Genomic DNA, 117818 nt, shown 5'->3' with positions numbered 1-117818 from the left:
CATTACAAAGTGGGCTGGAATTCTTAGGGAATTTCAGCAAAGAAACAGAAGCAAGAAGATACACTTATATAGCTTTCAATCATAGATGTGCTCATTCCGCGGTTCATAGGTAGGGAGGAGTGGTTCTCGGTTGACCAGATTACTGACAAGATTACCAGTCAGCAGGGAATTGAGGAGTGGTCTCTGGAATCACGGGATTGGGCTCCTGAGGACAGAAGCTATCTGACTAAGGAGTGGTCAAAACCAGACAGATTGGTCTTGCAGAAAATGTAAGACTACTGACTTATTGTTAGACTAGAAGCCCCCCCAAGATCAGGGGACCCCCAAACCACCACTACATTTCGAAGCTATACCATATCGGGGCTCATGAGCTACTACCCCCAATATGTCGGGACTGTCCCCAGAACTATAAGTCAAGCTTTGGGGACACAACCCGCCATTACCAATTGGAGTTGGGAGAGTAGTTCCAGAGCATGGAGTTGCAGAATAATTTTTATGACCCTCCTCAATTGCAGACTTGGTAAAGGACTATTTCTTATTTAAGCTTTACCTCTTCCCTAGCACGTTCTCTGTGCTTAAAAATGTTTCTAGAGTAGAATATCCCTCTTTGGGGGAGATTGTCTAAAGCACTGGAGTTTTTTGCTGGTTTCAGTCTTCCTCCTTTCTCTGGGCCCCACCTCACTCCTAGCAGGAGTAGGTCTGGGGACCTAGAAGCTTAGACAGGAAGTTTTACTCTCTCCTGGATTCAGGCCCATTTAGTCAACCCAAGAACCTCTCTGGGACCTGGAGAGACCAAAAGGCAAATCTTCCCAGCTCCTCCCAGACTCTGCCCCCCACCCAAGACTGCACCTGATCTTCATTAATCTCCCCCTCCCTTCCCTGACTCCAGACTAAATTAAGTTTATGAATGTTCTGTAATTCAGCCCCAGATAAACCTTCCTTTTCCCCCCACACCCACCTGCCTCCACCCACCTCAGCTGTTCCTAGACTTCAGTTCTGGCTGCTGGAATTTTGACAGTTCATACCTATGAGCTAAAAGGGCTGCTCCCCTAAGCTCTGCCTATATTACATTTCCTAGGAGAGTTCAGTGGGGTTTTTTTCCTCCCTCCCTCACCCCTTCTTCCCAGAAAATCTATGTGTTTAATTCTGTGGCCAAGATCTCCTTAACAGGACTTTGTTTAGATTCCTGGCATCGGTCACACATACAAACACACATTAATGGGAGAAGGGCAAAGGTAATTAAACAGCTTTATGACTTTTCTTACATTTTAAGTCAAATTAAGAGATTTCATTTTCCTTTCTTGGATGGAAGAAGGCCTCAACGAATGGCTCCATCTTCTGGGGGAAATTCCCTTCCGAGAGAAGCAGGAAACAGCCTATTTATTATCTGTGAATGTTAGAAGCCCATTTGAAATCCAGGCCTCTTGGCCAAGCATTTGGGTCTCATTAAATAAAAGAAGAAAGAAAGAAAAAACTTGCTGGCAAATCTCAACTTTCTTTGAGTGGAGCACATTTGCAGAATTCATTTGGTGACTTGAGGGTGGGTTTCAAAGCAGATGTGGAGGTGGGGATGCTGTTCTGCCCGACACATGGGTTGCTAGGACTCTCCTCTCCCTCAGACAGCACAGGGGCGCAACCCCCCAACATCCTTGAGTCTCCAGCCGGCACTCACACATTCAACCTCTCCTCATTCCGAATCGCACCCCTCAAAATGCCGGGGCAGCTCAAACAGCTCCAGCCCCTTCATCCATGGGGCAGCTTCACTGCTGGCAGTGCTCCCTGCCTCAGTCCCAGTCAGCTTTCCCCATGAGCAGCATTTCCTCAGCACCAACAAGGATGCAGAGAATTTTAAAAAGAAGAAAAAAAAAGTACTAGTTAGGGAAATAATCTAGTAAGAAAAGTGCATCGATTCTTGTATTGAATATTCCACATGTCCCCTGTGCCTAAAAGCACTCCCTTTTCTATTACTAATGTTCAGAACCCCTAGTTTCCTACAAAGGCTCAGCAGAGGCCCCCCTTTAATTCCCCAGTTTCCAGTACCTCCTCTCCTAAAATGACCTTGAACAAGTCCCTGTAGTCTCCCTTGGCTAGATTGTAAACTCCTTGAGGGCAAGAAATAAGCCTAAAACGAGCTTCAGTGCAAAGCAATGTAATGCTTTGAATGACTGACTCATGTTTGAGTGTATCTTGCTTACTCAATGAATGAATCAGCACACATTTATTAAACAAGGGTGGGTTGAAGATTCAATGGACAGGACCCAGAGTTCGAATTTGACTCCAGACACTCACTAGCTACTTCCAGACACTTAATCCTGTTTGTCTCAGTTCCTTTTATACAAAATGAGCTGGAGAAGGAAATGGCAAAACACTTCAGTGCCTTGGCCGAGAAAATCCTAAATGGAGTCACAAAGAGTCAGCTAGGACTGAAAAACCGTCAAGCACTTTGTACCTACTTGTCACTGTACTAGTTGCAGAAGATACAGGTCATTGATGGTCAATATCCAGCTTTTCATGATCCCATTTGAGGTTTTCTTGGCACAAATACAAGTACAAAAAATAAAATAATACCTAAGTAATTTATATTCAAATGGGAGAGACAACAATTACATATAAACAACAATGATGTCGTTATAGGCTAGCCAAAAGGGAGAAATTGCCATTAAAAGTACTCACAATTCAAATACCAAACAACTACATATAAAACATATAGTTACATATACAATATATATTGGGAGAGAAAGCACTAGTTGTTGGAGAGGTCAGAACAAGTGTCATGCAAAAGATGGTGCTGGAGATATATTTTAATTTTTTTGTTGCTGTTTTTAAATTAATTTATTTTTACAAATATTTATTACCTCTCCCTCCTACTGCCCTAGAATCAACTGAACAATAAAAAAGTGAAAAATACACAGGCTAGAAAACAAATTCCCACATTAGCCAAAATGTCCAAAATGAATGTCTCATTCTGCATTTTAAGTCCCATCATCTCTCTGCCAGGATAACATGGCTTGCTGTATATCCCTCAGTCCTCTGGACTCATGATTGGTCATTCCATTGATTAGTGTTCAAAAGTCCTCCAGTTATTTTTTCCTTTATAGTGTTGTATCTGCATAAATTGTTCTCCTGATCACTTCCCTCTCTCTCACCAGTTCACTGAGATCTCAGTTTCTTCTGAAATTGTAAATTGATGTTTCTTATGGTACAATAATATTCCACTACATTCATATGCTCCAATTTGTTTAGCTATTCTCCAATTTTAAAAAAGCAAATATGAAACCACTGTATGCCAATCACTATACTAAGCACTGAAAGTCAACTCAAGAAGTTCAGTTTAATGGAATGGGTTCCCCCTTAGATGGAATTAGTATGAAAAGAATCATGATAACACACACTTTTTAAAAAAAAAATTATTTATTTTTAATATACATTGTTTGCAAGATAATTATATAAATATAGATTAGATTTAACATATTCTACCATGTTTAACATATATTGGATTATTTGTCATTTAAGGGAGGGAGTGGAAGAAGGGGAAGGAAAATTGGAACACAAGGTTTTGCACGTGTTAATGTTGAAAAATCATCCATGAATATTTTTGAAAATAAAAAACTTTAATAAAAAGAAATACACATCGCTTTATGAATCATGTTGGGAGAGAAAAATCAGAGCAAAAGGGAAAAACTATGGGAAAGAAAAAAAATAGAGAAAAAAAAGAAATGAACATAGCATGTGTTGATTTAATTCACTCTCTATAATTCTTTTTTCTAGATGCAGATGGCCTTTTCTGTACAAAGTCTACTGGGATTGCCTTGGATCACTGAACCACTGAGAAGAACCAAGTCTTTCATAGTTGATCATCGCACATTCTTGCTGTTATTCCTGCTTCTGCTTGTTTCACTCAGCATCAGTTCATGTAAATCTTTCCAGGCCTTTCTAAAATCAGCTTATTCATCATTTTATAGAACAATAATATTCCATTATATTCATATACCACAACTTATTCAGCCATTCTCCAAATGATGGATATCTACTCATTTTCCAATTCTTTGCTACCACAAAAAGAGCTTCTACAAACATCTTTGCACCTGTAGGTCCTTTTCTCTCCTTTATGATTTCCTTGGGATACAGACCCAGTAGAGACACAGCTGGGAAAAAGGGTATGCCAAGTTTTATAGCCCTTTGGGGATACTTCCAGAGTGCTCTCCAGAATTATTTAGATTCCCATTGGATTCACAGATCATTTGGATCACAACTCCACCAAAAATGCATTGGACACACACATATTACATTTTTAATAGATTGCTCAATATCTATAGCTCAAGCAGTATTTGTATACTTTTCTTTTCTTTGATCTCCTTGGAATACTGGCCTAGTAGGGGGAGAGCTGGTTCTAATTTTAATCAATTCTATCTCTCTCTGTAGAAGTAGACAGAAATAAACTAGAGAATTAGGAGGATCATAATTTAGTGTTAGAAGAACCATTACACACCATCTAATCCAACCTTCCCATTTTGCAAATGAGGAGACTAATAGAGTAAAGTCAAGCAATTTGACCAGTAGCACACAAGGCGCTAAGTGAGAGAAACTGTGATTGGAACCTAAGCTCTCAACTTCCAATCCCAGGAATCTGGATTTTCTATTGTTTAATGGATTGGAAGCATAATAACCTTGCTTTCCAGAATATCCTAATGGATAAATTTGTCCACGCCATCCCTTCGTTCAATAAACACCCATCATTTAGGATCAAATAAAAAACCCTCTGCTTGGTATTTAATCTTATAATAATCTGGTCCTCTCCTACAAACTAATTGTGGCAATAGAACATTAATATTCCACAAGAAGCAATGACAAACCTGGACCTCTCCTAATTTTCCAGTCTTTTTTCATCTTGCTCCGCATGTACTTGCAATCCAAAGATACTGCTCTTTTCTGTTCCTCCCATGAGAAATTTTCTCTTTTGCCTATGACTTAGAGATCGCTAAACTCACAAATTGTGGGGTTCTTGGATTCTAAGTGAAAAGGGGCATGGGATTCTGTAGCTAAGCACAAGGGGGCAGCAGTGAGAAGGCCAGAAAAGACTTCAGACTATAAGATGGAGGAATAATGAATGTTTCTGTTAGATTTCTGACTGCAAAAATGACATAAACCAAAGCACGTGGAGATCATTGCAAAGAGTCCCAACCCAGGAACTTCCAAATCCAGGAATCCTTTTCTATTGTACCATATACACATTGGTCCTATTTTTATTCATTTTTAACCAATTTTTATTTTATATTTTTTAAAGCAATTCCCACATTTAAAAGGTAAAAATCAATTAGTTATTTTTAACCAGTTTTTATTTTATATTTTTAAAGCAATTCCCACATTTAAAAGGTAAAAATAAATTAGTTATTTTTAACCAGTTTTCATTTTGTATTTTTAAAGCAATTTCTGTATTTAGCCAGGCGCGGAACAGAAAAGCACCAGGGAAGCACATGGAGAAAGACAGGGCAGAACTAGCATGTGGCCACCAGAACAGGGAAACAAGGAGATGCTGGACACATTCATAAGGTCCAAGATTTAGAACCAGAACCATCCAGAGGACCTTTAGGCCTTATTTTACGCCTGAGGAACCTGAGACCCAGATAGATTGATTTACCCAAGTCATACTTAATAAGCAGCAGAGCCAAAATCTGGACCTGGATTCTCTGACTCCTGTTACGCCACGTCATTCTGCCCATCTTATGCTAGAGTCACCAGCCCTAGGCCTTGGCCCTGAAGATGGCTACAGAGAGACAGGAAGCCCAGGCCGTCATTACCAAAGCTGGAGATTTGTCCAAGCATGAGTCGCCAGCTACTCCAGAGGCCCAAGGGAAGTGAAGGGCATTCATCATTCTCAGGAGATTCATTGCTTTAATGTTCATTTCTGTCTTGATAAAATGTTTACTATCTCAGTGATGTTCCTTGCCTGTGACTGGTGAAATGGCCTATAAAAGAATTAACTCCTCCATTATCAAGAAGTGGCCATTTTCAGCCAGCCAAAACCGAGAAATTATCGTTTAAAAGTGCTCGTAATTCAAGCCCATATCCCTGTCAGTCCAGTAGATGGGACCTCACGGGCTACATTATTAATTAAATTTAGCCAAATGGTCAAACATGAAAGCAAGTGAGAGATTTCAGTTTCCTCAATTGTTAAAAAAAAAAAAAGAGAGAGAGAGAGAGAAATTGTTACTCTGTGTGTGTGTGTGTGTGTGTGTGTGTGTGTGTGATATGAATACCTCTGGGAAACTGGTGAAGAAGCTCTTCTCAGAAAAATGTTTTTTAATATATAATTGAAGGAAATTCTAAAGTTCAGCCAGAGGTTAGAGAAAATAACCATGTGCTTTTAAAATTTCCATACAAATTCATGTGCTGTCTATCTATAATCTATCTTAACCCCAACCCCCAGATTTGACAATCCCACAGTTCTTCCCAGCCCTAAATTATCATCGTTCTACAAAAAAATGTAGTAAAAATGGTTGTATTATTTTTTTGATGCTGAAGAGCATTAATTGGCCAATAGAAGGCAGCATTTAGCTTTTCTTCTCAGAGTCGTATATCTTCACTTAGCAGTGGAATATCTGAGTACCATTTTAATCAACTTCTAACTCATTCTATAAAAGTAAACAGAAACAAACTAGAGAGATTAGGACGATCATGATTTAGTGTTAGAAGAAATATTACACACCATCTAATCCAACCTTCCCATTTTGTAAATGAGGAGACTGATAAAGCAAAGTCAAGCAATTTGACCAGTAGCACACAAGGTGTGATTTGAACCTAAGCCCTCAACTTCCAAACCCAGGAATCCTTTTCTATTGCACCATATACACATTGGTCCTATTTTTGTTCATTTTAACCAATTTTTATTTTATATTTTTAAAGCAATTTCCACATTTAAAAAGTGAAAGTCGATTTCATATTTATTAACTTGTTCACTGATTCCTTCCCTCACTTGACAAGTAGTTGTGAGATTGTGTGCAGAGCCTACTAAAGAAACCTGCCTCCAGTCATTTATATAGTCTAGGTGGGATGTAGTCACATGAAACGGTTTAGCAGGCACAACATGGCAAATGCTTAAGAAAGATGGAGAGGGTTAGGCTACTACTATTCAGAGGGAATAACCACTATGGACTGGGATGGGCAGGGAAGACATCCTTAGTACACTGAGATGACTGAAGTAGACAGCGAGAAGCAAGGAGAGCATGGAATCAGAGGTTCTAGAACTGAAAGGGACTTAAATATTAGAATGATATGGAAGTAATGGCTTCCTTGCTCTTCCTCTAATAAGACTCTTCTATTCCACCTCTAGACATCTTCCCTAGCTGTCCCCCATGCATGGAATACCCTTCCTTCTCATCTCTGCCTTCTGACATCTTTAAAATCCCAGATAAAATTTCACTTTCTTCAGGAAACTTTCCCAGTTCCTCTTAATTCTATCACCTTCCTTCCGTTAATTTATTTCAAATTTATCCTGTATCTAATTTGTTTGTACATGGTTATTTGTTTGTTGTAACTCACATTAGGGACTTTATTGAGAATGGAGACTGTCTTTTGCTTTTCTTTGTATCCTCAACACTTAGGTCAAAGTGTGGTATAAGGAAAGTGCTTAATGGACATTTATTGACTGAATATAAATGAATGCACAGAGGTTTTGGGAGTGGGAGCATTGAAGAAAGCAGCCTGGATACAAGGAGTGTGTGTGTGTGTGTGTGTGTGTGTGTGTGTGTGTGTGTGTGTGTTGGGGAGTCATTTAGTAAGTCAACACGTATCCATTGCCAAATTCCAAGATACCTGGACCTACTTACAGTAGGTAATATAGCTTACAAAGTAATGGGGAAAATGAAATATGATAGGCAACAGTGGATCAAAATGGGGGGGGGAAAATCACAAATGGGGATTGTAGTTCTCCTCCTGGCTTTGGCAACAAAGTCCTTCTCTCTAAACATGTCTCCTCCTCTGTAAAATAAGAAACAACAGGATCCCTTTCACCTTGAATGAATGAATGAGTGTATGAATGAATCAATGAAGTCTCAAGGGACACGTGGTGGGCTTGGGGAAGGAAAGCTTGCCTTGAGTTTCCTTGAAGAACAGAAAGAAGGAATGTGAACCAGCTCTGTGGTCTATCCCCCATCATATTTTAGGGATGATGTTAAATATTAATTTAATTTTAATTTTGAACAAAGAATAATATTCACTCATTACTATAATTCTATCAGAGAATTATAAGAGTTTGCTGAAAGTCCCAAGTTCCCCTAAAGCAGTGCAGTGGGCAGCAGGAAGAGGGCTACTCCAGCCCAGAAGCAGGAGATGGGGTGAGAATTCCAGTTCTTATCCCAGTTACTAGATAACCTTGGGGTTATCACTGAAACTCCCTAGGGCTGTGTTTTCCGATGTGTAAAATGAGAAGAACGCTTCAGTCAGTCAGGAAGATGGATTTGAATTCTGTCTTAGATGTGTCCTATTTTTGTGACATTCTGTGACTGATCCTTGGGGCCCAGAACCAGGAAAGGTTGAGTCCAAATACAGCCTTGGATACTTACTAGCTTTGAGACTGTGGGCTAGTCACTTCTGCCACAGAACAGGTACCCCATCTGAATTAGTAGAGGGAATGCCTTCACTGGGAAATTTCTACAACACATAACTTCAAATTATTTTTTGTTTGTTCATCCAGGAACGTGTTATATTCCCCTAGTAGTAGAATGTAAGTGTCTTGAAGTCAGGGACCATCTCTTAGGTGGGGCAGTGGATAGAGAAGGGCTGGATCAGGATTCTGGAAGAAACAACTTCTGTCTGTCTCAGTTTCCTTATCTGTTAACTGGGAGGGATAATAGGACTTCCTTCCCAGGTTTGTTTTGAGGGTCAAATGGGGTAATATTTGTTAAGCACTTTGTAAACCTTAAAGCATTATTATTATTATTATATTATAAATGATATATATATATTACATATATAGGATTAATATATTACTATAATTGTACTATTATTATTAATAATAGTACTATTAATAATATACTATTATTATTCTTCTCTTTATTTTCAATGCCTGACATAGGTGCTTAATAAATATTGGCTGAAATATAATTGTATAATAGTTTTACCATGTTTAATATATATTGGATTATTTGCCATCTAGGGGAGGGGCTGGGGATGATGTAACATGATCTTGTGGTCCCCTGATCTTGGGGGGGCTTCTGTTCTAACAATAAGTCAGTAGTTCTAAATCCCTAGCTTTGGAATCTGCCTTAGGAAACTCACACACCCAATCTGTCTGATTCTGACCACTCCTTAGTCAGATAGGTTCTGGTCTCAGGAAACTCCCACAGATCAAGCTCCTGAGATAATAGTGAATAAGACCATTCCTCTGACAGGTAATCTTGTTGGTAAGAATCTGCTCAATGAGAGCACCACTCCTTCCTACCTATGAACCATAGAATTAGCATATCTATGACTGAAAACTGGATAGAAGTATCTCCTTGCTTCTGTTTCTCTGCTGAAATTTCCTAATTCCAGCCCGCTTTATAATGGCGTTACTATTGAAATAAAGCTTTGCCCCTTGACTAGGAGATAGATTCAAGCCTGCAAATTCTTTTGAGAGACCTTGCGACACCAGTTTGAGACCAAATTTTTGGAGTCCCCCTTTTCCAACCTCAACAGGGGGGAGAGGAGAAAAATTGGAACACAAGGTTATTCAAGGATCAATGTTGAAAAATTATCCTTGCATATATTTTGAAAATAAAAACCTTCAATTAAAAAAAAATTAAGAAAAAATAAATATTGGCTGACTTGAATTGATTTAAACTACAGCACTTATTCCCAAGATTTGTTGTGAGAACCAACAAAAGGACTGGAGGATTTAGGAGACTGGGATTTTAATTCCTCCTTAGAAATTAATTAGGTGACTACGGGCCAGTTACTTGGTTCCTTAGAGTTCTGATGTCCTCTTCTATAAATCTGGGATAGATCATGATATTTGTACTACTTATCTGCCATGGTTGTTACGCTATATACATGAGTTATATGAAAAATGCTTTGTAAATGAAAAAGTACCATCATAATAATGACAAATATTTGTATGGTGCTTATCTATTTAGGGCTGTTAGCTGGATAATGCATTGACTGGAATCAGAAAGACTTCTACTCAAATCTAGCTTCAGACATTTACTAGCTGTCTGACCCTAGATAAGTCACTTAACCCTGTTTGCTTTATTTTCTTCATCTGGAATCAAATTCATGTGCAAATCAAAACATCACCCACGGTGTCTTTGGTTCTCTTGGAAAATGAAGGATAAACAACAACAAAATGAGCTAGGGAAAAAAATGGCAAACCATTATAGCACCTTTGCCAAGAAATTCCCAGATGGAGTTACAAAGAATACAACATTAAGAGTTAAGAGCTTTACAATTATTATCCCATTTAATCTTCAAATCATTAATTAAGAGCTTTACAATTATTATCTCATTTATCTTCACAATAACCTTAGGAGGCAGGTGCTATCATTATCTCCATTTTACAGATGTGGAAACTGAGGCAAAGAGAAATAAGCGATTTGTCCAGGATCATCTAACTACTAAATGTCTGAGGCTGAATACTCAGATCTTCTTGATTACTGGTCTGCCATTCTATCCACTGACTCACTAAATAGGAGATAAGCTTGCATCTGATCTCTAAATCATTATTGTACCTCTAGTAGGGCTTTATTATGCACCTGGATCCAGGGGCCCTGCTATTACCTCATCTACCCTGTCCTACTCCCCAATACATACACATACAATTTTTAGAAAATATAAATAATTAGGGCATAACAAAAGATCATTATCAATCTGTGGTCAACAAATGGGATAGACAAAGCCCAGTGACAAGTCAAAACCAGTACCTAATTGCTCACACCCAAATGTCCTTGAAAGCCAAAGAGCCTATGTTTCCAGCCTTGACTATTCATGTTACCAGTGTGTTTTCTAGTATACTAAGTGCCGTATAAAGAAGAAACAAGACTGCCATTCTGAAAAAAATTATTATCCATATAAGGAAAAAAGGCAATATGGTCATGGGTAGGCAGCTACAACAAAATTCATTTAGAAGAGCAAAAAGTCAAGAATATTCAAAAGAACTAATGAAAAAATGTAAAAGAAGGTGCTTTAACAATACAAAATATTAAACTATATTGTAAGACAGTAATTACCAGAACTGTCTGGCTAAGAAACAGAAAAGTAGATCAGTGGAAGAGAGTATTCATAAAATCTACATCAACAAATAAATACAATGAGCTGCAAATTGAACTGGGGGTCAGCTGATTCTGGGCCTCATCCTGGCTCTGGCCTGCAGTGTGACCTTGCTTCCCTATTTGTAAAAGTGGGAATGATAGTCTCTGCCCTGCCTATTCCAAAGAGATGTAAGGACCATATCAGGGGTTAAATGCTAGAATGGACCACAGAGATCATATTGTCTAGCTACATCATTTTACTTATAAGTAAATTAGGTAGAAAGATTAGGTTACTTACCTGAGGTCACACATATATTCAACAGGATTTAAATCCTCTGGATCCAAATAAAATATTCTTTCTAATTTGGATAATGTGTAAGTGTTTCATAAACTATACAATTGCACCATCTGTGTGAGATGATTCTGTACCATCAGTAAAAGATGATTCTTATGAGAAGCTACCATGGACATAACTGGCAACTGTGAGAAAGAAAGGAGCATCTAAGTGCTTTTAAAGTAATATAAATAAGTGAGAATGATAGGAAGATTTCCATGAGCTGAGATGGTTAGGGAAAATGTCATGAAATAGGTAGGTTTTGAATAGGGCCTCAAAGAAGCTTTGGCTGCAGCCCTTTTGAGATCTGCCCTTTTTAATCTCCTATTTGTTTTATGGTCCTCCAATTCAGGAAACCTATTAGGGATTAGGGAAAAAAAAAAAAAAAAAAAGATGGATCTCCCAAGTATCCTTAAATAACCCGTTCCCTTTACTCAACAATAGAACTTAATGATTTTCATGAAATTTTAGTGACAAGTCTCTCCATTTGTACTAAACACCAGTTCCCATTCTTTTTTTTCTTCTATCTTTATTTCTCTTTTCCTAGAGAAGTATTGGGTAAGAATAAGAAGAAAGAGTAGTAGATCTATAATAAATAGAGATGGGTTAGATCCCAGCTCCAACACTTCTTAGCTATGCAATTATAAAAAATTCAATGAACTTGTGGAATGTTAGAGGTTCATAAAACACAATAGTCCATGATTATAGTAATCTAGTGTTTGAAAAAACCAAAGACTTCAGCATCCGTATTAAGAACTCACTGTTTGCAAAAATTGCTGGGAAAACTGGAAAATAGTGTAGCAAAAACTAGTCATTGAACAACACTGAACACCCTGTACCAAGATAAGGTTGAAATGGGTTTATGATTTAAACAAAAAGGGGGATACTATAAGCAAATTAGGAGAACAAGGGATAGTCTATTCCTCAAATCTGTGGAAAAGGAAAGAATTTATGGCCAAAGAAGAATTAGAGAACACTATGAAATGTAAAGTAGATAATTTTGGTTATATTAAATTTAAAAGTTTTTGTACCAAAAAAAAAAAAAAAAAAAAAATCAGTGCAGCCAAGATTAGAAGGGAAACAAAAACTGGGGAAATTGTTTTATATCCAATGTTTCTGATAAAAGTTTCATTTCTAAAATATAGAGAGAATTGACTCAAATTTATAAGAATATAAGCCATTTGCGAGACTTACATGAACTGATGCAAAGTGAAATGAGCAGAACCAGGAGATCATTATATACCTCAACAACGATACTGTTTGAGGATGTATTCTGATGGAAGTGGATCTCTTCAATAAAGAGAGCTAATTCAGTTTCAATTGATCAAGGATGGACAGAAGCAGCTACACCCAAAGAAAGAGCACTGGGAGATGAATATAAACTGCTTGCATTTTTGTTTTTCTTCCCGGGTTATTTCTACCTTCTGAATCCAATTCTCCCTGTGCAAGAAGAAAACTGTTCGGTTCTGCACACATATATTGTATCTAGGATATACTGTAACCTATTCAACATGTAAAGGACTGCTTGCCATCTGGGGGAGGGGGTGGAGGGAGGGAGGGGAAAAATCAGAACAGAAGTGAGTGCAAGGGATAATGCTGTAAAAAATTACCCTGGCATGAGTTTTGTAAAAAGTTATTTTTTTAAAAAAAAGAATATAAGCCATTTGGATAATGATAAATGGTGAAAGGGATGTGGGGACATTAACACATTGTTGGTGGAGTTGTGACATGATCCAACCATTCTGAAGAGCAATTTGGAACTATTTCCAGAGGGCTATCAAACTACTTTGATCCAGCAATGTCTCTACTGGGTCAGTATACCAAAGATATGATAAAAAAAAAAAAAAAGGTAAAAAGACTCACATATACAAAAATATCTGTGGCAGCCCTTTTTGTAGATTAGGCAAGGAACTGGAAAGTGAATGGATGCCCATCATTTGGGGAATGGTTGAATAGGTTATGGTATGTGAATGTAATGGAGTATTATTGTTCTATAAGAAACAAACTGCAGGATGATTTCAGAGAGGCCTGGAGAGACCTACATGAACTGATGCTGAGTGAAATGAGCAGAACCAGGAGATCATTGTACACAGAAACAAGATTATATGATGATCAATTCTGATGGACGTGGCTCTTTTCAACAATGAGTGATTCAAGGCAATTCCAATAGAGTTGTGATGAAGAGCCATCCGCATTCAGAGAGAGAATTATGGAGGCAGAGTGTGAATCATAGCATGATATTTTTACCTTTGTTGTTGTTTGCTTGTTTGCTTTTTTCTTTCTAATTTTTTTCCTTTTGGATCTGATTTTTCCTATGTAACATGATGAATATGGAAACATGTTTAGAAGAATTGCACATGTTTAACTTATATTGGGTTACTAGCTTTCTAGGAGAGTGAAGGAGATGAAGAAGCAGTGAGAAAAATTTGGAACACTGGATTTTTCAAGGGTAAATGTTAAAAACTATCTTGGCATACATTTTGAAAAATAAAAAGCTATCATAAATTAAAAAAAGAAAATTCACTAAACCTAAATTTTTTCATTTTGTAAAATAGGGGCTTATAGTCCCTCAAAGAACTATTTTAAGGAAAGTGATTTGTCAGTCCTAAAGTGCTATATGAATGGGAATTAACATTTTTTACCATGACTATTTATTTTTTTTACTTCTGTTAACTTTATTCTCTGGTCCATGAGGCCAGTCATTAACAGGAAACAGAAATCCTCTTCCAAGAGTCCATCACTCTCTTCAGATAAGGGATTTTTATAGGATGGTGAAGTTATACTAAGCAAATTTGAAATGAAGGATTCAAATCTTACCTCACATACTTACCTTTGTGATCCTGAATCACTTAATGTCTCTCAGATTCAATTTCTTCATCTACAAAATGGAGATAATAATTGCACTTTAAGACCGACTGACTTGAAGATCAATGAGATCCTATTCTATATGCAAAATATTAGAGAAAAAAAAGAAAAAATTAAAAATTTTAAAAAGTGAGGGTGCAGCTAGATGTCACAATGGATAGAGCACTGAGAAGATTCATCATTCAAAAATGGTCTCAGAACTTAACTGTGTGACCCTGGGCAAGTCATTTAACTCTGTGTGCTCAGTTTTCTCATCTGTAAAATGAGCTGGAGAAGAAAATAATCAACCACTCCAGTATCTTTGTCAAAAAGCAAAAAACAAAAACCCAAATAGGGTCATAAAGAGTACAACATGGCCAAAAAACTAAACGAACAATAACAATAAATGCAAAGTGCTTTGGAAACTTAGGAGCTGTGCAAAACTGGGCTATGATTATTCCTTGTAGTAACTAAGCTTCTTGCTTTCGAACTTGTAGGTGTTCTCCGGGCTACAGGTAGACAAAATGGGAAGACAGGCAGAGTGTGGATGAGTAAGGGAGTGGAGCAGCTATATTTAGACCAAATAGTTGCCCAATGACTTAGATCTTGGTTTCCCAATGAACCCAGTGCTTCCACCTGCCACATTCTAATTGTTCCATGACCCGGGACTAGATCCTCACTACTTAGGCTTCAAAATGGGCAGAGTATGAATGAGTAAGGGAGTGGAGCAGCTATATTTAGACCAAATAGCTGCCCAATTACTTAGACCTAAGTTTCCCAAGGAGCCTAGGACTCCCACGTGTCACGTCCTAATTGTTGCATGACCCAGGCCTGGGTCTTCACCCGTTTAGACTTCAGCATCTACATATTGAGAATAAGTACAGTTCTCATCTACTGAACTTAGGAAATACAGGGCTTGCCAAATGCTTGGAAAATATCCATGTTTATGAATGAGGTAATATAATAATCAAATTAGCAAGGAGAGACTGAGCTGCCTGTGGCAATTTATACCTAAACGAACACCCAAAAGCACATCTATCCTCCATAATATCTTCCCTACCAATCTTGGTTGTATCCCAAATTCCCATCCCTAGGGTCACTGTTTTAGATTACGGCAATAACTCTAGAAAAACCCTGCTAAAGAATAAAAGTACAACTTTGGAGCTGCTGTCCTGTCTGAGATTGCCTTTATTCTACGCTGTCTGTATAAATGTGTGTATATAAAACTATTCTAGACTTAGAGCTAGAAGACATCTTAGAGGCCATTAAGTCTTAACCCCTTATTTTCAGATGAAGTTGGGTGACTTCCAGGATCATCATACAGCTTGTAAGTACTTGCCTGAGATAAAATTTGAACTCATGTCTTCCTGATTTCAGATCCAGAGCCCTATCTGCCATACCATCTGGTTGTCAAGCTGGGTTCCTCCACTAGAATATAAACTTCTTAAAGGCAGGAACTTTTTTCTTCTTTGTTTCTCCAGGGCTTAGCAAAGTCTGGGATGCAGTGAGATTTTAACATCTGATTAACCCATTAACAGCTAGAAACTACCAAGTTTGAAAGTTGTTTACTAAAAACTAGGTCATAGAAAATGAAAAGACAAATACAAACAGTTAATGCTGGAGGGACCAGGGGTAAGATAGATGTGAACTGATTCAACTCTTCTGTAAAGTGATCTGAAGGATCAAAGGAAAAGGACCAAAATGTTCAATATTTTTATTCTCATTAGAGCCACAACTAAGCATACAGGGGAAAGAATAAGCATTTATATAGTACCTGATACAAGTCAGGCTCTGTGATAAATGCTGTTTTACAAATCTCATTTGATCTCCACAACAACCTTGACAGATAGAAGCTATTATAATCTCTATTTTAGAGTTTATAAATTATATATATAATATATATTTATATATAATGTGTACACACATATATCATATCTATATTCGGAAACTAAGACAAACAGATTATAGGCACACAACTGTTGTTTAAGGTTAGATCTCAATTCAGTCTTTCTGATACCAGGCAAAGTATTCTGTCCCTCTATTACATAAACCCTAACAAAATCAAGTTCAGAAACTTTATAACTTATAATTAATTTGTATATTGTAATTTTAAAATAGAAAATATACATGTATATGAAATATTTAGAACAGTAGTTTTTGAGGCAGTGAAGAACCAAATATGAAATTGTAGCTCTATATTTGTGAGATTATGGGTCCCTATCCATTTAGGAAATGATGAGTCAACTGTAGTAGATGAATTTATTGGAATATTATTGGGAGGTAAGAAATTATAAAGATGAGTAATTCAAAGAAACACCAACTGCTAAGATTCCCATAAACTGCTGCAGGATGAAATAAATAGAACCAGGAGAACAATGACTATAATAATATAAATAAAAAAACACTAAAAAATAAAAATCAAACTCTGTGATATTGTAATAACCAATGTTGCTTGAAGATCAAGAGAGTGAAACCATCCCCCAGTCTTTTGGTGGAGAGGTTAGGTGGCTAGTGGTACAGAATGTTTATTATTTTTGTTTAACTCTTTTACTATTAAAAAGAAAAAAAAAACTAGTTTTATTTCTATGTATGGAGCAAAAGAGAAATCTCTTTGATATAAAAATAAAAGACATCAATAAATTTATGCTCAAGAAATAATAATAATAATAGCTAGCATTTATATGGTGCTTCAAAGTTTATAAATTAAGATATTTTCTATGTCTTAATTTGATTGAGGCAATATCCATTCAGTGATTAGAGGCTGGCTTAGAATTGAGAAAAAAAATCTGGGAGTTTCTGGTTAGAACAGAAAGTGATTGCTATTTATACTCATATGCAGGTTAAAATAGCAAGGAGATAAATCAATAAGCATTTCTGAAATGCTATATATGGACCAGACCTTGTGCTTAGTATTGGAGATACTAAGAAAATGATGAGCCATCATTTGCTCTCAAGGGATCCTTATCCTAATGAGAGAAACAACAGATACATATATGGATATTTGACTAAGGCAAATGGTGTAGGAACCATAAGAAATTCAGACATTCAACAGGGTGAAAACATGGTAGTCTGGAATCATCAGGAAAGTATTCAAAGGGAAGATTGGAATGGAAAAGAAAGATAAATGGAATTCAGAGAGGAAAAGAGATATTTTGTTGGAAAAGTATTCCAAACAAGGGAATCCTGTTAACAAAAGCCGTAGAAGGAAGAATAGGTAGGGCCTGTTTGGGAGATGTTGAGTAGAATCTCAACACTGGATAGGATTTAAAGGTTGCAAGCCAGCAATGAGAAACAGAATTGAAATGGCTGCAGAAAGCCTTGAAATTTTGTTAAAAGAGTTTGGAGGGTTATCACATACCACAGGAAGAATAGTGTAACCGTTCCCTTTTTCTTAAACCTAAATTTCAGGTCTTGTGCAAAATTTCTCAAACTACTTTGGCCACAGCACACTTTGGGTCATGAAACATTGAAATACTCTATGAATGGTAGTTTAAGGGCTCTGAGGCATGGAATGGGGGAATACCCTTAGGCTGGGGAAAGAGAACAGTGAGAAAATTTGGGAGAAAGATAAGGAATTAAGTCCATTTTCATAACTATAACTATCCTATGTGATACATATTTTTGATATATCAACAACTTCCTGTCAGTCATAGTTCAGGGAGCTTAGACTAAATGACTTCTAAAATGCTTTCCAGTTTTACTTACTATCTAAATATTAAACTTGCTTTTTAGGCTGCACCTGTCCACACCATAGTTATCTCTTTTGAAATATTTTTTGTCTATTAAAAATGTTTTCCCCATGTGAGAGATGTAGTCAGAAATGTAGATCTATAAAATGTTTCCCTATTTACATCATTGAGCTTGAAGAAAATTTAGAAGCCATTTAGTTCAACAGAGAAGGAAATGAGACCTCAGAGAAGTTGTCATACTGAGTGGCAGATGCGGGATTTTTTTTTTTAATTGTAGTAAGTTTATTTATTTTTAACATACATTGCTTTATTAATCATGTTGTGAGAGAGAAATCAAAGCAAAAGGGAAAAACCATGGGAGAAATTAAAAAAAAATAAACAGAAAAAAGTGAACAGAGCATATGTTGATTTGCATTCAGTTTACTTAGTTCTTTTTCTGGATGCAAATGACATTTTCTGTCCAAAGTCTATTGGGATTGTTTTGGATCACTGAACTATTGAGAAGAACCAAGCCTTTCATAGTTGATCATTGTACATTCTTGATATTATTGTGTACAATGTATTCCTGGTTCTGCTTGTTTTACTCAGCATCAGTTCAAAATCTTTTCAGGCCTTTCTAAAATCAGCTTGTAAATCATTTGTTACAGAACAATAATATTCCATTAGCTTTATATACCACAGCTTGTTCAGCCATTCCCCAATTGATGGGCTTCTACTCCTTTTCCAATTCTTTGCTACCATAAAAAGAGCTGCTATAACCATTTGTGCCCTGTGGGTCTTTTCCCCTCCTTTATGAAATACAGATACAGAAATAGAATTGCTGAGTCAAAGGATATGCACAGATGACAGCCCTTTGGGCATAATTCCAGATTGCTATCAGAATGGTTGGATTATTTCACAATTCCACCAACAATGCATTAGTGAGGATTTGAAGTCTTCTTAACTCTAAAGTCAGTGCATTTTCCAGCATGTGGGATATTATTCTTGTCTAGACATTATACCTACACGAGTATTATCTGATGAAAGAAGAAATACAGTGACAAGTCCCTCCCCACTTCAATTTGTCCTTTACTCAGATATAAAATTGATCTTCCTCAAGCACAGATCTGACCATATCACTTTTCTGTTCAATAACTGTGAGTGCCTCCCTATTATCAATTATATTGATTATGAAATATTTTAAAAATAATACTACCTTTTTATTTTTCCAAATACATCCAAAGATAGTTTTCAGCACTCACCTTTGTAAAATCTTGTGTTCCAAATTTTTCTCCCTCCTTTCCCACTTTCCTCCTCCCCTAGACAGCAAACAATCCAATATATGTTAAACATGTGCATTTCTTCTAAATATATTTCTACATTTATCATGCTGAACAAGAAAAATCAGATCAAAATGGGGGAAAGTGAGAAAGAAATAGAGCAAGCAAACGACAACCAAAAAAAAAAAAAAAGAAAAAAGAAAATACTACATTGTACTCCACATTCAGTCCCCGTAGACCTCTCTCTGAGTGTCGATGGCTCTCTTCATCACAAGATCATTGGAACTGGACTGAATCACCTCATTGTTGAAAAGAGCCATGTCTGGGGCAGCTAGATGGTGCAGTGGATAGAGAGCCAGTCCTGAAGTCAGGAGGATCTGAGTTCAAATTCAGCCTCAGACACTTAACATTTCCTGGCTGTGGGATCCTGGGCAAGTCACTTAAGCCCAATTACCTCAGCAAAAAAAGAAAGAAAAAGAAAAGATTATCACATAATTTCATTGTTGCTTTGTATGATGTTCTCTTGGTTATACTTACTTCTCTTAGCAAAAAGGGCTGCCACAAACATTTTTGTATATGTGGTTTCTTTTCCTTTTTTTAGGGTCTCTTTGGAATACAGACCCAGTAGAGAGACTGCTGGAGCAAAGGGTATGCCCAGTTTGATAACTTTTGGTGCATGGTTCCAAATTTCTCTCCAGAATGATTGGATTCATTCACAGTTCCACCAACAATGTCTTAGTGTCCCAGTTTTCTCACATCCCCTCCAACATTTATCATTATTTTTTCCTGTCTTTTTAACCAATCCGAGAGGTGCAGAGTGGTATCTCAGAGTTGTCTTAATTTGCATTTCTCTGATCCATAGTGATTTATAGCATTTTTTCATATGACTAGAAATGGCTTTAATTTCTTTGTCTGAAAATTGTTCATATCCTTTGACCATTTATCTGTTGGAGAATGGCTTGTATTCTTACAAATTTGAGTCAATTCTCTATTTTAGAAGTGAGGCCTTATAAAATCTTCTGCTTGAGGTCTCTTCCCATGTTTTACACCCTGGCATGTTCTGCGTTATTTAGCTACACTAGCCTCCTTGCTACTCCTCCCACACGACAATTTATTTCTCAACTCAGTCTCTTTTCACTGGCTCTACCCAATGGGGGCATTCTCCCTCCTCACTGCTTAAAAAAGTAGTCCTGAATTGACTTGACTTTCTGACTTGACCTGATGCAATATAGTGACAAGTCCTTCTCCAATTCAATCTGTCCTTTACCCAAATATCCAATTGAACTTCCTCAAACACAGATCCAACCATAACACCTCTCTATTCAGTAACTGCCCCAAGGCTCCTGTCCCCAAAGAATAGAAGGATTAATTGGTCCATAAATTCTATTCACAAGAGTAATTTCTACCAATTCCTGTGTTAATGCTACTTTGTCTTATTCCTGACTGGTGCATCCAAAGGTAAACTGTCTTCTGTTTGCCTTGGAATAGCGCTTTTGTTAATGGCACCAGCTCTATTTGTCTAATTCTCAGTTTTAAACTGAAAATAGCCCCTAATCCCACTAGTGCCATCCAAAACCAATCTATATAGTTCTGGGAAAGATTGGTTGCCTGAGATTAATCACCGATGGCAGTCTCACTTCTCAGAACTAGAGCCAACATTGAGTGAGATGGTAGGTAGGGCAGATGCACCTTAAATAGCCATTGTCCCATAGAGAGATGCATTCACTAATGAGAAATCTAGCAGTCAGATAAATTGAGTTTGAGAATCTGCTGTAAAAGACAGCATTACTTGGAAATGTATCTGGGGACTGGCATTTAATAGTTTCAAAAACAACCATTGAGTTAATTTCAAACTAAACAGTCATGGAAAAACTAGGCCCTATGAGAATAGAGGGAGCAGATGGTACAGAGAGGAAAGAGAATAAGCTATATTCCCTAAAGGCAGAGTGGGTGTATCTGCTTTTATTTCTGTTCTCTCAATTTTTGCTTTTCTTCCTTTCTGTGTTTCTGACTCTATTTCTCTGTCTCTGTGTCTGTCTCTTTTCCCTCTTTCTCTCCATGTCCTCCTTTTCCTCTCTTATCATCCTCATCACTTTCCATGGGCCCTGAGCCTTTACTAGATGGTTTTCCTACTTGCCAAAATTTAGCATGGAACTCATCAATATGGTTGGTATTCCTTCAATGGCCCCCATCCATTCACTTTCCCCTTAGGTGGCTGTATGCAAATCCTCCACAGGGGATTTTCCTAGTGTATGTAGTGGGATGTGGGTCTCTCTAATTCTCTTGCCATCAAATGGTCCAATCATATGCAGGCTGATCATTGTTTCTCTTTCAATATAATTTTGGATCACTTTTTTGTTTATAAGTCGCTTTCACCTTATAGTTCTTCACTGATGATAAACTGGAGCTCACTCACATGTATTTTGTCTTTCCATTGCCCTTTTGGTAACCTGCAATTTGCTCCTCAGGGTGAATGCAGACTAGTGAAAAATCAAAAAGATCTGGGAAGAATAGGAATCTTCCTGGTACAAGTGGAAAACCCTAAGAAAGAAAGGGCTGAGGATTAACCTATGTGAAGTGCAAACACCTCTGGGACTAGCTTCCTAGAAACACCAACTGGGAAGCCCTGGGGCTGGGTGTGGCTGGATCCTCAGTAGGAGCCCCAGAAACTTTCACCTCCTGGCCAGTTTGTGGGGTTGGGGTCTGAGTGGGGCAGACTGAGTGAACCTTGGCTCATTAGGAACACCAGGCCCAGCTGTCTGTGGGGATGGGGCTTTGTGAAGGAAGAAACAAGCACACCGGGAGTGCCAAAGCTGGGGGCAGGGCACTTGCTGTACAAGAATAATTGGACTGCCTCAAAGTTGTGACCCAAAAAAGAAACTTGACACAATCATACAAGAAATAATCCAAGAAAATTGTCCTGGAATGATAGAAAATAAGGGGAAAGTAGAAATAGAAAAAAATCCACCGATCACCACCTCAATGAGATCCTTTGTGGAAAATACATAGGAATACTATTGCCAAATTCTTAAAATCCTCAAATTAAAGAGAAAATTTTGAAAGAAACAAGAAAAAAAAATCAAATATGTTGGAGTTACAATTAGAACTGTACAGAATTTATCAGCAGCCACAATAAAAGACCACAGATCCTGGAATCATATCTACTGACAATCAAAAGAACTAGGCCTGTCGCCAAAGATATATGTAGCAAAATTATTTTAAATATTGAATGAGAAAAAATGGATATTCAATGAACTTGCAAATTTTCATAACTTTCTATCAATCAAACCCAAACTTAATAGAAAATTTAACATATAAGATCCAACATCAAAGATCAATATCAAGGAACTCAACATGGACAATTTTTTTTTTTTTACATGGGTAATGTATACCATATGTTTAAGATTGATATCAATAGCTGGAAAGAAAGATTGGGGCAGAGTTAAGATAAATATAGTAATCATGCTATACAAATGAGGTGAAGAGGAAGAATAGACACAGAGGCATTGGGGGGGTGGAAGGAAGGCTCATAGTTCTGAAAACCTACTCACATCAGGGATGAGTTAAATAGGCAACATTACACATATACCATGAAGGGTATAGCTTCCCCCAAAATCTGCAAAACAATAAGGGGAGGTGGGATGGGTGGACAGGAAGCAAAGGGTAAGGAAGGAAGACAAGAGAGAGATCCAAGGTGGTGGGAGGTTAAGTAATAGCAAGGCGATTAAGGAGAAGAATTAAAGCAAAGAGTTTGCAGGGATAGGAAAGATTAGTGTGTGAGGATGGGGAAAAGAAGAGGGATATGTACATATGTATATGGATATATCTACATATGTATACATAAACATATCCTTTCTCAACTATAGTCTATTATTTGGGGAGGATGAAAATGAAAAAAAGAAAGGAAAAAAGGTGCTCAGTAGAGAACAAAAGAACAATTTACAAGTTAAGAAAAGATGGACACTCATGAATATAATTTTTTCTACTAATATATATACTTTTTTTGAACTAGTAATTTGTTGTTACATATTTTGAATCCTCCCTGATGTTCTGTTGGGCATATAACAATGTTCTCTTTTGTTTATTTGTATTCCTTTTCTGTTTTTCTTTTTTCTTATTCTGTTTTTTAAATAAAATTAAAATTAAAAAACTCCAAGATTACAGAAGGAAGTTCAGAAGGAAACACTGATGAGCAAGCCAGTTTTTAAAGCAATATATTGAATTTATTATATAGCTTTAAAAAATTTTAGATGTTCATAAAGAAAGTTTTTATTTCCCATATAATTCTGCTTTTTCTTCTGTTTTGCATATTCTTTTTAATGCTCACTAAATTCAGAATTAAAAAAAAATTAGAATCTGTGTGTATGTGATGTTATTCAGGGCTTCCCATGACCAACATCTTCCTAATTTCTTCTTGAAAACAGTAATAATGATATACAGGCTTGAGGTTCCCTTGAAGTCTACAAACTTTATTAATTATATTTTTATATTCTATTAATTATATTCTATAATATTCTTAATCCTGAACCACATTTTCCAACATATTTTCTCCAATTTCCATTTCCCTATACTTCCCTTTGTATTGAACATACTAATTACTAAATATTACAAAAGTAATAAATTATGTGTTTATTACTTTGTAAAAATTTCTCTACTTCTGCCATGTCCTAATTTTCAACAAAAGATATAAGATTTGCATAATGGTCTTCTCGCAAATATTTATCATGAACACTGAAATCTAAGATAACCAAATGCCCCATTTAATGATGCTTCTTGATGCTATTGGATCCAGGATAAAACCAACTCTTCCAATTTTATCTCTCCAAGGTATATCTGGACCATCCTTTCATTTAGCTGTATCTCCCTTAGATTTTCTCATATTAGAAGTAGTTAGATGTCCTGAGCTCTGGACTTGGGGTCAACTAGAGTCGAGTTCAAATCCTATTTTAGATATTACTTGTGTGACCCTGAACAAATCCAGTTAAGTCAGCCTCAGTTTCTTCCTCTGACAAATGGGGTTATTATAAAGATCAAATTGGATAATATATGTGGAGCATTTTGCAAATCGTAAGGCACTGTATATATAATAAATACATATAGCCTACAAATAGTAGTAGTACCATATTAATAACTACTTCATAGGGATGTTATAGGGATTTAGTGAGATAATAAACATTGCAAAACCTTAAAAGGTCTATGCAGATATTAACTATTCTCATCTACAATCGGTATGATTTATAGCAGCCTTACATTGACTGGACATTTTGAGAATCAAATGTTAAATTAGCATATAGAATTCTAAAAACTGCATGAGTTCTTAGCACCCTCAGCCCCTGCCTTGCCACACAAGTGATAATGAGGCTCACGAGGTTAAGGGCTAGTAGGATTTCTTTTGCTTTTATTGGATGCCATGACAAACCTCTCCCTCTCAAGGCCATCCTGCCACTGATGAGCCTTGGGAAAGCAGACACAACTGGGCTCTGCCTGGCACTATTTTTGAAGCTTTAATAATGCAGTAATCTGCCACCCAGGCTTTCCAGAACCCAATATTGCCATAATGTGGGGCCAAGATGAGATATCAAAGTGGCATCTGGGGAGGCCTTAGCATTTCAATGGAAAACTATATCATACTGAGAGTTTTCTGTGCATAACTAGTAGAAAAAGCTTTATTCTTTGAGACTGAAATTCTAGACCTTACTTGGAAATAGAGAAGAAAAATATAGTTGTTTTTATAGGCGGAAGAATCTTAGAGATTATCTTTGTCCAAGCTGCTCATTTTACAAATGAAAAAACTTCTGCTGCTAAAGAGAGGTTGGTTGGGCAGCATCCCAGGGGCCCCAGTTCCCACCTTCTCTTTTCTTCTTTCGAATCTTACACCATCCTTTCCTGAGCTCTTCCTAGGGCTGACAACAATTAACTCCCGCAGGCTGCTTACCATGTCTCTCCTTCAACCATTTTTTTCTTTTTTCCTAACTCCATGCCCTTACCCAGATTGTCTCATGAGTAAGATTCAAAATAATCCTGTGAATCAACTCCAGATATATTTAAGGATCCTAGGAACAAATTGAAGGCTGTTTGTTGAGCCTTTAAACCTGGTTCAATGGAATTCTAGTGAACTTTGATGGGGAAAAAAGTAACTTTTTAATTTTCAGAATAATTGCATTTTGTTGCAACTCATATATTTTATGCCTTTAAAAACACAGTTCTGATAAGGTATCCATAAGTTTTATTCAATTACCAAAAGTATCCTTGAAAAATTAATCCCTGCTCCAGACCCATTACAATCACTGATATAATGGAAAATATATCTCTGGATGTTGAGGGTAAAAGGACATTGAAATTGCCAACACCCATCCAAATACTGGGCATTGAGTCTTGTTTGGAAGCTCTCCTTAAAAAACAAGTTATACATAAGACAAGTTTCACATTTTGTACATAAGCCTTTTTTATGTTCTTTTTTTATATTGGGATTTTGGGGTTTAAAGATATTAAGTTCATAACAAAAAGAGAAAAAGAAAAGTTGCATGGAAATTATATTTCTCTTCCCACCTCTTGTGTGATGTTAGAGATAGGATAAGACCTCGGAGAAAAATCAAAACAGACAGAGTCTGTAATCTGGAGACTAAAGATCAGAATTGAAGTCTGCCCTTGGGTGCTTACTAGCTATGTGAGCCTGAGCAAGTCACTTCACATTCTTCATTTATAATGTGAAGTTAGAACCTATCTCACGTGAGGCTCAAATGAGATGATCCTTGTCAAAAAGTGCTTAGAATATGTGCAAAAATGCTTGCAGCAGTCTTTTGTAGTGGCTAGAACTGGAAACTGGATGGAGGAGAAACAGTTGGAGAATGGCTGAATAAGTGATGTTATGGAATATTATTGTTCTATAAGAAACAATCAGCAGGATGATTTCAGAAAGGCCTGGAGAGACTTACATGAGCTGATGCTGAGCGAAATGAGCAGAACCAGGAGATCACCATACACAGTAACAACAAGGTGATATGATGATCAATTCTGATGCACATGGCTCTTTTAAACAGCAAAGTGATTCAGGCCAGTTCCAATGATTTTGGGATGGAGAGAGTCATCCGCATTAGTGAGAATTATGGAGACTGAGTGTAGATCACAACATAGTATTTTCACTCTTTTATTGTCTGCTTGCATTTTGTTTTCTTTCTCATGCTTTTCCCTTTTTGATCTGATTTTTTTTATGCACCATGATAATTGTGGAATTATGGATAGAAGAATTGCACATTTTAAACATATATTGGATTACTTGCCATATAGGGGAATGGGAAGAAGGGAAGTAGAAAAAAAAATTGGAACACAAAGTTTTGCAAGGGTGAATGCTGAACATTATCTATGCATATGCTTTGAAAATAAAAAGCTTTAATTAAAAAAAAAAGTGCTTAGCACAGTGTCTGACACATAATAAGTCCTGTGCAATTGTTAGTTATGCTTAAAGTGTACAGGGGCTAGACAGCACAGTGTTTAGAGTGCTGGGCCTGAAATCAGGAGGACTCATTTTCTCTGGTTCAAATCTGCCCTCAGGCACTTGCTAGCTCTGTGATCCTGGGGAAGTCACTTAACCCTGTCTGCCTCAGTTTTCTCATCTGCAAAATGATCTGGACAGGGAAATGGCAAATCACTCCAATATCTGCCAAGAAAACCCCAACTGGGATCACAAGGAGTTGAACATGACTGAAATGACTGAACAACAAATAATTAGAAAGACTTGAGTTTATGTGTAGCACTTTCAAGCCATATGAAACCTATTTCATGGTGTAGAAGTGGTCCCTGGGAAAGAGACAAACTGACATCGTTGGAGGCTGGCAGAGGAGAGAGATACAGAGATAGATGTCAAAGAATGCTTCAAGAGTCAGATCTTCAAAAAAGGATGAAGGTCTTCACTTGGAAAGCTGAACCCTGGCGACTCAGAAAATGGGGACTTTGCCACCTGCTAGGAGTTGAAGAAAACTATCAGCAGACTGACATTTAAGGAGACTTCCAGAACCATTAAAAGAGACCTCAGTTCAGAAATATTCTAAGGAGCCCATCTAAGTAGAGTACCTGAGCATGACTGCAAATAGAGATTGTCTTTAGGTGTCACCTGAGTTCTGTGTGACCCTTATTTGACTTTCTTCAACCTACAAATGAACTAATTTATTCTCTGAACCTCGTAAAGGGAAATTGTGACAAGAGATGGCGGGTGTTTGATGACAAATCTCAAATTCTGAGAGTCATGAGGCAGAGAAAAAAGTCCTTAAAGATATGGGAAAGCTCTGACCTAAGACTTAGCTTATTGTGATACTTTATTACTTTTCCACAATTCCCCAACCTGAATTCTTCTTTTCTAGTTTATTTAGTCCAGTGGTGTCAATCTCAAATAGAAGCAGGGGCTACTAACGCATACAGGAGAATTTCTGTGGGCTGTATATTGACTAAGAAAATCATGTTTCTAAAACATCTGTGTTCTGTTGTATTTTTATTTATTTTGTAAAATATTTCCCAATTACATTTTAATCTGGTTTCCCAGTACTCAGTAGTGTTGTGTACCTGGCATGTGGATATAACTTACTATTTCTGACCTAATCTAAGAAGTAAGAGATGAAATATTGAGTCCAATTTGGCTAGAACACAGAGTATATGAAGTAAGACTTAGTGATTGGAGACAGTTAAGTCAATAGCCAACCTTTTGTTAAGGGCCTACTATGTGCTTTTTATTAACAACCCTATTATTAAGTGCCTATTATTATGCTTTTAATATGTGTCAGACATTCTTAGGCCACACTTGAGAAGATTATATATTATCCTAGAGCTAACATGGAGCCACAGAAAGGTTTCTGAGACAAGGAGTAATCCAATAAAATCTGTCCATTGGTAAAACTATTTTGGTAACCGTGTGGACGGATTGGAAAAAGGAGAACCTAGAAGCAGGAAGACAAAGCTCTGACAGTAGTCTAGTTGAGATGTTATGGGAGTCCCAATTAGAGTGGTAGCCATATGAATGGAAAGAAGGGGAAAGAAGGAAGAGATGTGGATGTGGAATAACAAGATTTGAAATTGGATAATAGGGGATACTTAAGCAGAGGGAAGCATTTTATGGCCTATCTTGTACCTTGTAATTGATTCATATATACCAGCTTAATTGAACTGTAAGCTTCCTAAGGACAGGTACTTTTTTTCCTTTCTTTTTTTTTTTTAGTCTAGCACAGGGTGGGTATAGGGCAGATGCTTGCCATTCTAAGTAAGTTAAAAATTATAGACTCAGTTAATGTCCTGCCCCCAAAATCTGAGGACATGACAATGCAATCTTACATAACCTTCAGCTATGAGTCATATCACATGTCATTCTAGAAAAAGGGTTCATGGGGTGCCTTAGCATCCTTATTAGTGACTGCCCCTAGCAAAGTATTTTTCTGCTTGTGACTTTCCCTCTGGGCCCCAGGTTATGGCCTTTGAGTATGGTTACTTTGGGGAGGTTTATTGGAAAAGATCTCTCAGCTATCTGTTTGAGAATTTAAACTCGAGGTTTGCCTCCCTGCTTCCTTACTCACTCATCTCCCAAAAATGCTGCCCAGCCCAGAAAGATTTGTCTTCAGGCTTTTTCCATGCTCTGAGACTTTGGGAGTTGGGGAGAGCCAGAACAAGATGTTATTCTAAAATCTTTCACGAGCAAGGCTAAGCAGGGGAGATCGTGGAAGAGAAGGGAGCACAGTCTCTGTGTGGTTTGGAGGGTTGGCAGAGGTGGCCCCATTCCAAGAACACTAAGGGCTTTTACTCACACAAAGTCCCCACTGGAAGCTCACTAGTTCTCTGGTTTGGGCTGACTTTACTAATAGGAACAAGGTGTGATTTGAGTCAAAGACACGTCTCTCCTTTTTTCCCTCCCCTCCATATCTTCTTCCTTGACCTAGTTTCAGAGCCTGAAATTGCAGAACTCAAACTATTTTGATGTGGCCTTCTACAATCTTTCTTTGACATACCAATCTCTGCAGACTGGAAGCCGAAGTAAGTAGTTTACACCTTGGTGTTACTCCCCTATTTCTCTGCTATTTGGAGGGCTCAGATCAAGAGGCACAGAACGCAAAAAGCAGAGGGAGAGGGGCGCTGAAGAGTTGGGAGGGACAGAAGGGGGGCAGACAAACGACCTTGACCTCCACGATCCTCCAAACCCTACCGAAATTTACCGAGGTGTTAACGGGGTGAGAGGAGCCCTCCAGGCAGAGCGCTCTCTCAAGCCTTGCCCTGGGAAAGTCTCCCCACTCAGTTCCCTTCCCCCCCCCCCTTTTCCCCCAACGATGACTAGGAAGGAACATCTCACAGAATGAGGGAGGGGCTTCCTATTTGTCTCAAGCTTTGCTGTCTCCTTTTAGGGGCATACAAGGCCTGCGCCAAGTACCACGCGTGTGACTGGAGGCAGGTCATTCCCCCAAATTGCGCCTCAACTTCCACACCTGTAAAACCCAGGGCGTGCCCCGGGATGGCCCCTAAGGGTCACTTCCACTTCAGATCCGTGTACTTTCGTTTTCCTTTCTGCTGCCGGCTTTTGCCCCACGTCGGTCTCAGGCTCCATCAGCGTCACCGCGCTGGGGGGCGAGGAGCCCCCCACTAGGCTTTTGATCTAAGGCTAAAATGCGGGGAGGCCTTTCCCGCACTCTCCCCCCCTCCCCCGCATCTGCTGTTTTCCGCCCTAAAGGGGCGGGCCGGCTCTCGGGCTCCTCCCTCCTCTGCCCCGCCCGGATCGCTGCGGCTGCCCGGGGGAGGGACTCGGGAGTGGGGAGCGAGCCAGACGGTGGGACACCGAGGCATCGGCTCGGACCCTGCCCGCGCTAAGAGGTGAGTGCGCCAGGTTGGGCAGGTCAGGCGCCCTCTGCCCCTCTTGCCCACTCGCGCCCATCCCCTCTCCTCACCCGTTCCTTCTGTTTCGGCCCCTGCCCCTGTCCCCGGGAAACGATTTGTGTGTGAGGAGAGAAGGGGAGTCCCTGTGTAATGTAAATGTAGGGGAGGGGGAGGGCTAAGTGCGGGCACTCTGCCTCCATCTCTCGCCGCTGTGGGCGGGTGGGCGGCTTCTGTTCCCTTCCCAGGTAAAGCTTTGCCGGTTTCTCTCGAGGGCGAGGGATGGTTGGTAGCTGGGATCCACGTCCCCCTCACCCAGTCCCCTGCACTTTCCACTACCCTCTGTCCCAGATCCCTGGACCCAAGCCGGAACTTCCTTCTTAAAAAAAAAAAGCTGAAAGCGGCCAGAGCGCTGTATTTGCTCGGGCTGGGAGCAGAATCTCCGCCTCCGCGCCCGGCCGGGGTTGGCCGCTCTTTCCCCGCCTTTGCCGAGGGGACTCGCTCTGGCGCACCGGCTCGGGCCGGTCCGGTCCGGGCCGCGTTGGTCCGGCTTGCGAACGGCCTCCCCCTCCCCGGGCTCCGGGGCTGCCCGGTCGCGGTGCCCGCGGGCTGGGTTTTTCCACGGCCCTCCTCAGCTTGCCGTCTGCTGAGGTGTTAAAGGTTAGGCGCTTAAAGGCGCAGCGCCCTTTCAGGCTCCGAAAACTTGCTTTGGGTGATCGCGGCTACAGGCGGAAGCGACGGAATTAAAGTCACCCGGACGTTTTGGGGGCTTGTTTTTGAGAGACTTTCTGCGGCGTGAAACGATATAGACGAGACCGTTTTCCCTCTTCCCAGACACTGGAGGAACGAGTGGTCGGGCTTGGAGTCAGGTTAGGGCCGGGGGACGAAGCGAAAGCTAATTAAGCCCCGAACTCGCGACCGTTATCTCGTAGCAGCCGAGCTCACTGGTTGTCCCCCCCACCAAGTAAGCGGGCGAGGAGCGACGGCGAGGCTTGCGTCCCTTAGAGGGAGGAAAGCCGGGCCCGTGCGGGTGAGGAGATGAGGGGCCGCTGATTTTTGTGGGTCGGGGATCATTTCATAGAACGGCCCCTTTAGGCTTGGGAAGCAGCCGAGGTACCGTATTTGCTTCGCCCACAGTTATACCGCGACTTGTTTTCCCACCGGACCCTCCGATTTGAAGGGGAAAAAATTAGATCCCTCCCTGGGAGGGGGTGGGTTGTCGCTGATGTAGTTGTCAATGTGGCAGAGAACCCCCCCTGGAGAGTTGTTCCTAGCGAAAGGAAATAACCCGGTTTGCTGAAAGGAAGAATTACTTTACACCTGTTCTTAGGCAGCCAGCTGGCAGCCCTAACTTTAAAAGGGGAAAGTATCCAAAGCTCGAGGGTGCCGGGAACTGTCTTAACCAGATTTGTCTGTAAAATATCCGATACAAAAAGAAGAGCTGGAGTGTTTTGAACAAATGTAGATAGCAAGGGGGAGCAGGTAAGTCTTTAAAACGGGCATCTCGGCCGCTGGTCCGGATTGGGGAGAAAAAATTAGCTATTCACCCCCCTAGAGTCAGGGAGACCAGAATTCAGACCCAGCCTTAGACACTTAGAGTTGTGTGACCGTGGGCAAGTCACTTGCTTTCTGTTTCCCTCAGTTTTCTCATGTGTAATGGGAATCATAAAAACACCTACCTGAAAGGATCGAAAGAAATACTAATTCTACATCGTAGAGCCTGGCACGTAGTAAGTCATATAGAAATGCTAGCTATTATTATTCTCGAGGTTAGGGAATAAGGTATGATTCGTATTAAATGTTTATTGAATGAAATTACCCAAAGTTGCGCACAACGATGCTCAAAGGATAGCAGTAACTTTGGTATCTCCGAAAAAACAAAATGCAGGACAGGGGAGAAGGAGCTCCAAAGGTGCCCACTGTTGGACAGGTCAAGTATTTATCGAGCACTTATAATGAGCTAATCTAGGTTTGAAGGAAGTGGAAAATCAAAAGCAAAAAGAAAGAGTGCCTGACTGTAAGAAACTTACATTTTAATGAAAGAAAACATATGACAGGAAGCCAAAAGGGAGGGGAGAGGGAATAGGAAAGAATTACCCATGGCGGGTGCATAGTGGAGGAAAGAAGTCTGAAAGTCTGGAGCTCTCCAGTGGGTACCCAGAGAGGAAAAAAATTCCAGTCCTCTACTGGTTTTAACCCTTGTGTTTTGGACTATATCTGAGTCCACTGACATATTTTGACATCCTCCATTTAACAAGTATGACGTATCTGGTCAAATACATCAGGAAAAAGTCACTATCCTAGCTGTGATCTCAAGGAGAATAAGATCCTAACTTCAAGATGTTTTCCATTTTGGGGCAGATGATAGCAAAGACAGATTAGCCTTGTATAGCAACTTTTGGGGGAGGTATAAAATGAGGGGGTAACATTAGATACCTTTCAGCTCCAAATTTGTTGTTATGGCCAATACTTGGAACTCAGTTAAAGTCTTTTTTATGTTCCCGGCTCATGAGAATTTCTCAGGTATATATATATCCCTATTTTTCTTAATATTTGTATCATTCATTAAGCCTTTGCTATAAGCTCTCTCACAGTGCATAGAACACAGGGATTGGAGTCAGGAAGACTCATCTTCATGAGTTCTAATCTTACCTCAGATACTTACAACCTGGGTCATTTGACCCTTTTTGCCTCAGTTCCTCATCCCTAAAGTGAAGTGCTGAAATAAACACCAAACCACTCCAGTATTTTTTCCAAGAAAATCCCAAACAGGGTCAGACATATGACTGAAATAACAACAAATGCCATCTTAAAATGACGATTAACTAATTATTCATGGGTATATGTTTTATCTCCAAGGACAAGAACTCTTGTTCTTGAGAATTCTACTCAGTAAATATTTATTAAATACCTACTTTATACTTTAGACCCTCCATAAACTTAGTTCAATTTGCTTTTTCCTCCACTTCTACTCTCCTTCATATTTCAAGATTAAACTTTTTGTTGCTCTCAAAACATACTCTTCCCCTTCGTTCCACCCTTCCATCCATTTTGCTTTTCTTTACATTTTAATCCTTCACCTGCAATGCTTCCCATCTGTCTCCATCAACCATAATAAAATTAACATTCTTCATGGTCTAATTCCAGTGCTACTTCCTCCATGATTCCTTTGATGACTTTGCTCTGGAGTCCCACAGGAGTTTGTGACTTTCATTGTGGACTCTCAAGTTATATGGTGAAGTAGAGAAAGTTTGTTAATCAGCAAGTATTTATGAAGCACCTGTTAGTGTAATGCTGGAGAAACTGAGGCAAGATAAAGATTAGAGAGTATTTAATATTTTATTTGAAAGGGAGAGATCTACTGGGACCAAATGGATCCGTGGTTTGGTCCCAGGGCTGAATGAGACTCCAAGAATCCAGCAAACAATGTGAGTTCTCAATGACATATTTACACGTGCCTCAGACAGAGACAGAGGCAGAGGCCGAGTCAGGGTGCCGAGAGCAGGAAGGTGTAACAAAGGATTAGAAATCCTGTACTGATAGGGTGAGGGAAGGCTTGAGGGATATCTGATAATTGGAATTATAGAATGGGGAGAGGCACCCAACCTTCTGATGATGTCTAAGATGGAAGGTTTTTCTTCTTAACTGGATCATCATGATAAGGAGGGAGAGGTGGTTGAGCAGAACAATTGGGGAAACTGAGGCAGGACAATTTAGGGAAACTGAGTCAGGATAATAAAAGAGAACTGAGAACATTAGGTGCTAGGAATTATAGACGCAGACAGAAACCAAATAGCTCCTGACCTCGAAGGTGTTTATATTCTTTTTGGTGACTTCCACCACTAGAGTTTAAGGCCTTCATTACCTCTAGCCTAAATTGTTGGGATACTCTCTTAATTGATTACTGATTTTCCAATCTCTCCTTTCTCCAGTCCAGCCTTCAAATTGCTACAGAAGCAGCTTTGAGGGTTATCTCTGACCACATCATTTCTCTCCCTTCCCCAAACCACCATTTGGGCCTTATTTCTTATCACTCCCCTTTCATACAGTTTCTGTTCAGTCAAATTGCACTGTTTTCTGAACTCTGCATAACAGCTCCCAGCCCTACCTAGTCCAAAAGGTCATACTCTCTGACTGGAATCTATTCTTCTTTCAAGATTTAGCTCAGGTGCTCCTGCTTTTATTAAGCTTGTCCTGTGAATCCTTGAATTCAAAAATGTTTACATTTCCCCTTTGCTTCTTTCCTGCCCCACCCTGCAATTATACTTCACCTGTGTATAAATATCATTTCTACATTTTTTATATCTCCCCCAATCAAATTTTAAGTTCCTTGAATATGCAGAAATTATTTTAAAAAATCTATATCCTCCAATTTGTAGTAATATAGGGGTTTAATATTTATTGACTTTATCCAAAGAATAGAGTTTGTAAGTAGCAGACCTGAGATTTAAACCCTCTGAGACAACTGTCCTTTTCAGTAGAGTACAGCTGTTCCCCAAAGCTCCCAAAACCTCAACTCAATCTTATGTCCCTTTCTTCTTTCCAGCTGACAGCTATGTAATCCCTACTTTGGCAGAATTCTCCACCTTCTGACCTCAGCCCTGATTTGGAGTATTCAGTTTTAGATATCAGTATTTAGGAATAATAAAACATTGATTAGTTAGAAAGTCTGATAGAACTAGCACAGTGAAAGGCCTTTTGTCTATTAAGAGAATAGATTGAAGAAACTATGAGTTTTTAATCTGAAGAAGAAAATACTTAGGAGCATTTTGGAAGAGGAAGGTATACAATTTCTTTATTCAAGTACTTGAAGGATTTGTTCTCTTAAGCCTTAGAGAATAGAATCAGGAACAGTGAATGGAAGGTACAAAAATGACAATTGAGGATTGACTTCCAGCAGTTAAGAGGTAATCCAGAATGCCCTGGAATGCTTCAAAAAGTGTTAGATTCTCCTTCCTTGGAAAGAACGAGCTGGATGATTTTCACTTGAAGTGTCAAAGTATCTTAGACTCAAAATTTCTTTTTTTATGGTTTGGGATAGATGGTTGCTGAAATGTATTCCAAGTATTAGAATATGGTATTAACTGATGAAGAGTTAGGACTGCTAGATAGCACAGTAGATAGAGCACCAGCCCTGAAGTCAGGAGGACCTGAATCCAAATTTGGACACTTCCTAGCTGTGTGATCCTGAACAACTCACTTAATCCCAATTGCCTCAGGAAGAAAAAAAAGCAGAGAGAGAGGGAGGAAGGGAAGGAGAGGGGAGGGGAGGAGAGAATCATGGAGACCAAGGGCCCAGCTCCATCTCTGCCAATGGGACTCCTGTGTTTGTTGGAATTAAAATGTTAATTATCATCCTCCTTGAGAGGTTTACATTTTTAAGCGGAACCTTTGACTGTGCTAAGGATTAAAGCTATAATAGTGAAATGTCTGCATTGATATTGCTAGTCATCCCTTCTAGACTTATCATTACTGACTTGAATCAATAATTTATGCAATACAGTAAGAAAATGTCTATTACTCACACAGTTTTTGTCCCCCAGAAGGAGGACCCTAGATAACAATGCACATTGCCTCCTTCAGATGCCCCAATTGAAGCAAGGGGAAAGAGTAAGGAAGTATAAATGAAAGTGTTGGGCAAAGGCAGAATGTAGGGTTGGTTTCAGTCATTTGTGACCTTTTAACATCTTAATAAATTGTGTCTTTTTTCCCAGAGGCTGGTGCTCCTAAAAAGCTGTCTATAGCAACAAAAAAGTAGAGCCCCAAATTGATCACTTACTCTTTCCCTGACAGGCCCTTTTACCTCAGGTTGTAGGAGCCAATTGTTAGTATGAGAAGCAGATTTGGGAGCTGAGTATAAACCATATATAGGAAAGAAGGAGGGAAACCCATAGCCCTGGATTGGAAGAGGGAACCCCATAGCCCTGGATTAGAGGAGGGAACCCTATATCCTAAATTGGAAGAAGGAATCCCATAGTCTTGGATTGGAAGAGGGAAGCCCATAGTCCTGGATTGGAGGAGGGAACCCCATAGCCCTGGATTGGAGGAGGGAACCCCATAGCCCTGGATTGGAGGAGGGAACCCCATAGCCCTGGATTGGAGGAGGGAACCCCATAGTCCTGGATTGGAAGAGGGAACCCCATAGCCCTGGATTGGAGGAGGGAACCCCATAGTCCTGGATTGGAGGAGGGAACACCATAGCCCTGGATTGGAAGAAAAGAAAAGGAGTTGTTGGGAATTGTGTTTCTGGATGCCCTGGGTTGGCACAGCCATTGGGATACTTTGACAACTGGCAAAGAGAAGGGAAAGAGTGATAACAGGTGAGACTCTGTGGGATCTGCTAAAAAGGTCACAACTCTTTTAGACTGGGTGAGAGGACCTTTATTTGTATTCAAATCTGTGAATCTTTATTGGTTGTCTAGTAGATGAAGAGTCCTTTGCTGAAAGCTATGGACAAAGCTTGGTCTAGTGGATAGAACTTTCTGAAACTTGGAATTAAATTCTGCCTTGGACACTTGCTAGCTGTGTGACTATTCTAATTTCTCTCCCTGGGCCTCAGTTTTCTATAAAATGGGACTATAGCTTCTACTCCAAAGAATTGTAAGAGTCAGATGAGATAATTTATGATCCCTGTGAGCTCATTGTGGATAAACTAGCTTTTCTGTAATCAGTCTGGGAAATTTATTCATTAACTGAATTGTTTATTGTCTATTGGTCTGGTGCTCTGCAGGTAATTTAGAGAACAACTTCAAGGACTTCCAGTTGTGGGGGGATGTTTCAGCCACTAAAGTGGTGGGGTAGATAGAGTACTGGGTTTGGAGTCAGGAAGACTTGTCCATCTTTCTGAGTTCAGATCTGGTTAGTGCAATTTTAAGCTGTAACAACAGCATTCTTATTTAGGCTATGAGAGCTTAAAACTGCACTCAAACCATTGGAATGCCCTATAAAAATATTTCATTTAGTGTTATTATTAATTATAAATGGTTTAAAAAAAAAAGACAATCTCTTCTCCTTTTAGTTGGAGAAGCGAAATTTACAATTTAGTTGGAGAAGTTGAAAAACAGAACAAATAGAATAAAAATCCCCCAATCTGGATCCAAAAGCCTTGGTCTGAGCCCTGGTGTGGTCATTTACGGGCATTGTCTGACTCTTCATGACCCCATCTTGGGTTTTCTTGGTAAAGATATTGGAGTGCTTTGTCATTTCCTTCTCTAGATCATTTACAGATGAGGAAACCGAGGCAAAAAGGGTATTCAAGGTCACACAACTAATAAGTATCTGAGGCCACATTTGAATCTCCTCGTCTGCAATGTCCCCTTTCAACCCAAAAGGCTTCTCTATTCTCTAAATCTCCTGCAAAGTCAGACCTATCATCAAGAAAATTTTAAAGTATTCAGTTAATGAATTAACTCCAGCCTGGTTACAGAAATGCTAGTTAGTCCACACTGGAATGAGCCTGCACACCTTAACCCGTATTCTAAATGCTAATGGTTATTTTTGTTGTGGTTACAGTTTCCATTCTATTGGAGAGCTGAAATGAGCTGTCCAAGACTGCCTGTCAGAACCTGCCCACTGCCGTGTTTTCCTGCCCTTGTTCAGGAGTTTCAGGCCCTGACACAGCCGGCTTAGATAGCAGATTCTGTGATCAGTTCCCCCGTGCTACTTCTGTGACTTCTGGCCTGGGCCCAAGCAGAATTTCTCTCCAGCAGGGTGCCGCCATTGCTGGCAGCCTGGGGATCTTATAAACCAGGACTCCGGAGCCCAGCCTGGCTGATGATTGACAGAGCTATTTTGAATGAGTGGTCTGTGGGTGGAAAGTTTAATGTCAGTTTAACTGGCACACTCAATAGAGTTTTTGTTTAAGTGCCTCAGGCTGGTAGAATGTTGACCTGGGAGCCCCAGTTCTGCTTTTATATGGCACCTATGACGTCCGTACTGGACGGTCTAACAGAAAGTGAGCACAGAAGGGCTTTATCTTACCTGTGGGCTGGTGCTTCATGAGCTGTTTTTAGCATGTCCTCTCCAGCATCTACATGGGAGATCCTGAGATTAGAGTTGCTCCTCCCTATGGCAGCTATTCTAGGGAACTCTGGGCCCAGATAGGATGACATTCCTGGGAGAAAGGTTTCCTTTTCTGAGTATTCCTACCTGCCCCTCTGGCTGCCCATTCTATTGTTAATTATCTATTTCTGGAGACCAGGTGAGAGGCAGTATGTCCTAATAGGAGGTCTTGGGAGCCAAACCCCACAATTAGCCTGCTTCTGAAATGTACTATATGTACATATATAAGGGATAAGACTCTGTGTGTGTGTATGGATATATGTATATAGGCATATATGTACACAATACATAAATATGTACATATAAAACTTCTTTCTCTCACACGTATATCCCAGCACCTAGTTACGGAATTCTACTGTGGGCCCTACATTGCCTAATAGACTCTAAGTGAATATTTGTTGGTTGGTTGATTAATAAGCCAAAAGAATGGAGTTCTAAGAATAGAATTTTAGACAATCACCTATGGGTAGGATGGTTCTTTTCCTGCTTTTTTTGAGGGAGGAGTCATTGGAACCTTGTTCGTTCCCTTAGAATCATACCTTTTGAGCACCTGGATGTACAGACTAGCACCACTCGCGACTAGTCCTAAGGCTGCTGCCTTTATTTTCTTAAAAAAGTACCTGGGTTATTCACTGGATGCTCATGAAGGAGTGGTCCCCTTTAAGAGAACAAACTCTCTGGGCTTACAACCAAGTGAGGAAAGATGTGGGATACTGAGAGAAAGCTTGGCAATTGTTGCTGTTTCAGAAACTGGGAAGAAGTGAGTAATGTGACTGCAGAAAAAGGCAATTTAGCAAGGCCAGAGGCTTAAGGGATTATAGATTGTTAGAGAAAGCAAGCACATGGTCCAAACCAGACCCCACTCCACGTCCCTGATATCTTGAACAGATATTCACTCATCTTCTACTCAAAGATCTCAAGGAAGGAGAACTTAACACCCCGTCAAGGCAGTCTGCCCATTCAGCCTCAGGACAGCTTTAATTGCCTGGTAGTCCTTCTCTAGAAAGAGCCAAAATAGGCCTTCTGGAGATGTACCTTCAGTTCTGTTTTCTGGAGACCAGCAGAAGTCCAGAACAAGTCCTCTCTCTACGTGTCATGTTCCCCTCCCTAAAATTTCCCCCTCTCTAGGCTAAATATCTCCCTTTCCTTCAGCCCTTGTATGATACAGTCTCCGACCCTACTGCTAGCCTGATTGCCTACTTCTGGCTGCATCTCTAGGTTTCATGCTCATCCTCGAAGGTGGAGGCCAGAACTGAAAAGATTTCTCTCTAGATGTGGCTGGACCGAGGCAGAGTCCAGAGGAAGTTGTCATCTTTCTCTTTCTGAATATTGCCCGCCTCTCAATATAATTTAAAAGAGCATTGACTTTGGGCTACTATTCAGAGGATATCAGTTTTTTACCTTGCCATCCATTACTCTCATGTCCCAGCTCCCTAGACTTCCCTGGGACTCTGCCTTTTTCGTGGCAAAATTAGCAGGATTGAAGGTGGATGACTTTCAAAGAGTTGTGAGTCCTACTGAAGAAGCCAGATTAGTCTCAAACTATGGAGGGAACTGGGTTAGTCCCCGGATTATTATTATTATTATTATTATTATTATTATTTTATTATAAATTATTATTTACCAATTGAGAGAATAGAATCTTTTCATTAGTGATATTCATTCTTCAACAATACCTGGCACATAATACATGCTTAATAAATGCTTGTCGATGAATTACTAAGTAATAGCTAGTAATGGGGATATCCTCTGATGAGCTGGGGAATGGGCTGGAAAATCCATTTTATCTTGCTTATCTTCCTCCAGTGTGATCTTTGTTCCAGCCAGGCTGGTTGTTCTTCCTAGTCTACCTTGCTTCTGTAGTACTAGGCACAGAGCAGATATTAAGCAAATTAATCATTGTTGGCTGACTTGACAGGGTAATTGGTTGCCCCAACAGTGATCTCCAGTGATGCTGGTGCCCACTGCTGCTTTCAAGGTCTCAGGCAAGTTCCCCCCATCCACAATTTGGTAAAATAATTGCCAGCACTCAATGGTCATGAAAGAAAAGTCCTTCTCTCTTTAAAAGGACATGTTTTGTTTTGCCTGAAAGGAAAGACACTCCCCTTGCTCAAAACTTGGCCAGCTGTGGCAGTACCTCTTTTCCTGTCCATGACAACAGTTACCTTCTTCTGGGTATAGAGCATTGCTTGGGAGATACAAAAGAAATATATCCTTTATGGTAGCTGTGGTCTGTTCCCTTTGGGAGAAACACTCTAGCTGGGCAGAGCAGTTGCAGTGTGAACCCTTTACTCAGACTGAGTTGCAGTATTATGCCTTGGGAGAGAACTGGACCCTTTCCAAGCTTCTGCACTCTACCTAGAAGGATTTACATCAGTGAAAATCTGATAGAGCAGGGTGTGTCTGTTCTTTGTCCTTTGCCCCACATATCACTGCCCTTATCACCCCAAAGGTATCTGCAACCTGCAATGTTCCGGTATCATTGTGATGACTCATGATGATTAACTGATAATTCATCAAAGAGAGCAAATATTTATTGAGGACTGATTTCCAGCTTCCCCAAAGCACACAGGATGAATCTAAGTCTTCCTTTCTGGGAGTAACTCCTTTACCACCTTTCTTCCCATATTTTTCCCCATAAACACCCTAATTTTTTTCAGATTTGCGAGGAAATTGTTTTATAAATGGATGGCATTCTCATCCCCTCACTGGATTATGTAGAAAGCATTTTTGTAAATCTTGAAGTACAAAATCAATGTGACATCAGGAAATATTATGACTTCTTGTTTCCATTCATCACAAAAAGCTTCCTGGAAATGCTGCCTTGGTGGTGAGTGAAAGGAGTGTGGTGAAGATGAGTCAGGAAAGAAGCAGCTGATTTATAAGGGAAATTAAGATTTGTCAAGTATTTTATTTTATTTTTAATTTAATGTTTTATATGTGACAATTAATTTTTAACATTTAAAAAAAAATTTTGAGTTTCAAATTCTTTTACCCCACCTAACCCAATGAGAAGGTAAGCAATTTGATATAGATTATACATGTGTAGTTGTGCAACACATTTCCATGTTAGTCATGCTGTGAAAGAAAACAAACAAGAAGAAAAAAAGGAAAAATATATTTTGATCTGTATTCAAACTCCAAAGCTCATTCTCTGGAGATGGATAACATTTTTCATCATGTCTTTCATAATTATCTTGGATAATTGTATTAATGAGAATAGCTAAATCACTTGCTAAATCATCATCAATTTTTCTGTTATTTATGTACATTGTTCTGGTTCTGCTTATTTCACTTTGCATCAGTTCATATAAGCCTAGGTTTTTCTGATAGCATCCTGCTTGTCATTTCTTATAGCATAATGCCATCATAATTATAAACAACTTGTTCAACCCCAGTTGATGCCATCACTTTAATTTCTAATTTTTTGTCACTACTAAGAGCTTCTATAAATATTTGTATCCATTTAAGTTTGTTTGTTTGTTTTTAATCTCTCTGGGCTTGTAGGCATATTGCTGGATTAAAGAGGATGTATGCACAGTTTTATAACCCTTTTGATCATAGTTCGAAATTGCTTTCCAGAGTGGTTGAAATCGTTTACAAGATACCTTCCAGCAATGCTCTTTGAGGTTGACTCTCTTATTTTCTGATTCCTTTAGAATTAGTAAAGACTTTTACAGATCACGCAGCTTAATTTGTTGTTGTTTGTCAATTTCAGTTGTGTTTTATTCTCCCTGACTCCTTTTGGGATTTTTTGGGGCAAAGATACTGCAGTGGTTTGCCATTTCCTTCTCCAGCTCATATTACAGATGAGGAAACTGAGGCAGAGTTAAGTGACTTGCCAGGGTCGCACAACTAGTGTCTATGACCAGATTTGGATTCCTAAAGATGAGTCTTCCTGACTCCAGACCCTGCAATCTATCATACTGAGATACATAACTGCCCCCCAATTTTGCCAGTGAGGAAACCGAGGCAGGGAGGGATTGAGTGAGTTGCTCAGGGATCACATGGCAAGTTTCAAATTCACGACGGGCCAGTTCCAAGCCCGGGTCATTGGCAATTACAGATAAAAAGTTGACTTCTGTCACAGAGAATGCAGCTGGAGTCCAGCTCCAGAGAATACCGAGAGTGTAAGGGAATCTGAGACCTGGTGGAAGAGAGGCTCTGCAATCTCCATTTATTAATCTGAGAGCCGGGGTTTGTATACCTTTTAGGCTAGTGTTACATTATTTCTAGTGACCTTCCAGGGTTAACCATACTTTGACATTTCAGTATCCACCTTAACTATCAATATACCATGGTACTTATCAACATAGAATTGTAAATAGCAGCATTGTGATGCTCATCGTACCAACAGAATTGTAAATAATCATGGTGTTTATCAGTCAGTACCAAAGTACTTATCCTAACAGTTGTAAATAGCAGAACTTATACTTATGTATTTTATCTCTAGTATTTCTTTAATTTAAGAGGTTAATCCTATAGTTGAAAAGCTTTGCCCCGGGCACTTGTATTCTCCATCCAAATTATCCTAAATTTAGATCAAGTGTGTCTTTGTAATTCATTGTTAGGGAGATGGTGAGCAATTGTTTGAATTGCTGCAGGTCTTAAGTAATACCTGGAACAGGTGTTCATGGATTTATTCAGTACTGGCCCTCTACAGAGTGCCATGAGAGGGGACTTGAAAGATCATAAGGTCAGCCTAACTAAAGTTGTAAAGGACTTCAAAGGTCGGCTAGTCCATTTTTCTTGTTTTATATTTTAGGAAATTGAGATCTAGGGTTTGTGACTCACCCATAGTCACTGATAGTGTCAGAGAAAGGACTTGAATCTAGGACGTCTGACTTCCAGGGCCATGCTCTCTCTATCACACTAAGCTGCTCCCCTTCCACACTGGGTCCGCACTGCCATGTTTATAGGGCTATTTGTGGTGATCCCACAGCGTAACCTTGTGCTTTGGCAAGAGGCTCCATTCATTCATTGGCAGCCTACTAGTGTGTAGCTCTGTGTACTGTGGGACTTAATAGAGAGATACTATGTGAAATTAAAATTAAAAAAATAAACCTCTGTTCTTAGGCTTTTGTTAAGGACAACATCTTCATACAGGAAACGGAATGATTTTTTTAAAAAGTCTTTATGTTTACAGTTTTCAAACAGTTTTATATACTTTGTGTTATTTGTTCTTTATATGGATGTTATTATCTCAGTTCTGTAGATGAGGAAATGAAGATTTAGAGAGGGTGGGTGACTCAGCTGGCTGATCCAGGCCCTGGAAACCGCACTTGATGTGATAGATAAAAATGAAAATCTAAAGAAATGGATTCTTGGCCAAGAAGTAGCTGGTTTATAAGGGGAATTAAGATTTGTTTAGTTTTTTAATTTAGTATTTTATTTCCTCCCTGTTATATATATAAAAAACTGAGGCAGGGAGGAATTGAGTGACTTGCTTCTCAGGGTGAGCCCTAGACAAGGCACTTTTCTCTTGACCCTCAGTCTCTTTATCTGTAAAATAGAGCAATTAGTCTGCATAACTGCTTAAGGTCCCTTCCAGCTCTAAAATCTGATTCCTAAATTCTAGGATTTAAAAGGTGTGAGCCAGAGTGAATTCTGGAAGGCTTCAGGGGAGTAAATATGATCTGGGTTTTGAAGATTATGTAATATTTATGCAAAACACAACTATTTCATTTGATCTCACAATTACTGTGGAACTAGATGAGGAAACTGAGACTGACTTGAGATGAAGCGGCTTGCCCAGATTGTGTCTGAGGCAGATCTGAACTCAGGTCTTCCAGCTCTCTCCATTGACCATTGTCTACCTTTGAAGTGTAGGTAGCTGGAACACAATAGGATAGGATGATCCATGCCCAGAGGACCCCATAGACTTGACTTAGAGAAGGAAATGGACCACGTGCGGTGTGGAGGTGTTTGACGTCCCCTGCTTTGTCCTGGGCACCATGGGAGCCACACAGCAAACATCTGATTGCATCCTGGGTTTCCCCTCTGCCATCTGCGCAGCCTCCTCCCACAGATTTTCCCTTGGTGGCTCTTAGGAAAGGCCTGGATACAGTCACGTGGCCAGTTGGTCGCAGAGCTGAGAAAAGGGAACTGGCCATTTTCCGCCTGCTTCACTCTCGGTCTGCCCAGGCTGAAGCAGGAGGAGAAAGGCCGGACCCAGAACTATCTGAGGGTCGGCCCGCGGAGGAGCTTACATGGGGGGCCCCAGCATAAAGACCTTGGCAGATCATTTCCTCCCTCTGGCCTGTTTGCTTATCTGCACTATAAAGGTCTGTGTGTAATGGACCTGATTCAATCATTCATCACACAATAAAAGTCCAGAAAGCTGAAAGAGTCGAGGAACCGGAGAGGTTAGCGAAGGCTTCCTAGTGGAGGAGGCCTTTGAGTTGGGTCTTAAAGGATGGAAAGGACATTCTAGGCCGAGAGAATAGATGAGCCCAGAGCCCAGAGCCCAGAACAGGAGGCAGGGAGGAGGGTGAACCTTAGCTGGAGAGGAAGGGCGGTGTCAGATTTTGGAGGGCTTTGCATGTTGGGCTGCTGCCGAACTTGAGTTTTACTTGGTATAAAGCAGAACCCACTGGACATTTTTGAGCAGAGGAGTGACACGATCAAATATTAGTTATTAGTGATAATATCACAGTATGCACTGGGTGCCATCTGTCAGGGACAGACAATACAAGAACACAGATGGGCCATAGGAGAATGAGAAGGACCAAGGCTCTTCCTACTGAACTTTCTTGCCTTAACATTTTCCATTTGTTTGGTGATAGGGATAGAGAATGTAGGCAATGGCTTTTAATGAAAATAGGGTGATTTATGTGCTCAGGGAAAACATTTCAATCGATCTGTGTATTAGGCTAGCTTCCTGTATCTGTAATAAACTTTTGTGATCATTGAATTAACCGGAAGAGGACTGAAATCTAGTTTGTTCAGTGTTGGAGTTTGACCTCATTGACTTAACATGCTCTTAAGAACCCTAAGCTTCTCTTTGAAACTAGCCAATCAACAAGTATTTATTAATTGCTAAGGCCATCTTTAAATATATATATTATATGTTTAACATTATCTTATTGACATTATTTATTATTAAAATAGCATTTTATTTACATATGTGTGTGTATGTATCCTTTTCTCCTATTATTGTATCACTTTGGGGCACAGAATACTCAAATCTCTGCTGATTCAAAGTTTTAGGTTACCCAAAGGTAATCAGAATAGCTGGCACATAATAGGTGTTTAATAAATACTCATGGATTTGATGGTGGATGAGTTCAGCTAGAATATCTTACCAATAAAACATCGTGGAGAATCAGCTGAAAGTTATCTGGGAGCAGAAAGAAAATAGCAAGGAGGGCAAAGCTGTCTGTGTCCACCATTTCTTGGTGTAGAATGTCCCCAAGTTGTGGGCTGGGATCTCTTGTGGAGCACTCATTGGAAGGCATGGACAGAGATGACCAAGGACAAAAAAACCTAGATGAAACCTGTTGCGTGTCACTTCGGCAAAAATTATACCAAAAAAATCAAGCATTCATAACCCAAAAAACACATATAAAGGAGCCAGAAGTTGCTAATGGGGCTGCAAAAATGTCACTGGCTCTAAGGCAGTGACTGCTCTTAAGTAACCAGGGTCCCAAGTTAAAATGATCGAATTGTTAGAAATAGAAAGGGCTGATGGTGGCAGTTATTCACTTGTTGAGCGGTGTCCAAGCCTTCCTGATCAGCGGACTGCAGCGTGCTAATGTTGTCCACCGGGTTTTGTTGGTTTGCCATTTCCTTCTCCAGCAGATTAAGGCAAACAGATCCAAGAGTCACTTGTCCAGGATCACATAGTAGTAAGAGTCTGAGGTCTGAACTTGAACTCCAGGCCTAACCCTTCTAATTTTAAATCTGCTGGCTGCTGATTTTACAGTTTAGAGAACCAAAGTGGTTTTGAATGTTATTTACATCTGTATAGGTGGTTCTGTATGCACTGAGATGATCTCTTGAGCTAGGAGGGACAGGTGTTGTTTTCCCTATGTTATCAGCAAGGAAACTCCTAATTTTTTTTTTTTTTTTTTACCAAGGCCTAGACCTGGAACCCCAGCTTTCTGCCTCGTGATTCTGTTCCTTTTTAGGTGAAAGGAACCGTTCTGAGATTGTTGTTTGTTTTTCTCTTCCATGATGACATCAGGGAGGGGCGCTATGACATGCAAGTGAATTGGACTGAGGTGGGAGAGGGCTTTGCAAAGTTACCACCTCACTGTCCCCACCAGTGCCAGACATAGACCAGGATGACTGGAGATGGCCCTGGATGCAATGGGAGACCTTGTATTTTAAGCCATGGTCTTAACAGGTCTCAGTTTGACTGAAATAATGTCCATTTGTTGTTTAAAGCTAGGTAAGAAAAGAGGCAGAGAATGGCCTCTTTTACCTAGTCAAGAAAAAAAAAGAACATCCCATTTATCAGGCTGAGAGGGAATGAGTCTCCGGTTTTCTGGCCAGAGCAGAAACAATTGCTGTCAGCTAACCTGCCCAAACTTTGACCAAGTAAGGCTTGGCCTGGGACTTGTTGGTGATCAGTGAGAATCAGAGTGATTTGGGTTTAAGCCTTGATCCTTAAGAAAGAAATCTAGCAAGTAAACTCCCCGATATCTTTGAGGCTTCAATGGTCAAGATTTATATTCCTTTGGACAGAGTATCTAATACCCTATGTGAACAAAGGGAAGGGAAGGAAAAGGTGCTATGTTCTGAGTGAAGCAGAATGGAGATGCCCAAATTTAGAGAATCCACCCAAATGTCCACAGGGACATAAATGCCCAATCTGAGATAGAACCTTTCCCAGCTCACATTGGTCTGATCAACTTGACTCCAATATAGGGATGGCATTTTGGTCTTTGACAACAACCAATCAACTAATCCGTAATATTTATCGAGAAGATGAGATCCTTTTTGCTGCTAGGGAAATCTATATCAAAGACATTTAGGTAGAATAAAGCTGTCTCTGTATTTGACTCTAGGAATTATTGGGCTTTGGTTTATTCCCTACTTTGCTCCTGACTTACTAAGTGATCTTGGACAAGTCACTTAGTTTCTTATCTGTCACTAACAATAACAATTTATTACCATTCATTTTAGGTTTGCAAAGCATTTTTCTCCCAACAAATCTGGCTCTTTTGAGTAGAAAGTCAGTAGTTCTTGGCAAATCAAAATCTTAGAATTGTATGAGACCCAATGGGTGTCATAGGAGAGCCTTGAACACAGGCCCCCTCCATTCACTTTCCTATCCCTACACAATAGTACCACTCCAGAGAGGCTGTACAGTGTGGTTAACCCTTCTTTGTACATGAGTAAAACTGGGACTCCCAGGGGTTTCATGGTCATATAGCTTAATGAGTGACTGAATCCAGGTGGCTCTCCCTAGTATGGCTTCATATGAGAGCCCTGCCATGGGTGAAGGTGATTTGAAAAGCTAAAATGCGACTCAGATGATGATTTTCAGCAACGCTATGCCCAAAGGACTATAAAACTCTGCATCTCCTTTGATCCAGCAGTGCCACAGGTGGGTCTGTATCTCAGAGAAGTCATGAGAGGAAAAAGGACTGACATGAGCAAAAATGTTTGTAGCAGTTCTTGTTATGGTGGCGAAGAATTGGAAAATCAGTAGGTGTCCATCAGTTGGGAAATGGCTGAACAAGCTGTGGTATATGAAAGTAATGGAATGTTATTGTTCTACAAAAAATGATGAACAAGTTGATTATAGAAAGGCTTGGGAAGATTTACATGAACTGATGCTGAACGAAACAAACAGAACCAGAAACACATTGTACACAGTAACAGCAAGATTGTGTGATGACAGACTTGGTTCTTCTCAGCAGTTCTTTAATCCAAGGCAATTCTAATAAACTTTGGATGAAAAACACCATCTGCAGCCAGAGAGAGAACTATGGAGATTGAATGTAAATTAGCATATGCTAGGTTCACTTTTTTTTTCTCTTGTAGTTTTTTCCTTTTCTTCTGATTTTTCTCTCCCAACATGATTCATGTAAAAAAAAAAAAAAAAAAAGAATGTACATGTATCATCAAAACCAAACAAATAAAAAAACAATTTGCCTTGATCTTCCCCAGTAAATGATCAAAAAATGATCTTTGGTGCTTTTGACATGCCAGGTAACTTTTTTTTTTTTTCCTTCTGGGCAGCTGTGACCTCTGGAAGGTAAATACCTGGTCTTCTGTCTCATGTAATCAGGACTGGCACAGAATAGACTTTGTCTATATGCTGCTCCCTTGGATTTCCTTTCCCCAACTATCTCATATCTAAATGTCTTTGCTTCTGTTCTTTTGTATTTGCAGAAAGGTTATTTCAACAGGAGCAGAATCTGTAAATTTGACTTCAGATCTTGGCAGAATTTTAGAATGGAGAGAGACAGAGTCAGAGACCTGGGGAGAGAGACAGAATTAAGAGCTTTTTTTTTTTTTTTTAATAAGGCGTTTTCTTTTGTAGAATGTTAAGTAATATAATGTAAGAATGTAAGTGGGAATTACTCTTGTTTCTGATTATCCCCAGCTCTTAGCTCAGTACCCAGCACATATGTAGACAATCCTTAAAAAAGGCTTGTTAATTGATAGACTGATCTAGAAAAAGAAGAGAGAATTGTGAAAAGTCAGCATGGCTTCATTAAAACAAGTCATGCCAGACTAATCTCATTTCCTTTTGAAAAGGTTACAAGACTGATAAATGACAGGAATGTTGTAGATGTTGTTCTGGGATTTTTTTTATTTTTTTTTAATACCGGGTTGAAAGATGTGAGATAGATCACGATAGAGTCAGGTGGTTGGGAACCAGTTGAGAAATTGAAAACCAGTTTGGTAGTAACTTTGGATGGACTTTTAAGGTTTCTAGCAGAGTGCCCTGGGGATTGGTGTTTTTAATATTTTTATTAGTATGTTGAATACTGGGTAAAGTTCAATCAATCTTTTTCAATTTCAACTGGCACAAAGGTAGGAGAGACAGACAGCTTGTATGGGTGACAGGACCAGAATGTTGGGCTGAATCTCATAAAGTCCTATACTAGGGTCAAAAAAATCAGCTTTATACTTATTTGCTAGGGGAGGAGGAAGAGTGGCTGGATAGCAAGTCATTGAAAACCCTAGTAGTTCTGTTGTCCTGCTGAATCCTAAAGAGTGTCAATATGGCAGCCAAAAAGCATGGATTGTAATGAGAGAAATGAAGTGTAAAGGACAGGTGTGATTGTGGGAACCAGGTTAACAGACTAAATAAAAATACAACAAAACATAGAGGGTGTTGATAAGTGGTTTTCTTGACATTCAGGAATCCTTATGTATGGTTTAACATTCCTAAAAGAGACAGGTTTAGATCTGATGTAAAGAAAATTTTCCTAACAGAACCACCTGAAAAGTGGCTTTGGTTATTGTGGCAGGGAGGGAATGGTTTGTCCCCAGTGACACTCTTCGGTGGAAGGCTCACAGATCTTGTCTGGAGTGTTGTAGAGCAGTTTCTTATATGGGTAAGACCAGGTGGTGGGTGGGTTTATTTCAATGTGAGATGGCTGATCTTAGAAAAGTCTACTGTGTGGTGTAAGAAAACTGTATGGGGGAATGGGGACGGTAAAAGAAGAGGATTGGGGTTTGGATTAGATGATCTCTCAGACACATCCAAGGCTTTATCTTAAGTTCTTATACTTGTTCCAGATCCCCGATATGGGTCTCGTAACTGAATGTGGGGATCGTGAAATTATGATTTATATTTATAGATATTATTTATGTTAGTATTTACATATTTAAATATTTTTGATTTATATACCTAATTTATAAACTATAGAATTTCTTGGGCAAAAAGAAGTCATGAACAGACCTGTGGGTCTTCTTGTGGGTGTTCTTGGCCACTGGACCCTTTAAGCCTTCCATATAAGACCAGCACGGCTTTTCATAAAACAAGGACTTAATGTTTCCTGGAGAGTGGAATGTTCTGCTCTCCAAAAAGCTCCCTTGTTGTGCCCATCCCTTTATATATTTTACTCCATTAACTTGCCTACCCCTAATTCTGTCCACCTCAGAGCTGGGCAGAATGGAGTAGGGGAAGAAAGGGTCATTATTCTCCTTAAGACTTTTTCAGAAGCGCAGGTCTGGGCAGCAAAATAGGTGAAATATATTTACCATACCTAGCATAGCCCCCTCGTTTTACAGAGTAGGGAATTGAGGTTAAAAGGTAGAAGGAATATTTTTAGTTACTCCATTAAAAGGGTGGAACAAGTTCTAGAACAGTTTCCAGAGTGCATATATATGTGGAACAATTTATGGAATCATTTATTCCTTATGATAAATGGGGGGAGGGAGGAGGCAGAGAAAATTTAAGAAACTACTTAGGCTTTAAAATCTTCGAATGTATGCTTCCAGGAGTCAAAGGATTAGAGCTAGAAATGAGACCTTAGCACTTATCTAATTTAAGCCAAATGATGGGCAAGGAGGAAAAGATCTGCCAAGATCCACAGAGAAGAGATTACTCATTTGGTAGAGATGAAAATGTCATGACCCTATTCAATGAACTCCTGATTGCTTTCAGAACAGAACAAACTATAAATTTCTGTATTTGGCTTTTAAAGCCCATTACAATCTGACCCCAATTTCTAACCTTCTTATACATTACTTCCCTTCTGGTCTCCTGGGTCCATCCAAATTGGCCTTCTCTCTGTTCCTCATAGACAGTGTTGAGGTTGGCAAAGGGGACCAAAAGTTTGTAGTCACAGACCGGTGTCGTGAGGTGTCTCAAAAGAATTTCAGACTTGAACCCATCTCCTAGTCTAGGGGCAAAGTTTATTGTAATTGTAATACTAATTGCAGCAGGCTAAATTCCAAAGGAAATTAGAAAAGGGCCAGAAAAAAAAGGGATAGATTTGTAGGATAGAGTTGGATCAGAGCTTCATATTATTTATTTGCTAATTTTATGGCTTACAAGTAGATTTGAGGGGTGGTCTATTTGCTATTGTTTCAGGAACTTGGTCATTACTGACCAACAGATTATCCCTCTGATAGTCAGTAATGTTTGTGGGGCTATTCTAAGGCCAGAAGACTTTGAAATCATTGACAGATAGGCTGGAAACCCAGTTCCTCTGACTTCTACTGATGTTCTCTGCCTTTCTTGTTAGGTGGAGATCTGAAGCAGGTACTCCTCCTGTTTGCTTCTCTTCTGAAGCAACTTTCCACAACATGCCTTTCTTTGCTTGACATTTAAAAAGTTACCAGACAGACAAGGGAACAAAATTGGGATGGCTAACTAACTTTGATGGGGCTTGAGGGGATGTCTCCTCATCTCATTCAGCCATCTTATTACCAAGGCTCCGAGTTTGATTGTTCTTCCCCTCTAGGAGGGTACTTTCATCTTTGTTGTTTAGGTTTAATTGATGCCTTTGATTATACCCCCAGTTCTCACTTTGCATCCCTGGTGAACTCTCCTTTGGAACAGAGAACAATTAAACCTAGACACAGGATATCGAGGTAATATTTTTGCACCTGTCATCCCATTTCTCCGGTTTGGGTCTCTCAAGATCATTCTCCAGTTTGAAAGGTTGATCAAAGTTTGACAGCTTTTTTAGTGTTTTCATTTTAGTCCTGCCTATTTATTCTGCATCAGTTCATATAAGTCTAATTGAAATATTAGCTAGTGATATTCATGTGGATGATTCAGCTTTTAAAGTCAGATTTTCATCTCTTTGGGAATATATAGTATGATCTTGCAACTTTAAAGCCCCCATCAGGAGTAGAACAGCACAAGATGTTCCATAAAGTGAAGGATTACTTCATTTTTGCATTTGACATTTTCTCCAGGAATTGCTCAAACAGTGGGCAGGAAGGAAAGGGTTTGTCAAGATGCACAGAGAAGAAATTACACTTTTGGTGGAGATGAGTGTTAATGCTCCACCGAATCCTGAAATGGTGTTTTCAACATTTTATTCTTCCATTCAAAAAATCTTGAGTGTCTCTCCATTCTTTATTGGAGAAAGATCTGACTTCTTAGCCTGACAGTGAAAATCCTTTCCTTTCTGATTCTTGACTTTTTCTAGCTTTATTTCTGATGTGTTGTTTGGGCCCTGGTTGGCTCAGAGTAAATGTAACTAGCAATTATTTCTGTTTTGGCCAGAAAACTGAGGGTCTTCCCCTTCCAGATTGGGAGACTGTTTTTTGCCTTTTCTTTCTTACCTGGTATTAATCAGTTTGTCCTTTGTTCTTGAAGAGAACCCTGACCTCTGAGAGGTGACACTATGACATCTGAGTGAATTGGATTTAAGTGAAAGAGGGCTGTGCAACGGCCCCTGCCTCACTCTGCCCTCCAGAGCCATCAGGGTCCAGTGGCAAGATACAAAGAAAGACAACTGCAAATGGTCCTGGGTAAAGTGGGAGACCTTGAACTTTTTTTAGTTTAAGTCTTTAACAAGTCTCAATTTGAGTGAAGCAACACCCATTCAGTGATTAAGCCTTGGTAAGAAGTGAGGCTGCAAATGGTCTTTTTTGCCCTCCTTTCTTCTCCCTTCCTACATACACACCCAATCAATCTGGGAGGGGAAAACCTGAGTTTCTTGCCAAAAAAGAAACAATTGCTATTTACACATACTCTGAGTCAATCTGAGTCTGAACTGTGACCAGAGGGCCAATTCATGAGAGTCGGAGTGATTTGGGTTAAAAGCATGGTTTTTAAGAAAGAAATCTAGCAGGTAAATGCCAAGATATCTTGGGAGGTTTCATTAATCAAAAAAAAAAAAAGTGTATTCCTTTGGGCAGAGCACTGGCAGGTAAGGGTATGAAGAAGGAAGGAAAGAAAAGAAAAGGAAAAAAGGAAGAAAGAAAGAAAGGCTGGCTTAGTCACCAAATGACTATTGCCTCAGTCAAACTGAGTCTTGTTAAAGCCTTAGCTTAAAAAGGCCCACGTCTCCCATTGCGTTCAGGCCAACTCCAGTCATCTTGATCTATACCTGGTCACTGGGCCCAGCTGGCTCTGGAGGGGAAAGTGACCTTGCACAGCCCTCACTTAAATCCAATTCACTTTTCACCTTCCCCTCCTCCCCCGAGTCTATTCTTCTTCCAATACAAAGAACAAACCACACCACCTTTGCCTTTTGCCCGTTCCCAGCTTCCTAATGTACTTCCTTCACCTTGCTTCCCCTTGGGCTGGTTTCCTGGCCAGACCATGCTGTTATTATTTTCAGGTAGAGCCTGAGGCTACTAACTGCCTGCCTGTGTGGCTAGCTTTCAGGTCTCCATGGCCTCCAAAAAGAGAACTTGACAAGGGGATCGATAAACTGCAGTGAGCACGAATGAGCAATGACAGAAAGGTTTAGTAGCTCGGTGACATGACAGATGGATACTGGGCCAGAGATTAGGAAGGCCTGGCTTTGAATCCTTCCCCCAGCTCTGACCAGCTGGGTGGCTTAACTAATGTCTGTGAACCTCAGTTTCCTCGTTTGTAATATAAGGATAATAGGACCTGAGAATCAAATGGGATATGCAGGTGTGTGTGTATAAATATATATATATATACATATGCATGTATGTTTATATTATATAAAATATATGTATAATATATATATGTGTCTGTATAAACACTTGGCAAATCTTTAGTCATTATGTAAAATGTTTATTATATGAGAAGCAGCTGGAAATCATTGAGCTTCAGGAATGGAAGAGGAGAATGAGTTAAAGAGGAAGAAAAAGTCCACTTCAGCCCTCTGAAGGGGATTATTCTGTGGAAGAGGGGTCAGTCTTGTTCTGTGTTACCCCCACGAGAAGGACCAGAAGCCGAGACCCCAACGTGGTTCTTCATACAAGAAACACTTTGTTGTAATAGAACTGGTCCTGAATGAACCAAAATCCTATTTGGAGTTTGAAGCTCCCTGTTACTGGTCTGGCCTTTCAGGATGGTTGCAGTGGGGGACCTTTCACTGGAGAAATGGCCCAGGCCCACCCAAATCTGAGCTTTACCAGTGACTCTGGAAAGCTTTTTCTAAGTTATGGGGCTCCCAGTCACTTTAAACGAGATCTGGGCTTGAGGAAAATGTTGCAGGCAGGATGAATGACCCCAGTGTGAGTTAATTTTAACACTGAAAAACAAACTGGGAGTTTGGGTGGGTTGCCAAAGGGGTGGGGAGCCCCTGATGGCTCAGGCTAGATTGAAAATACCTTTATGAATAGAATGCTTTTGGTGGAGCTCTGCTCTTGGTAGGTGTGGGCTGACTGAGAAGGAAGCGTGGCTAGGGGGTGGAGGGCCTCCCTGTCACTGTCTTGGTGACTCAGCTCATTAAACTTTCCAGGGAGAATAATTTTTCAGTTTGCATTTCTTTCAGAGGGCTTAGTTAATTCTGTTCCCTGGTAAATACTGTTTGAAGGGCCTTTGGGCACCTGGATTTTGTAGGGCTACCCTGGGTCTCTCTGCAAGGGGTTTGGAGGCAAGTTTGGGTTAGCAGGGCCACCTGGGCGGAGAGTCAGTGCTCAGAAGGCCAGGCTGGGAATTAAGTTAGGATGCGACTGGAGCCTGTGGCCTGTGGACAAGGCACTCGTTGTGTCAGGGAGGTGAGCGTTGTAAGCGGAGGTCCAGGCGGATTCTGCACCCAATGGCAGCAGATCCCCAGGAACTGCACAGGAGCAGAGAGCCTGGGCAAAGAGAGGAGGGAAGGGGAATAGGGGACCTGAAGCTGGAGGAACAGGTATGTCTCTGGTCGGTCACCTGACCAGGTGATGTCTAGAGACATCAGGAAGGCAGACTTGAGGCAACATTTTCTCCAGGAAGTTCACTTGTGCCAACAGAACCGTGCTGTCAGGTATCTTTTAAAGGAATCGGTTATTTGGTCAGCCCTGCCGTAAGGGAGGGAAGCTGGGGATCTGGGGAATGTTAAGAATGGGAATCTGATCTCTTTAGTACAAAATTAGGACAAAATTCTAGTATTTTTTAGAATTTTAGTACAAAAATTTAATCTTTGCAGTTTGGATGGACTTTCATGTGGGCTTGGTTGAGCATAGCATCTCTCAAACCATTATTGATTAGTTCATGTCCCTCCCTGCTCAGTGCCAGGGCTTTTGCCCAGAGTCTTGCTTGAAGAGGAATGTGAGACCTTGAACGCACCTAAGAACAGGTGTAGTGTCCAAGGTAGGCTTTGGAAAGTACAGTGGATAGCCAGGCTTCTCTTCAGACTGGCTGGTGTTCTGAGTGGAAATCTGTCTCTAAAGACAAAAATACTCAGAAGGATCTAGTTCTCGTTCTGGCATAATCAAAAATGAACATGAACCGTCGGTAAAAAATCAAATCAAAATCTTGGGGGGATGGGGGAGATAGTTTTTCAAATAATCCTATCATCTCCCTCTATGAAGGCCATTGCCAGGTTTATAAAACATACTTTTCTCTCTCTTTTTTTTTGGAGGCAGTTTGGGTTAAATGACTTGCCCAGGGTCACAAAGCCAGCTGTGGCTAGATTTGAACTCAGACCCTCCTGACTTCAGGGCTGGTGTTCTATCTACTATACCACACTATATCACCTAGCTGATCTTAAAATATACTTTTCTCAAGTAATGCTCTATTAGTCCAAAAGTGGTCTGTACCTTCCCCCCAAATCTGTCTCGTACACCTGAGTTCAGGAAAGACAATCAGGAAAGAGGGTGACAAGGTTGAAGACAATAAGGATGATAGAAAAAAAATGAATTTACATTTTAATTTGAATTCAATGAAATATGACAATTTTTATAGCATTTTTAAATGTAATAATTATTCAATATATACCCTATATAAATGCTTTAATTAGATGTCATTTTAGATATGAGCCACTATATTTGAAGTCAGCCTATCTGGGAACCAGTGATCCACCATATATGAGAGTGAGCCCAGAAGTCCATTGTCAGTTTCTTTTACTGTCCTGGCTCTCCCTAGCAGGTGGACATCTTAGCCTTGGCTAGCAATGTGATAAAAGCAATAATTGCAGGTATTAACATAATTTTTTTTTTTTAAGATTTGCAAATCTTTTTAATCCTGGGCTGTAGAGGGTATTATTATTTCCATTTTGCAGATGAGGAAACTGAGGCAGGCAGAGGTTAGGTTACTTATACAAGATCACACAGCTATTCAACATCTGAACTAGGATTTGAATTCACTGACTGTAGACCTAGTGCTCTATCTATTGCACCATGTAGCTTCCTCCAAATGCTATTTAAAATAACCAATAACAGGTGAATGATACAGAGTTACTTGTATGTATGACTGTGCTGAAAATGGGACTTTTTTCTTCTTGAAGGGTCATTGGGCAAAGTATATGGAGTGTCAACTCTGAAGATGGATTAGTGGGAGAAGAGGTAGACTTAACGTTTTATGTCTTTTTGTTTTCAGGTCTAAGGGATGAGCTATCCAGGCTATCCTCCCCCTGGAGGTGGCTACCCACCAGCTCCCCCAGGTAAGGGAATTTGGGTTATTCATGCTCTTCAATAGCAGTTCAGGGTCCTCTCCCTTCTCCATCTTTTCCCTAGCACCATCATATACACAATGGGTAGATATGAAGGCACAACAGAGAGAAATGTGTGTAGAAAGACAATGCAAAGAGAGAGGTCAGAAAATAGAATGTGAGGCATTGTGAACAGTAGCCACAAAAAAAGGAGTCCAAGTCAAAGGTGTTTGGCAGTGGTCTTTACCCACTCAGAAGCAGAAGGATGGAACTGAAGCCTGGGAGAGCATCATTTCCTTCGTGGTCTGCCTCTGGTCCCCTGATCAGAAGCACCACGAGTCTGCTGTTTGCTATGGGACTACGGCACACCCAGAAATGGAAATGAGATCTTCCCATGCAAAGTGGGCTATGATGTTTTAGTCCTAGCACCCTGCAGATTGCTGCACCAAAGGCAGTGTCTGGAGATGACTGAATGAGCGAGCATTTATTAAATGCTCACCGTATGGCAGGAGCAAGGCTCAGCTTCCAGAGTTTTCACCCTGTCCTTGAGAAAGACTGTAACCAACATGGATGGGCAAAGGGAAGATCTGATAACAGTTTCCAGAGGTTTGGCTCATCCCCATACATCGATTGCAGGGTACCCAATTTCTTGTTTTTCATGCAAGACGAAAAATACTCTTTTTTTCCTATTCCAATTCCCAGGATCTAAGTCTTTTTCCTCTACTATTTTTTCCTGGAATAACACTCAAATTATCGCTCAGAAAGAAAACATCAAGGAAATCATGAAAAGAAGGTAAATGGGGATAGTGACCTTGTGCTCATCCCTCCAGCAGCCTCCATCCCAATTTACACTTTTAAACATTTTGCTGGGAATCAGTCTTTCCTGGGATTTTGAAATCGTGAGATTTTATAATTGAAAGGGACCTTAAAGATCATCCATTCAATCTCCTTCTTGTCTTTAGCTGAAGATACTGTAATCCTGAGAGGAAATATGACTTGTTTATTTTCTGTAATAATGGCCTATGATAGATCTCTTTTTTTTCATACATAGAACTCCATCTCAGATGAGTACACTTGAGGTATTAAACTGCAAGTGGCTCAGAATAGGGTTTATTGCTCAATGGATGAGTGCTCATTTTAGTGACTCAACTGTGCCGCAATATTAAGTTCAGGAAGAGCCAAGCCCCGTGACATTTTAGGTGGAGACCACACTGAGGAACGGAAGCAGGGTGAAGGGTCACAAAGGCGAATAACTGGACCAGGTCACCTCCAGTATATTCTTCCAGCGCTGAGATTCCTTGGCTTCCTTGACAGCAGATGGGGGTTAGAAATACCTCTCCTGGAAAGCAGCATAAACTGCTTGAGAACAGGCTCATAATTTCTGTATTATGAATATCTGAGCTAACTAAACCCTATAAAGGCCCTATAAAGATCACATTACTCAAGAGCACAGGGACACAGCCTTGTTAATAGGACTTGGGGCTGGAATTAGTAACACCTTTTAAAAGCTTCCATTTTTTTTTTTTAAATCTAACTCAACTCCTACATTTTCACTTTAAAAGAAAACAACATAATAAGAGTAGATAAAAAGATTTAGATCTTGGCCATTTTCAAGAGAAAGAGCGATGTGATCTTGTGAGAAGGCTGGTTTGGCAGAAGCAGGATCGAGGCATTCAGTAAATATTGGATTTCACCTTTTGTAACAAAATGTACTTTCTAGTAAATGATACTTTACTGATTTTCCTTGTAAAATTGGAGATATGCCCCCTTTCAGAATAGAGCAAACCTTTAAAAATCATTTACTTAAAACAGCAAATTTTGTTGGGTAAAACTTTAACACGACTCAGAAACTACCTGTGTGATTTGAGCAAGTCATTTCACCATTTGCCTCAGTTCCTTATCTGTAAAATAAACTGGAGAGGGAAATGAAATCATTCTAGTACCTGTGCCAAGAAAATGTCAAATGGGGTCAAACAGAGTGACTGAAAAAGTGACTGAACCACTTTAGCAGTATTCATCAAGAGATCTTTTAAATTTTCCAGATGTGTTGTGTTCTATTCAAAGAAAACTACATAATTAAAAAATCATTGACATTAAGATTCTTGAAGAATACCAGAAACTCATACTCTTATTGTGGCTGACAATAAAGATAGTGATTCCTAAAGTTTTGATTATTTACTAAAGTGTTTGCTTTTTTAAAAACCTGCTTCAAATTTCAAAAATTTCTCTAAGTCTAGATTGGGGGTATATAGTGTGGCAGAGTGGATTGAGGGTCAGTCTTGGAGCCAGGAAGCTGTAGGTTAGCCTTCCCTTGGTCACACAATACTCCATCTTGCCCCAAAGGAATCCGATACCAATCCTGTCCAGTTGAGGGAGTGTCCACACTGGGGATTCCCTACCAATGAAGTCAGAGGTCCAAATTCTTTTTCCCACCTCCCATATCCTTCCAAATAATTTATTTCTAGGCTTGGTGTGGGAAGGCATGTGATTTTTTAGAAACTGGATGTTTGTCAGGTGGGCAGCCTCCAGAGTGACAGAAACCTAAAACCAGTGGACTAATTGGGAAATGATGTCTTAGAATAAATGAGCAACTTAATTTAGGGTGCTTCTAAGATAATTTGTTTTTAAAGTTACCTGTGTCATAGCATAAATGTTTATATAATGAGTTGATTAATTCTTAATTTTAGTTAGATTCGGTAACTTAAAATAGGTATCAAAAATCACAATGAACATTTATTAAGTATCTACTCTTCAATAGATCTGAACAAAATCAGAGAGATGGTTTTCCTTGTTAAATAGAGCACTGTAACTGTAATATAAATGGGTCATTAGTGGAGGAAATAAAAGTAGAACAGAAAGTAGAATGGTGAGTTTATGCCCCAAAGCACTCTTGTGTATAATCTTAATCATTCAACAAGGATTTATCAAGCTCCTGTTATGTGCCAGTCACTCTACTTGATGCCAGGGAGATAAATACAATAATAACAGACCTCCTTTCAAAGAACTTATAGTTTATTGGGAAAATTCAACATGTTCACAAACTAACAAGTATGACAAAGATAAAAAAATTTTTTTTGAGAAAATTAAGAAAGGCTTCTTGGAGGATATAGCTGTTCACATTTTGAAAATCCCTGTTCTGCTACTCACAGCTGTGCCATCATGAGCATATACTCTTCAAGGATCTTCGTTTCCTATCGGTAAAATTCAGGGTTTGGAGCAGTGCATGGTACATAATAAATACTTTAAAAATGCATTTTGCATTTGTTTGTATTCCTTTAGCCTTTCCAGCTCCAATTCCTGTTATCCTGTTATTGTATGAGAGTAGGGAAGGGAAGGGGTTTGTTCTCAGCTGAAAGATCTTCAAGTTAACAAGACCCCTTGGTAATCTCATTGGGTTTCCTCTACTTACCTTGTAGCAAGCCTGAGCCTCAGATCCAGGCTAAAGCTGCCCATTGATACCCCTCCAGTTATATCTGCAGTCATCTCTGCTACCAGTTTTTAGCCTAGGTCTTATTTAGTTGAAAGGAAACTTTTTGTCTTTTTTTTTTGCTTTGGAAGAATATTCTTTTTACATTATGACTTTTGAAAGCCTTTTGTTTGGAAAATGTTTCTTAGAGGGCCTGGGTTTCATTATGCTGTATTTAGTGTTATTTGCCCTCTTAACCTGGCGAGGGAGGGCAGGACTCGTTAGCTAGGGGCTTTTCTGGTTTTGCCTTTCCTTCCCCAGTCTACTCTGGGTGAGTTTTCAGCTGTGGACAGCAGCAGAGGGGTTTGACCGTGTTTGCTGTTGTATTTCAGGTGGTAATGCCTGGGCGGGCACAGCCTACCCTCCCACCACCATGCCTCCAATTGGGCTGGACAATGTGGCCAACTATGCTGGACAGTTCAACCAGGATTATCTTTCAGGGATGGTGAGTCTTGTTCCTTCGGGGTGAAATGTGAAGGATTGAGTTTATTTGGCAGGAGAGAGAAAAATGTTCATGTGCATTTGAGTCCATGGCTTTGTGTGCCATTCAGTCAACAGATGCTGATTGAACACCTGTATTTCTGGGCTGTGTCTTTGGACTGTTTGGGGGAAATGTTTGTCATAGCCCAAGAGAGCCAAAGCATATTGTACCTCAAGGGGTCTTAGAAGATCCTTCTTGAAGAGCCCTCAGAGGCCATCGAGTCCGTACAGGTCAGGAAACTTAGACCTAGGGAGCTTAAGTGACTTATCTAAGGTCACACGGATACTGTCAGACTATTGTTCTCTTAGTCTGGGGAAGAAAGAGAATCATTATTTCAAAGGAAAAGACAAGTTTTGGGTTTGGGTGATGGTAATATGGGGGAGTGAGAAAGAAAAATAAAAAAGGAAAAGACATTGCTCCTTTTGTCATAGAACTGACAATCTTGTTTGAGGAGATAAAAGAGTTTTGTTTTCAAGGAGAATTCTTCATCTGAGACTGGAATGAAGGAAGAGGTAGCGGAGGGGAGGTGCCTGAGTAACGTCAGATGTGTTAGCTAGAAAACAGTCTGATGTACCAGCTACTCACAAAGGGAAGACATCTGTGTGGGCTACAGAAGTCAAGGAAGGCTTTGGGCTTTGGAGTCTGTGTATGTGTGAGTGTCTCTGTGTGTGTGTCTTGTCTCATAAACCTCCAGAAGCTAGACTGAGGTAGGCTCCTTGTCTTTGGCTCAATGAGAACAGCTCCCAGCTGCAGTGGGAGGAGAAAAGGCCCTTCAGGACATCTGGACTTTGCAAAGAACACTGATTCTCCCTGATTATCAAACGTGAACTTAGGAGAATCAGCCTCCAAAGGGGGGGAGAATGTGGGGAGCCCTACGGCAGTGATTGTTGGTCTGTTTGCAATGGTTTAACTTTTCTGGTAAGTACTTTCTGAGATGTATTTCTCGAAATCGCTCTATTGACTATTTTATCTTGTTTGCGATATTTCAGGCTTCTAGCATGTCAGGGACATTCGGAGGAGCCAGTATGCCAAATATGTATCCTGGAGCGCCTGGTGGAGGTTTCCCACCCATTCCTCCGGGGGGTTTTGGGCAGCCCCCTCCTGCCCAGCAACCAGTGCCCCCTTATGGAATGTACCCACCTCCTGGAGGAAACCCACCCTCAGGAATGCCAGCTTACCCAGGATACCCCGGGGGCCCTGTGCCCGGCCAACCCATGCCTCCTCCTGGGCAGCAGGCGCCAGGGGCCTATCCTGGGCAGCCGCCAATGACCTATCCAGGGCAACAGCCAATGCCGCCCCCTTGCCAGCATCCAGTGCCGCCAGCAGGGCAACAGCAGCCGATGCCAGCCTACCCTGGGTTCTCAGGGTCCGTCACCCCAGCTGTTCCTCCATTGCAGGTGAGGACAGTAGCCACGTCCCCGTCCCCAGCTCTCTTCTTCCGCAGGCCTCCTTGACTGTACTTCTGGAACGTGGTCTCCATGTAGTTCACTGTCCTGGTTGTTCTTTGCTGAACGTGTTCCATTTTCCCAGTTTAGCCTTAAATGGGCTCTCCAGCGGGGACAGTGCAGTGTGATGGGGAGAGAGAAGGGCATGGAGTCAGGAGACAAGTTCAGATTCTGATTCTGACACCCGTGGGCTGCCCCTGGCCGGGGAGATGGCACCCAGACCCTCCGTCCCCGGCCAGCCCACGTTCCGCTGCCGTGAGCCAAGGGCTAGGCAGTGACCGTGACAACGCCTGGTGGCTGAGCCCTGAGAAGCCCCTTAACCTCCTTCTCTCCCTTTGGCTAGTTTGGGAAACGAGGCACCATCCCAGACGCTCCGAACTTTGATCCTCTCAGGGATGCGGAAGTCCTGCGGAAAGCCATGAAAGGGTTCGGTGAGTGTCCTGGGAGGCCCAGGGCCTGAGGGGGGAGGCGGTCTCCAGACCGGCCCTTGTTGGGTTCAGCCCGCCCGAAGGCCGCTTTCTGGGCCGGGGCGATTCGGGGGGGCTCTGTGTGGTAGGCTGAGGTGGGGGAGCAGGCACCCGCCGACCAGCTCACATCCTCTTCCCTTCTCACCTAGGGACCGACGAACAGGCCATCATCGACTGCCTGGGAAGTCGCTCCAACAAGCAGAGGCAGCAGATCCTTCTTTCCTTCAAAACGGCCTATGGGAAGGCAAGTGTGGAAAGCTCCAAGGCACCAGAGGCCCGGCACCGGCCGTTAGCCAAAGCTGGATGCGAGCCCTCCCTGCTGCTCCCCGTGTGCTGGGGCCGGGAAAAGCGGGATTATAGGGACGATCCCCACCTCGGACTCTTGGCTTAGTTCGCTTTGCTGACTGGTCATGGGGCTCCCCGTAGGAGCACTTTATTTGAATTGTGTATCTGGTCCCTCTGAAAGAAAACAACTTTGAGTCCATGATACTATCATGGTGGAATTGAAGAACATTGGGCTGGGCATCTGGAGACATTGTTTCTGTCCCCTTTAATCGTTAAATGTGATATGGATAGATGAATGGATGGATAAATGTACAAAGAAGGGGAAAAAGACGGGGAGATGGAAAGGAATAAGCATTTATTAAGTTCCTGCTATATTCCAGACACTGTGCTAAGCACTTGTACAAGTATTGCCTCATTTGAGATCTCATGATGAAGAAAAGCAGGTGGATGCCAACATGAGATTTACCCACTTAACCGAATTCCCAATTGTCTGTCAGCCTCTCCAGGCTCCTCACCAGTAAGACTGGTAATTAATACCTGTCTTATTGGCCTCATACAGTTTTCGTAATAACAGGATATAAAACATGCAAAAGCTTTTGAAAAGTCAAATACATAAAAATTCAACTTATTTATTCCTTTCAGTCTCATATCTAATGATTCTTTAGAGAAGTAGAGTGTATGAGTAAATGTTTTGCAAGTTGGGGCTGTTGGGAGCTAGAGTAGGGAGGCAGTGTGTTATAATGGGAGAAGCAATGACTATAGTCAAAAGATCTGAGTTCAAATCCTCCTGATGCTCTCCACTTGTACGGCCTAGGGTGAGCCACTCTGTCCCTAGGTTTAATTTCTCTGTTCTGAGAGAGGACCTTCCAGGTCCACGTCTGCGACGCTGTTAGTGGATTACGTGTTTGTGACTTCTGGTTTGTCTGTCCTCTCCAACCAGGACCTGATCAAAGATCTCAAGTCAGAACTCTCAGGGAACTTTGAGAAGACCATCCTGGCGATGATGAAGACGCCGGTCCTCTATGATGTCTATGAAATAAAGGAAGCCATCAAGGTCAGTCAGTGGGTGGTCAGTCAGTGAGTACTGTGTTGAGCGGCTGAGGCAGTGCCGGGAGTGGGATCCGTCCCCTGGGGAGCTCAGACTTCTCTCCGCGAGGGTTGTGGTCCCAAAGCTCCTGAACAAGCTGAGACAGAGAACCGGGATTTGGGCCAGGGCCAGGATTAGAAGCTGGAGTGGGACAAAGTAGGAATCCCAGGCAAGCGCTGGAGGAAAGGGCTCCTGTCCAGGAGCAGCCCCGTGTCAGTCTGGATGGGAGTTATAGTAACATGGCCAGCCCCACCCTCCCTTTCTTTTAAAGACATTTACTGAAGGAGATCCTACCTTCCTTGTTTTTTCATTCCAAAAGAATCCAAAGAACACATAAGGGAGCTATTATTCTTCATTCATTCTATTGTGATGCCTTACTCGCCTAACTTTTTGGCGTAGGTAGTTCTGAACGGAGACCTTCATCTGTCTCCCATCTGCTTCTTCCCAGAAAAGAATTAGACTTGCCAATAAATTCAACAAACCTTTATTAAGCTTCTACTATGTGTAAGGCAGCTAGATTGCCCAGTGGAAAGTGCTGGGCCAAGAGTTAAGAAAATTCATCAACATAGTTCTGAGCAACAGGAAGTTGACATCTTCCACCCCTACCTGCCAAATACTCCCCCCATCTTCTGGCCAATGGATAGGAGAGAAGGGCTTACCTAAACCCCTTCCAAGTCGTGTCAGGGGGGCTTTCAGCTTTAAGAATCACAGAATTAGAGAATCATAAAAACAACTGTGAGAGAGAGCATCTGACCCAGTCCCCTGCCTGACATCCAGTGAATGAATAATCCGCCTGGGAGAGGTGATTGAGTATTTGAAGATAATAAAAAGGGTAGTGGGTGGAAATCTACAGTGGGCAGTCCATAGTCCATCCAAAGCTTTTATCATGTTCTTTCTGTCTGATTAGATCTCTCTTGTTCCTAGGCAGACTATGGAAAGGAAGCTTATCTAGGTGATTATAATTGTCTGCATGCCAAGGTCTTTAGGAAAGCCTTTCAGATTGCCTTCCTCAAACAATAAGGTGTATCCATTGTTGCTTTTTTTTTAATATCCAAGGGAGCCGAGAGTAATTAGCATGGCTCACTGCCTTTCCTGTGCTCTCTTCAGAAAGCGGACTCGTGAGACTTTGCTTTTTCCTCCCTCTGCTACAGGGAGCGGGCACAGATGAAGCGTGCCTCATTGAAATCCTGGCCTCCCGAAGCAACGAGCACATCCGAGAAATCAGCAGGGCCTACAAGACAGGTTAGGCCGGCCCGGCAGGATCTGCCTTGGTCACTGCTTTCATGAACACATACAGATTTGCTAATGAACAGACCGCTGCAGTCTTTCATGCCTTGGCATAATCTGTTTCCTTTTCCTTATTCCCTTCGGGGCTCCTTCCTCCTAACCCCAGTCACCCGCCCATCCCGGCCTTTCACTGTGAGGGCTAGGCCCAGCCATCGCATGGCTGGTAGTGATCACAGTTTCCCAGCTACGACCCTAAGCATCCCTCTCGATCCTGTCCACGGGCAGGTCAGCCCTGCTCCCGGCTGGAAAGACTTGCTCAGCATTTTCTTACTTCTAGAATTCAAGAAGACTTTGGAGGAAGCCATTAGAAGTGACACATCGGGACATTTCCAGAGGCTCCTGATCTCACTTGCTCAGGTATCATTTCAAGAGTCACATCTCCAGGTTCTAAGGCAAAATAGGTGTGACCTATCTATCCAAAGAAACCAGGGAGCCCTGAGCTCTCTCCCCACATCCTCTGTGGTGGGGCACACCGAGCTGTGGATGTAACAAATGGAACTTTTCTTCCAGGGAAACCGAGATGAAAGCACAAATGTGGATTTGTCCCTGGTTCAAAGAGATGCCCAGGTTAGTACACAGCCACCCTAGCAGGCATCCAGAGTGACACAAATCTCTTCTTTTTTATGTTAACAAGCATTTATTCACTTTGCCTCTGTTCTGAGAAAGAAAAAAGGAAATTGTAACAAGTACATCCCTTCTGCAAGTGATAACTGATTTTTCCAAGACAAGGAATTGGGATGAGCTGACTTTTTTTTTTTTTCTCTCTAGCTTTAGTGATTTTTAGGAAAGACTTAGATAACTTAAGAAAGAAAAACCACAGAGTGAGTCAGCTTTTCATAATATCTCAATTTCATGTATATTTCTTAATAGCTGCTCTATCTAATGTATATGGAAATACTCACTTTATATGATGTGTTCATAATTTTAAGCTCTTCCTCTTCCCCATGCCCCCAAATCTGAATGTGTTTGAGACCTATTGCTCATTTGTTGAAAATGTTGTAGAGAAGACCTTTGCATTAGAGAGCAGATTGTACTATGCGACATAAGGTTCCTGCTCACTCCATTATTCTGTGATTTTTTTCCAATCAAACTGGGCTGTGAGTTTGTTACTTGCCCCTGGTCTCTTTGATGGGTAATGTCAGGGCTGGGATTAGACCCTGATACTCTGCACTTCCTGGTCAGTGTTCTGTAGAATTACCCTCGATTGTCCCTTAATGGGGAACTCTTCGCTGCTGAAGGGAAAGAAGCTGTGGTCTTCAAGCATAGTTTAGAGCCTTTATTTAACCTGATTTCAGAGTCCATCTTCCCTACTTTAGCCATCGTTTCCTACATACACCAACCTAATGCACACTTTCCCACTTCCAGACTTGGATTGTGCTGAAAATCCAGGAACCATAGAAGTGTCTCCTGGCTTAGGGCTTCATATTCAGACTCTTGTGACCCTGTTTGCCCATTTCCTGACTCACTGTTGCCTTGACCTATCCAATACCTGACCTTTCCCATTGTTTATATGCACTCTTTGGGTCTCAGCCTTGACCCTATTGCATCACTCCCAGTCTCACGCTGATTTTAGTGGTTTTCACTTTCTGCCTCTTTTCATAATCCGTGACATTCCCTGCTCCCCACTCTTTGATGACACACTCCAGAAGCAATTCCTGAATGGTAACTCTGGACATTGCTTTGATTGTTGTTTCCATCCCTTACATTTCCATCTGTCCCTTAGGAACCCACACAGCTTACCCATGGAATTTTTTTGGCTGCTTTCCTTCTCGAGAGTTAAGATGAATTGAATATTTGTGATATAAGAGCCTCATGTTTGCCTTTTTTCGGGTAGGAACTGTATGCAGCTGGAGAGAATCGTCTGGGGACTGATGAATCCAAGTTCAATGCCATCCTGTGTACAAGGAGCCGAGCTCACCTGACAGCAGGTAATGAAGCCTAGAGCGATCTGGAGACAGATTCTATTTTCTTACTTTGTAACTCAATTCTCTGATGCATCTGAGAAGGAATAGTAAAGATCTAAGACTTTTCAAGGATGTTTTCCACTCCCTGACTCAGGAATTCTTAACAAAAGGTCATGGACCTCTTTGATAGTGTCTGGTGAAGCCACTGGACTTTTTCTCAGAATATTTTTCCATGCAGACATTCCCACCCCTGCCTTGAAATCTCTCCACTTACTCTTTTGGGGATAAGTGAACTCCATGTTAAGAAGCCCTACCTTAGTGAAAAATCTTCTGATTAATCTTAAAATGAACCATCTTATTCAAGGTAGCATTCAAGAGTCTTTCTTATCATCCCTTTTCACCCAAGACAATAAACTTTCAACTTCCAAGGGAGAAATCCAATATATATATATTTGTGTTTAGTGATAGCCAGCTCTAGGGCGGGGAAAGGGATTGAGGAGGGAAGGGGAAAAATAAGAAATTTACATAGAATATATGTATTTAATTTATACATAATTACAATTATTATTAAAATAATATTTTATAATATATATTTAAACATAAATTTAAAAATGTTTTTTTTTTACATATTTACTTGCAGTTTTATATATTTATTTGCAATTTCATATGCAATAATATTTTCCTTAAAACTAAAAAAGGTTAATTTAGAGATTTTTCTGGCCTCATCCTTTTTGAAACGTGAAATAACCTGCCTGGAGTCAGTGGAGCTAATTAAGGATAAATTCAAGACCCAGATCCAGTTTTCCTGACTTCCTGACTATTTATACCACTGATTCTCTCCCTTCCATTAGGAACCACAGAAAATTATGTGATGGCACATGTGCAAGCTGGAACCCAAAGATTGATCCAATGCATAATTGGCTTGGCTCCAAAGAGATTAGGTCCCAGAGACTCCCCTTCCCCTCAGCTTCTGCCAGCCAATTAGTATTCCCTCTATGCTTAGTTCTGCTTTGGGTTCTGTGGGTGAGATAAGACAAGGAAGGTCCCTAACCTTGCATGCACATTTTAATTGAAGAGTCAGGGCTAACACATGAAATAATAGAGAAGTATTATATGGTATGACATTGCTTCTAAGTGCTAGTGTTCAGAGCAGGAGATCCTTAATGGCCTGGGAAGTCTCAAGAAGGCTTTAATGAAGGAAGTGGGTCCTGAGGTCAAGACTTGATCATCACCTTCCCTCTCTACTCACAACCATTCAGTTGCTGAATTATGTCATTTCCCCTTCCGTGGCTATCTCTTACATCTGGTGTTTCCTCTCATGTCCAACCCCTCATTACCTCTTTCTTGGCTTCCTGAATGGTTTCCAGTCTTTTGCATCTCCATTTTAGTTCTCACACTCCTGTCTGAAGCCTCTTTACACCATCATAGCTCAGAATTGAGGGGGACCTCAGTAGTCACCAAATTCAACCCATAGCTCTACTGCCAAGCCTGACAAGTGGTCATCCAGCTTTTACTTGAACACTCAGTGAAGGAGAACCGCCTACAGTCCAAAGCAGCACATTTCACTGAGGAAAATTCGTAAGTTAGGAGCCATTTCTTTCTTGTATCCAAGATAGAATTGCCCTTCTTATATCACATTGTTCTATATCCTACTGAAGTGCCCCTCAGATAAACATCCTACATCTCCATGATAAGCATCCTCCATTCCTTTCCTGATCCTCATGTGTTGTAGACTAGGTCCTTGTCCATCTCAGTCCACTTTTTCACTGTCCTCCTTAAATTAAGGTGCCCAGAATTTAGCCTGTCTCTTCAGATGCAGTATGTGACGGAAGAACTTTCACCTCATTTTCCTGATGGATAGGATTCCAAACGTTAGTTTTTGTTTGTAAGTTATAGGCTATATTGCACTGCTAACTCGTGTTGATCTTGCAGTCCATTAAAACTCCCTAATTTAAGACAACTTAAGTGTTGCAGTAGATAGAGCACCAGCCCTGAAGTCAGGAGGATCTGAGTTCAAATCTGGCCTCAGACACTTAACACTTCTGGCTGTGTGACCCTGGGCAAGTCACTTAACCCCAATTGCCTTAGCAAAAAAAAAAAATAATAATAATAATAAGCAAAAAAACTCCCTATTTTTTTTTCATGTTGTCTAATTGCGCTCTCCCTTCCTTATACTTATAAAATCCATTTCTTGAATCTTAGTATAAGAATATTTGTGTGTGCATACTCACATGCATGTGGATGTATATACACATATATATAGATATGTACAATATACATATAGCTAGATATACAAAAGTTGTTTGTATGTGTGTATATATATATATATGTACACATACACATGTGTATGCACATATACAGACATACATATCCTTCTTGCATTTCACCCTGTTAGGCTCATCTCAGTGCTCTGCCAGCCCATCAGGATGCTGTTGCATCCTAAATCTATCATTGTATCCACCACCCAAACCACTAGTTCTACTAGAGGCAGCCAAGGTCCTGGTGGTTGGAGTACTGAGCCTTGAACCAGGAAAACGTAAATTCAAATCTAGCTTCAGACACTTACTAGCAGTGTGACCCCAAGTCACTCAGACTCGGTTTCCTCAGCTATAAAATGAAGTTGATAAATGATCCATCTCCTAGGGTTTTTCAAAGATCAAAGGAGATATTATTTAGTGCTTAGCACAGCCCTGGCACATGGTGGGTGCCTAATAAATGCTTGTTTCTTTTCTTCTTGCTCACTTTTTCCAGTCTTCCTCTCTTCCCCTACTTCTGCACATTTGTAAAAGATACTTTCCAGTCTTGAAATGGATCCTCCCCATTTTCTCCTTTCCCTGTCCTCTACAGACATCTTTGTTTATTGCAGCCCTCCTTTTCAGGACCCACCTCATTTGTTCCCAAACCAGTGAGGTCTTCTCTGACTCTTCACCCCCTAAGCTATTCATGCATTTAATCAGTCTAATTATGTTCATGTCAGAAAGAAGTTCCTGCCATGAGACTCATCCTGTTTTCCTCAGCTGCCATTGCCTACTTCCTAACAAAATTTCTGTCTAGATACTTCTAGATGATGATTCTCCTTAGGGAAGTAAGCCCTCTGAAACAGAAATTGTTTTACTTTTGTCTTTGTATATATAAGATCTAGCCTATTACTCGGCAGCTGATAGGTGCTTAATAATCGGCACTTCTTAATTAGTTGATATTGGGTAATTATCCCTTCTACTAAGCTTTTTGAGGTTAGGGATATTTTTTCCCATTGTTGTATCCCAAACATCTTGCATAATGTCTTGCTTAAAAATAGACATTCACTACATGTTCATTAAATTTAATTGAATTTCGCTTGGGTAAGATTTGGAAAAAAGTCCAAGAGTAAGGGGTGCTCTCCAGCTAGGTTTGAAGGATGGAGAGGTCACTGCAATCAGTCTCTGAGGCCTCCAAACAGAGTGGAAGAGACCCTGAGGGTCAGTGTTGGGGTTGGGCAGCGTTCCAGTTTGCCAGGCGAAGGCTCATCCTCATGTATCCCCTCTTTTCCTCTAGTTTTTAATGAGTACCAGCGGATGACAAACCGGGATATTGAGAAGAGTATCTGCCGGGAGATGTCAGGGGACTTGGAACAGGGCATGCTGGCTGTGGGTATGTACCCTGATGACTTCGGCTGTCCACACTCAAGGCTAAACTTTCTGACTTTAATTTCCAGGAATGATGGGATACAGAATCTGCCTTTTGCGTTAGGTACCCCTCCTTGGGATTCCCCAGAACAGGGGAGAGGAGCCTTTCTAAAGCAAGAAACATTAGGCTTGAGGGTTAGAAATGGAAGCAGAGACTGGTGACCAGCCTGCACATTAAAGGGTCAGGGACTAGGTCTTTTCTCCTTCTTGCCACATTCAGAATAAGTTCTGTGCGTCCCAAAGTAATAACCTTTCTGAACCATTCTCATTTGTGCTAGGAACAAGAGGAGGGTGGGAATGACCATCGTAGGTGTTTTATCACTAAAAATGTCACCACCCAAATTAGGGGAGTTTGCTTTCTTTTTTTTGTCTGAGTGTCCATTTCTTGTCTCACTGTGTCCTTTGTAGCCAAGTTACTGTATTTGTAGCTTTGTTCCTGGAGAACTGCAGTGTGTTGTCCATGGTCAGTGTTGATGGCAGTGAGGACGGGAAAGGCTTACTGGGCTCATCTCCCAAGGGAAATGAAATCACATACATCCTGCCAAGTCTTCTCAAAACGCTGCCCTTAAATTATTGGTCAGCAGAAAGATTTTTCTTTGCAAGGGGAAGTCATGCTCTACTGTGATGAACTGAATCTGACTCCCCATGTGGTTGATTTTCTCCAAGCATGGCAACCATTCCCTACCCTATTTCCCTAAAGTAGGATTCTTGTAGCCCCTCCTAGAGAAAGTGGGCATTTGCTCTTGTTGTCTCTGCATTTAGAGTTTGCATTTCATCGTCTCAAGAGGCTATAAATTGCCTTTTCAAGCCTACTTGGAAAAATAATGCCTGTCTTTTCAATTTGCCTTTTTCAAAGCTTTCTGGATCACATGCAGGGTAAACCCCACTAATTTCTCCATGTTTTACTGTGGTGTTTGTGGCTTATTGAATGAGGAAGCATCTCTAGAAGCATCCCTTCCATGCTTTGCTGCCTTTTTCGGTGTTAACATCACATGCAGTTGGTGTCTTACCTTGTGTTCCACCCAAGTGTTTTTTCACGAACGTTCATATTCTTTTAGAAACAAACATACATGAAATGCTCAGTTTCCTTTGCCATTCATCATTAGTTGGTTACTAAGAGCCTTCCTGAATAAGAAGTTGGGCTCAGATTGAGCATCTGCATGACCGTTATTGCAAGAAGCCATCTTGCTGGGATTGTGGGTAATGGGAAGTTGGAATCTGGAGAAGTAGAAGCAAATGGACTCTGACGAAACTGAGGTAGATGAAACAGTGGTTTAGATGCTCAGGCCTCCCAACAGGTCTAAATTGCTGTTTCTCAGCCCCTGCATGTATTGCTAATCTAATTAAACCATGTTTTTTGTGTTGCAGTCAAGTGCCTCAAAAACACTCCAGCCTTCTTTGCAGAAAGACTCAACAAGGCAATGAGGGTATGTATGTATGCTCTAAGGACTTTGCACACAGCTGTCATAGTAGTAATAGCAGCAGTAGTAGTAGTAGAAGAAGAAGACTTTAAAGTTTTAGTGGTTGTATTAGTAGAAGTAATATAACACTTTAAAGTTTCACGGCAACCCTCAGAGGTGGGTGCTATTGTTATTTCCCATTTTACAGGTGAAGAAAACAAAATAGATTAAGTGACTTGCCCAGAATCACACAGTATCTGAGTCAGAATTCAAAACGTTATCTTCCAGACTTCAAATCAAGCACCAATCAATACTTTATCTAGGAAATGTCAGGGAAACCACAGCCTTGCCGTTGGTATAATCACAGCTACGCACGGGAGCAGAAATCACTGTAGGCTAATGTTAGGACCTGGGAGAGTTGTCTGTAGCTGAGAGGAAGCTGTTCCTCTCTGGGTCAGAATTCAGATCCTCCCCATGTGATGCTCACTCTGCGTACCCAGCCATTGTCATGGCTCCCTCAGGAAAGAAGTAAACAGGCCTCACACTGCCTGTCCTGAGAGAGAAGGCTAAATATTCATCATCCAGTCGTTCCACTTTGAAGTGTACTGACCCTTTTGAGTGGGGAGGGAGCATACGCGGTACTGACTCCTGTTGGTGACTCTGCAGGGAGCAGGAACAAAAGACAGGACTCTCATCCGGATCTTGGTGTCTCGAAGTGAAATTGATCTGCTTGATATTCGAGCTGAGTATAAGAGGCTCTATGGCAAGAGTCTATACCATGACATTACGGTAAGGGGGACTTTTTATTTGGGGAATTAACTGGGGCACGTTGTGTGCTCGCTCTCTCACTCCCTCTGTGTGTCTGCCTCTGTCTCGCTCTGTGTCTTCTCCCCCTCTCCCCCCCCCAAAATCTCACAATTTTGTTGTTTATTGTATACAATACTCTGGTATCCTACAATTCCACAACTAGATTTCATTGATAATCTTGTCTCTTTAAATAAGACCATAAACTCTTTGAGCGTGGAGTCCCCCCCTAATACTCTGTACTTCCCAAAATGTCACTAAACACTTAAATTAAGTCCTCTAGTGGGGAAGCATCTCTTATCTTTTGAGATTGACAATCAGGAACAGCATTCATACCACCTGCCATGTTGTTTGTCATTGACTAATTGTTCTCACAGGGGATTCATTGATCTTTCCAGTTCCAATCTAAGAACTCTTTAGTGATGTTTTTTCAGTCTGTTAGTGGATTGAATTTGAGTCACGGAGCCTTAGATTTGAATGAGAACTTTCAGCTGTTGGGATGCTTTGGTCCAACCCTAGAGAAGTGAAGTGGGTTACCAAGGTTCTTCAGAGAGTGAGTGGCAGACCTGGTCCTTCTGCTGAAAAGCTAGTTCTTTCCATAGGACCGTCTTGCTTTCCGGTAGAATGGTAACCCTTATCCTGCCACCTACTCCTCATTTGGGAGGGGTCTCTCCAGGGATTTATTGGACTTCTGCTGTGATGCCCAAAAAGTGAAAAATTGAACTAGTAAGAGCCAAACTCTGGTATGACCTCAGGCAGTAGATAGCGGACAGAAGATCAGTGAGGTTGGGGCTGAAGAAGGGCTTTTCCAGGTAGGCCTTGGGCTGGGCCTGGAAGGATGGAGAGGATCTGACTCGGTATAGTAAATAGGGAGGAACCATAATGTTCCCGGTGAGGGATGAGGCCTTACTGGAAGCCAGAGTGAAGCAACACTGAAGAGAGAACAGTGGGATTGGAGCACATTGCCAAAATTAGAAATGGTAGATGAGCTATGTTTTATCTGTCCAGTAAGGATAACATTGTAGGTCCTTGTTATGTTAACTGATAAAACAAGTATTACTATATAGGGTCCATTTTGACCTTGAAAATGAATCCTCCTACATGAAAAGGTTGGGAACAATTGGTTTAATATACAAAAGTGCTGTACAAGAATAAGAAAATGATTTTTAACTTCCTCAATAGGAAAACTTTTGGGATAGGTCATAATTTACTTACTTTAATACCACTTGAAAAATATCAGAGAACACGTAGCTTGTAATAAAAAAAAAATACTAATGGGCATTTAGTTCAGATTTACTTCTTGGGTCCAGAAGGATTGGAACTTTGGACAGATATAGATGGTCAGAATAGTTCTGGGGGAGGTGGGGGGTGGTGGTGGTTAGTTTGTAATTTGTAATTTGTAGTCTGCTCCTTGTATGACCATGGAGCCTTCAAATCCCCAAGAAAAACTTGTCTTTGCAAGCTCCTAATAATTCCAGGACTCTTGACCCTCTGGAGGTGGCATTTAGCTTCATTGCCACAATCAAGATCCTTTTGGGGCTTGGATTGGGGCCATTGTGGTAAGAGGAAATTAGGAAACAAGGTTTCTCTTCTCTCAATTAACTTGTCTTTTGGTTTCTGTGACCAGGGAGATACCTCTGGGGATTACCGGAAGATCCTGTTGAAGATATGTGGAGGCAACGATTGAACCCATGTGCTTGCCTTCTGAACAAGAAGAGGGAAAGGAAAGAAGCCAAGTTTGTTTCCCCCTCCCCCCTCCCCCCCAAAAAAAGAAAATCCAGATTTTTATAGATGTTCCTCTGATTAAGTGATGTCAGAACATTCTTTGTAGATTCTCATTTCTGTCCCAAACCCTTCCCTTCTATAATGGCATATCACGCTGAAGGACTTTGATAGCTGTTTTAGGACTTTCTCAGGATATATTTTTTTTTTTTATCCATCACAATGGCCACTGGCTTCCTGCTGCTGAAGTAGATAATTGGTTTTCTTTCTTCCTTCATAGTCTCACATGGTCCATTTTCCGGTTGCACATTCTGAGACTGCTGGCTTCATTTAGACTTTTTAAAATGTTTTGAAGCAATGCTTGATTTTTTAAAATAGTTATTGCCATACGCATGTCTTTTTATTTGTTAAACCACAAACATTTCTGGTGCGAGGGATGACTGGTTCTCTGTGGAGGGGTGCCCTGTTTGAGAAGGGAGTGGGAAGGCATTTAGATGTAATTTCATGTGTCTAAAGGGAATGTGTCATGAGAACTGCCATTGCCAAACACTTTTATAAAATATATATAGAGGGATTGTTTCTATGTTGTGCCTTTAAGGCACAAATCATGAGAATGTAGCATCAGCTGCTAGCCAATTACAGAAGCCCTTCTGTTTTGATATATGCCTTAAACCTGAATTAGTCTGTAATTGAAAGCTGTTATCAGATTAAAGCCATCTCTCTTCTAAACCTCTGGAAACATCTTACTCAGCCTTTGTGTGTGGTTTGCTTTGTAGTTTGTGATGTAAATTTTGGTGTTCATGTGGCAAAGGCTGCTTTCAAAAAGGGGACCTGGAGGGTAGGTGTCCAAGCTAAGATAAAAATCTGCTTCAAGATGGAAAGTACGCCATGGGTGTTACCTAGTTTTGCTTCCTTGGGGGACCTAGGATCTGCTTCCCAAATATCAGGCAACTAAATATTGCCGATGGAGCCATGAATATAGTGTCACTTATGTGCCCCTGGGCAACATAAAGACAGACAGTAGTGGATCCAAGTCCAGGTGCTACAAGAAATGGAATGGCTCAGAATCAAAAGGAGAGTTAAGACCATGGGAAAACACCCAGAGAGAGGAAAGACTCACATTGCTTGGGGCTAATGGTGTGATGTGAATAACCAGAAAGAATTCCCTGGTTCTAGTTTTCCTTTGTCTACGTCAGGAGTTCTTAACTTTTTTCATCCCCTCCATTCTTTGGCAATGTCTGATGAAGCTTACCCATCCCTTCTCAAAATAATGTTTTTCTATAATTGGAGGAAATGTTCAATTTCATTTGGAGATTAGTAAAAGTAAATATACATTCTTTCCTCCTCTCCCCTCCCCCCAACCCAAATTCATTGATCCCTTGAAGTATGTCTCTGATTTTCTCAAGAAGTTCAAACCACTTGTTAAAGACAGAATGAGCTGGGGAAGCAGAGATGAAGACATGGGAAACAGCTGGTGAAAATGCTTGGCATTGGGATACCTCGGTGGCATTGGGGGTGGGAGAGAAACCTGGAAAGATGGGTGAGAATCAGGATTAAAGGGCTGTGTGCCAAAGAATTTTATATTTGATCCTGAAGATGATCAGAAGCCGCTGGAATTTATTGAGTAGTGGGGATGAGGCAGGTGACATAGACCTGCTCTATTATTCTGTCTATCTGCTGGCTTGCTCATTAGAAAGATTACTTAGGCTAAAGAATGGAGGATAGATTTAGTCAGGAGATTCTTGTGAAAGGCACACCTACCTTTATTCGGTATTACTTATATTATTATTAAATTTGGATTGTATTACAATAGTCCAAGCTTACTATTTCATAAAACATGGGGAGATGGATTCTGTAAATTAGATCAGAGAATGTGAGGTCAATCCCTGGCAAAATTCTAGCATTAAGAACACTTAGAAGTGGTCATTGAGGTATTAATCAGCCCAATTCATGCCAAACAGCCATCACTAACTTTGTGGGGTTGGGGAGTGGACAGAGTCACATAGATTAGTAGGGTAAGGTATTGATATAAACAAAATGCATCTGGTTTTTAAGGAGGCATCTGACAAGATCTTTCCGTATTCCTTTGAACAACGTGAAAGCTATGTAATAGCATAATTAAATAGTCTTCAATGAATGGAAAGAGGTCTTTACTGGTATTCTGCAGGGATCATTACCCAAACTGCGTTACCCCCTTACTGAATATTTTAATGAGTGTCTGATGAAAGCATAAATGGTATATACTTATTAAATTTAAAGATAATACACAACTGAAATGAAAGCACTGGATGATAGGATCATGACCCATTGGGTGAAATTTGAAACCAGTAAATGAAGGGTCCTATTCTTAGATTTTAATAGTTGCAGAACTAAAGGATAATAATAGACCCAATGACTAGCAGTTTGAGTGAAAATAAAAGTTGGGGGAGGGGCTTGGTTCATTGAAGATTGAAAATGAGTCCATGATAATGATGTGTGCCTGCCCAAATGGCAAATTTGGTCTTAGTCTTAATTAGTAAACATAGAGAGTTCAGAATGACTCAATCTGGATCCCATTTCCTGGTCAGACCATATGTAGAATGTTTAGATTAGTTTAGAGTATGACCCTTGAAAAAGAACTGGGGACACCAGCAATAATAAGCTTTTCCTAGCTGAGATCAGTTCTGTTTTCTGCCCAGCGGTGAGGGATTCAAAGCCTGGACATTTCAATTCAAATCTTGGTTCTGATAATTACTGTATGGCCATTAAGGAGTTATTTAAATTTTGTGACCCTAAGTTTTCTCATCTGTAAAATGGGAATAATACTTTTATTATCCTGTCTCACAGGGTTATTGTCAGGAAATAATTTTGTAAAACTAAAAGCTCTTCATATTTGAGTGCTTTTAATCTGTAAAATAAGGAAGGAAGCCCCAAGGTCTGAACCAGGCCATCTGGTAGTGCAGATATGTTAAATACTCCTCAGTGCTGCAGAACCAAGTTAAAATTAATTGGGAAATACTTGATAAATAAGATAGAATAAAAAGTTAATGTGGTTTTCTAAATTATGAGACTTGGGATTCGAGACAGAGGCCTGTTGTCTTACAAAGTAAAATAGCAAATCCTGTATGGTAATTTTAAGAATCTACAACAATTTCTCAAAACAACCTTCTGGGGTAGATTATGCAAGGAGTAATTATTCTTTACAGGTTTCTCAGGCTAAATGGTCATTCAGTCATGAATGGTCATGATTACCCCAAGGTCATGCAGTTAGTCAGTAAGAAAACCAAGAGTTGAATCTGTGTTTTGTTTTGTTTTTTCACTTGAAGTTAAAATTTAAACTCACATCAGTGATTCCCATTTAGTGTTTCACAACCACCACCACTGCCCCCCAATGGCCTGAAAGGTTTGTGCTAAACATTATTTAATGGTGTCATGGTCATAGAACATTTCTAACACTCACAGATAGATGTTAGGTGACTTCCGTGTCTGGGTTATTACTCACCTATTTGGAATTAGAGAAGAGTTGGCTGTCTTCACTCCACATCCTTTTTACCTGAGTGTACATGCCAGATGACATGGTTACCAAAATTAGCATATTTAGCAGACGTCTTTTTAAAAAATGAATGAACTCAACACATTACAGAGAGAGAATGGAAACATTTCACGTTCAAGACGAAGTAAAAAGTATGATTAAGACACCACATAATTTTGGAACCACATAATTAAGAATAGTACTGGGCTCTGTGATATTACATAATCTTATTAAAAAGTGAACTATCTTTGGATTATGTTATCATGGCAGTCAGAAGTGAATGAAATTTTTAGAAGTGACTTCCGATGAATAATTCCCTGAAATTCCTAATACATTTAATTGGACTTATGATACATTTGATGTGGCTTTTATATTTGACTGATTAAATGACATGGATGAAAAAGAAAATTAAATTGACCTATCAATGGATCTTGGACTATGAAAATCACTTTAAAGTGATAGCCTGTACATTGTTGACTAGAAATAAAAAATTAATTTCCATCTCAGCAAGAGAGCTTGTAAAATTCTACCATTTTCTCTACATATTTGTGAAAATAAGCATTTTCATTTTCTTATTTTAAATAAACAATGTGTAAACAAATCTTTATGCCTAGTGTTGAGCCAAATATTGGAAGCCTTTGTTCAAATTTTTTTTTAAGTACAACATTTAAGTTTATGTGTGATTATAATGTTAAATATCTTCCTTATGTTTAAAGAACTTGGATCATTACAATTCTATTTACATTTACCTAAGTTTATAACATGAAGTTTGCAGAAAATAGTCAGCACATATGATCTTGCTGAATGAATTCTTACAGAATGTCTCATAAAATATTTGTAATTATATAGTTACAGTTCATGAATTTTATGTTTAGAGTTTCCATAATTATAGAATTATATAATACAAATTTTTGTTTGGAACTTTGGGAAGGGCAAGAAATTATTGCAAGCACTTAATAAATCTAAAAGAATATTATAAGTATCATTAAATTATCCATAGGGTTCACAACTCTTGTTATTGAAAGATGGAAGAACCAAAAAATGTTTAGAACCACTGGACTATTATAATAAATGAACTATATAGTTAAGGAGCTTTTAATGATTCAATCACCCTGTTTCACATACAGAGATTTTATCCCAAGATACCCAGACAGTCTCATGGCAGATCAAAGATCTGCCATTTCTTTTCTTTCCCTCTTTTGCCTTTCCTATCTCTCCTCTCCAATTCCACTCTCTCTTTCTCTATTAATCCTTCTTAGTATCCAAGAAATAACTAACTTTTGTGTATCTAAACATCTTTGTAGGGGACTTTTGATCTTTTGTGCAATGGATAACTTTTGGCAGTGATGGAGCCTATGAAACCCTTTCCAGAATACCCAATACTTTCCTTTGGGCCAATTATTTCCCAAATCACCCTTTCTCTTCCGTCAGGATCTCCTGCCTCTATCTCCTCACCTTCTAAGCAGTTTAATTTGCTGCAACCTTTTCTTCCATTATCTCAGCTCTTGTCAGCTTCTCCCGAGGGCCTCCAGGTTTTTCTTATTATCCTTTTTACTCACCCTTCTAACTTCTATCCAAGCCACTATATCTATCCACCAGACTCTGGACCTAATATAGCTTGAAATTTGAATCCCCTAAATCTCATGTAACCCTGGGACAGTCTCCTCATGCCTCTGAGGTGTTAATCACTAATCTACAAGATATGGATTGTCCCCATCAAGGCCCCCACTGATACCAAGGAGGAAGAATTTGGACATTAAGCCATTTTTACAATTGAAGCAAGCATAGATCCAGAGAAGTTTGTGTGCTAAAGATCCTAAAGGCAGTACAGATCAGATTCAGTATTTAGCCTACAGATCTTTGGGTTACATTTTAGAGTTCTAGACTGCGGGATGAAGATGATTTCCTTGAACAATATGGAGGATATGAATCTGACTGATCCAGCAAACCAAATGGAGATAAAAGTAAAATAGGGAACCATTGGACTTGTGGCTTGTTGCAACAATACAACAATCTTCCAGTTCATTCACAGTACGAGACACATTTATTACACAGCAACCTTTTCTAACATATGTCCAAGTGGATGAAAACACTTGGGGGGTGAGTTATCCAAAATGCCGTGGAGCCACTGCTGCCTTCAGCCCCAAATCGTCTTGGTGCTCATAGGGATTCTGTAAGAAACAAGAGGTCTCATGGTTGGTGGAAACAGCATCAGCACAGAAGGAAAAGCCCATTGAATGTCTGTGGGTAGAAGACTGGGTGGGTGTCTAAATTTGCAAAAATCCCTATTGGGAAGAACCCCTTCCAACTCCTGTGTGTTCTTGAGCTAAAATGAATGTCCCTAGAATGGAAAACTTGCATCCAGTTAACCTTCTGGTCTTGTTCCCCACCAGTACCCAAATGGTATCCTTCCCTTTGGGCTCAATATCAGACACAGATTTTAGATGCAAACTCTCCCAAGAGAGGACTCACAGATTTTAATTCACTCCATCATATAAGGTATTAATGAGATCTCTCCCTTAAGAGAAGATTTTGTTAAGGAGGTGGGAAGAAAAGAGAAGGTGAAAGGAGGAGGGGAAATTTCCAGGGCACTAGGAAGCCAATCCTGTCATCCATGCCACAGGTTTGCTGAAGATCATATTCCTATTTTCTTCTGTTCTCTTTGGGGATCCATCAGTCACATTTTGGACTCTGAGCTAAGGGTCTAGACATCAGGGGTCCTCAAACTATGGGCCGCGGGCCAGATGCAGCAGTTGAGGACATTTATCCCCCTCACCCAGGGCTATGAAGTTTCTTTATTTAAAGGCCCACAAAACAAAGGTTTTATTTTTACTATAGTCCGGCCCTCCAACAATCTGAGGGACAGTGAACTGGCCCCCTTAAAAAGTTTGAGGACCCCTGCAGGTAGTCTAGAGTGTCAGGAGCAGATCTTGTCTAACTTGTCTCCATAGGTAACTCCTTTTCCCCAGATATTCCTCAAACTCTTTTGGGAGATGTCTTTGGGTGTACCTCTTGGCTACAGAGAGAACACGAGGAGCAGACAGGTAGTTCAGGGAATTGGGGAAGGGAATGATGCATGAAGAAGGGCGATCAGGAGGAGCAAGACCAGACCACAGGGCTGATTGAGATCCTCACTGAGGCTTACCACATCTCCCCTCCCCCTGCATCCTCTTCCTTGTCTGCCGGGAGCTTCCCTTGCTCATCAGCAAAGCTGAAGAGACGGCAAGATCCAGTCATGTCTAGTTTTCCTCCTGTTGACAGCAGGAATGGTAACGTCTTAGTGCCTTCCCAGCCCTCGAGCTCGAGCTAACATTTCCAGAAGTAAAGGCAGAGAGAGGTAATTTGGCAGAGTGGGTGCCAGCTGGGTTTTGGTATCAAGAAAAACTGAGTTAAAGTCTTGTTTCTGACCGATCCCATCTGTTTGATCCTCTCAGAGCTGTGAACTCCAAATTACTAAAGAGAGGCTATTCTGTATTTCTAAAAAGAGTTTCTACACTAGGGATCTGATTTTCCTTGTGCAGCATGATAATTGTGGAAATATGTATAGAATCACACATGTTGAACATATATTGGGTTATGTGTTTGTCTAGGGGAAGGGGGTGGGGATAAGGAAGGAAAAATTTGGAACACAAGATATTGCAAGGGTGAATGTTGAAAATTATGTATATGTTTTAAAAATGAAAAGTTTTAACTAAAAAAAAAAAAAAAAAAAAAAACCACCTGCCTGAGACTCTCACTAACTATGTGACCTTGAGCAAGGTATTTACCCTTAGTTTACCTCAATTTCCTCAACTGTAAATTGGGGACAATAATAGCACTGACCTCGGGGTGAGTCAAAAAAAAAAAAAAATACGGCCTGTGTAACTTTAGAGATCTCTCCATTCCAAATGTTCATACGGACTATTTGTGCCTGACCTGTGATAGAGCCTTCTGAGCTCACAAAAGTCTGCTCAGCCACAGCTGGACACACTGCCCGCTGATCCCCACACGGTGATGTCATTTTGGTCTTCTTCAAGAACAAAGGACATCAACCAACCTCATGGAGTGTGAGGATCAAATGGGATATTTGCAAAGCACAATGCCAGGGACCCAGCAGATGCTAGCTATCACCATCATTATTATTCCTTATTCCTCCCACTTTTTACCCCCAGAGCCTTGAGACTCATTCAGTTCCAGCTGGAGCTGTGCTTGGGATAAAAACGGGAGGCTAAGCTGGAGCCAGAGCATCCGGGGCATCGGTCGGGGGACACACACCGTCTCCTAAGAAGTTCTCCGTGGGGCTCCCAGGCTCTGGGGGCAAGTTCCAGGCTATCGCATTCATCAGGTTAAGCAGGTTCTTTACTTCAGACTCCAGGTGTTCCACAGTCTTGTCCAGGGTCTGGTAAGGAGACAGTGAAAAGGTCAGGGCAAGGGATAGCAAAGAGAAGCTCAGAAAAGCGGGCTGTTTCAGGACCAGATTTTGTTGTCTGGGCTTGGGGCTGAGTCGGGAGTAGTCAATGCTCTGCTGTTGCTGGATTTCTGAGCCGTATGTAGCATCAGGGGCCATGATGTAACTGGTAGTAGAACTGAACCTCTATTCTAAAAAAAATGTATCCTGTAGTATTATGTATCATATTAAATCTACTCTACTTATCTGGCAACTAGGTAGCCCAGTAGATAGAATGCTGGACCTGGAGTCAAGATCTGGGTTCAAATCTAGCCTCAGATACTTATTTAGCTGCATGACCCTGAGAAAACCACTCAATCTCTGCCTCAGTTTCTTTGGTTATAAAATGGAGCTAATAACAGAACCTAGCTCACAGAGTTATTATGGGCCGCTAGGTGGAGCAGTGGATAGAGCACCAGGAAGATTCATCTTCCTGAGTTCAAATCATGTCTCAGACACTCACTAGCTGTGTGACCCTGGACAAATCTCTTAACCTTGTTTGCCTCAGTTTCCTTATCTGTAAAATGAGCTGGAGAAGGAAATGACAAACCACCTCAGTATCTTTACTGAGAAAACCCTAAATGGGGTTATGAAGAGTTGGACAAGATTATTTCAACAAGAATAAGAAATTATTTCAGCAGAAGCAGCTACACCCAGAGAAAGAACACTGGGAGAGGAATATAAACTATTTGCATTTTTGTTTTTCTTCCCGGATTATTTCTACCTTCTGAATTCAATTCTCCCTGTGCAACAAGAGAACTGTTCGGTTCTGCAAACATATATTGTATCTAGTATATACTGTAACCTATTTAACATGTAAAGGACTGCTTGCCATCTGGGGGAGGGGATGGAGGGAGGGAGGGGAAAAATCGGAACAGAAGTGAGTGCAAGGGATAATGCTGTAAAAAATTACCCTGGCATGAGTTCTATCAATAAAAAGTTATTTAAAAAATAAAAATAAAATAAAAAATAAAAAAAGAAATTATTTCAGAATAACTGAACAATAAACAGCCACCAAAATCAAGTGAAATAATATTTGTAAATCATTTAGTATAATACCCAGTACACAATAGGCTCCCTATAAAAATTCCTTCCCATAACCATGTTCATATACTTGTGTTCTGGTGACTTACAGAAAAAGGTGTGAGCTTTTAACTAGACAGTACAGAAAAAGAATAACCTATGAGTTCTGATTTTACACTTACATACTTGGTATAAAGTGGATTAAGGAACCCCTTTCTTTGAAGAGATGGGGTTCTATGGGTGAGAGCAATTGCATATGCTATCAGATGTTTTCAGTGGGCTCATGGTTTGTCTGCATTGCTTTTTTTTTTCCATATTTGTTATAAGGAATGATTTATTGAGTAGGAAAGAAGGGATATTTTCAGAAATGATGTCAAGAATAATGAGATAAAATAATTAACAAAAGGGATCCCTTTTTGTAGTGGCAAGAAACTGGAGACAGAGAGGATGTCCATCAGTTGGAGAATAGCTGAATAAGTTATGGTTTGTGGATGTTATGAAATATTATTGTTCTTTTTTTAATTTAAATTTTATTTTATTTAATAATAACTTTGTATTGACAGAATCCATGCCAGGGTAATTTTTTACAACATTATCCCTTGCACTCGCTTATGTTTCATTTTTTCCCCTCCCTCCTTCCACCCCCCCCCAAGATGGCAAGCAGTCCTATATATGTTAAATATGTTGCAGTATATCCTAGATACAATACATATTTGCAGAACCAAACAGTTCTCCTGTTGCACAGAGAGAATTGGATTCAGAAGGTAAAAATAACTCAGGAAGAAAATCAAAAATGCAAACAGTTCACATTCGTTTCCCAGTGTTCCTTCTTTGGGTGTAGCTGTTTCTGTCCATCATTTATCCATTGAAACTCAGTTAGGTCTCTTTGTCATAGAAATCCACTTCCATCAGAATACATCCTCATACAATATTGTTGTCAAAGTGTATAATGATCTCCTGGTTCTGCTCATCTCACTTAGCATCAGTTCATGTAGGTCTCTCCAAGCCTCTCTGTATTCATCCTGCTGGTCATTCCTTACAGAACAATAATATTCCATAACATTCATACACCACAATTTACCCAGCCATTCTCCAATTGATGGGCATCCATTCATTTTCCAGTTTCCAGCCACTACAAACAGGGCTGCTACAAACATTTTGGCACATACAGGTCCCTTTCATACAGGTCCCTTTCCCTTCTTTAGTATCTCTTTGGGGTATAAGCCCAATAGAAACACTGCTGGATCAAAGGGTATGCACAGTTTGATAACTTTTTGGGCATAATTCCAGATTGCTCTCCAGAATGGTTGGATTCGTTCACAACTCCACCAACAATGCATCAGTGTCCCAGTTTTCCCGCATCCCCTCCAACATTCATCATTATTTTTTCCTGTCATCTTAGCCAATCTGACAGGTGTGTAGTGATATCTCAGAGTTGTCTTAATTTGCATTTCTCTGATCAATAATGATTTGGAACACTCTTTCATATGAGTGGTAAAAGTTTCAATTTCATCCTCTGAAAATTGTCTGTTCATATCCTTTGACCATTTATCAATTGGAGAATGGCTTGATTTTTTATAAATTTGAGTCAGTTCTCTATATATTTTGGAAATGAGGCCTTTATCAGAACCTTTAATTGTAAAGATGTTTTCCCAGTTTGTTGCTTCCCTTCTAATCTTGTTTGCATTCGTTCTGTTTGTACAAAGGCTTTTTAATTTGATATAATCAAAATTTTCTATTTTGTGATCGGTAATGGTCTCTAGTTCATCTTTGGTCACAAATTTCTTTCTCCTCCACAAGTCTGAGAGATAAACTATCCTATGTTCCTCTTATTTATAATCTCGTTCTTTATGCCTAGGTCATGGACCCATTTTGATCTTATCTTGGTATATGGTGTTAAGTGTGGGTCCTTGCCTAATTTCTGCCATACTACTTTCCAATTATCCCAGCAGTTTTTATCAAATAATGAAATCTTATCCCAAAAGTTAGAATCTTTGGGTTTGTCAAACACTAGATTGCTATAGTTGACTATTCTGTCTTGTGAACCTAACCTTTTCCACTGATCGAAATATTATTGTTCTATAAGAAACGATCAGCAGGATGATTTCAGAGAAGCCTGAAGAGACTTTTAAGAATTTAGATGCTACCCCACTTGGTGCATATATGTTTAATATAGATAGTGCTTCATTATCCATGCTACCCTTTAGCCAGATATAGTGTCCTTCCTTATCTCTTTTAATTAGGTCAATTTTTGCTTTAGCTTGATCTGAGATCAGGATGGCTACCCCTGCTTTTTTGACTTCACCTGAAGCATAGTAGATTTTGCTCCAACCTTTTACCTTTAACCTGCATGTATCTCCCCGCTTCAGGTGTGTTTCCTGTAAACAACATATTGTAGGATTCTGGCTTTTAATCCATTCTGCTAACCGTTTCCTCTTTATGGGGGAGTTTACCCCGTTCACGTTTATGGTTAGAATGACCAATTCTGTATTACTTGCCATCTTGTTAACCCCGGTTTATGCTTTCCTCCCTTCTTTCCCCTTTCCCCCCTTCCAAGTATTAAGCTTGTGAGCACCCCTTGCTTCTCACAGCCCTCCCTTTTTAGTGTCCCTCCCCCCGCCTTAGAGTTCCTCCCCCTATCTTACCCCTTTCCCTCCCAGTTCCCGTATTCCCTTCCGCTTAGCTTATTCCTTCCCTTTCCACTTTTCCCTTCTCACTTTTCAATGAGATGGGAGAAGTTTCACCATAGATTGAATATGTCTTAAGATTTTTCACTTAAAGCCAATTCTGAAGGCAGTAAGATACCCACTATATTCATCCCCCTCCATTCTTTCTCTCAGATATAATAGGTTTCCTATGCCTCTTCATGAGATGTACTACCCCCACTTTACCCTTTTTCTGGTACAATGTCCTTTCCACATCAATTTCTAGAACAAGGTATACATGTATTCTTTATACATCTATATAGTCAAAATATAGTTCCCAAGATTAATCTTTACCTTTTTAGATTTCTCTTGAGTTCTATATTTGTAGATCAAACTTTTTGTTAAGTTCTGGTTTTTTCATCAGAAATAGATGAAATTCGCTTACTTCGTTGAATGTCCATCTTCTCCCTGGAAAAAGATGCTCATTCTCGCTGGGTAAGTTATTTTTGGTTGCATACCAAGTTCCTTAGCCTTTCGGAATATCATATTCCAGGCCCTTCGATCTTTTAATGTGGATGCTGCCAGATCCTGGGTGATCCTTATTGTGGCTCCTTGATACTTGAATTGGGTTTTTCTAGCCGCTTGCAATATTTTTTCTTTCATCTGAGGGTTCTGGCATTTGGCCACTATATTCCTTGGTGTTTTGATTTTAGGATCCCTTTCAGTGGGTGATCGATGAATCCTTTCAATGTTTATTTTTTCCTCTGTTCCTATGACTTCTGGGCAGTTCTCTTTGATAATTTCCTGGAAGACAGTGTCCAGGCTCTTTTTTTCATCATGTTTTTCTGGGAGTCCAATGATTCTCAGATTGTCTCTCCTGGATCTGTTTTCCAGGTCTGTTGTCTTCCCCAGAAGGTATTTCACATTTTTCTCCATTGTTTGATTTTTTTGGATTTGCTTGACTGATTCTTCTTGTCTCCTCGAGTCATTCAATTCCACTTGTTCAATTCTGATTTTCAGTGAAGTGTTCTCTTCACTCACTTTTTTAAAATCTTTTTCTAATTGTCCAATTGATTTCTTTTGTTCTGTGGAATTTTTTTCCATTTCGCCAATTTTGTTTTTTAGAGAGCTGTTTTCTGTTTCCAGTTCACTAATCCTATTTTTCAAGGATTTTACTTCTTTATCCACTCTCTCTTTAACTGACTTCTCCAGGCTCTTTCCCCATTTTTCTTCTAGCTCCCTTGTGAGAGCCTTTTTAATCACTTCTATGAGGTTCATCTGTGCTGAGGAACAGACGATCTCCTCCTTTGGGGATTCACCTGGGGACTGCCTGTTTTTAGTCTCCTCAGGATTTAGAGTCTGCTCTCTATCTGTGTAGAAGCTGTCAAGGTTAAAGTCCTCTTCAGCTTCTTGCTCATTCTGTCTATTAATCAGAGACAAACTACCAAAGAAAAACAGAAAAAACTGGAGTCTTTCTTTGGGGGGGGGGCTGGGTGTGTTATCGAGCTTCCTCTACAGACTGCAGGGGGCAGCAGTGAGGCACTAGCAGGACTGTGCTGCGCCTGCGCTCTGAGATCCCAGAGCGTGCTGAGTCACTGGGGGGGGGAAGGGGGGGGCGGCCAGGTCCTGAGAGACTCCAGCTGTTTGGGGTTGTATTCTTCTCCCCCGGTGTTTTTAGCTTCTCTGCTGGGCTGTTGACTTGCTGCAGGTTCCAAACCTGTAGCGAAGCTCTCCCCGCAGAGACGGCTGCGATCACTCCCCACCCCCTCTCAGCTCTGCTCCCGTGCTCTCACTGCCGCTGCCCTCAGCCTGCGCCCGATCTAAAACCGCCCCAGCCCTCTAGTAAAGACAGACCTTTCTTGGCGGATCTCAAGGATGGCTTCTCTTGGTAACTATTTGTGGGTTTTTTTTCAGTCAAGCATTGATTCAGAGGCTTGTAATGAAGTGGATAGTGAGAGAAAGCGCGGAGCTTATGCAACTGTGAGCCTCCTCTCCGCCATCTTAACCGGAAGTCCCTAGCCTGAAGAGACTTAAAGGAACTGATGCTAAGTGAAATGTATCCAGCAACAAGAAGATTATATGATGATCAACTCTAATGTACATGACTCTTTTCAACAATGAAATGATTCAGACCAGTTCCAATGGTCTCTTGATGAACAGAGCCATGTACACTTAAGAGAGAGGACTATGGGAACTGAGTGTGGATCACAAGATAGCATTTTCACTTTTTTGTTGTTGTTTCCTTGCATTTTATTTTCTTTCTCACTTTTTTTCCTTTTGGATTTGATTTTTCTCAAGCAGCAAGATAATTGTATAAGTGTGTATGCATTTATTGGATTTTATATATATATATATATATTTTTTTTTTTTTTACCACATTTAACATATATTGGATACTTGTTATCTAGGGGAAAGGGTGAGGAGAAGGGGAGGGATTTGGAACACAAAGTTTGCAAGAGTCAATGTTGAAAATTTTTCCATGCATATGTTGTGAAAATGAAAATAATTTAATTTAATAAAAAAATTCTTAAAAAAAATTTAAAAGTTAACAAGAAAATAGAGGCTGGATCCATCCAACCAAAGAAAGTCCAGAGCACTGGCTTACATAACTTTTGTTGTGCTTCCCTCTAGTGGTCTTCTAGGAAAATAGCAAGTTATAGTTGGAAAAGTTTTCTTAGATTTAAAAAAAATGCAATTTAAAAAAATTCTCTCAATTTAACTCTTTTTATAAAATATTTACTAAGTAAATATATATATATATATATATGGATGTATGGATGTATGTGATACATTTGATTATTTTAGAAACAGGTATTTAGATTTAATTATTTCTTTCCTCAAGAACAATCATGGTGATGATAATCAATCATATGGTCACTAGAAGAAGAAGTATGATACAGAGAGTAGGCTTCTAGGTCAAGATGACATGAGTTCAAGTTCCAACTTAGATACATCCTAACTGTGTTGGGAAAATCACTGAACTTTTTAGTGTTCCCAGGCAACTCTAAGAACTATTTTCAATCAGCATTAGGATAATAACCATTATTATCCATTGTTACCATTATCAATATATAATTCAATAATTAATGAGCACCTACTTTGTGCTTGACACTGAATTAGGTATTAGAGATATGAAGATGAAAAGTAAAATTGCCAAGAGACTGCGGAACACTAGAGACAGAGAACTGGAATTCAAATCCCAACGTAGTCACTTATTACTCATAATGCCTTAGACAAGTCATTTTTTTTTTATCTCCCTGGTTCTTTTTTTCTTTGTGTATAAAATGGGGGTGGTGGACCCGATGAGCCTTCCAGTTTTCAGTCTGGGATCCTAGGAACCTTGATTTCTAGGCATTACTAATGGTTTATACTGAACCTCTCTTCCACTCATAAGCAAGGCATCCAATGTAGGTGCCCTTACCTGGAATGTCTCTCTTGATCCTATTCATCCTTCAAGGTCCTTTCCTTCTAGGATACTTTTAGGGCTTCTTCCACTTCATAATGATCTTTGCTTTTTCTGATACCCCAAAACAGGCTAGTCTACAATTTAGGATTCAATTCTATGTTGCCTTATTATATTGTTTTGTCATCACTTCATATACATCTACCACATCTGGAAGAGACACGGGCACTCTCCTATGTTTCCTTGTTTTGTTTTTTTTCTCAGCAGTCGAACAGAGCTGGACACATACTAATTGAGCCCTCTCTCCCTCTCTTCCATCCCTGCTCCCACCAGTTTGATAGCTGCTCGTACTTGAGTTGCCTCCCCATTCCCTCCCATACCATCCCAAAGCTCCAGTACCTCTTCCACAATGTCTAGGCGATCATGGAAAGCTTTGTGTTCATCGCACCATTTCATCCTCTTATCTGCATTCCCAGGGGAAGATCTGAATGGTTGTACTGCAGCTGCAAGAAACACAAACGTGGTTTAAGGCTGGGCTCCCATCACCCAACTGTTGGCTTCCTTATAACCCCAGAAAGGCAAGCAAGAACATCTGGCTCTCAGAAGGTAGTAGTTCTTGAAGCAAGGGATGAACAAAGTGAATAGATTTGTTTTATGCTCTGGCATCTTTATATTCTTATCATTTAAGACTCAACTCATAGCCCACCCCTTCCTAGCAGCCTTCCAAGGCCTCTTTAACCCAAGGGGATTGGATGATCTCTCCTTTCTCTGAGGTCCTTTTCACTTAGATCAATAATAATTCATAATTACATAGTATTTTAAGGTTCAATGAATCACTTTTATTTAGATCTTTACTTATATATATTATATCATTCAATCCTTAAAAGAACCTTATTTTAAAACAGGTACTATTATTATCACCTCCTTTTTTTTTCCCCTAAAACAAACTTACAAATTAGGGATCTAAGACTGAGTAGTTATTTGTTCAGTGACTTGTTCAGTGTTTCACAGTTAAGTATCAAAGAAGGAATTTGAACCCCCAGGCTTCCTGATTCCAAATCTAGCCCTTTCTCCTTTAAATTATGCTAGCTTCCTACTGAAATCAATGCCCCGTGATTTTACACTTGATCATGGACTGTCTTGTACCATTCTTCACTTGTTTCATGTGTAGAGATATGAGAGGAAAAGGCTTTGTTGGTTGTTTCTAAGGATGCAATAGAAATGTCACTGTTTCATTCAGAATTCTCTAACTAGTTGCTATTTACACAGAACAGGCTTTTAGAATTCTTTAGCCAGCAGAACAATGGTTATTTAGCATAAAACATAGGGACTGCTGGAGAGAGGTTAAAAACATTTTCCTTACTTATAGCTTTTAATCCTTTTTTTCTGTTGAAGGAAATGGAGATTTGTTTGAGCTAGGAGGTAAGATAGTCTAAAAATGAGTTTCTGGACACATTAGGGGACCGTTGAACCAATAAACCTAGGGGAAATGAATCTGTAGTTCATTTCAGAGTGAAGATGTAAGAAGCTGAAACATTTCTCTATTTGACCCTCAAACCTCCTGTCATTCCATCTCTCTTTAGCCACACTCCTAAACCTACTCTGCCCTCAAGCACAATCTCCCATCCATTCACCCCTCAAGTAATTTCTTAGACCGCAGCCTCTGCTCTTAATGTACTTTCTTCTCTTTCTGATCTCTGCCATGTAATTAGCCAATTCAGTGCCACAGTGTCCTCCACCTAACCTCTTTTCCTGTTCCTGTTTATTCCTTGCCAAACCTCAGCTCTGGATTACTCTCATTATCCATCTCCTCTGCTCCTATTTCCATGCTACTGAAAGAGACTGGAGAAAGCCGCAAGTGTGTTAAAATAGATCAATTATAAACGTATGTCATTTAACTTCACCAGAGTCATCTAGGTAGGGAACACTGGTCAGGGCAACTGTGTTAAATGATGCACTTATAGGGAACATGTGTGACCAGGACAAAAGCACAAAGGGGTAAATAATGGTTTCCCCATCACAAAATTACCAATGTCTTCTACTGATGCAATTGTTTACCTGATCCAAGTTTCTCTCCACAACAATCTGTAAGAGAGCCACCAAAATAATTTTCCTGAAATGCCTTTTCTCTACTCAAAATCAAATGGCTCAATTAAAAAAAGTATCTACTAGGTGCCCAACTCTGTACTAAGCACTGGAGATACATTAAGAAAAAGAGAGCTTTCAATCTGATGGGGGAAGACAACATGTAGAAGCTGGGAAAGAGCAGGGGAACCCCAGAAGGTACCAGCATGGGAAACCAAGCAGAGATGCAGATGGAAAGTCAAGTGAGTTGCAAAGTCCAGGTTCTGCTCTCAATAAAGAAAAATTTGGTTAGTATTCTACCCCTTAATCCTCCAACCAAAGGGGAGAGGAGGCTGAAGGATCAAATATGTTACTTTATTTAGCACTCAAATATCTTTACCACCCTATCTTCCTGTTTTTATAAATTATTTCCCTTATATACTCTATGCAGGGGTCCTCAAACTTTTTAAATAGGGGGCCAATTCACTGTACCTCAGACTGTTGGAGGGCCGGACTATAGTAAAAACAAAAACTTTGTTTTGTGGGCCTTTAAATAAAGAAACTTCATAGCCCTGGGTGAAGGGGATAATCGTCCTCAGCTGCTGCATGGTCATAGTTTGAGGACCCCTGCATAGTCCAGTTATACTGACCTACTTAACTGTCCCTTGCACATCCCATCTCCCATCTCTACCTTTGCACTGATTATCCATCTTATTTAGGTTTTACTCTCTTGTTACCTTTGCCTCTTAGAATTCCTAGTCCACTTCAACACTCAGTTCAAGTAGCCCCCCCTATATGAGGCAGTTCCTGAAGCTTCCAGCTGCTCATGCCTTCTCCCCAATCATCTTGTCTCTGTTTGGTATATATTTTGGCACATCTCTCCATATGCATGCCTCCTTGTCAGTGAGGTGCTGATTTACTCTTGCCTTCATATAGCCAGAGCTCACCACAATGTCTGGCGCACAATAAGCTTCATTGAAGCTACACCTCTCTTAATGTAGACCCAAATTATCTCAGCTCAGTGATTGATCATGACTTCAGAGAACTGACTGGGAAACGTGCCTCCGACTTCTTGGCAGAGATAGTGGATTCTAAGTAAGTGAGACATATGTTTCAGACATGGCCAATATGTTGACTGTTTTCCTTGGCTTTTCGTATTTGTTACAAGAGAAGATTCTAAAGGAAAATGATAAATGTTGGAGGAGATGTGGGAAAATTCAAACACTAAAGCACTGTTGGTGGAGTTGTGACTGATCCAACCATAATGGAGAGCAATTTGATGCTGTGCTCAAAGGACTATAAAAGTGTGCATATCCTTTGGTCCAGCAATACCAGTACTACGTCTGCATCCAAAAAATAACGAGAGACAGAGAGACAGAGACAGAAAGAGAGAGACACAGAGAGATAGAGACAGACAGAGAGATAGAGAAACAGAGAGAGAGACAGACAGACAGACAGACAGAGACAGAGACAGAGAGACAGAAAGAGAGAGACAGAGAGAAACACACAAAGAGATAGAGACAGACAGAGACAGAGAGATAGAGAGACAGAGAGAGAGAGAGAGAGAGAGAGAGAGAGAGAGAGAGAGAGAGAGAGAGAGAGAATTCTTCAATCTGTATTAACACAATCAGTTCCTTCTCTGAGTATGGATAGGATTTTTCATCCTAAGTCCTTCAGAATAGTCATGGATAATTGTATTGAGAATAACAAAGTCATTTACAGCTGATCATCCCAGAATGTTGCTATTCCTTTGTATATAATACACTTCATGTTGCTTGAAAGTCCTCACAAAGGACTTTCCAGGTCTCTCTCTTTTTTTTTTTCCTGAAACCATCCTGCTCATCTTTTTCCATAAAACAATAATATTCCAAATGATGCTAATTTTTAAAGAAAAGAGCAACAATAAAACATTTTAGAAGAAAAAAAGATTTCATTAGCTATTTTGGTATCATCACTTTATATCTCTAGGGTGATTCATATTTACAGGAATTTTTGCATTCAATCATCACCACAAGACCTGACATAGTCCATTCCCTTGAGAAGCTTTTATTCTAGACAGTAGACAGAACATAGAAACAGATACTGAAATACAAGATCATTTGAGGAAAGAGAAAGGGATAACTGGGGTATCAAGGAAATCTTGACTTCTTTATAACGCTGGTGACTTCACATCCAAATTATCCAAACATTAGCCATTTCTAGGAGAAGTAAGTTGGTACAGTAAAGTTGATACCTGATGGGAGTGAAATATATATATATATATATACATATATATATATATATATATATATATACACACATATACACACACACACACACACATATATATATACATACATACTGGGGCAATTGGGGTTAAGTGACTTCCCCAGGGTCACCGGGAAGCTAGGGAGTGTTAAGTGCCTGAGATCAGATTTGAACTCAGGTCCTCCTGTCTTCAGGGCTATCCACTGATAGCTGCCTCAAGTGAAATATTCTTAAGAGCTGGCACTGAGAACAAAGAACATTCCAGGCATTTGTCACAGGCTGTGCCAAGGAATGAGGGCAGGAGATGGAATGCAGAGTTCAGGGACTTCAACTGGCAAATAGACGAGTTTGGCTGAAATGTGGAATGTTTGAGGGAGAACGATGCAGTATAAATCTGAGAAGGTAATCTGGAGTTAGATTAAGGAAGATTTCAAATCCAAAATTGAGGAGTTTTATTTTACCCTGAAGGCAAGCACCAGTATTTCTTTCTCTGGTTGATCCAGTGGAAGTGGATCCGGATGGACAACCAGAAACCTTGCCCCAGCTACCAGCATCCTAGCCCGTACAAGATCTCTGCCTCCATACAAGTCCCAGGCTTCTCAAGGATGGGCTCCATACCTCCATGAATGACTTTCCTCTTATTAGTCGGGGACCTGAGTTGACTCATTCTATATCAATAGTAAAATCTAGCTTGGCCTTGGTAGCCAGAGCCTGTAATAGATACAGATCTTTGGATCTTTAACATCAGCTCCAATGATTAACATCTTTATTTGACAAATGGGAGAACTGAATTGGAGGAAAGGAAGATGAGTTGCCTAAGATCTTCAGAAACCAGAATCCAGTTCTTGCTTCAGGCATACTGAGTGTGTGATCCTGGACAAGCCACCTAATCTTCAGGCAAATTCTCGAAGTTGTTGGAGCCTGTTATTCTACAGCTCTGGTATTTTATACAGATAGATAGATAGATAGATAGAGGTCTGGTATTATTCATACATTTAAAAACTTTCAACGACTTTCTGTTGGAATCAATGAAAACAAACATGAAAAAAGGAGAGCTAGCTATACCAGATATCAAACTCTATTACAAAATGGTAACCATCAAAATAATATGGTACTGGCTAAGAAAGAGAATGGCAAGTCAATGGAATGGATTAGGTACATGATACCTAGTAGCAAATGACCATAATATGTATTGTTTGATAAACCCAAAGATCCAAGCTCCGGGAGCAAGAATTCACCAGTTGAGAAAAAAATTGTTAGGAAAACTGGAAAACAATTGGGAAGAAAGTAGACCAGAACCACACACCATGTTCCAATAGAAGGTCAAAAATGTTCATGATTTAGACATAAAAGCTGATATAAGTAAATTCAGGGAACACGGAAAGTTTTACCTGTCAGATTTATGAATAAAAGAATTTATGGCCAAATAAGATATAAATAGGATCATAGAAAGTAAAGTGGATAATTTTGATTATGTGAAGTTAAAAGTGTTTTGCACAAACACACTCAAAACACAAACACAAACAAACAAAATCAATGAAGCTAAAATTAGAAGGAAAGCAGGACACTGGGAAAAAATTTACAGTGTTTCTTTGATAAAGACCTCAATTCTCAATTTTATCAAATTTATAAAAGAGCTATTTCCCAATTGATAAATGGTGAGAAGATATGAATGAGTTGTTTTCAGAAAAAGAAACTATTATCTATAGTTATGTAAAAATGCTCTAAATTGCTATTGGTCAGAGAAATATAAATTAAAACAACTCTGAAATAATACCACTTCACATCTATCATATATTGCTAACATGGAATGAAAGGAAAATGACAAATGCAACTAATCCAACTATTGTAAAAAACAATTTGGAACTATACCTAATTGTGCATGCCCTTTAACCTAGTAATACCACCACCAGATCTATACTCCAAAGAGAACAAAGGGAGAGGAAAAGGTTCTATAAGCATATAAATATTTATAACAGGTCTTTTTGGGATGGCAAACAATTAGAAATTGAGGGGCTATCCATCAATCGAGGAATGGCTGATTCCTTATGATTCATTATGGCATATGATTGGGAGGGAATACTATTACTATTGTGTGATACAAAGTGATGAAGGGGATAGTTTCAGAAAAATCTGATAAGACACATAAACTGATGTAAAGTGAACAGAACCAAGAGATTGTTGTACATAGTAAAAGCAATATTGTAATAATGGTCAACTTGAAAGACTTAGCTACTTTGATTAATATAATGATGTAAGATGATTCCAAAGGACCCATGATGAAAAATGCTATCTACTTCCAGAGAGAGAACTGATGAACTCTGAATCCAGATTGAGGATATATATATACATATATTTTTTTTTACTTTCCTTATTTTTTTCTTGTTTTTATTCTTATCAATTTTTTCAACATAACCAAGGAGGAAATAAGTTTTGCCTAATTTCACATATATAACTGGTATCATATTGCTTACCTTCCCCATGAGAAAGGAAGAAACTAAAAAGGAAAGAATTTAGAACTGAAAACTTTTTTTAAACTGAATGCTAAAAAACAATGACTCTGTTGCTTTTGAGACAAAAGTAAAAACTTTTTACATATCATCTTAGGACTTCTGCAATCTGGCTCTAAACATACTTCATCCTAACCTCACATTGCTCCCCTTTATGTATTTTCTCTTTTAAATAGGACCAGTATTCCCTCTTTCATCTGTGCAAGCACACAAGTTGATCCTGAACTCGGGCTACTCTCTTTCCCTTCTTTACTTAGAATACCCATCTTTTTGTTTTTCTTTTTTTCTTCCCTTTCTTTCTTTCTTTCTTTCTTTCTTTCTTTCTTTCTTTCTTTCTTCTTTCTTTCTTTCTCTATCTACTCTCCTCCCCTTCTTTACTTAGAATACCCACCTTTTCTTTTTTTCTTTCTTTCTTTCTTTTTCTACTCTCCTCCCCTTTACTTAGAATACCCACCTTTTCTTTTTTTCTTCCCTTTCTTTCTTTCTTTCTTTCTTTCTTTCTTTCTTTCTTTCTCTCTTTCTTTCTTTCTTTCTTCTTTCTTTTTCTACTCTCCTCCCCTTCTTTACTTAGAATACCCACCTTTTCTTTTTTTCTTTCTTTTTCTTTCTTTCTTTTTCTACTCTCCTCCCCTTCTTTACTTAGAATACCCACCTTTTCTTTTTTTCTTCCCTTTCTTTCTTTCTTTCTTTCTTTCTTTCTTTCTTTCTTTCTCTTTCTACTCTCCTCCCCTTCTTTACTTAGAATACCCACCTTTTCTTTTTTTCTTTCTTTCTTTCTTTCTTTTTCTACTCTCCTCCCCTTCTTTACTTAGAATACCCACCTTTTCTTTTTTTCTTCCCTTTCTTTCTTTCTTTCTTTCTTTCTTTCTCTTTCTACTCTCCTCCCCTTCTTTACTTAGAATACCCACCTTTTCTTTTTTTCTTTCTTTCTTTCTTTCTTTCTTTTTCTACTCTCCTCCCCTTCTTTACTTAGAATACCCACCTTTTCTTTTTTCTTTCTTTCTTTCTTTCTTTCTCTCTCTCTTTCTTTCTTTTTTTCTGGCTGAGGCAATTGGGGTTAATTGACTTGTCCAGGGTCACACAGCTAGGAAGTGTTAAGTGTCTGAGAACAGATTTGAACTCAGGTCCTCCTGACTTCAGGACTGGTGCTCTATCCACTGCACCACCTAGCTGTCCCAAGTACCCATCTTTTCAAGGCTCAGCTCAGTTGTTGCTGCACCTACTGTTGTTTGTTCTTCGTTCTCTAAGAGGAACATAACACCAGGGAGGTGATCCATGCTATGCAAGTAAATTGGATTTAACTGAGGGTGGGCTACGCAAGGTGACCATTCTCATTTTTTCTTCGGGAACCAACCCGTGGACAGATATCCTTCCTACACCTCCTCTCTCCCACCAACAATTTGCTTCCCTCTCACATTCTTATCCTTCTTCTATTTACCCAAGTACCTATTTATGTGTGTTTGCACCTGTGTGTTTCTCTCTAATAGAATGTAAATACCTTGAAGCTAGAGATTTTTCTAACTTCTAGCAGTTAATACCTGCTTCTCAAATTGCTGCCTTAATCCTTAGGGGCAACCTGAGGTTTAAAAAGAACTGGAGATGAAAGAGGAAGGGACAGAGAAGGGGGGACAAGAAAAACAGAACTCAGCTTGTTCTATGATATAACTAGTTGTAGTTTATTCCCAGAAATTCCCTGGACTGCCTGTGTTTCTCTAATGCAATGAGCTCAGAAGAGGCCCTCTCACAATAGCTTGTCTCTTCCCAAAGCCCACAGCCCTGACCAGCGGAGATAGGAGTGTTGGCCGCAGATTGCGTCTAGCATCTGGCTTGGATAGACATTACAGTAGACCTCTTCCCTCTCTCCATCCTCTCCAACCTCCATACCTCATCCAACTCTCACATGACCCCCATGGCCCTGGGAGGCCTGGATGACTCACTGATGAAGGGGCCCAGGAGATAGATGAAGCAAAAATAATAATAATAAAGACCAGACTTAGGACAACTCATTTTTCCTGGACTTATACTTTCATTCTTCCTTTTCCCATTTCCCTGCTGTCCCTGAAGACTACACAAAAGGGCAAAGAATGAAGGCAGGCACACCTAGTGTGGGGGAGGGGGTCCTGGATTTTTTAAAAAGTTGTATCTGTCCCTTTGGTGTATCAAAAACACCCTGCTCTTTGTATGTCTGAGACCACATCTAGCTTAGCTCAAATTTCCCTGAAGGGGAAACTATGACTAGAGATACACTCTCCATGTAAACAACATTAATCCCTCAGCTCCAAATGTTCTTCCTTTTTATCAAAACTTGTTCACATATATTATTTCATTGGAAAGAGAAGAGAGAGGAAGAGGGAAGAGGAGGGGAAAATGGGAAAAGAAGGGAAAGAAGGGAAAGGAGGAAAGGGGAAGGGAGGGAGGGAAGGGAAGGGAAAGTAGAGAAGGGAAAGGAGAAGAGAGGGAAGGATGGGGTAAGATTTGAGAGGAAAGAGAAAAGATAGAGGAAACTTCATAAATAATAGTTACTATTATCATGCTATCCCCTGCTATATTGTCAGAAGTAAGATTTGAAGGAGAGTTCTCTGACTGCAGAACTGGGGCTTTAGAGTAGGAAGGGACTGATCAGTTGTCTAGTCCAGTCCTTTCATTTTACAAAGACTGAAGCCCAAAGAAATTAAAATCATACAGGTATGGATTCTAACTGAGGTCTTCAACGTCCAATCCAACACCCTTTCCATTCATCAGCCTGCTCTCAAGGGATTTTCCAGAAGAGTAGCCACCATCCCTGATTCCCTGGATGCCTCCCATGAAGATGTGATCTAAGTAGTCTCAAGAGGTCCTAACCACCCCCTGAGGATGGTGCAATAGCAGGGATGTTGGGGGGAAAGTAGCCTCTTCTTTGCTTCTCCTGTCTCCCATCTCTCTGACTTCCAACTCTTGACAGTAGTCTGAGAAAGTCAAAGAGAAAACAAAGAAGAGTAGGAGAAGTGTGGAAGCTTGTCATCTCCTTTGACTTTGGGATGGGGCAGAAATGGTCTACTGAGGTCTGTGGTAGAGGCAGGGGATGGGTCACCAATCTCTAAAAGAGGGATGTAATATTCATAGAACCAGTGATGGATGGATAGAAGGAAGAAAGGAAGGAAGGAAGGAAGGAAGGAAGGAAGGAAGGAAGGAAGGAAGGAAGGAAGGAAGGAAGGAAGAAAGGAAGGAAGGAAGGAAGGAAGGAGAAAAAAAGACGGGAAAATATTGCTTACTATGTGCTTAGCATGCTAATGCAATTACAAGACTGTCTCTGCCCTCAAGGAGTTCACATTTTAATAGGAAAACACGGCACATAAAGATAATGGTAACCAAAAGTTTTGTTTGGGACTAGAAGCATCTAGCTTGCCCAGTGGACAGTGTTAGGTTTGACAATCAGAGTTTAAATCTAGCCTCAGTCACTTATTATCCATATCACTTAAATTAAGGTCCTTTATTTGTAAAGTGCAGATGATAATAAGAGCACCTGCTTCTGAGAGTTTTGTGAGACTAAATTGAGGTAATCAGTATAAAGCTTTTGAAAACAACAAATTCTGGCTATTATTATCTCAAATAGATTCTAGAAGAATCAATCTGCCTTTTCCAGAAACAATGGTAATAATGATTTGATTATTGATTCCAAAACTAGAAGTAGAAAGGATTGATAAAGTTCTCATATCTAAGAGATGAAGGGAACTGATTCAGACCTATAAGAATAAGCGCCATGATCCAATGGCCAAAAGATATGAACAGGCAATACATCAATGTCCACGTATAGATGTATATGGATATGTATATAAATATACATATATAGTCACTGAGGGAATTTATTTTGTTTGACTCTTCATAGTTGTTATAAGAAATTTCCTTTTCTTTTCCCCCTAATAGGGTAGGGGATGAGAAAGCGAGAAAATAAATTTCAATTCATTTTTTAAAAGAGAGAGTTTTAAGGAGAGGGTTGCTATAAATGTGAAATGTTGCATGAACTTTCGGATGAATTTAATTGTCTTATTTGCTTTATTTTGTTATAAGAGACCTCTTGGGAAGTTTGGGTAATTTTTAAATGTTTGTAATATGAAAAAAAGCAATAAAAATATCTTTTAAAAAATTATGGGGGCAGCTAGGTAGTGCAGTGGATAGAGCACCAGCCCTGAAGTCAGGAGGACTTGAGTTCAATTCTGACCTTAGACACTTAACATTTCCTAGCTGTGTGACCCTGTACAAGTCACTTACCCCCAGTTGCATCAGTAAAAAAAAAAAAAATTAGGGATTCTCTGATGTAAAGGTAAGGGGGTAGTGCAGCATGAGGGACAGCCAGGGGGAGGTGTCATGTGTGAAGAATGCAGGGGAAACCAGGGAAATTCACCACTAAGTTCAGAGTTAGGATTTTCTCAATAATTTGCACAATATTTATGCCACTAGACTTTGAATAGAGATGACAATTGCTGACAAGGACAAAGTTCCTTCCTTTCCCAATTGCTTCCAGCCAAAACTGCCTCTCCCTCTTGTTTTCCCTTTTCCCTTCCAGCTTCCTGGCCATTTGAGAAATTGCCTATTCTGGGCTCTGGAGGCAGATTTCTGGGTTTCACATATCTTGCCAGACATTCAGATTGGACAGTTGCCATGGGTGGGGCACTCTGTTGTTCTAGCAAAGGGGAGAGAATGAGGCATAATTGCAGCCTCCCATCATTCTCTCATTGGCTGCATCCTATTAAAGAAACAGATTCCTGCCCTCCTTTGCTTGTTGGACAAACTCTCCCTGGAAGGGGAGACTTTAGTTCAGTCAGAAAGAATCCTCCCTGACTTTTCCAGAGTCATCTCTACTTCTGTCAGCAAAAAATACACTCTAGTAAGTCCCTTTGTTGTTGTTTAGTCGAATAGTCACATCCAACTTTCTGTGACCCCATTTTGGGGTTTTCTTGGTAAAGATACTGCAGTGGTTTGCTGTTTCCTTCTCCAGCTCATTTTACAAGTGAGAAAACTGAGACAAACAGAGTTAAGTGACTTGCCCAAGGTCACACAGCTAATAAGTGTCTGAGGGTCAGGTCTTACTGACTCCGGGGTCAGCATTCTATCCATTGTACCACCGAGATGTCCTTAAGTCCCCTTTAACCAGAATTAAACCATCCTCCAAAAATCAGGATGCTTTTTGAAGTCCCGTATAAATACCAAAGATTTTCAAAATGGGACCCTTGGGGTCTTTGGGGATTCAGAGATGCATTCTGAATCATCAAAGAAAAATTTGCTAATAATCATAACGTATATGTCTAGTACTTTGTAAAGTATTTCCATACAAATGACATCATTTGATACTGACAAGATCCCTGAGAGTAGGCAGGGAAAAAAGAAGAACTTAGAGGAAACTTAAGACACTTCATCCCAGTTACATCCCTGTTTATAACACATAGGCGTGGGCAGGACATTGCATCAGGATGAGTAACTGGAGACTTTTATGTATTGATTTTTAAAGACAAACTCAATAGAGCAGTCAATGGTCAGAGAGATTATTTAAACTCATTTAACTAAAGAACCAGAACTTTAACCAAATTTAAGCATAATACTTATGCTTAATATGATATTTTTTAGTTTAAAACTACAGTATCAGATAGTTAAATGAAAATGCAAAGCCACTTTTTTTAGAATTTTAGCAGTTCCTGGGTACCCTAGCACACCTAGACTGCCTCACTTTTGCCTATGACAAAACTGAGACCTGTAGCAGTAAAGGAATTGGCCAAGATCATACTGCTAGGAAGTAGCAAAGCCAGGACTTGAAACCCAATTTTCCTGACTCCAAGTCCCATAAACTTTTTCCTGGATCCTCCTGCCTTAGAATATATTCAGTATAATTATAGTTTAATGGTTAAGTATAATTTCAGATGAAATTATATATATATATAATATATGTATATATATGCACACACATATATATGTATGTATATGTATTTATGTATGTGTAGTATTTTGTAAATCTTAAAATATCATATAAATATTCATTATTATAAGTATTTTAATAATTAACACACATTTATATTACTTTTTAAAATCTACAATACACTTCCTTTTTTCAAAGTATCTCTTTTGTATTTGAATATATATTTTGTATGTCTGTATTTAGCATACTTGCATTCATATATATGCATATATTATATATGTATACAAGTACAATATATGCATGTATCTGCATTTTAGCTCAATTGCTTCCAAAAAGAATCAAAATTGTGAGAGCCCATGAGGGGTGAGGATGACCGCCTCTGAAATCTCCAGGTCTGTAACCACTGGCTACTCCACAAATGAAATCATCATTTGGAAGCTGGGTAACCTGGAAAGAGTGCCAGATTTAGAACTAGGAGTTCTGAGCTCAGACCTCAGCTTTAATGTTTACTAGGTACTCTAGATGAGTCACTTAATCTCTCTGTGACTCTATTTGATCATCTCTAAAATGGGGATAGTTATGTTTACACCACTTATCTCACAGAGCTATGGAATGGCAAGCTCTTTATAAATATGAACTTTTTTGTGGTAACCAAGAAAATGAAAGCAAGGTAATCCCCCACCAAGTGAGGAATGACTAAATATATGAAGATTATGAAATATTGCTCCATTAGAAATAGGAAGAATTCAGGGAAGCATGAGATAATTTATATGAACTGATAAAGAATGAAATCAATAGAACTGGAAATATAATACATACCATGTAAATGGGAGGAGAAAAGGGAAAACCTCTGTAATTTTTAAGACATTGTAATTAGGTTATTTAAATTAAATAAATTATTTAAATTTATACAGTATAATTAGAAGGACCAAGTTTGAGGTCAAAGAAGAGAATCAAAAATACCCTCTCTCCTTCCTTCTTTCTATGCAGAGGTTGGGGACTATAGATATGGGACATTATTAGTCCCTTTTTGATATGTGGGTCAATTTGATGAACCTTTTTTTTTCCTTTTTCTTCTTTGCTGCAACAGATGTAGAGATGTAGTGTAGAATAGTCTCAAAAAGTCTTAGTTCTGAATCTCACCTCTGACTTATACTGACTATGTCCCTTAGCGAGACATTCACTTTCTTAGTGCTCTAGGCAATTCTGAGTCCATAAATTACAGGGGAAGACAAACTTCCATTGGGAAAGGGAGTTTCCTCACCTAGGAGTTTCTTATCCCACTGAAGTTCTTGGTCCAGTCCATATCTCTCTACAAGAGATGGCTGCCTTAGGAAGGGCAAAGAAAAAGAAATATTCAGAAGTATAAGATAAAATATATCTCTAAAAAATTTAAATTTGAAAAAAAAAGTGCCTTTTATTGTTTTTGACTTTAAAAAGATCAAATTTCCAACCTTTAGTACTTTTCTATAGTTCAAGGGAGACTAGATGAAAAGCGACTATTTGAACACCTGTATGCTACCTCCTAGATCAAGATTTTAGGGTCTAGGGTAGGAACTTTCATTACAGACTTCATCCTCAAATCCTTCCACATTTGAAGTTAATACACGGTCTTCAATAGTTACTGTGATCAGAAAAATTAGGCCCTTGGTGGCCAAACCACTGTGGATGAGCTCTTAGCATAGCTATGCTGTTCCACAGTCGGAGAGCCAATAATTGTCTCTTGCCAGGAAGGAACAGGAACTCTTTCTGGCTTGGCAGAACCTGCCAAAACTTGTGTTCCCCTGGCCTAGGCTTCCAGAACCCCTATCCCTCCCGTGGCATGATGTGGCACCAGGTCGTTAGTGGAAACCCAAAGAAATGAAAGCCACATCCTGATGGGAAGCAGACCCCAGCGCTTGAGGTCTAATAAGAGCCATATTCCAGAGACTGAGAGCTATGCCATGAGAAGCACAGACTACATCAGGGGCTGGAATTGGAAAGCTGGCACAGTCTACAAGGGACTTTACGACTAATGATGGCCATCATCATAATGGCTTTGAGATTTGCAAAGAGCTCTACATACATTTTCTCATTTGATCCTCACAATAGTATTGTAAGGGGTGCTGTTACTATCTTTATTTTATATATGAGGATACAGAGACTAAAAAAAAAAAATGGTGAATAGGGGCAGCTAGTTGGTGCAATGGATAGAGCATCAGCCCTAAAGTCAGGAGGACCTGAGTTCAAATCTGGCCTCAGACACTTAACACTTCCTAGCTGTGAGACCCTGGGCAAGTCAAGTGACCCCAATTGCTTCTGCAAAAAAAAAAAAAAATGGTGAAATAACTAATTCAAGGTCATATAGCTAACTAGTAAGTGTCTGAAACCAGATCTGAACTCAGTTCTTCCTAACTCCAAATCTGACCCCTGCTTCATTGGGAATTCTATCTTGCAACGAGAAACAGAGAAAGCTGAATTTGAAAAAGCATTTTGTTCCAGCTCTGGAATCCGAGTGACTTTTGCTTAAATGGATATGGAGACGTCTACACTAAAATATTTGTAAACTCTTGGTAGGACCAAAGAACTGGAATCAAAGTGATACCCACTGAGTGGGAAATGGCTAAACAAGATGTGGTACATGAATATTACTCCACAGTAAGAAAGGAGGAATATGATGACTACTGAGAACCATGGGAAGATTTATATAAATTGATGCAAAATGAAATAAGTAGAATCTGCTAAAAAGTTTTCAATAATGTTTGTGGCAGGTCTCTTTGTAGTGGCCAGAAACTGGAAACTGAGTGGATGCCCATCAATTGGAGAATGGCTGAATAAATTGTGGTATATGAATATTATGGAATATTATTGTTCTGTAAGGAATGACCAACAGGATGATTTCAGAAAGGCCTGGAGAGACTTACATGAACTGATGCTGAGTGAACTAAGCAGGACCAGGAGATCATTATACATTTCAACAACAATACTATATGATGATTAATTCTGACGGACCTGGCCATCCTCAGCAATGAGATGAACCAAATCAGTTTCAATGGAACAATAATGAACTTAACCAGTTACACCCAGCGAAAGAACTCTGGGAGATGACTATGAACCACTACATAGAATTCCCAATTCCTATATTTTTGTCTGCCTGCATTTTTGATTTCCTTCACAGGTTAATTGTGTGTACCTTTCATTGTGTGTGTGTGTGTGTGTGTGTGTGTGTGTGTGTGTGTGTGTATATTTATTGGCCTCTAAGGTATCTTCCAACTTCCAAATCTAGGATCCTGTAAAGCTCCTCTCCTCACTTCTTTGGAGAGAAGGGTGATTGTGGTTGTGGAGCACCACATATACTAGCATACTTTTCTCACAGATTGGTTAATTTAAGTATTGTTCTCTGGAAGTGTTAGGTGACCACATAGGGAAATGTAGATGGTGATTCAAAAAACTACAACTTCATTCAGATCTCGGTTCCCTTTCGCCTTCTAAAGGCTAGAGGCATTCCTGCTGATCTCTGCTTAGATTAACAGGCCCCAAAGTAAAAATCTGATGACCTCAAAAGCTAGCAATTTGAGTGATCCTGATGGGTACCTTCCTGCTAAGAGCCACACTTTCCACAGATACCCATTTGCACCCTTCATTTTGACCGGCCTGCTTGACCAATAGTTGACTTAATCTAGGAAGGTCTATCTCTCTGTTTTCATCTAAATATCATTAATAATAAAAGCATTTATTTAATATAAAACAATAAGGTTGCAAAGCACTTTTCCATTAATCTGGGAATTTTTATTAAGTATTTACTATGTACTATGTTCTATATTAAGTGTTAGAAATATGAAAACAAAAGTGAAAGACTCCCTGCCTTCAAAGAGCTTATCTTTTAATGAGAAAACAGCAGATATGTGTAAGTATAAACATAACACATCAGAGGGACACTTTGAACCCCAGCTTTTTCTGCACTCACCACAACCCAGCCAGGTAGAATAGATATCATTATCTCCTTTTGACAGATGAGGCTCAAAAAGACTGATTTTAAGTTGACAGGAAAAAAAAATCCCAGGTGATCAAGAGTACAATCCCAATTCTGCCACTGATGAGACATTGGACCAGTCATTCCACTTCCTCAATTGTCAAATAAAGATACCTCTCCTATCTGTTTCACAGAGGGATGTTGAGAAACATAAAGGAGCTATATAATTGTACCATTGTATCTTTAGTGTTATTAATCAAAATTTATCATATGCCTATTAGAATGGCAAAATGAAAAAAGCCTGGATTTGGAGTCCAAGAACATATTTAAAAGGCTGTTACATGGAACAGATTAATTAACCTTGTTCTATCTGAACTTAGAGGGAAGAACCAGGAGCAATGAGCAAAAGTTACTAAGATGCCATGTTAAGCGTGATTATCAGAAAAAACTGTTCATGACTCTTGGTACAGATACTGGAGGGGTCCACCATTTCCTTTCCCAGATCATTTTACAAATGAGGAAACTGAGGCAAGTAAGGTTAAATGACTTGTCCAGAGTCACATTGCTCATAAGTGTCTGAGATCAGATTTGAACTTAGGAAGATGAATCTTCCTTACTCTATCCACTGTGCTACCTAGCTGCCAAAAGCTTTACAAATATTATCTCATTTAATTTCAGGTTTTTGATGGACTGTAAGCTCAAAAGGAGAAATCTAATATTTAACTGATATTGGATTAGATGCTTTGGAGATTTTATGATTTCTGGGCTGTGTGCTATACGCTGTTAGGTATTGGAGTCAGTCAGTCATTCAAGTTATTTATTAAGCAGATATTATGTCAGGCATTGTGCTAAGCACTGAGGATACAAAAGGAGGCAAAAGCCAGTCTGTGACCTCAAGGAGCTTCCAATCTAATGGGAGAGACAACGTGAAAAAAAAAAAAACTATATACAAACAAGCTCTATACAGGAGGAATAGTAAATAATTAACAGAAGGAAGATATTAGAATTAAAAGGGTTGAAAAAGTTTTTCTGAAGAAGTTAGGATTTTAGTTGAGGCTTGAAAGAAGCCAGAAGACAGAGATGAGGAAGGAGAGCCTTCAAAAAATATGGGACAGTCAGAGAAAATGCCCAGAACCCAGAAAAGGAGATCAAGATGGAAGAGCACATTATTTAGAGGATTCTCTCTGAGCCAGCTTCCCTAAACTTTTTACCTGTAACAATTGACTTTGAATGATACAGGGGCCATATGATCAAATCCTATCATGAATGTCTTATCAGGGACAGGGAAGCTTTTTAAAAAATAGATATTGGACAAAATAAAATCCACACCCAGGTTGGACCCCCAAAGCAGGAGTCATACATAACTTAAATCAGACAAATGGAAAGCATGTGTTGGGTCTTTGCTTATTGCAAGAGAGCCACAGCTGGACTTATAAAAATCAAGTCACAGTTTAAAACAACTAAGATTCTGGGCAAGCAGCTGGGTCCTCAATAAATAATATAACCTCTCTGGGGACAAAATAAATTCTGTGTTTGGGATGAGACCCAAATGAATGAGGCATTGGGCTTAATGATTCCTTGAGAAAGGCTTTTTCATTGAGCAGTGATCATTGTATTCTTGAATTTGCATCCTCAGTGCCTAGTACCATGCTTGGCACATTGGCACATAGTTGTTGGTTTATCATTTGGTTGATCATAGGTGGGACTGGACCAAGCAAAAGAGTCAAAAATCTCATAATCATTGAATCTCGAGAGTCAGAAAGAATAAGGTGCAAGCCAAATATAAAACATAAATCTCTGGAAAGCTATCCCTGACAGGTGAGAATAGTATTGTCAATGTGACTCATGAGGTTTTATTCAGGAGATAACTATTACTCAGGGCAGCCTGTTCTGCTTTTAGATAAATGTTAAGTATTTCACTTATATACAAAAAAAAAATCAGCTTCACAAATATTAGATGGTGAAGGTATGGTTAGACAGCAGTTAATCCCTTCTCATTTAAATAATAATAGAAAACATTTATACAGTGCCAACTATATACCAGACATTGTGCTGAATGCTTTATAAACAAAACACCATCTCATTTGAAATAGGAATTCTAGTGGACTACAAGCTCAATAGGAGAAGGCAATATGATGTCATCACCAAAAATGTAATGTGATGGGGAGCTGCATTTGTAAGGGTAGAACTTCCAGGAAAAGAGAGGTGGGCATCCCATTGTCTTTTGCCCAGTCTAGGAATTAAGGTTAAAAAGGTTGTTGTTGAGCTACAGAATGTCTACAGGAGGGCAACCAAGATGATGAAGGATCTGGGGTTTATAACATATAAGGATTAACTGAAAGAACTGGGCATATTGAGTGTAGGGATAGGACGACTCGGGGAGAAACGATTGTTTTTGAAAAGTTGTCACTAGGAAGAGAGAGGAGATGTTTTCCATCTGGACCCAAGAGACTGAATTGGAAGCAATGAATAGATATTGCAAAGAAGCCAGTTTAGGTTTGATGTCAAGAGAAATTTTTTAATGATTTCAGCTGCCCCCAAACTGAACGGACTTCTTAATAGGCTCCTTGATGGTCATTGAGCAGAAGCTGGATGACCACTTGTTAGTTATCTTAAGATAAGATTGTTTTGTGTAGGAGCTGGACTAGGTGGCTGGCCACTGAAGTCTCTTCTAACTCCCAGATTTGGGGGTTCTCTTAATAATAGCTCAGGCATATGGGGCTTTGAGGTTGGCAATGATCTCTCTGTCTGTCTCTTTCCTTGCCTCCTCCCTCTCCCTTTCTCTCTGTGTTTACACATACACAAAACCACACACATATATTTATAATATGTGATATATTACATCTTATAATTAACAATTATATACAGGTGTTATTTAAATAGATATATATATATCTAATATATGTAATATATTAGATGTCTATATTTATGTGTATATACACATATAAGATATATGTAAATATGTGTGTATATATACACACACATAATTCCATTTGGTACTAACCCCAATTTTTAAAAAATACTATAAGTATTATCTCTATTTTCAGATGATAAAAGTGAGGTTCAGATTCACAAATTGAGTCGAGATTCAGAAACTAGCAGGTGAAAGATTTTGATATTGGGATGAATTGAATAAGATGAAATTTAATTAGAAAAATTGTGTAGTCGTATGTGGGTTCAAAAAGCTCACCTTCACAAGTACAAAATGAGAGGAGATATAATCAGACATCAATTGGTTTGAAAAGATCTGAGAGTTTTAGTGAACTGCTAGCTTAATGTGGTCAGCAGTGTGATATGGCAGCCACGGAAACTAATACAAAATAAGGCTATGTTAAAAGAGGCACAGACTCCAGGTACCGGGTAATGGCTCTTCTCTCTCTGCCCTGATCAGAGCACATTTCAAGTCCTTTCTAGGTATCACAAATTAGGAAGGACACTAATAGGTTGAATAGCATCCAGAGAACAACCAGGAGAATGACTTGCCCAAGCCCTGGCATGACTACAGGTTTGCCAGGGGGATGGGTGGGTGAGGAAACTATCACCTCATCCATCAATTTACAAAGGCAATTTTCCTGTGGGGGCCCTGAAATGAATGTTTGGACCTGTGACATGCTATGCAAGTTTAGATTTCGAATTGGAACATACCCCCTGATTCAAACCTCTCATTTTACAGATGAGGAACTTAGGAACATCAAAATTAAGTACCTTGCTTAGGGTTGCATAGGCAGTCAGGATTTGAATCCAGGCCAACAAAAGCCATCTTTGTTTCTATCGCACCACTATCAGCCATATGTAGGATGTAGGCTCCATTGACAAACTCCTTAGTTTCAGATTATTATTCCCCAACTAAATTTCTCTCTCTCTCTCTCTCTCTCTCTCTCTCTCTCTCTCTCTCTCTCTCTCTCTCTGTCTCTCTCTCTCTCTCTCTCTCTCTCTCTCTCTCTGTCTCTCTCTGTTTCTCTCTGTCTCTCTGTTTCTCTTTCTCTTTCTGTTTCTCTCTTTCTCTCTCTCTGTTTCTCTCTCTGTTTTCTCTGTCTCTCTCTTTTCTCTTTGTCTCTCTCTGTGTCTCTCTCTGTTTCTCTCTCTGTTTCTCTCTCTCTCTTTCTCTCTCTCTTTCTCTTTGTCTCTCTCTGTGTCTCTGTCTCTCACTATGTCTCTGTCTCTCTTTTTCTCTGTGTCCCTCTGCCTCTCTCTATCTCTTGTTTGTCTCTTTTTTTCTTTCACACACACACACACACACACACAATTCAAATTGATCACATTTTCTCTTTTTCCCAGGCACACTGCCCCTCTCAGTGTCCTTCCCCCTCACAGCTCCCCTTTCCACACCTCAGCCCACCCTTCCCATACTGAGCACACTCACCAGAGAAGCCTCCCTGGAGCACTAAAGCCAAATGCAGAGCCCAGATGAAGAGCATGATTTCCCAGCCTTCCCGATGAGGCTCCCACTCCCTAATAGAGAAGGGCGCCCCTGTCAGAGGCGCAGGAAACCCTCCCTCTGTGGTTGGGGAATCTCCACCTCCTTCTCCCTGGGCTTTTATGAAGAGGTTGAGCCAGAGCCCAGGGAGAAAATGCCTTACGGTGTAGCCAACATTCTGGTGCTGTTCTGTTCCTCCGCCTTCGCTTGTTCCCAGGGCAAACTCACGCATGCACGAACACATGCACACATTCACACACGCCCTTTAACTTCCAGCGGGGCAGGCAGGCTGCAGAGAGCCAAAGTTGCTAAAACTTGGAAGGCTTTTGTCCATCTGGATCCAGTCTGAGAGATATCGGGCTGCTTCAGAGAGAATGGGGTGCGCTGGCTAAGCCAGTCGTGTGAATGGGATGGAAGGAACACTGGTTTCTTTCTGTATTTTCTAAGACAGAGAGAATGGTATTTTCAACCTTTTACTTTAAGAAAGTTTATTTAACTTTCTGACCTGAAGACATTGATCCTCCAGGTTGTCAAAAACTATTTCAACTCATTAAAAATAACAACTCTTATTTTTACCTTCTGAATCCAATTCTCCCTGTGCAACGGGAGAATTGTTAGGTTCTGCAAATATGTATTGTATCTAGGATATACTGCAACATATTTAACATATATAGGACTGCTTGCCATCTTGGGGGGGGAGGGAGGGAGGGGAAAAAACGAAACATAAGTGATTGCAAGGGATAATGCTGTGTAAAAATTATCCTGGCATGGATTCTGTCAATACAAAGTTATTATTAAATAAAATTAAATTTTCAAAAAAAAAAATAACAACTCTGCTGACTCCAACTCTTGACTTCTCTATGGCTGGTTTTAAGGGGACAACTTTAATACATGTGACTGATCTCCTCTGCTATGCAAGACCATTACTTCACATCCCATAATCCCAAGAAACCCTCTGGAACTTCAGAAGCATTCCACCCAGAGCTATTTGTAGGAGAGGGGAATTTATTTAAAAAATACTGAAACTGGAAGAAATCATCTAGTCTGATTTACTTATTTAGTAAAAGAAGATGAATTTTATGAGAATCATCTATAACTCATGGCAATTTTGCTTTGTTTTCTATGCCTTTTTAAATTCCTATGAGATTCCTGGGAAGATTCAGAGGGGACCAGGAGTGCATTCCAAGAGAAGTTTTGTGATGACTCCACAAAAAGAGAAAGGTTGGACTTATGAAGGACCTTCCTTACCAGAGGTATGACTTGTTTTAGTTGACCACAAGTATTCCCTATGTGTGAACCTCCTCTTAAATATTGCGTCTAGTTGAAGGACAGTACATTTACAGGAGGGGGAAATATCTTGTAGCTTCTATTCTCATTATGCCATCTTAGTAAATGACTTAATTAATTGTATCTACTGATCGTTCATAGGAAGCATATGGGAGGGGGCTCCTCATCTGTAGCAATAGAAGTCTGAAGCCTCAGACTATATTTAGAACCTGAGGATCAGGCAACTTCTGAAGACACAGCTCAGATGTGAGTTCAAGTGCAAGTATCATTAGACTGCAAGTTCCTTCGTTAGAGTGTAAGCTTTAAAGTCAGAATTATCTTTTGACTCCTTTTGCATCCTCAAATAGCACAGTGCCGGGCACATAGTAAGTACTTAATAAATGCTTATTGAGTAATTGATTGAAGTCCACACTAGGGAGAATAACTCACAGATAGTGTTTAAAAAGGATAATTGGGGGATCGGAGACACATTTTGCATCTGACATTTATATTATAGGTCAATATTTCTACTGTTACTGACTTGATCAATGGGAAGGACAGAGACTCCCTTCTTCCTCACTCAGCCCTCAAAGCACAAAGGGATCATAGCCTGGGCTTGAACTTCCTGACAATCCAACTATTTCTAGTGCTTAGCAATTTAAAGCCCTCCGTGCTACAGAGGCTCAATTTTGAGCCGTGAAAGTTGCCCTTTCTAATCCAGTAAAGTGTTCATATTTAGCAATGGATGTTAATACCTTGATAATACAGTCCATCACTCATTGCTTTTGTGGTCTGCCCTCAGATTTTTTTTTTTAATTTTATAATTTTTTTGACAGAACCCATGCCAGGGTTATTTTTTACAACATTATCCCTTGCACTGGCTTCTGTTCCGATTTTTCCCCTCCCTCCCTCCACCCCCTCCCCTAGATGGCAAGCAGTCCTATATATGTTAAATATGTTGCGGTATATCCTAGATACAATATATGTTTGCAGAACCAAAAAGTTCTCTTGTTGCATAGGGAGCATTGGATTCAGTTGCCCTCAGATTTTTTCTATTTTTGTATAGTCACTAGCTGGGACCAAGTTCCTTCCCCTTTCTCCTCCATCTGCAATCTTTGTTTAAGACATAATCCTGCTATATTTCTATTCTCTTTAGATGTGGGGATTTCCCTGCACAGAAAATTGAGGACATAAAAGGAAGAAATAAATGGCAATATCTATTTTAGGATATATAAAAGAACTAGATTTTTACATTAAAACTGCAGCAATTGACATGTGTTTGAATATACAATGAATATGTACAATAAGTACATACTGAAAAGAAGCTAAAAGTGACCTCTCTTAAGAAGAATATGGAACTTAAGCCCCCTTTTCATCTCATAGACTGGACAGGAGGAAGCAGTATTTGACAGAAGTGGTAGAGGATATTTCTCCAAAGGAAAAGGGACTTGCTGGGAAGCCACTTTGGAGAGGAACGTCAGCTTTTCAGTCTCTACTTCTCTCTAGTGGCCAGGAAAGATATTTCACCCTGTCTAAAGACTGGCTGGGAGAACAGAATACAGAATTATGTCAGTGTCAGTGAAAAGGTCACTTAAAAAAGTTGAATTCCTGATGGACATGTCTCTCTCCAACAATGAGATGATTCAAACCAGTTCCAATTGCTCAGTGATGAAGAGAGCCGTCTGAACTTAGAGAGGAGAACATGACAGCCGAGTGTGGACAACAATATAGTATTCTCACTCTTTCTGTTGATGTTTGCTTGCATTTTGTTTTCTTTTTATTTTCTTGATCATTTATTTTTGTGCAGCAAGATAACCGCATAAATATGTATACATATATTGGATTTAACATATGCTTTAACATATTTAACATGTATGGGACTACCTGCCATCTAGGGGAGGGGATAGGGGGAAGGAGGGGAAATTTTGGAACAGAAGGTTTTGCAAGGGTCAGTGTTGAAAAAATTACCCATGCATATGTTTTGTAAATTTAAAGTTTTAATAAAAAAATTTTAAATAAATAAAAGAAAGAAAAAAAGTTGAATTCTGCTCAAAGAAACCAAAGAGAGTCCAATCCTGAAATATGTTGGGAGAGGGCAAGAGACTACAAGTATAAAAGATTATCCAAATTGCCAAATGTGGTCTTTTTGTTCCAGATTATTTGCTTAAATGTGATTCTTTGTCACAAGGAATGATTCAACCTAGGAGAATCACTGGGATAAAATGACAAAAAGCATTAATAATATACATCATTAAAAAAAATGTTAGCAGTCATGAACACAGGAAGCTTACGGGGACTGACTGATGCTTGAATGATTAAAGCATGTATTAACTGCTTTCTATATTTAAAGCATTATGCTCAATGATAGAAAATAACAGAAAATAAACAGAAAAATAAAACAATCGATGCTCTTGAGGATCTCATGTTCTACTAGAGGAGAAAACACAAATGGAAGGGTTCAGATACTAAATGAGATGTGAAGATCTGCTGGTCCTTAAGGTGCATTAACAAAATGGATGGTGATGCCCTTGATAATGTCATTTTTACTGATAAAATCATATCTGTTTCTGATGTTAAATCATTTGACAATGCCAAAGACTTCGGTAGCAAACATTTTTCTTCTGGGTCTTCAATAGATGTGACTATTTTTTTTTCTCGGCTCAGGTAGAATCTCTGCTCTGAACTTCACTCCAAAGCAAATTTCCTCTGAACTCAACTGCTCCTGCATCTGCTACAACTACATCCCATGGACAATGATGCTAAGGTGCTCATAGATTTTTTTTAATTATTTATTTTTTTCTGAACTTAAGAAATGAAACAAGAATTTCTATAACATAGTAGAATTGAGGGGGGAGAGATGATTGTACATGAAACTGTAAATCTATTTTATATAACTTGGTATTCCTTTTAAATATATAACAAAGTTTTCATGTAATTTCCCCCACCTCTTTTTTTTTTCTTCTCTTCCCTTCCCTCCTGCCCTGGAAATGGTTAACATTATATGTTCTTTCTTTTTCTCTCTATTCGTCTGTTTGTCTGTCTGTCTGTCTGTCTCTCTCTCTCTCTCTTTATATATAAATATATATATATATATATATATAAATATAAATATAATTCTTTACATACTTCTGTTTATCATTTCTTTCTCTGGATGCAGATATCATCTTCCTTCATATGTCCTTAGTAGTTAATTTGGGCATTTGTAATAATCAAAATGACTTAGTCATTTAAAGTTGTTTTAAAAACAGCATTGTTGTTACCATATACAATGTTCTTTTGGTTCTGCTCATTACACTCTTCATTATTTCATGCAAGTCTATTCATGTTTTTCTAAGATTGTTGAGCTCATTATTTCTTATACTACAGTAACATTCCATCACAATCATATATCACAGTTTGTTTAGCCATTCCTTAGTTAATGGGCATCCCTTCAATTTCCAGTTCTTTGCCACCACAAAGGGAGCTACTTTAAAGCATTTTTAGAACATTTTGGAAAGCAATTTGAAACTATGCCCAAAGGGCTATCAAAATGTGCATTTCCTTTGATCCGACCACTGTTTCTACTGGGCTTATATCCAAATTGATCATAAAAGAGGGAAAGGGACTCAATATGTGCAAAAACGTTTGTGGCAGCCCTTTTTGTAGTGGCCAGAAATTGGAAACAGTGGATGCCCATCAGTTGGAGAATGGCTGGATAAATTATGGTATATGAATGTTATAAGAAACAGTCAGCAGGATGACTTCAGAGAGACCTGGAGAGATTTACATGAACTGATACTAAGTGAAGTGAACAGGAAATCATTGTACATGGTAACAACAAAATTATACAAACATCAATTCTGATGGATGTAGTTCTTTTCAACATTGAGGTGAATCAGACCACTTCTGGGTAATCTTGGGATAAAGAAAACCATCAACACCCAGAAAGAGGACTGAAGGAACTGAGTGTGGACCATAACTAGCATTTTCACTCTTTTTGATGTTGTTTGCTTGCATTTTATTTTCTTTCTCATTTTTCCCCCTTTTTTATTTGATTTTTCTTGTGAAACAAGATAATTGTATAAATATTTATGCATATATTGGATTACTAGCCATCTAGGGGAGGAAGTAGGAGGAATGAGGAAAAATTGGAACACAAGGGTTTGCAAGAGTTAATGTTGAAAAATTATCCATGTATATGTTTTAAAAATAAAAAGCTTTAATTAAAAAAAAAAAACTAGTAGTGGTATTGCTGGATGAAAGGGTATATGTAGACACTTTAATTACTATTTTGACATAATTCCAGATTGCTCTCCAAAATGATTGAAGCAGTTCACAATTCCACCAATAGTAAATTAATGTCCCAATTTTTCCACATGTCCCCCAACATTTGTTGCTTTCCCCTTCAATCATTTTAGCCAAGTTGGGAGGTATGAGATGATGTTTCAAGATTGTTTTGTTCTGTATTTCTTAAATCAATGAACATTTTTAAAAAATATGACTACTTCGTTTTGACACTGCTGCCATGGTGCTCATAGATCTTTGAACTTTTTTAATTGACAAGGTCACCTACTCAGGAAAAAGAAATAGAATCGATGAGGAGAACTCAGACTACTTACTATACTATTTGAAGCTAGAAAAGAAGAAAGAGGCAGAGGGCTTAGTTGCTTACTCACTATCATCACTTTCTCTGCTTTGGGAACCAACTAGAAGTTTCATCATTTCAGACTAGAAATCTTTAGACCTTAGTTTTATACAACCACATATGGGGTACAGTGGATAAATAAGAATCCTGGACACGGAGTCAGAAGATCTGACTTCAAATAAGACTTTAGACACATAGTAATTGTGATTCTGGGCAAGTCCTTTAACTGTTTGCCTCAGTTTCTTCATCTATAAAATAAGTTGGGGAAAAATGGCAAACTACTTTATTATCTTTGCCAAAAAAACTCTAAATGGAGCTATGTACAACAAGTCATGAAGGTGGGGAGTCATCTAGAAGAATTCATGACTCAGGTCATCTTCAAGTCAAGGAGAAAAAACTTTATTAAGACTCCCATAAGACAGGCTAAGTTACTTATCAGAACTTGCAATTTACAGGAGAAAGACAAATGTTTTTTAGGAAAAGACTAAAAGCAAGGGATGCTAGCTATGCTAATTGCTTGCCTCAAAAGATTAACTGGTCATTAAGTAATGTTTATACATTTTTTGGTCTCTGGATTGTATATAGTAATGGTTCAAATGGTTGGTTCAAGATAGCTCTATTTGTACAAGATAATCTTGTCAATACAAAAAAATTTAACAGGGGTTCACTTAGGGACAAGATCATCTTGTCAGTATCCATCCCGGGGGTCTACCCAGACAATAGTTGCTACTGGGACATGGCTCTTTCCTGGGGTCTATTCACCCCATCAAAGAATTGGACATGACTGAAATAACTCAATAGCAAGTTATATGAACAAAACCCTGTGCAATTAATAAGAACTAGGCTGGGAATATCTGCGTATTCTTCATGGTACTCTTCACATAACTTTGGTCAGTTCTCAACATTTGCCAGAGTTTAACTTTTGAAACTTCAAGCATTTGTATAATACCAAACATAGCCATAGCTATTTGCAACAGAGACGGAAAAACGAGTGTTGAAGGTGAAATTGGAGAAAACCCATATTTTGAGCAAATAGGGAAGGAGTGTAATTCAGGGCAAGAGTTGGCTGCCTTCTTCCAGCTCAGCCTGGAGCCAAACTCTTCATTTGGGAAAGGGAGGAAATGAGGAGAAGAACACAGCTGCATGACCTGAGGTGC

General features: G+C 39.8%; 2 protein-coding genes across 5 annotated transcripts; one reads left to right on the top strand and one right to left on the bottom strand.

Annotated features, from left to right (window-relative positions):
* The first annotated feature begins 29284 nt into the window (after positions 1-29284).
* On the top strand, positions 29285-75432 carry ANXA11 (annexin A11). 2 transcript variants are annotated; one of them, XM_051982007.1, is made up of 15 exons: positions 29285-29359; positions 56622-56685; positions 60472-60584; positions 61610-62017; positions 62409-62496; positions 62682-62776; positions 63758-63871; positions 65056-65146; positions 65469-65548; positions 65702-65758; positions 67026-67119; positions 70630-70725; positions 72129-72187; positions 72827-72949; positions 74592-75432. In XM_051982007.1, exons 2-15 carry the CDS (start codon positions 56631-56633, stop codon positions 74649-74651), a joined length of 1533 nt encoding a protein of 510 aa, XP_051837967.1. In that variant the 5' UTR covers positions 29285-29359; positions 56622-56630; the 3' UTR covers positions 74652-75432. The 2 variants fall into 2 exon arrangements, with proteins under 2 accessions (XP_051837967.1, XP_051837966.1); XM_051982006.1 differs by lacking the exon at positions 29285-29359 and adding an exon at positions 30077-30187.
* A 4790-nt stretch (positions 75433-80222) lies between these two features.
* PLAC9 (placenta associated 9) lies at positions 80223-111018 on the bottom strand. 3 transcript variants are annotated; one of them, XM_051982008.1, is made up of 5 exons: positions 110718-111018; positions 90094-90197; positions 82452-82575; positions 81343-81448; positions 80223-80368 (listed from the first exon to the last, which is right to left on the bottom strand). In XM_051982008.1, coding segments are annotated over exons 1-5 (633 nt in total). In that variant the 5' UTR covers positions 111016-111018; the 3' UTR covers positions 80223-80367. The 3 variants fall into 3 exon arrangements, with proteins under 3 accessions (XP_051837968.1, XP_051837970.1, XP_051837969.1); XM_051982010.1 differs by lacking the exon at positions 110718-111018 and adding an exon at positions 90841-90939; XM_051982009.1 differs by lacking the exon at positions 81343-81448.
* Between the last annotated feature and the right edge of the window lie 6800 nt (positions 111019-117818).

This window comes from Antechinus flavipes, chromosome 2 (assembly GCF_016432865.1).
Source record: "Antechinus flavipes isolate AdamAnt ecotype Samford, QLD, Australia chromosome 2, AdamAnt_v2, whole genome shotgun sequence".
NCBI classification, from domain to species: Eukaryota; Metazoa; Chordata; class Mammalia; order Dasyuromorphia; family Dasyuridae; genus Antechinus; species Antechinus flavipes.
Note: the sequence above shows the minus strand (reverse complement) of the source record. Positions and strands in the feature narration are given on the sequence as shown.

Bases quoted from the DNA above. Each gene is read 5' to 3' on its own strand.
- ANXA11 (XM_051982007.1), top strand. From the start codon at position 56,631: ATGAGCTATCCAGGCTATCCTCCCCCTGGAGGTGGCTACCCACCAGCT. The intron at 56,686-60,471 runs GTAAGGGAATTT...GTTGTATTTCAG, and splicing joins CTACCCACCAGCTCCCCCAG to GTGGTAATGCCTGGGCGGGC. The intron at 63,872-65,055 runs GTCAGTCAGTGG...CCTCTGCTACAG, and splicing joins AAATAAAGGAAGCCATCAAG to GGAGCGGGCACAGATGAAGC.
- PLAC9 (XM_051982008.1), bottom strand. From the start codon at position 111,015: ATGTGTTCGTGCATGCGTGAGTTTGCCCTGGGAACAAGCGAAGGCGGA. The intron at 90,198-110,717 runs GTGAGTGTGCTC...TGTTTCTTGCAG, and splicing joins GCTCCAGGGAGGCTTCTCTG to CTGCAGTACAACCATTCAGA. The intron at 82,576-90,093 runs GTACTGGAGCTT...TCTCCTTACCAG, and splicing joins GCCTAGACATTGTGGAAGAG to ACCCTGGACAAGACTGTGGA.